This window comes from Cucumis melo, chromosome 6, assembly GCF_025177605.1.
Source record: "Cucumis melo cultivar AY chromosome 6, USDA_Cmelo_AY_1.0, whole genome shotgun sequence".
Taxonomy (NCBI): domain Eukaryota; kingdom Viridiplantae; phylum Streptophyta; class Magnoliopsida; order Cucurbitales; family Cucurbitaceae; genus Cucumis; species Cucumis melo.
Genome location: NC_066862.1, coordinates 36044118 through 36188296, shown reverse-complemented (window position 1 = coordinate 36188296; position 144179 = coordinate 36044118). Strand labels below are relative to the sequence as shown.

The 144179-nt window shown below is 33.7% G+C and overlaps 9 protein-coding genes, 2 long non-coding RNA genes and 3 other non-coding genes across 21 annotated transcripts in view; 5 read left to right on the top strand and 9 right to left on the bottom strand.

Moving 5' to 3' along the window:
* Positions 1-21458: 21458 nt before the first annotated feature.
* Positions 21459-23048, bottom strand: LOC127150043 (uncharacterized). Its single transcript, XR_007821974.1, has 2 exons — positions 22637-23048; positions 21459-21703 (listed from the first exon to the last, which is right to left on the bottom strand). It is a non-coding gene; the product is annotated as an uncharacterized LOC127150043 (long non-coding RNA).
* A 19430-nt stretch (positions 23049-42478) lies between these two features.
* Positions 42479-42551, bottom strand: TRNAF-GAA (transfer RNA phenylalanine (anticodon GAA)). The gene has a single exon. It is a non-coding gene; the product is annotated as a tRNA-Phe (tRNA).
* A 91-nt stretch (positions 42552-42642) lies between these two features.
* LOC103493356 (uncharacterized) lies at positions 42643-45528 on the top strand. Its single transcript, XM_008454063.3, has 7 exons — positions 42643-43227; positions 44378-44455; positions 44545-44579; positions 44663-44718; positions 44895-44993; positions 45098-45166; positions 45268-45528. The coding sequence occupies exons 1-6, from the start codon at positions 42832-42834 to the stop codon at positions 45154-45156; spliced, it is 723 nt and encodes a 240-aa protein (XP_008452285.2). The 5' UTR covers positions 42643-42831; the 3' UTR covers positions 45157-45166; positions 45268-45528.
* Positions 45529-55658: 10130 nt separating this feature from the next.
* LOC103493357 (uncharacterized) lies at positions 55659-58040 on the bottom strand. Its single transcript, XM_008454064.3, has 2 exons — positions 57676-58040; positions 55659-56185 (listed from the first exon to the last, which is right to left on the bottom strand). The coding sequence occupies exons 1-2, from the start codon at positions 57824-57826 to the stop codon at positions 55890-55892; spliced, it is 447 nt and encodes a 148-aa protein (XP_008452286.2). The 5' UTR covers positions 57827-58040; the 3' UTR covers positions 55659-55889.
* Positions 58041-59077: 1037 nt separating this feature from the next.
* Positions 59078-61477, bottom strand: LOC103493361 (monodehydroascorbate reductase 3, cytosolic-like). Its single transcript, XM_008454068.3, has 2 exons — positions 61349-61477; positions 59078-60928 (listed from the first exon to the last, which is right to left on the bottom strand). Exon 2 carries the CDS (start codon positions 60914-60916, stop codon positions 59258-59260), a length of 1659 nt encoding a protein of 552 aa, XP_008452290.2. The 5' UTR covers positions 60917-60928; positions 61349-61477; the 3' UTR covers positions 59078-59257.
* Positions 61478-70623: 9146 nt separating this feature from the next.
* On the top strand, positions 70624-72638 carry LOC103493359 (uncharacterized). Its single transcript, XM_008454067.3, has 2 exons — positions 70624-71371; positions 71808-72638. The coding sequence occupies exons 1-2, from the start codon at positions 70732-70734 to the stop codon at positions 72218-72220; spliced, it is 1053 nt and encodes a 350-aa protein (XP_008452289.1). The 5' UTR covers positions 70624-70731; the 3' UTR covers positions 72221-72638.
* A 735-nt stretch (positions 72639-73373) lies between these two features.
* On the bottom strand, positions 73374-79507 carry LOC103493358 (cytochrome c-type biogenesis ccda-like chloroplastic protein). 4 transcript variants are annotated; one of them, XM_051086770.1, is made up of 12 exons: positions 79278-79507; positions 78936-79088; positions 78196-78251; positions 77559-77710; positions 77360-77445; positions 77241-77272; positions 75701-75862; positions 75389-75461; positions 75205-75305; positions 74840-74932; positions 74611-74657; positions 73374-73523 (listed from the first exon to the last, which is right to left on the bottom strand). In XM_051086770.1, the coding sequence occupies exons 1-12, from the start codon at positions 79366-79368 to the stop codon at positions 73451-73453; spliced, it is 1119 nt and encodes a 372-aa protein (XP_050942727.1). In that variant the 5' UTR covers positions 79369-79507; the 3' UTR covers positions 73374-73450. The 4 variants fall into 4 exon arrangements, with proteins under 4 accessions (XP_050942727.1, XP_050942729.1, XP_008452288.1 ...); XM_051086772.1 differs by having other exon boundaries at positions 77559-77689; positions 79278-79505; XM_008454066.3 differs by having other exon boundaries at positions 77559-77689; positions 78936-79070; positions 79278-79505.
* An 83-nt stretch (positions 79508-79590) lies between these two features.
* On the top strand, positions 79591-79662 carry TRNAK-UUU (transfer RNA lysine (anticodon UUU)). The gene has a single exon. It is a non-coding gene; the product is annotated as a tRNA-Lys (tRNA).
* Positions 79663-81046: 1384 nt separating this feature from the next.
* Positions 81047-83426, bottom strand: LOC103493362 (uncharacterized). The gene is made up of 3 exons (XM_008454069.3): positions 83259-83426; positions 83021-83075; positions 81047-81347 (listed from the first exon to the last, which is right to left on the bottom strand). The coding sequence occupies exons 1-3, from the start codon at positions 83341-83343 to the stop codon at positions 81188-81190; spliced, it is 300 nt and encodes a 99-aa protein (XP_008452291.1). The 5' UTR covers positions 83344-83426; the 3' UTR covers positions 81047-81187.
* Positions 83427-91653: 8227 nt separating this feature from the next.
* LOC103493363 (chlorophyll a-b binding protein 13, chloroplastic) lies at positions 91654-93307 on the bottom strand. The gene is made up of 3 exons (XM_008454070.3): positions 92941-93307; positions 92660-92821; positions 91654-92323 (listed from the first exon to the last, which is right to left on the bottom strand). The coding sequence occupies exons 1-3, from the start codon at positions 93061-93063 to the stop codon at positions 91814-91816; spliced, it is 795 nt and encodes a 264-aa protein (XP_008452292.1). The 5' UTR covers positions 93064-93307; the 3' UTR covers positions 91654-91813.
* A 1822-nt stretch (positions 93308-95129) lies between these two features.
* TRNAF-GAA (transfer RNA phenylalanine (anticodon GAA)) lies at positions 95130-95202 on the bottom strand. Its single transcript has one exon. It is a non-coding gene; the product is annotated as a tRNA-Phe (tRNA).
* A 5294-nt stretch (positions 95203-100496) lies between these two features.
* Positions 100497-103872, top strand: LOC103493364 (uncharacterized). Of its 5 annotated transcripts, none has more exons than XM_008454073.3 (7): positions 100497-100654; positions 101423-101487; positions 101589-101618; positions 101723-101925; positions 102067-102551; positions 102756-102918; positions 103641-103872. In XM_008454073.3, exons 1-7 carry the CDS (start codon positions 100604-100606, stop codon positions 103649-103651), a joined length of 1008 nt encoding a protein of 335 aa, XP_008452295.1. In that variant the 5' UTR covers positions 100497-100603; the 3' UTR covers positions 103652-103872. The 5 variants fall into 5 exon arrangements, with proteins under 5 accessions (XP_008452295.1, XP_008452294.2, XP_050942726.1 ...); XM_008454072.3 differs by having other exon boundaries at positions 102756-103019; XM_051086769.1 differs by having other exon boundaries at positions 101769-102551; positions 102756-103019.
* A 3513-nt stretch (positions 103873-107385) lies between these two features.
* LOC103493365 (cyclic nucleotide-gated ion channel 4) lies at positions 107386-112739 on the top strand. Its single transcript, XM_008454077.3, has 6 exons — positions 107386-108108; positions 109835-110050; positions 110771-111096; positions 111306-111414; positions 111544-111867; positions 112050-112739. Exons 1-6 carry the CDS (start codon positions 107614-107616, stop codon positions 112563-112565), a joined length of 1986 nt encoding a protein of 661 aa, XP_008452299.1. The 5' UTR covers positions 107386-107613; the 3' UTR covers positions 112566-112739.
* Positions 112740-142808: 30069 nt separating this feature from the next.
* The window catches only part of LOC127150042 (uncharacterized), a 3812-nt gene continuing 2441 nt past the window's right edge, over positions 142809-144179 (bottom strand). The window contains exon 2 of the long non-coding RNA XR_007821973.1: positions 142809-144179. This exon is cut by the window's right edge and continues 1124 nt beyond it. This is a non-coding gene — a long non-coding RNA (uncharacterized LOC127150042).

Here is a 144179-nt window from a genome sequence, read left to right as displayed (position 1 = left end):
ATCATGTCTTACTCCAATATTCAGACTCGAATCGGTTATAGTAACATTGGGTAAATTACCAAAATAATCCTTACCAATGACTCACCGTGACCCGAAGTGGAGGGAGAAAATGGCTTAGATGGCTCGGCTTGGCTTGGCTCGGCTCACCCTCGGCTTGCGGCTCAGCTCCGCTTGACTCTCGGCTCGCGGCTCACGGCTCAGCTCAACTCGGCTTGACGCGACTCGCGGTTCGGCTCAGTCTTCGGCTCGCGGCTCGGCTTGACTCGGCTCGCGGCTCGGCTCGCTCTTCGGCTCGACTCGGGTTTGTGGCTTGAATTTACGGGTCAGATTGGATAAGGGTTCTCGGGTCGGGTCAGCTTGAAATCGAGGCAACCACGAGCGACGGATCTTCGGGCGTTCGACGGCAGTGATGTTTCGCGGCTTGAAGGAGTTCGACGACCGGCTCTGCTTCAACGCGGCGGAGGGCGGCGGGGCGTCGACAGACACGGTCGGACGAAGGATGCACGACGACGTTCGGTTGCGTGAGGCCGAGAGGGAGATTGGAAATGGATGGGGCCGCGGCAGACGAACGTTGAAGCTGAAAAATTGCCGACAACAGAGACAGAGACGGAGACAGAGGTGGAGACAGAGGCGGAGACGGAAGAGGAAGATGGCGACTAACGGCGGCGATTTCGTCGGGTGAAGAACAGAGGAAGAAGAAGACGAAGAAGAAGGAAAAGAAAATGTCGGGGGGCGGCGGATGCGCGCGGCTAGTGTTAATTTAAATATATATATATATAATAATAATAATATTTAATTAATAATAATCTAATAATAGTAATAATAATAATAATAATAATAAAATAATAATATTAATATTAATATTAAATTATAATAATAAAATGAATAATAATAATAATATTAATATTAATATTGTATTATTATTATATCAATTTACAAAATATTAAAATTAAAGAAATTCGTAACCCTAAATTTCTTTTTCTTTCCTCTTCGAAGGAAACCGAGAATTTATACCAAAATTTTAAATTTCTGAAAATTCACGCAAAATGATAAAAAGTTACCTCGAAAAAATTCGGGGTGTTACAAGAATGGTAACTTTGTGGTGTTGATGAAGTACTTGACGGAGATGTTGAGGTAGGTGTTTCCTTTGAGGATTCAACCACAGCTTGTTCTCCATCATTTGTCAATTCACCATCCACTAGAGAAACATATTCTTCACTATTTTTCCAATCCCAGCTAGCACTCTCATCAAACACTACATCTCTTCTTGTGAGAATTTTGCCATTAAGAGGGTTATACAATCTATATGCTTTGGATTGAGTACAATAACCAACAAAAATGCATTTTTCAGCTTTTTTATCAAGTTTTTGACGAACTTGAGAAGGTACCAAAGCATAAGAAATACAACCAAAAACTCTTAAATGACTTACATTGGGTTTTTTGCCATACCAAACTTCAAATGGAGTTTTATTCATGACAGCCTTTGTTGGTGAGATGTTCAGTAGGTAGATGGAAGCTGAGACTGCTTCAGCCCAAAAATCATTCAAAAGGCCTTTCATTTGCAACATGCTTCTTGCCATCTCCACCACAGTTCGATTCTTCCTCTCGGCTACTCCATTTTGCTCCGGAGTATAAGGTGTTGTCAACTCCCTATGGATGCCATGTTCCTTGCAAAAATGGTTAAAGTTGTTGGACAAAAATTCTCCACCTCTATCACTGCGAAGAGATTTGATGAACATGCCACTCTGCTTTTCTACCTTTGCCTTGAAATGCTTGAACTTCTCAAATGTTTCTGATTTGCTTTCTAGAAAATATATCCAACTCATACGCCTATAATCATCTATAAAAATCAAGAAATAAAAGCTCCCACCAAGAAACTTTGTTTGCATTGGCTCGCACAGATCAGCATGAATTAGCTCGAGACACTTCGAGGCTCTCCAAGCTTTCCCAATAGGAAAAGATTTTCGAGTTTGTTTTCCATACACACATCCTTCAAATATATTAATAGCACTGATTTTCGGTAACCCAATAATCATATCTCTTTGATTTAGCAAAGAAAGCCCTTTAATATTAAGATGTCCGTACCTTAAATGCCATAACTCCGAGTTGTTCTTTGTTGTATTTGTTGCAGTAGCAGTAAGAGCAAAATTTTCCACATTTGAAACTTCCAGCGGAAACATTTTGCTTTGAGTCATCTTTACTTTCGCCAAAACTCATCCTGCTTGCTTATTTTTTATCAAGCACGCACCATCATCGAACAAGATAGAAAACCCACTCTCCATTAGTTGTCCAACACTCAGCAAATTATATCCAATATCAGGCACATACTGAACATTTGTGAGAATTCTATTTCCATGGTGAGTTTCAATTCCCACCGTTCCTTTGCCTTCTACTTGTAGCTCCTTGCCGTTTTCGAGCTCTACCTTCAACTTTTCTCCTTCGTTAAGCTCTTTGAATACAGGCTTCAAACCTGTCATGTGATTCGAACAACCGCTATCAATGAACCACACCTCTGCTGTCGATCACTGAGTATGTTTATCATAAAAAGCTTATTTTCACCCTTTCCATTATTCTCAGATGCTTCATTCTCTGATGCGAAATTGACTCTCTGATTTTTGTACCAATAGTCTGCCTTTACATGACCAAACTTCTTGCAATGGTAGCATTGAATATTAGCTTTGTTGCTTGATTGCACTCCGAACTACCTTTGTTCTTCATTTAGGTTACATCCTTTTTCCGGTACCACAACCTCGACCACGATATCCTCCTCTTCCTCGGCCTCGAGTCATCACACAATCACTGTCATTATACTTTGGAACTACATCCTTTACCTGAAACGCTTTTTCTTCGTTTCTTTCCATCGATCTATTGATTCTCGACTCATGTGCTTCAAGAGATCCCATTAATTCAATAAATGTGAAAGTGGACAGATTCTTTGATTCTTCTATTGCAGCCACAACATGATCAAACTTTGGAGTCAAACTTATCAATACTTTCTCCACTATAGTCTGGTCCTTAATCGTCTCGCCATATGTTTGCATCTGACTAATAATTATCGTTGCCCGTGACAAAAAATCAGCAATTGATTCTCCATTTTTCATCATCAAGGTCTCAAAGTCTCGTCTAAGTGATTTCAATTTAACCACAAGTACTCTTGAATCTCCTTGAAATGCCTTTTGCAAAATCAGTCACGCTCGTTTTGACATTGTTGCTGCAGCAATCCGCGAAAAAAACACTATCATGGACAGCTTGTTGAATAATCACCAATGCCTTCGAGTCTTTCTTCCTGTTCTCCCGCAACTTGCCTTTGTCGTCAGGATCTACATAGCCTTGTTCTACTAAGTCCCATAAGTCTTGAGATCTGAGAAGAGTCTTCATAGGTAAACTCCAAAACTCGTAGCCTTCTCCTTTGAAGATTGGAATGAGTGGTTGTGTTGTACCCATAGCATTGCCATTGCTGCCCATCTTTTCTCACTTACACTCAACTCACTCTCTCGAACCTTGCTCTAATACCAAAATTGTTGGAGAAATTTTAGACACTTATGGATACAGAAACAAAAATTCAGTAGGCCAAGCCAAAAAAAACTCCTTTCTTTTTTTCATATCAGAATAATCAATTAAAATGCCTTATTAAAGGCTTACAAAAAACTGACACTTACTAAAAATAAAAAACACGTTCTTACACCACTTACCCACTAACTTAACACTTACCCACTAATTAACTTAACTTAACCTGTTAACTGAAAATAAATTAAAAAACATTAATTTAAATAATCACGTAATTTGAATCAGTCTTCAATACCCCTTAATCTAGTGTCTCATCAAACGTCTGATTAAGGTTTAGTACTTCTTCATCACAATAAAGCTTTCAATCTTCGTGCTAACGTTGAGATCAACGTTCATCATAGAACACAATGGATTATTCCAAGCAATTGCATTTACTTATTTTTTTTCTTGCTTCATAGACGAAGTCGTAACTCTATTTTCTTTCTGCGCACACAGAAAAATTCAAATAAGGATAAATATATATGTTTCCAAGATTCTGGCCTATTCCATGAACAAAGGAAATAGAAGATCTTGATTTACAAAATCTTTCCTTAACAATAATATCTTGAGATAAGCATTTAATTAAAAGAATATCTTTTATATAAAATATATTCTTTTAATAAATTATTGGCTTCAAACACAGAGGTCTTCTTGAAGAAAAACTCTGAACAAATAATTTGTGAATTTCTGAAGATGGTCCCACCAATAATTCAACAAACTCCCCCTTTGGACCTCCTTCCTTTATTTGTTCAGACATGCAGACAAAGAGAGATAGCGACACCAAGAGGCACTGTAAGCCAATCATTTAAAATTCATATTGAAGAGTGAACCATCAAAACAACACAAAAAGATACAGTTTACAGAACAAGTTCACTCTCATGAATTACATAAAAAATATTAGTAATCAACACAAAGACAAAACAAGAGAAAGACAAAAAGAAACAGCTCATAACAAATACAGCAGTAGTAAATATCAATAGCATATACCTAGCCCATTAAGCACACACACCGCACTAGCCAACACTCCCCCTTGCATATTGGCAAATAACTTAAGAAGCAAGAGAGGATCCCAGAGGCTCTTGAGATTCAATTAGAGACTATACAACATGGAGAGCAAAATTGATGGCAACCCTTCAACTAGTGAGTCCAACAATAACCTCGTTTATATCTTGAATAGTGACACGAAGATACCACGATTCATCAAACAGAAGTTGAACCAGTCGAGATGCTAACTCAAAAGAGAAATGAAGACTATTAAAGGAAATACTCAGGTTACTAGCTGAGTTCTGAGAGCCAACCCAAGGAGGACAAAGCTAGATGGAAGATCTGGTACATGAGTCCCCTAAAAGAGTTTGTAGCTGAGTGATATCGTTTTAGGAGCAGGGTCAGGCACATCGAATTTAGTGAGAATATTTGAGTGTTGAGATAGATCAAGAAATGCACTGAGTAACCTAGAGAAGGAAATGGAAATATTAATCCTAAAAGTATCTATAACAACTCAACTTTTTATATTATGCTGAGGTCATTACTATTAAAAGTAATAAAAACTTTCTTAACTAAAATAAGAAAATAACACTAACTTTAACTAAAAACCTCAAACGCTCACTATAATTAAAAATAAATAAATGTATGTAGAAATAAGTCTCTAAAAATAAAATCCTAGCTTGGGTCCTATCTAATTTCAAAAGAGAAATAATCAAATAATACAAAAATACTGAAATCAAAACTGGAAAGTAAAAGCAGAAGAAAAACGTTTTCTTATGACAAGTCGCGGTCACTTCTTGTCATTCGCCAGTTTCCCTCTACCTCTACCTCTACCTCTACCTCTACCTCTACCTCTACCTCTACCTCTACCTCTACCTTTGCCTGAAAAATTAAACATAAAAAGAGTGAGTATAAACATATACTCAGTAAGGAACTTACTACCAATCCCGTTATTTATTTGTTAACTTTCCGTTAGGGTCCTATAAAGAAGTACCCCTAAACTAGCACGTTTTCAAACACACGCAATTTAATGATCTCGTAGGAACATCTTTGGTCTTCGGTGACCCCAAAGGAACACCTAGGACAAAACTAGTTTTTGATGAACTCGAAGGAACACTTAGGACAAACCGGTCTTTAGTGAACCCGAAGGAACACTTAAGACAATCAAGTTGTAAGTGACCCCGTCGGACCACTCACATACATAACATCTCATTATAGACTGGTGATCCCGTCGGACCACACAATCATAAAAAGATGGTGATCCTAAGGGACACCCATATAGGTACGATCCTAATAGATAAAGTTAACAAAATACCCAATTCATAGCATGTAGCACATCATAACATCATAAAGATGGCATGAATATTAATCATAAGGCTCTCAATCATGAGATTAATATTTCATGCATCACTATCATTAACATAAATCAGTCATCATCATCAACATAACTCAGTCATAACTATCAATCATCAACATGAGTCATCAATACATTATGCATTTTATCTACATAAAATGCATAATAGAGAAATCCCTTGCAAACTCTTAACTTTAGTGTAAGGGCTAGTAGGAGAATCTCTTACCTGGAGATTAGAAAACAAATAATTATGTCTAACAGCAACAATCAAAGCTTTCCAAATAGACAAGTCCTAAACATATATGAAACTAAATTAATACTTTTCCTAGCTAGCTAAAAGTCCCAAAACCCAATTAATTCAACTTACCCAAGGTTGAGGTTGAATTCCAATTCAACCTTAATTGGGGTAAGATCAAAGTTCTCAATTCTTCCAATTAGAACTAGCCAAGCCTTCATGAAAAAATATAATACAACTTAAAGGAAATTCCAACTTAAATCCAAAATTAAATTAGTCGATTTTGGTAAATTCAGGTTGGCAGCTCGACTAAAATGGATCAGCTCGGGTGGCTAGAGACTGGCATGGCTCAAGGACAGATGGGATTGGCTTGGCTTGGAGGGACACTCGACTCAATGGCTTGGATCTGTTGAGAGGCAGATAGCGGCTCGGGTAGGTGGCTTAAATGGCTCGCAAAGAAACAGCTTGCTTACATGCACACAGATCAAAAAAATAAGGGTGACTCGCATGCGGCTTGGAATTGAAACACAAACGATCAGTGAACACCCTTTTATGTCGGACGAAGACTTACGAATGGCGGCCAGTGCAAAGGGGATCTCTTTGTCTTCAATAGAGATAGAGGGAGGTGGAGACTTTCGGAGCACAGCGAAGCATGACGGACGAAGACAAGACATTTGATTCGCAATCTTGCACATGTTTCAGATTTGGGTTCGTTGTGAAATGATCGACGAGAGGGACGGAGGGGTTGATAGAATAGAAGGGGGCGTCGGCTAGGGTTTCACAAGGAAGAAGATGATGGATGATTTAACTTGCACACTTCTCGAGGTTCTTATAATAATAATAATAATAATAATAATAATAATAATAATAATAATAATAATAATATTATTATTATTATTATTATTATTATTATTATTATTATTATTATTATTATTATTATTATTATTATTATTATTATTATTATTATTATTATTATTATTATTATTATTATTATTATTATTATTATTATTATTATCTCCAAAATTACCTTTTTTTTCCTTTTTCCACTTAATCATAACTAATACTATCTCTCTCTTCCTTATCTATCCATCAAATCTTTTTTCTATTTATTTTTCTCTTCTCCCAAAAATAACACATATTCCTTAATTAATTATATTATTCCCATAATATAATTATTCTTATCTTCAATAACTAAATTAATTATATATATACATATATATAATTACCAAAAATTCTCTAAACTTCACCAACTTAATTAATCAATAACATTCCACTTATATCAAATCTTTCATAACACGAAAATCCCATCCAATAATTAATTAATTCTAATTCCCACAAAAACAACAAAATCTCACCAATTAAATCAATTAACACCCAAAATAATTTCAACATGATTAAAATTAGACTTAAGGTAATTAAAATTAAAATTACCTTACTTTGAGGTGTTACAATATCAACATGCCTTAAGACTTGTTGATAAACCAGGTTACCAACATCTACCTTAGAACAAGTTCCCACCAAGTATATCAGATTTGTCAGCGTTGTGGTGACAGTGGAGGATGCCAATTTGTAATATCAATCTTATGGAGAATGGCATCCTTGACACGAGCTTCATGATCGAAAATTGCCCTTCAGACAGCCCTTGACGAACAGAACCACCTGAGAGCTCCAAGGCCAGCTACTCTGAGGACGAAAGAGTAATAGAAACAAGAAGAGTATTTTTAAAAAAAATATTTTATGAGAGCTAATTAGATGCTAAAAAATTTACCTCGAGCATGAACTTTCTGGTATTCTGAGGTTTCATGATCATTTAAATTAACAAAGAGATTGACAATGAATTCTTTGATTAGTTTTGGATAGAATGGTCCAACATTTGTGATAAATGAGAATAAACCAGCAGTGCATATGAGATCAAAGACAACAGTACACAAACGATGTTGATCAGATATAACAGATTCATCAGCAATACACCTTTAAACTACATATTTCTAGTTATGCGCACAATCTTCAGAGTGGAAGAAGATGCCATCAATTGGTTTGGAAGGAACATTTAGTGGAAGCTTACGTCTCCAAACCTTGGTGGTGACAACCTTCTAACCTCTAGAGGGCACTCAAAATTGCTTCTTAGTGGTAGCAGCAGACACCACCAGGACAGACTCCAAAGTTATAAGGGAAACTGTAGACGTAGTGCTTTTACTTGCTGTAGGCTGAGTAGACATCAAATTTATTCACGAGAAGCATCATATATTATAGAAGTTGGAGACGTGACAGACTCAAAACTAGGTTTAGACGATGAAACTCAGCAAATAAATCTTCAATGGTCTCTTCAACTGAAGAAGGAGCTTTAGACGATGAAGGAGTATATGTCGGGGCATAAGTAAAGGGAACCTTGCTAGAGGAAGGAACCTCATGACCAGAGGAAGAAGTACTAAACAACTCCTCATAGAGTTTATCAGCATTCAACGGTCTTGCAAACCTAGGCTTCTTAGAGCGTTTGAGACTACTCTCCTTAGTGAAAGAAACCTTAGAAATGACCTTTCTGTTCAAAACATCGTACAAGACTACATTGTCATCATCAGATGACTCTGAGTCTACGACAATCATTTCTACAGACTCAGAATAAAAAATAACAACCCTAGGCTTTCTTTGAGATGAAAAACGAGAGAATCTATGAGGGTTAACCTTAGTATCAGTAGTCGTGGTTGACTTGAGTGGAGACTTTGCAGTATCCTTGCTCAATGCAGCAACAAATTCTTCATGTAAAGACTTTGAGGACTCAAATGAAGAAGAAGGTGCAAGAATATCGCTCACACGAGTAATCTATGAAATTGATTCTGTGCAGAAATCATCTTGTATCTTTTAGGTTTTAGAGCAGGATTAGCAAAGGAAGATGGTGTCGTCATCGAAGAAAAGGTGGAGTGATAGTGTGTTTTTCAAGTAGTCATCATTTAAGACTTGGTTAGATTAAATAAAGGCAATAGAGGTAGACGAATCGATTGATGCAAGTACACTAGACGGTGAAGTGGAAGTAGCAGATATAAACACTTATTCAAATTCAAATAACTTTCTTGCGAGCTAGGTAATGCTAACCAAGCCCAATGACAGCAGTTAGTTGGCCCATGAAGGAATATCATTAATTGCTATTTGTTAAATTGACATACTCCAAGCCTAGCTCAAAGTTTCTCAAACAAAGTCACCTCTAATGGTTTTTCCCTGATTTCAACCAGTTGAACAAACTACTAATATGCTCAAGAGAGATTTTCTTAGTTCCTACAAGCTCACAAATGAAGTGATGTCAAATATCAATATTTTTTGTTCGACTGTGCTGAACCAGATTTTTAGAGATGTTAATAGAACTTATACTATTGACATACAAAATCGTTGTCTCTTGAGAAATATCATATTCAGATAACATTTGTTCATCCATAGAAGTTGGGTACAACTACTACCAGTAGTTATGTATTCGACCTCAGCTGTAGACAGATAAATGCAATTTTGTTTCTTACTGAACCAAGCAATAAGATTATTGCCTAGAAAGAAACAGCCACCTGATGTACTTTTACGATCTTCAGCACACCCAACCAAATCGGCATCGCAATATCCTACCAACACTGAGGTTGTGTCGAATGAATACCAGAGATCGAGATTAGTAGTACTTGATACATATTTCAGTATGCATTTAGCACAGTGTAGATATGACTCTCAAGGATCAGCTTGGTATCTGGCACACACACCTACAGTAAAGGCTATATCGGGGTGACTGACTATTAAATACAGCAAACTTCTTATGATACTGCAGTACATGCTTTCATCAACTTTCTTACCAATGTTGTCCCTGGAGACATTGAGATTTTTTTTGAAGTAAGAGTTCGTTTTGTCTTGGCTTTATCAAGAGCAAACTTCTTTATCAAGTTTCACATTGATGAATTTGAAATCCTAAAAAGAACGATAACTCTCCCACCATACTCACTTTGAATGTTGTCTTCATTTGCTCTACAAATATTACTATCATAGAACGAGGTTGGCCTTCAAATATGATATCATCTACATATACTTGAGCAACTAAGAACTCTTGACCTTTCTTTTTAATAAATATAGTCTTGTGAGTACCTCCTCGAGAAAACCATGAGTCAACAGAAAAACAAAAAATCTTCCATACCAAGCTCGATGGGCCTGTTTAAGTTCATAGAGGCCCTTGTGAAGTTTATGCACATAGTCTGGATTCACAGGATTAGTAAACCCCTTTGGTTGAGCTGCATAAACTTCCTATAAGATATATCCATTTAGGAATCCACTTTCGACATCCATTTAGAATAATTTGATCTTTCGAACACAAGCAAGCCCAAGTAACAAATGAAAGGCCTCCAATCGTGCAATTGGAGCAAAAGTTTCTCCAAAATCAACTCCTTCGATTTGAGTATATCCCTAAACAACAAGACGAGCTTTATTTTTTATGACGTTCCCTTTCTCATTTGTCTTATTTTTAAATATCAATTTTGTACCAATGATATTAACATTTGAGGGCATTGAGATTAATTCTTAGACCTGGTTTCGCTTAAACTGAAGTAGTTCCTCCTACATAGCCTTTATCCAATGTTCATCTTTTAGAACTTCAGTAACATTTGTAGGTTCTACTACAGATGTAAAGTAGATGTTAGCAATCATCTTAGCATAGTCACGTTTGTCCTTCTTTTGAGTAGTAACTCCACTGTTGATATCTCAAATGATGCTACTGGTTGGGTGATTTTTCTTCACCTGAGTAGAAGGTACGAAGCACTGATTCCTTGAGGATTCTGTTACAACAGGATCAGCATTACTGGTTGTAGAGTACGATCAAGAGTTGATACAACTATCACTAGTAGGGCTATCGTTAGACATTATAGTTGTAGGTATAACTTGGGAATCCTTTTTAGCATTGGTACGTCTTGTATTTTAATAAGACTCTGTTTCATAGACTGTTGTCTTGAATCATAATCATCCTTTATTTCAGCAAGATCTTCAGTGTTGTACAATGACATTTATAGATTCTACAACAGTTTTGGTACGTTTATGTCAAAAAGCTCTATTGTTAATGGAACATCTGAGAAATATACCCTTATCAGACTTGGAATCCCTTTTCTTTTAATGATATTCTTTGTCATTAAGTATATGACATTTGCTGTCAAGAACATGGAAATATTTTACATTTGGTTGGCATTCTTTCCATAGTTGATAGTTGGTACACACAGTCTTGGGGACAAAGAGTAACTCGATTGTGTATATGGCATGTTGTGCTTACTGCTTCAACCTAGTACAGAGGGAGAGATTTTGCATGGAGCATAACTCAGGCCATTTCTTGAATAGTTTAATTCTTTCTCTCAACAAATCCATTCTACTGACGAGTCAAGGGTACTGAAAATTCATGAAAAGATCCCTCAGATTGATAGAACTCATTAAACGTAGAGTTCTCAAACTCTCACCCATGATCACTTCTAATTCTTTAGACTTTCTTGTCTTGTTCACGCTAAGGTTGAAGACATAATAAACGAAAAACATTGAACATATTAGACTTTTCTCTAATAAATCTTATCCATGTGAATCTGGATAGTCATCAACAATTACAAACACTTCCTTCATGGCTCTTCACTTGCATGAGGCCCATCAAATCTAAATGAAGGAGTTCTACTACTTGATTTGATATGTTTTGATCGCTAGACTTAAAACAAGATTCTATTTACTTTTCAGGAGAGCATTCAGTACAGAAGTTATCAATATTCTTTAACAAAGGTACTCCCTGGATATGGCTTCAGCTTTTAGAGTTTTACAAATTTTAGCTATACTCACATGTCCAAGACAGTTTTGCCATAATATAGTTTCATTAGATTTAGACAGATAACATTTGAGATTTTTGAGATCATTATCCCAATGATAATACTTATCAGAGAGCCTCGTACCTGTTATAATAGTATTTTTCTTGGAATCTAGTACTTCACACTTATTTTTCAAAAAATATACTATAAATCCTTGATCACACTGCTAACTAATGCTGATTAAATTAGCCGATAATCCCTTAACCAATCTGACATCATTGTGAACTGGAGCTCTAGGTCAGTTAATGTGACATTTGTCAATAACATTACCTCTAACACCATGCCAAAAGTAACTTGTCCTGTTCTACTCCGTTTTAATCCAACAAAGAGAAGAGAATTTCCTATCATGTGTCTAAAGCAACCATTATCAAAATACCAGTCTTCAGATTGGGAAGTATACATGAAAGTGAATGTTACATTGAACTTCATTTGGTTGCTTTTATCCTTCATTCTCCACATTGTCTTAATAGGACAACAAGTAGATGAATTACTTCTTTTATACTTAATGTTTCCAATTTTAGGGTCTTTCTTGTTGAAACCATATAGTTTGTAGCAAAAAGGTCTAATGTGACTTTTGTTTTCCACAAAAATGACAGCCCCACCTTTTTTATGAACTAGTCATTCCTTGGAAAAATACTTTTGAAGAATTTTGAATTTTAGAGGTGCAGCCATGATCCTTATATTCTGAGGCACGAACAAACATAATAGATTTTGTTTGAGAGGTTGATTATTCTTCTGAATACTCAAGTCCCTTTTTATCATTCTTTATTTTCTCTCTGCTCGGAATCTCATCAAGACTATTAGTTTCAGGAGACAAAAGTCTAACAAACTTAGTCAAAGAATCATAATCATTTTGAACATTGCTCAGTTCGTTTTTCAATTCTGAATATCAATTCCATCAAGCAATGATTGTCCTCGATAAAAATCAATATGTTGTCCTACTGACATTTAAGAACTTCGAGATTCTCTTCCCACATAGATAACATTTCTTCTAGTTCTGGTCGAGTAGTTTTAGCTTCTTCCTTTTCAGATATAGTTGAAGATTCTTCCTTGATACTTTCTACAATACTCTTGATTAGAGTACTTCCAAAGTTTTCACAGTTGCTACCTGAGGATGATTCCTCATTAGATAGAGTAGCAACAAGCCCCTTTTTCTTACACTTCAAATAAGTAGCACATTCAGCTTGATAATGTTCAAAGCCTTCACATTCATGGCATCTGACATTTCTATCAATTTAACCAGTATTACAATCACCATCTTTTCTATGAGATACAACAAATGAGCTTGAGGATCTTGAGTCGGAGTTGCTGTTGGGCTAAGTTCTGAATCTTCCTGCCTTTTTTAAAACTTGCTTTTAAATTTTGAGAAACGTCTTGACAGTAAAGCAACTGTCTCTACTAAGTTCTCATCCTGTGAAGGGTTTTGGGTTTGGCTTTGTCATATCCTTACTTATCCCTTAGAATGAAATACTATTTTTTTTCTTTAACACATTATCTTCGAGTGAAAGTTCAAAGGTTTTCAAGGATCCAAACAACTCATCAAGTTTCATGGTGGTGATATCGTTTGCCTCCTTTATAGTCGTGGCCTTCATGTTAAACCGAAAACGAAGAGATCTCAACACTTCCCTCACCATTTTTGTATCAGTAAATTTTTCTCCCAAAGCAAATGATTCATTTGCCAAATCTAAGACACGAACATTGAATTCAACTATCGTTTTATCTTCTGCCATCTTGAGAGCTTCAAATTGAGGATAAAATCTGAAGTCTGGATATTTTAACTTTTGATGTCCCTTCATAAGCAGTTTCCAGAATATTCCAAGCTTCTTTTGCTCCAAGTATTGATCAATTTAAAGACATTATGATCAACACAATTAAATAATGCATTTAAAGCCCAAGAGTTTCCAAGAGATGTTCATCCTCTTGTTTAGACCAGGATATCTTTGGTTTGATAATGACTTTCCTAACAACATCCCTAGTAGATGGAGGTTCCCATCCACCGATCGCAACTTTCCAACATTTATTGTCAATAGATTTTAGAAATGTTATCACCCTAGCTTTCCAGTAGGAGTAGATAGCACCATCTAGAACTAGGGGTCTAGTTGTTAAAGTTCCTTCACGTAAAGAATCCATTGAAAGAAAAAAAAACTTGCTCTGATACCAATTAATAAAATTAGAAAAATGTCAACAACAATAGTTTGAGATGATCCCTCATTTAATCAATAGTAGGAACAGCTAATGGTGCATGTAAGTAGAGATAGTAGAAACACAAGTCATTGTTAACCCAATTCGATGATATGCATCTACGTCTGGGGGGTCCTTGACCTGAGAACAGAGAATTTATTACTTTGAGTTATAAATCATAATTGCCACCTTATGTCTTAAGTATAGAGTATACAATATCAATTCTTCACTCTATACTTTAAGTGATATAATTATAGTGTAGAAAAATATATCGCTAGTATACTTCAAAGGTGGTTTTAGATAAAAAATCTCCCCCTTAATCATTTATCTGATCAATCTTCAAATTAGGAACGGTTGTCGAAGATCTCCCCCTTAATCTAGTGTCTCATCATACATCTAATTAAGATTTAGTACTTATTCATCACAACAAAGTTTTCAATCTTTGTGCTAAAGTTAAGATCAACTTTCATCATAGAACACAACAAATTATTCGAAGCAATTGCATTTACTTGTTTCTTCTTCTTTTTCTTGCTTCACAGACTTTTGCGTCGTAACTCTATTTTCTTTTCGCGCACACAATAAAAATCAAATAAGGATAAATGTATATGTTTCCAAGATTTTGGCCTATTCCACAAACAAAGCAAATATAAGATCTTGGTTTACAAAATCTTTCCTTAACAATAATATCTTGATATAAGTATTTAATTAAAAGAATGTCTTTTATATAAAATATATTCTTTTAATAAATATTGGCTTCAACACGGAGGTCTTCTCGAAGAAAAACTCTAAACAAATAATCTATAGTTTTCTAAAGACGGGCCCACCAATAATCCAACACTATATGCTACTTTTTAGTATATGAAGTGTGTATATCAGTAGTGTATCATGTATATGTGTACTTTTTTAACATTTTATCGGCTCATCTAGCTTTTTTTGCTATTTTTGTAAAAATATTAACTGTGGACTATGGAACTTGTTTTTTAAAACTTAATTGGTGAAATCTAACGTACGTAAGGTTTATTAAACTCTTAATAAATTTATATCATTCTTTGGCCCAAAATTGGAATCCTTTTTATTGAGATAAATTGTGAGTCGACCAAATTCTAAAATAATTTAAACATTTATTTATTTATTAAATTATACCATTAAAAGATAAAAGGAAACTGTTAATTTTGAAAAAATGAAGTCAGACACGTGAAGGCTTTAAAAGATGGACTTATCAATAAAGAGTTTGATCACTAACTCGCTTCAACAAAACTCAACACTCGGTTCTATCATACTCCCCAATCATGCAATCGAAAACGAAAGAATCAAAGAGAAAATGGTTACCAAATATTGTTTAGAGTGAATTGTTTTTTGTGTTTGTTGAATGAAAAATTTGATCAATTAAATTCTACCGCATCATCACATTCAATGTAAGATTGTACTTGAATCAATACAAAAGTTCCATGACTTAATAAATTTTTTTGAAAATGGTGTTTGAAATTATTTAGAAAAAGATAGTTTAAAAAGAAAGTACATTTTTCAATTAAAACTAGGAGGGATATGAATGAAGTTGAGAAAATTTATTATATATGCATGTGTATTTAAAAGTAAAAACATAAAAGTTAAAAAGAGAAGAATAAAAGCGGACTTACTTTCTAGTGTTTTTTACTAATAAAATGCTTCATAAATAAAATAGATATTAAATATAGCATAATAATTTTTATTTTAGAAGCCAACATGTACGTCGGAAATAAGAGAATAGAATGAAATAACAAATACGAAACCTATAGGAAATTTGGAAATGGTAAAATTTGTCATCTTTCTTACCCATCCACACTCATCCACAAAATCCTATTTATAGGCATTTTGGTATAAGCATTGTATTGTCATACGACGTATAGTCACCCTAATCATGAACATCTATGTCACCTAATATTTAGGAAAATTGTACGCAAAATAGAAAATAAATAAATTTATAGCATAATAGAACAATATTTACAAAAATGACAATATTTTGCTAGTCATATGGTAAATCTTTTTAAAATGCAAATTTTGTGTCCTTCAGTTTTCTTCTTTTATGCTATCAGTGATGACTTCTGTCAACGACGACATGCCTAATATGTCGGTGTTTTTTTTTCTTTTATGAATTTATTACTCATAACATCAACTTTGAATTTCTATATGATATAAATGTTGATAGCATAATCTGAAATCAATAATTTATTTCAACAAAAGTTGCAACTAATCAATTTTATTTATATTATTATCGATAGAAGGTATCATATGGATAATATGTTATTAGTGATTCAAAGCTATTACTGATAGCATGCTAATTTCTATCTCTTTTCTCTGTCCATTTATGCTAAAAACAAACAACCACAATATCACTTTATAATTGCATTACCTTGATCATATCGTCGATATACAGTAGCCTATTAGGGACAATACTTATAAGTGCTATCAATGATATTCTTCTATTGCTATCACTAGTAGATATTATTAGTGATCGCATTAGAAGAATATCATTGATAGTACCTATCAAAAAGACCAATTGATAGCCTACTTAAACCTCATCGATTAAAAATTGATATGGTTACTAAGAAGATATCACTTATAAAAATATTCTTCTAATGATATCACTTATACTTGCTACTAGCGACATTCTGTCTAGTGCAATCATTGATAAATAATGTTAGTGATATCATTTTACGTTTATAGCAATATAGCAAAATTACTTATAGTAGCTATCAAAAATATCAATTGATAGCAACATCTCTAATAGAAGATATTATTGATAGTAATTGATACAACATTTCTCAAATTGAAAGTTATTAATGATAACAATTATCAATGATAACAACTAACTATAGTAATTGATACCATATTTCTCGAATTTAAAGTTACTCTACCCTTTAGAGGCTATCATTGATAAAAGCTATTGTTGATAGTTGTTATCAATTATATCAACTGATAACATATTTCTCAAATTAAAAGTTATCATTAATAGCATCCATCAGTAATAGCAACATATAAAACCTATAAATTGTTATTGATGATAGTTCTCAATCTAATAAAAACCCAATCTAGTAGATAGTTTAACAGAAACCCAACTCAAATTTAATTTGGGAACTTAAAATTACCAGTACATTGAAAAAGAAATACAGAAACTAATTTACTGTGGTTAAGCATGCTTTTACAAAAAAAAATAGAAATTATAAAGAGATTGAAAGTTACATACGTTGTCGAGTCTGTATCTGCTAAACACAAATTCGGGGCACACCACCACTTGAAAACTTTCCTATCTCTGAAAATGAGATTTTGGTTTGTGCAAATCAAAATTGGAATGAGAATTTTGCAGAGAATAATTGAAAGACTACGCAGAGTGAATTTTTTCCATAAAATTCCTCTCATTATGTATTGTTACCTACTTCCTCTCTCTTCGTCCTTAAGAACGAAAAGTTATTGAAAGAAACGGGATACGTGGAAAAGTTTATGTCACGTTTCCCGAATAACTTCCACGTAAGGGAGTTATTCATTTAATTTAATTTAAATTAATAATAAATTAATTAATTAAATCATATTTTATTAATATTTCATTAGAATCATATTTAAATGAATATCTCACACATAACCTATAGTTTTAATTTAAATAATTTAATCAAGTGAAATTTAATTAAATAAAATTAAACTAAATTTTAACTAATTGCTAATTAAATATCTTATATTTAATTTAATCCAAATCTGAATCATATTTAAATATAAATTTCTCTCATAACATATAGTTTTAATGTGTATCATATACACATTAAATATTAACTTATAGTTTTAATATGAATCTAATTCACATTAAATTAATATTTAAACTCATTCAAATAATTTATTCTCACTTAAATTAATTATAAATCATATCCAAAACTAAATTCGTATAATGAAGTTTAATTAACATATAAACTTTATATTATAATGAATCACCATACGTTATATTAATTTTAAAGTAAATTTGAACATTTCATATTACAACCAATATATATTAGCCTAATTACCCTTTACGAACTAAGAAGAGGAACTGATGGATCTATAAATCAGAAGCTACAACGATATGAGATTAATTGGTTAAACTCATTAACCACATTAATTAATATTCGTTAACTGTGTGTACACTCCACTAAAGACTCGCAGTTGAACTCTTCTCACTATAGATATATTTTTGTGTCCACTGATATAAACCAATAACAATAAGTTAGTCCTTTACAAGTGTTCGCAACACCAACTAGGTCAAATTACCATTTTACCCATGTGTTACTTCTAGACCTTGAATACTTATCTTGCCCCGTCCCAAAGTCACTCTATACAACCATGAGGAGGCGTGACCACCTAGACGCTCAACGCATATCTTCCCGTGAGATAATACATTGAACGCCTAGTAGGTGGAATATAACACAACAATAATCATTTCAAATGAAAAAAAGAAAATCTAGCGTGATTACATTCGTCATCCTCTTAATCAAACACTCATCATATTTGTTGGAATTCTCTCATCCTTTACTGATTTGATCCATTCTCTTCAACGTTTCTCTTCTCCTTTGCTCATGTGGATTAAGAAACAAATTTTAGGAAACATGCCAGAATTTGTAAAAAACGATGAAATCAAGAGTTCGGGTTTATCGACAAATGAAATTTTAGGTTCCATCCTTGAGAATATTAGAAGTTTCTTAGAGCTAATGAAATTTTTAACTAAAACAACAACAATCTAGCAAATGGAATCAACTTACATGTAATCAATTAGCAGGTGGATTTAAGTGTAATATCTTTATATAAGAAGTGTGTGAATTTGGACTTTAAGTCCAAACCTTCCAATTAGCGAAAACCCATTTATTTTCATTCAAATTTTCATTTTACATTTCTTTGATTTATTGTTGAAAGGAATTCATCGCTGCCAAATTCCATCGTTTGTTCATATAAATATTTCTACAATCAGTTACACAAAACATTATAAGCAATCGGAGTGTTTTTATGGGAAAAAAAAAAAAGAACAAAAACACAAAACTAATAGAAATCTATACATTTTCTTAAAAATAAATTTAACTTTTCTTTTAAGTCTATTTAGTGATAAAAACTAACATTGATAGACTCTAATTAATCCACAAAAAAATAAACAACAATGATGAAACTATCTTTCTTCAAGTCTATGAAACATATCATCAATAGACATAAATATAATTAACAACACTATAAAAACAATAATAAAACTATACATATACTTATTTTTCATGAAAATAAATTCCATTCACTTTCAAGTCTATCAATCTCTTAGAAACATAGCATCGATAGACACTAATTAACAAGTACACTAAAATAAGAACAATGAGATGCATATTATTTTTACTTTTCATGAAAATTCAACTTTTTTCAAGTCTATCAAAGACAGAAACCTATCATCAGTAGACTCTAATCAACTAAAAAACAATGAAACTATACATTTTCTTACTTTTCATGAAAATAAATTCAACTTTCTTTCGATCTACCTATGCTAGAAATTAAAACGTATCATTGATAGACTATCAAATACAAAACAAAAGCATAATTGAAACTATATTTTCTTATTTTTCATGAAAAAGAAAACTAAACTTTCTTCAAGTCTATCACCAATCAAATTTCATCACCAATAGTCTATAAACAAAAAACTATACATTTTCTCACTTATCATAAAAATATATTCCACTTTCTTATATTCCATCAATGATACATCACTGTTAGAAACCTATCATCGATAGACAAAACTAATCTCTCAATTTAAACAACATCAAACTATATATGTATTTTCTTACCTTTCATGAAAATAAATTCAACTTTCTTCAAATCTACCAATGATAGAAACATATCGTCGATAGATTCTAATAAACAACACAAAGAAAAAGACAATCACTTTAAATATATTTTTATGATAGTTCTATCATTGATGGAAGTTTATTGATTGTAAAAGTTTATCATCGATAGAAGCATTAACAATCAATTTATACGAATTATCAAAACTAAACAAAAAATGTGAATCATGCTAATATGTTTTCAGGATATGCATACTTTTATTGTTAATAAAAGTTCATCAATAATAAAAGTGTATCACTTATAGGCTAGAACCATTATTAATCAATTTTTATCATTTATAGAAAATTAAAAAAAAAACGTGAACCACACTAATATATTTTCAATGATATGTTTCTATAGTAGATAAAATTTTATCACTTAGAAAAGTATATTATTGATAGTGTGTCATCACTAATAGATCTTTGATAAAAATAATATTGGTGATAGAGGTATATTAGTAATAGAGTATATCAACAATAGTTTGTTACCACTAATAAATTGATATATTTCTTTGATAGAATCCTATTTGTGAAGCCGTGTTTTGAAGTAAAGAGGTTATGAAGAAAGAAGCTATAAAAAAATGACTAAGTATAAGAATGACATGTTGTGAGAAAGGAGGGTGCATTCCGGCTAGGTGATGCGAGGACGGGAAGTTCGCATAATAAAGTTAGGTGATTTGCTTAAGACAAGATAACACAAGAAGGGAAGTTTAGTAAGTTTTTTAAGCTAAGTGTGGAAGAACCAGATGAGCAGAAAGTAAGTGGCAGCGAACAATTAACCAAGTACCAAGTGATGAGCAAGGCGAGAAAAGAAAGATGACCCATTAATTAGGATTAGTTAGCTAAACATGTGTTAAGGTTAGGATTAAGCATCATTATAGAAGATATTAAACTTACACATATAAAGCAATAAGTTGGTGCTGGCAAGCTAAAATGAATTTAAAGATGATTGATCTAGTTAAAGATCTATCGAAAAGGCATCCAGCGAGGAGAAGAAAAAGGAAATTTGGAAGAGGGTTAGGAGGAAACGTTTAGTTTTTGTGAGTGACCCTTCCAAAGAAAGAACAAAAATTTCGAAGTTTAATCTTTTTTTCAAGTCAAGTTATGTTATATATAGTACAATGCATGTTATAATCTTGTCTATGTTTTATAAGAAAAGCATGACCCTTTGAAAACCATTAACTTTATTTCTGTCACAGCTAGCTATTATGTGTGCACATAAGAGTAAAGGCAACCATGCGTTGAGTGGTCTGCATGGTGAGGAGGTAATTGAATATATGCGTTGAGAGATCCACATTCGAGTTGACCGCCTGAACAACTGTAATTGAACATGTAAATTTCATAACTTGTAAAAATACAAGTTATTGTAGTCTTTAAATGTAACGACCCGACTCTTTATGCTGAATCGAAGTGGTTACTAAATCTAGGATCAGTGTTTAAGTCATAAAATCTGGTGTAAATAAATGCAAAGAAATCTAGCAAATTTATTTATGAAAGATAGTTAAAGTAACATGTAGAAATACGAGTTAAGTTTAAAATCCCTAAGCGGGCCCTATCTACATAAAGATGGTAAATAATGAAAGTACTCGAACTCAAGTGCGAAAATCTGAAATAAAGATAAGCGGAAGCGGTAGTCCCTATGGCCCTTCACGGTCTCACTTCGAGTCGCTCGCCAGTTTGCCCTTGCCCTTACCTCGTCCTCTACCTGAAAACATAAAATGAAGAGAATGAGTATAAAAATACTCAGTAAGGGACCCACTACTAGTCCCACTAGGTACCTGTTAACATTCCTATCGAGTCCTGAAACTAGTACCCAATCTCTGGCACGCTCCCGAACACGTGCAACATGCGCCCCGTGGGGACATAACTCTGGTCTTCGGTGTCCAGGGGACACTTAGGACCGTCGGGATGCGAGGACCCCGTCGAGTCGCTCGAGTCATATCTATAGTCATGCTGGACTGGCGCCCCGTCGAGCCTAACAGTCCTAAATAGGTGGTGATCCCGAAGGACACCCATGCAGGTACGACTCAGATAGGAGAAGTTAACAGATACCCCAATCCCAACATACAAATGCATACGTCATCAAATTATCATCAGAAAATAACCACCATCTCATCCCCCACTACAGCTATCATCAAACAGTCACTGATAGTCCTCATTATACAGTCACCTACGTCATAAGTCCATCAGTCTTATCATACAGTCACATACATCATAAGTCCATCAGTCTTATCATACAGTCACATACATCATAAGTCCATCAGTCCTATCATACAGTCACATACATCATAAGTCCATCAGTCCTATCATACAGTCACATACATCATAAGTCCATCAGTCTTACCATACAGTCACATACATCATAAGTCCATCAGTCCTATCATACAGTCACATACATCATAAGTCCATCAGTCTTACCATACAGTCACATACATCATAAGTCCATCAGTCTTATCATACAGTCACATATGGTTCGAGGGTTCTCATTACTATAATATTATGCCAAAGTATGGCCATGTCATTCGTCAGATCATGATAAAATATTATCATACATCGTAAGCCCAACCATCATCGTATGTCACTGAAGGAACATGCAACATCAAATTCTCACATGGGGCTAGTAGTAGAAATCTCTTACCTCGAGATGTTGCTAGATGAGTTCCTACTGAGGAAGTCCTAAGCTGCAGCAGCTATTTGGTCCAATTTGCTTCTTGAGGAAAGTAATTAAATTAATTAAATTTCCAAATTAACTCATTTAATTACTGGGCAGGCTAGGGAATTTGGAAATTACCAAAAATTTAGGTGGAAGGAGCCAAAACAGGCTTGGCGGCTCGACTGGAAGAAGACAGGACCGGCTCGGCTTGGCGTAGGCGCGGCTCGGCTCGGTACAGGGACTTCGCGTGCGGCTCGGCTTGCTACAGGGAGGGGGCGCGGCTCGGCTACGCGGAACGCACGGCGCGGCGCGGCTGCACGCGGGGAGAGCTGGGCACGTGTGGCGCGGACGCGGGTTTCGGTTTCGGGCGCGCGGGCGGTTCCGGGTTCGGACGCGCGGGTGGACGGCTTCGACTCGGCTTCGGCGTGCGAGGAAGCTTGGACGAATTCTGGCGCGGCTGTGCGTGTGGCGTGGGTAGGCGGCTAGGGTTTCGCGACGGCGGCGGCGGCGGTGGCTCGCGGCGGCGGCGGCGGCGCGGCTAGGGTTTCGCGACGGCGGCGGCGGCGGTGGCTCGCGGCGGCGGCGGCGGCGCGGCTAGGGTTTTCTTCTCTCCCTCTTCTCTTTTCTTTTCCTTTTCTTTTCCTTTTCTTTTCCTTTTCTTTTCCTATTTATAAAATAATTTCCCTCTTTTCTCTTCTTTGATTAATTCCAAGTTTCACCCTTCTCTCTCTAAAATTTCACCCAATTTCTCAACAAATCCCTCCTTTCCCTCAACTTTTAAATACGTATAAAAATCTTAAATACCAAGATAATTTCATTTGGAGTTTACTTAATACTTTAAAAAGAAAAATCCAAATCTTAATGATATAAGTTCCATTATTTAATTATAAATAAATAAATAAAATAAAATAAAAAAAAAAATACTAAGAAAAATGGATACAAGATCATTGGGGCGTTACATACTTCCCCCCTTAGAAAGCTTTCGTCCTCGAAAGCTCTAATCCTCGAACATTTCTGGGTACTGGGCCTTTATGTCCTCTTCTCTCTCCCACGTGGCCTCTTCAACTCCATGGTTCTGCCAGAGGACTTTGACTAGTGGAATATCTCGACTACGAAGCTTCTTGACCTCTCTTGCCAAGATCTCGACAGGCTGCTCCTCGTAGCTCAAGTTCTCACTGACCTGTAGGGGCTCGAAGTCCACGATGTGCGTCGGGTCTGCGACATACCTCCTCAACATGGAGACATGGAATACGTCATGCACTGCTGAGAGGGATGGGGGCAAGGCCAAACGATAAGCCACAGGGCCAATCCGTTCCAGTATCTCAAATGGCCCCACGAAACGTGGACTCAACTTCCCCTTCTTCTCGAACCTCAGAACGCCCTTCATCGGTGCTACCTTCAAAAAGACCATATCTCCCACTTCAAACTCGAGGTCCTTACGTCGTACATCCGCGTAACTCTTCTGTCTGCTCTGTGCGGTCAGCATACGAGCTCGGATCTTCTGTATGGCTGCATTGGTAGTCTGCACTAACTCGGGGCCTAGCATCCTCTGCTCTCCAACCTCGCCCCAGCAGACAGGGGATCTACAGCACTTGCCATACAGAGCCTCAAACGGAGCCATACCAATGGTGGCCTGGTAACTGTTATTATAGGCGAACTCCATTAGATGCAGGTGGGAGTCCCAACTTCCTGAAAACTCTAGCACACAGGCCCGCAGCATATCCTCCAAAATCTGGTTCAGTCTCTCTGTCTGACCATCAGTCTGAGGGTGGAATGCCGTGCTGAAGTCCAGCCTCGTACCTAATGCAAGTTGGAGCCCTTGCCAAAATTTCGAAGTGAAACGGGCATCCCTGTCTGACACGATGGATACTGGTACTCCGTGCAGTCTTACTATTTCCGTCATGTATAACTGCCCCCACTTGCTGGCAGTGTACGTGGATTTCCCTGGCACGAAGTGGGCTGTCTTCGTGAGTCTGTCGACCACAACCCAGATCACCGTGTAGCCCTTCAAGGTCTTGGGCAGTCCCGTGATAAAGTCCATCGACACACTCTCCCACTTCCACCCTGGCACACTCAAGGGTTGCAACAACCCTGCTGGATGCTGCCTAGGTGCCTTCACCTGCTGGCACACCAAGCACCTACTGACGAACTCTGCTACATCCCTCTTCATGCCCCTCCACCAATAGACACTCCTTAAGTCCTGGTACAACTTCGTACTCCCAGGGTGCATGGTAAACGGGGAACTGTGAGCCTCAGTCAAAAGCTCTGTCTTAACTGCGCTGTCTTCCGGCACACACAGGCGTCCCTCAAACATAAGGCCATCATCAGAGGATATAGAGAACTCTTCACCTTGCTCCGTCTCTACCATACGACGTTTCTCTGCCAAGTAAGGATCACTCAGCTGAGCAGCAATGATCTTTTGCCTCAAGGTTGGCTGAACTGTCAACTGAGCCAACTGTGCGGCAACCTCACCTACTGAGACTGCAATCTCGGCTCTCTCCAAATCCCTGAGTAAGGGGGTCTGCTTCGTGATTAGCGCTGCTGAATGTGCAACCTTCCTACTCAGCGCGTCAGCCACTACATTTGCTTTACCTGGATGGTACAGGATCTCGCAGTCGTAGTCCTTCACCAACTCGAGCCACCTCCTCTGCCTCATGTTCAACTCCTTCTGAGTGAAGAAATACTTCAGGCTCTTGTGGTCGGTGTAAATCTGAATCTTCTCACCGTACAGATAGTGCCTCCATATCTTCAGTGCAAAGACTACAGCTGCCAACTCCAAGTCGTGGGTAGGGTAGTTCCGCTCATGATTCTTCAACTGGCGTGAGGCATACGCAACTACCTTACCTTGCTGCATCAGGACACCTCCCAGTCCATTCTTAGAGGCATCACTATAGATCACAAAACTTCCCGACCCATCAGGCACTGTCAGGACTGGTGCCGTCACTAGCTTCTGCTTAAGCTCTTGGAAACTACTCTCACATGCTGGGCTCCAGACAAAAGGGGTTCCCTTCCTGGTCAACTGGGTCAATGGGCTGGCTATGCGTGAGAAGTCTTCTACAAACCTCCTGTAGTATCCTGCCAGACCCAGAAAACTGCGAATCTCACTGACTGTAGACGGTCGAGGCCAGTTGGTCACCGCTTCGACCTTAGCTGGGTCCACCGAGACTCCCTCACTGGAAACCACGTGCCCTAAAAATGTCACCTTCTTTAACCAGAACTCACACTTGGAGAACTTGGCGTATAGCTTATGAGCTCGAAGGGTCTCCAAGACTTGGTGCAAGTGCTCTTCGTGTTCGGCCTCAGTCTTGGAATAGATCAAGATATCGTCAATGAAGACTATGACGAATTGGTCTAGAAAGTCCTTAAACACCCTGTTCATCAAATCCATGAACACTGCAGGGGCATTAGTTAAACCAAAGGACATCACTATGAATTCGTAGTGTCCGTACCTCGAACGAAAGGCCGTCTTGGGAATATCACCGTCCCTAATCCTCAACTGGTGATAGCCTGATCGCAGGTCGATCTTGGAAAAGACGGTGGCCCCCTGTAACTGGTCGAACAGGTCCTCGATTCTGGGTAAGGGGTAGCGGTTCTTAACTGTCACCTTGTTCAATTCTCGGTAGTCAATGCAAAGGCGCATCGACCCATCCTTCTTCTTCACGAACAACACTGGGGCTCCCCAAGGTGATACACTGGGCCGGATAAAGCCCTTGTCCAACAGCTCCTGTAACTGGACTTTCAACTCCTTTAACTCGGCTGGGGCCATTCTGTAAGGAGCTCTAGAGATAGGGGCGGTGCCGGGCTCTAACTCAATGGCGAAGTCTACCTCCCTGGGAGGCGGAAGTCCTGGGAGTTCGTCGGGGAAAACGTCAGGGTACTCCCTTACTACTGGTTCGGAAGATAGGGAAACTTCTGGTTCTGCCATATCTACTACGTTCGCCAAGATACCCCAAGTACCCTGGCTAAGTAGCTTACTCGCCTTCATTGCTGAGATGACCTTGGGTATACCTACCATGCCTGCTCCTCTAAACTTAAACTTATCCCCGGAAGGAGGGTTAAAGACTACTTCCTTATTAAAACAGTCTATGGTTGCATGGTTAGTTGACAACCAATCCATGCCTAAAATTACATCGAAATCTTGCATATCTAGCACCAGTAAAGTTACATTCAAGGTATGGTTTGCTATTTCTACCCAACATGCCCTTATTTTTTCCTTAGACAAAAGGACCTCTCCAGAAGGAGTAGAGACAGACAAGGCACTACCCAACGGTTCTACTTCTAAACCCGCATGCTTGACAAAAATAGAGGATATAAATGAATGCGATGACCCCGAGTCAAATAGTACCAAAGCATAATGCCCCAAGATTGGGAGCGTACCTGTCACCACCGTACTAGCTCGCTCGGCCTCCTGCCGGTTCGTGGCAAAGACTCTCCCTTGCTGGGGAGCAGAAGGCTGACGTGGCGTCGTCTCTAAGGGTTTCCGAGGACACGCATCAGCGGTGTGCCCCGGCTGCCTGCACCTGAAGCAGACTCCACTCCCAGCTAAACATTGTCCTCCATGGACCTTCCCACAGGTAGTACAAGTGGGTAGCTCTCTCAAAGTTCTCCCAGCTGCTGCCAGCTCCCGACGGTGTCTCTGGAAGACACCTCCTGACCTCGGAGTCCGCTGTGGTATTACGTCGGGCTGCGCCTCCGCCTTCCTCTTCTGTCCCGAGGCTGACCCTGTGCCGACAACCTTAGATTGACCAGCTCTCTCATGCAGGCTCAGATCCAGTGCTATGCGTAGAGCATCCGCATGAGTGGTTGGTCGAAGAGCTCGTACAAAACCCTGGAGGTCTAACCTGAGGCCATTAACAAATCTCTCAGTCCTGGCGGCCTCATCCCTTACCACATCAGGGGCAAAACGGGACAACAGGTCGAACTCGGCATCATACTGTTCCACGCTCAGTTTGCCTTGCTCCAAGTTTAGGAACTCTTGGAGCTTGGCGTGCTTCACGTTGGCAGAGAAGAACTTAGCATAAAAGCTCTCCCTGAATTGCTCCCATGTGATCTTGCTGGCATCTCCTCCCAGCGCCCTCTCAGCAGTCTCCCACCAGGCAGTCCCCCTATCCTCCAAACAGAAAGCTGCACACTGCACCTTCTGGTCTTCTGGGCACTTCATGTACCTGAAGATCGTCTCTATGGATGTCAACCACAGCTGGGCTCTAAAGGGGTTGTCCAAGGATCCGTCGAAAGTCTTCGGGTTGTACTTCCTAAAATCCCTCAAGTGCTTGGCCTCAGCTGACAGTTGTACTGGCACCGGCTGAGCTTCCACCGGGGCTGGAGGGATGACGGGCTGGTCCTGAACAGGGGCTGGAGGGACTACAGGCTGGTCCTGAACAGGGGCGGCCTGGTTCTGCTGAGCAGCGAGGAACGGCGCTAGAGCAGCTTGCAGCATGGCCTGGTAACGCTGCTCCATTGCGGCGAGATCCGCCTGAGTGACCGGTGCATTAGGGTTGACTGGTACGTCGGGGTTGACTGGCGGCGCGGCAGGTTGCTCCGCCGGTTGGCCACGACCGGCTCCTCTGCCTCCCCTGCCACCTCCTCGGCGTGCACCTCTACGTGGCGGCATTCTTCCTAAAATTCACCACTAGAGCTCAATATTCTCTCTCTAAGTCTAATCTAATCAGGCAACATTATAATCTTAATATTTGTAAAGCTTTAGGCATACCTGGCGAGTGACGAAGGACCGTATAGCCATAGGGTGAGGTAAAAATCAAAACAAAATGACTTACATCATAAGTCAGTCTACAGGACCTAAAACACTGCGCTCTGATACCAACTGTAACGACCCGACTCTTTATGCTGAATCGAAGTGGTTACTAAATCTAGGATCAGTGTTTAAGTCATAAAATCTGGTGTAAATAAATGCAAAGAAATCTAGCAAATTTATTTATGAAAGATAGTTAAAGTAACATGTAGAAATACGAGTTAAGTTTAAAATCCCTAAGCGGGCCCTATCTACATAAAGATGGTAAATAATGAAAGTACTCGAACTCAAGTGCGAAAATCTGAAATAAAGATAAGCGGAAGCGGTAGTCCCTATGGCCCTTCACGGTCTCACTTCGAGTCGCTCGCCAGTTTGCCCTTGCCCTTACCTCGTCCTCTACCTGAAAACATAAAATGAAGAGAATGAGTATAAAAATACTCAGTAAGGGACCCACTACTAGTCCCACTAGGTACCTGTTAACATTCCTATCGAGTCCTGAAACTAGTACCCAATCTCTGGCACGCTCCCGAACACGTGCAACATGCGCCCCGTGGGGACATAACTCTGGTCTTCGGTGTCCAGGGGACACTTAGGACCGTCGGGATGCGAGGACCCCGTCGAGTCGCTCGAGTCATATCTATAGTCATGCTGGACTGGCGCCCCGTCGAGCCTAACAGTCCTAAATAGGTGGTGATCCCGAAGGACACCCATGCAGGTACGACTCAGATAGGAGAAGTTAACAGATACCCCAATCCCAACATACAAATGCATACGTCATCAAATTATCATCAGAAAATAACCACCATCTCATCCCCCACTACAGCTATCATCAAACAGTCACTGATAGTCCTCATTATACAGTCACCTACGTCATAAGTCCATCAGTCTTATCATACAGTCACATACATCATAAGTCCATCAGTCTTATCATACAGTCACATACATCATAAGTCCATCAGTCCTATCATACAGTCACATACATCATAAGTCCATCAGTCCTATCATACAGTCACATACATCATAAGTCCATCAGTCTTACCATACAGTCACATACATCATAAGTCCATCAGTCCTATCATACAGTCACATACATCATAAGTCCATCAGTCTTACCATACAGTCACATACATCATAAGTCCATCAGTCTTATCATACAGTCACATATGGTTCGAGGGTTCTCATTACTATAATATTATGCCAAAGTATGGCCATGTCATTCGTCAGATCATGATAAAATATTATCATACATCGTAAGCCCAACCATCATCGTATGTCACTGAAGGAACATGCAACATCAAATTCTCACATGGGGCTAGTAGTAGAAATCTCTTACCTCGAGATGTTGCTAGATGAGTTCCTACTGAGGAAGTCCTAAGCTGCAGCAGCTATTTGGTCCAATTTGCTTCTTGAGGAAAGTAATTAAATTAATTAAATTTCCAAATTAACTCATTTAATTACTGGGCAGGCTAGGGAATTTGGAAATTACCAAAAATTTAGGTGGAAGGAGCCAAAACAGGCTTGGCGGCTCGACTGGAAGAAGACAGGACCGGCTCGGCTTGGCGTAGGCGCGGCTCGGCTCGGTACAGGGACTTCGCGTGCGGCTCGGCTTGCTACAGGGAGGGGGCGCGGCTCGGCTACGCGGAACGCACGGCGCGGCGCGGCTGCACGCGGGGAGAGCTGGGCACGTGTGGCGCGGACGCGGGTTTCGGTTTCGGGCGCGCGGGCGGTTCCGGGTTCGGACGCGCGGGTGGACGGCTTCGACTCGGCTTCGGCGTGCGAGGAAGCTTGGACGAATTCTGGCGCGGCTGTGCGTGTGGCGTGGGTAGGCGGCTAGGGTTTCGCGACGGCGGCGGCGGCGGTGGCTCGCGGCGGCGGCGGCGGCGCGGCTAGGGTTTCGCGACGGCGGCGGCGGCGGTGGCTCGCGGCGGCGGCGGCGGCGCGGCTAGGGTTTTCTTCTCTCCCTCTTCTCTTTTCTTTTCCTTTTCTTTTCCTTTTCTTTTCCTTTTCTTTTCCTATTTATAAAATAATTTCCCTCTTTTCTCTTCTTTGATTAATTCCAAGTTTCACCCTTCTCTCTCTAAAATTTCACCCAATTTCTCAACAAATCCCTCCTTTCCCTCAACTTTTAAATACGTATAAAAATCTTAAATACCAAGATAATTTCATTTGGAGTTTACTTAATACTTTAAAAAGAAAAATCCAAATCTTAATGATATAAGTTCCATTATTTAATTATAAATAAATAAATAAAATAAAATAAAAAAAAAATACTAAGAAAAATGGATACAAGATCATTGGGGCGTTACATTAAAGTAAAATAATGAAGTCTTATCGCATGAAAATAGAAGAAAACAGAGGAAAAAGTACGTGATTTGATTATTCTGCAAAATGCATGATACAAAGGAACCTTAACCTTATTTTACTATGTTTTAGTGCTCTTATCGCAGGATTTTAGGCAAAAAGAAGTAAAGTTTAGCGATATCATGTTTACGTAAGAAGACTCGTTCAACCTTTGCGGCGAAAAGAAGTACAAGCTAGGCATTTAAGGCACTAGCAAACAAAAGTGGTTGGCGGAAAATTCAGAGAAAGGACAAGGACTTCTGCACAATGCAATTACAGCTTTTCAGGGCTCTTAATGGTGCGTTGTGTTCTGTCAACATCAACACTCACTTTTAAATAGAGCCCCTCATTCCAGAACTTAGTGTACAGATTTGGTCAGAGAGCAAGTTCTTACATCGTTCATCTTCTAGCTTAGAACAAAGGAGAGAGAGAATCATCCCTTCCATCTTTCCCATCATCAATAGACAAAAATCAGAGCCAAAGAGTATAAGAAATCAGATTATGTAGCGTAACATCTTCTGTTGTATTTCAATTTGTATTGTTGTTTTGTGTTTTTGTAAGTTTTTTATACTTAGAGAATCAAAATGGAAGTGCTATCAATTTTGCTAAGTTAAACGTGAATATCTTACCATTGTGCATTTGAAAGAAGAGCAATGATATAGAACGTAACTGCCTGACAAGTGTAAACCGCATTTAGCTAAGCGAATGGTGAGAAAATTGTAACAATATGATCTTATCGCCAAACTCATCTTTTGCATACATTACTTAGAGGATACTGTGTGTGGCAATAGCACCGAGAGGTTGTTCACCTTAATTGATGATAAGTTACTAATAGAACATTTAAGAATACAATCATAGCTTAATTTTGTATATTTGCATTCCAAAAAGAAAGCAAGTATGGCAAAAGGGTTGAGAGGTTGCTTGCCCTAATTTGGAGTTAATACATGCTTTGTATCACCATGAAGTATTAAAGCACAAAGTATTGGATTTAGACAAATTGAATTATTCCTTCCTCGTCATGCTTATAATGAGTTGATATTCCATTATTCCATCTCACCATGCTCACCTTGCACCGCCAGGCACAGTAGTGTAAATAGTTAGGACAATTAGTATATTGTTCATAATTATATTCTATAGCTTATACTTCATGATTCAGTGCGCGATAGGATAAATTAGGAGCTTAAATTCCCTGTGTTTGACCTTGGACTTACCAGAAAACCTCTCTTCGCTTATACTTGGCGATAGAGAAGAAAACTTGCACGATAACGTTTATTTTTCTCAATTTAGCAATGCATGAATAGGAGTGCACCTTTTATCGCATCACCCTATTTAGTCGTCTAATAGTTTCTCATTTAGAGCCCCTCATGTTAAATCTACAAGCATATTACTTGTAAAAATGTAACGCTAAACAAACAAACAAAATCTCTTGGGATGATGTTGTTGATGAAATGAGTCATCACAGTAGTCTACTGCGTGGAAATGGTTCAAAGTCTAAGCGAAAGAGATAAGTAGAGACTAATATGATGTTTCCTGTTTTTAGAGCATGATAAGACATTGTGAACTTGATATTCACTACAACAAGTCGGGGGACTCTCGATGTTGTCATGTGTCTGCGAAGCTTGGAAATAGTATCGGAAAAGGCTTCTCGGACGTACAAATCCGACATGAAACCAGCACGAGAGAACTATTTCCGATGTGCAACCAGTACGGAATCAAGAATACACTTCTCCTGACGTCTCTATGGTTGACGTTGATACAACGTCGGGAAAACATGATCCTCGATGTCACCCCTATACATCGACAATAGTGCACCGCTGACGTCCGCTTTAGGTGTTGGGAAAAGATATTTTCTGATGTAACGTCGGAAACCTTTCCCACGCACTTTAGATCAAGTGTCGAGAAAAGGGCATCACTTCTGACACCAGCTTATGTGTGTTGGAAGATAGTTTATATATATATTGAATTGTTTTTTATTCAATCGTATAACATTCTTTTTGGTTTTAATTAGATTTAAATTTAATCAAATTGTACAAAATAAGCAATAAATTAGTAAATAGTTATATAAAATACAAAATCTAAAATAAATATATTATAATTAAATAATACACTGGTTAAGAATGTTTGAAAAAAATTACATAGAAATAAAAAAATACGTTTGTCTCCTAATGGCCGCATACGCCATATTACAATAAGTCCACACCTACAATGACACAAAAGTAAATTTAGATATACATATCACTGAATAATGCAAAGTAAAAAAATTTAATAATTGAAAAATACGTTCTGCAAGGGCTCATGGTCCCCTCTGTGCTTGACTCATTTCGTCTATCATCTTCTTCATTTCTTTCATTTGTTGTGTTTGCAATTCTGATGTTCTTCTCTGCTCTTCAATCATGCGTTTAGCTTCTTCAAGCTAGATTATTACTACTTAATCAGGACTTTACCTTTTTCGACCTCCTTAGCTTACAAAAATGAGGTCGAAGAACTACTAGCACAACTCTTGCGAGACTTGGACTTAGGTCCCCAACCAATACCTTTTTAGTAGCCTGGTCGTCTATCCAAAACTTTCTCGCATATCTCATCCTTAGAGAATGGTTGAGAACCCTTTGGGGTGAGTTGAAAATGAAGTTCCAGCATTTGATTCTATAATAAATTTGTAATTAAGTTATGAAAACATAAATAAAAGTACAAAATAAGATAAAAGTACTACTTAAACTTACATACGCATCCTCAGCGATCTACGAAACGAATTAGCCACTATGAGCGAGTATTTCCTTAAATAACTCCACATGGCCAACTGGTTGACCTCGTTTCCCAGTGAGCTCATGCTATCATTGTAAAATTGACTTAGGTTCGCTACTATGATTGTAAGGCTGCTTTTGTCTAGTAGTCTTGTTCTCTCGTGATTGCTCCTCCATGAAAACAATTGTTAAATTTATACATACAAAAAGTTAAATGAAATAATGTACCATTACAATATATAAGTCTCATCTGCAATGCACGGCTCATGTAGTGATAACATAGGAAGTGCCAATCTTTCAGACGCCCTAACAATATGTGTGGTGGGTTGGCACGTGTCTATTCAAGGTTGCTATACTTTTTGAAATGTCTAAGACAGTCGCCCCTAAACTCTTCGAAAGAAGTGAGCATTTGATGCTCAACAAATCTATTCATTACTTGATTATTGAAATCAAGCACGAAAAAGCACTACACATAACATAATATCACACATTAGCTTGGTTTATACTTAAGTATGTTTGAAATGAAAACTAACTGTTTACTGCATGTACCTATAGAGCACCCTTGACAACCTTGATATATTCTCGTCCAACATTAGCCCACCTAAGGCAGAGGATTGGAAATGTATGTCTCTCTCACAAACAAATGGCTTAGCTAAACCGAACAACGTGTGGAGATATTAGCTTCTCCACTCCTGGGGCTATGGTAATCAAAATCTCACCATTCTTATGGACGTACCTCTTCAATTCCAATAGTTGACACTGTTGACGTCTCCTAGGAGTTGGAGAGGGTTGAGTTCTACTTGCTGAAGAAAACAAAATCATATAAGAAACAAGTTAAAATAATTTGTGTTCACAATTATCATTAAAGTACTCACCTGAGTTGTCGCCCACCGAGGACGACCCTTTTGCATTGTTCAACTCATCACCGAACTCGAGAATCATAGCATCTGTCTCCTCAAAACCGCTTGAGAATGATGATATAATACATGTAGACATAAAAACAAACATTAATTAAACAAATACGAGTACCTAATCAAATTGAATATATATAGATTACCATAACTGCAAGATAACCACCACAAACAACTTCAATTTTTTTAACCTACTTACCCCTTCCAACATACTTTACAACCCCCTCCCCCCCCTACACAGCTTCAAACCCTAAAAAATACTAACAAATTAAATACTAAGTTTGCACTGAATAGGCTACCATAATTGCAAGATGGCAGTAATAAATCAACAACAAATTACTTCAATATTTACAAGCTACCTAACAGTTCCAACAAACAAAAGTACTATGAAAAATCAACTAAGTTTGAACTAAAGGCTACCATAACAGCAAGATAGCTAAAACAAATCTCAACCACAAATTATAGTAGTTATAAAACAATAACAGCCTTTACAAAGACAAATATTGAAATCGTTACACCCCTTCCTCAAATTCAATACTACCTCTTTAATTTTCAATTCAACCCGCCCCTCCTCAAGTTTTCAATTCAAACCCCCTCCCCTACAATCCTAAAAAATAAACAAACCCTTCAAATTTTCAATAACACAACCCCCTTAAATTTAATTTTCAATAGACGACCCCCTCAAATTTTCAATTCTGAAATCCATAAAACATATAAAATTCAAATTTAATCCTGAAAACTTATTCCAAAACTAATTCAAAAACTAAATCACAAAACTAACTCAAACCCTAAATCATAAAACTAATTTGAAACAAAACCTACACCTAAACTAAACTAATCGTAAAACCTAAACTAAACCAAAATAAACACTGAAGTACTTACCGAAGTTAGGAGCGGCAGCGACGTAATGAGGATGAACGGTGGTGACACACAAACAATGGCGAGCAGCGTGCAACTCTCTTCTTCTTCTCTTCTCTCTCGTTTTCTTTCTTTCTTCCTCTTTCAGTTATGTGATTTACTAAACTGAAATAGTTATTTATAAGAACACTTCCGACGCACCACGAAAACATCGAGAGAAGACGTCCAGTCTCGATGCCATTAGTAATGTATCGCTATTATTGAGCAATAATCCTGACACATTACTAATGGTGTCAGGATATATTAGTCCATGTCCTGACATTGTGCATCGCACGTCAGGAGAAAGGAAACATACTATTTAATTATTTCCTATCCGCCGACATTGTTGCTAAATATGTTGGCAATTGTAGCCAAAGTCCCAACATTTGCTGCATGGCGTCGAGGAACGAGTGACAATTAAATAATACATTTGATTTTCCTCGATGCCTTGTTCATATGCATTGGAAATACGGAACCTTATCCCGACGTCTCTCAAAAAGACGTCAAAGAAAATCAAATATATATTTAATTGTCACACGTCCCTGAAATTTATGTTATTGGTGTTGGGAAAGGTCTACCTTAGCTCGACATCGATTTCACAGCATCAGGATATATGAACTTCACCGATGTAGAGAATAACGCGTTAAGGAAATAATTCTCCCGACGTTGTTTTCTCCGACGTTGGTTTATGCATCAGGAGAATCCTGATTTCTTGTAGTGCTTGTTAAATGAATTTAAGCATGTACTTGTTTTCCCCCAAAGGTTTTCCTAAAATGTCACTTACTAAGTGTTAGGCTTATGTTTTAAGTTTTTCTTCCCTATGTAAGTGAAGTGAGGAGGCTGTGTTTTGCCAGGCGATAAGAGTTGGGCAAGATGTTGGAGTTTAAGTTTAGAAGCTTTAAGTTCTTTGAGCATAGCCTTGTATTTATACTAAATTTGTTAAGGAATGAATAAAGTGTTAAGTTCTCATGTATTGCATTTTCATATCGTGAAGCAAGATTCCATTTAAGTTTAAATTACAGTAAAAGCTAAGTTTAAGTTTGGGCATTCTAGCACCTCGATTCAGGTGTTGGAACTGCCCAAGTCACGTCTGCATCTAGGAACGCGAGAGAAGGACGAGTTTCAAGTGAAGGTGTTACACTATTTGTGATACATAAATATTGATGATGATAGTATGATATCAACAATAGTTTTCTATAAAACGAGTCTACCAGTAATAGTTTGTTATCAGGTTTATCAATGATTGACTTCAAAAAGTAGAATTTTCATGTAGTTAATGATTTTTTTTTTTTTTGTACATTTTTTATGAGCTATAAAGGTTAGGCAATTTTTTTTATTTTTTCAATTAGTTTTTTAAAAAAAAGAAAGAGAAAAAAGAGTTTATTAATTATAGACTTTTATAAAAACAATATGTCATTGATAGACTTCTATTCGTGACAGCAATGAAGTCTATCAATGGTAGCATTTTATCATTTATAGACTTAAAAAACTGAAAACTATGTGCCTTAAGCATATTTTGGTGTCATTAATGCATTCTTTAGACACTTTACTTGGGTCAAAGGTAAATTTTGCTATAGTTGCAAATAATTTTAAGTTTTGCTATTTTTGCAATATTTGAGCCTTATTTTGCTCCATATGCAAGGAGCTCGATAATGGTGACATATTTCAAGTGGAAAACGTGGGCCGAACATGACCATATCTTGGCCCATACCGTACTCATGTTTCATCGGTCATTGGCAATAAAAACGACATTGTACAAATTAGCTGGAAAAAGAAAAAAAATAAGACCAACAAGAAGAATGGCAAAATAGGAGGTTCACTTTGGATAAATGGCAAATTTATTTTTAAATTGACAAAATAGCAAAGTAGAAAAATCTAGAAAAAAAAATTGTTGTAGCAATGTCTTAAATGCCCCTACCTAAGTGACAAACTTGAATCCTAAATACAATTTTTCAATAAACACCAAATACTCTGTAATTAAATAAAACTCCTCATACACAGTTAAAACCTATGAGAATTCTAATTTCTCAAAAAACACATATCACCATCAAAGCTCCACCTAAGCTCTGAAACCCTAGAAATTTTTGAAAGGTCTTCATGATTTTGAAACTCTATATCGTCTGTTCCCTATCTTCTCTTCTGTGTTTGTTCCATCGACAAGGATTCTTGTAGAATGGCTTCAAAATCACCTTCAAGTTCTTCATACGTTCCCTAACTTTGTCTGCTTCAAAATCTTCCATCAGTTGCAGAAAGGCTTCATCCCCTTCAAAACCTTTGTTGTTCTTCATACGTTTCGCTCAATCGGTAAGTTCTTTAAGTTCTTCATACATTCCAGATTCAACTGAACTCTTAATCAGTCAAAAGGTGTGCTTCTTCAATGGATGATCTTCTTTGCATTTCTTCTTTTATTCCTTTTTGCTTTGATTCTTAAGGAAATTTTTTGTCAACACCATTATAGTTCTTCATTTAGGCACGCACAATAATATTAACTAGAAATCGTATAATTTTTGAAAAGTTCCCATTGTTGTGATCTCTGATATTTTGTCAAGGTCCGAAAGAGAAGGGTAAATTATATAATAAATTGTATAATAATTAACTAACTATGTATATACATTTAAATATATAGTTTATATTTAACTTTTTAATTAAGTCTATACAATTGGCACAAGAATATTTTTTTTTTAATAAAAATTATCCAAAATAAGGGGATAATAGTAATTAGCTCGATTTTAGGGGATGATAAAAAAATTTAAATTTAAATTGCTATTAAAAATATATATTATGTATTCTTTAATAAAAATTTTATAAATATTTTGGAATGTAAATAATCTGAAAATGTTGAATTCCATTGTTTTAGGGATATTATGTAAAATTTGAATTCAAATTAACGATTTTAGGGGATGATATAAAATTCGAATTCAATTTGTTATTAAAAATAGGGGTCTTTTCAAAAATATAACAAAACGGTAAAATATTTACATTATATAGAACAATTCTGAAAACGGAAAAAATCCACCGTGGAAAATACCAAAAATGTCTCATCAATTGCGCCGTCAACAACACGCACGTAATATATTTGGTACACGATCGTTTAGATTTGGCTATTGTTTGGTACACGATCATTTAGATTTGGTCGTTTAGATTTAGCTACAATTTATTTTTTTCAATTCTATCATTTAATTTTGTTACACGATCGTTTAAATTTGGTTATACAATCGTTTAGATTTTGACCCAAATCTAAACGATTTTGTTTTTCAAAATTTGGTACACGGTTTTTTAGCTTTGACTCAAAATTTGGTACACGATCATTTAGATTTGACTAAACGATTTTTTTTTAAATCTTTTTGGTACACAATCGTTTAGATTTGTCTACACGATGATTTATTTTTTTACACGATCGTTTACTTTTTTTATACGATCGTTTACATCTGGCTACTACAATCTAAATGATTTTTTTCAAGATTTTTTATACACAATCTTTTAAATTTTGCTATTTTTTGTACACGATTGTTTAGATTTGGTTACTCAAATTTAAATGACGTAAAAAAAAAGATGAGGAAAAGAAACTTTTTTATACACAATCTTTTAGATTTTGCTATTTTTTGTACACGGTCGTTTAGATTTAGTTACCCAAATTTAAATGACGTAAAAAGAATAGGAAAACAAGAAAGACATGGAAAGAAATCACAGGGAAAAAAAATGAGGAAGATGATGAAAGAAATCCCAACGAGGAGGAGAAGAAAGATGGAAGAACAAATCTAGAATATTTAAAAAATGACTAACTTCATGGACTTTATTACACTGGCTGCAAATAGTTTGATGTTTTGTTATATTTATGAAAATTAACTTAAAAATATGTATTATGTATTATTTATGTATATTTTTTGATAAATAGTTTGAAATATAAAGAATATGGAAATGTTGAATTTATTTTTGCCATTATTTTAGGGGGTATGATCTAAAATTTGAATTCAATCGTTATTATGAATCATAGAAATAAATAGTTAATTAATTTATTTAAATAGCAAGAATCCAAAAATCCGGTAGAATGCATTATTTTAGGGGATGTTGGTGCAATATTATTCGACAACAAAATAGCAGATTTAGTTAAGGTTTACCAAATTTGAATGTTGTTTGCAAAATACACTGTCTTCGTGTTATTTCCAATATTATGTATTTGGAAATACAATGTATTTGGAATATATGGATTATCCTATACCCAAGATAATGTTACTATATCTTGTTACCAAATTTTTTATCTTTTTTTGTGTGTCCCAAATTTGTTGTTTATAACATCATTCATACTCGACATATACTATGTTTGAAAAATTTTAATTCTATTGGTTATTATAAAGTTTAGTTAGTTAAACAACCGTGATTATGATTCAATTACACTATTTAGAAAATTGTTCTTATTCTTGTTTTTGTAACAAATCCATCTTAATGCTAGTTTTTTGGATTGGAAAAGTATATAATTATATGAGCAAATAAATATTAATATTTGAATATGTGATCATGATATAGAACAAATAATTTATCACATTATTTAAAAGCATAAACTACAATGTAATTGTATCAACAACCTGGTCGATTTAACAAATAAATCGATTTTGTTAAATTAAGAAAAAAATAGAAATAAACAATAAAACAAATGGAACAAATTAAATATAGTCAATTTTATACTTTTCTTATATTTTTCAAACAAATATTTTCAAATAAGTTAATGATATATATTTATTTATTAACCATAAAAATATTTTCAAGGAGCTTAATGAAATATTTTGGATTAAATCGAATTTTTTTTTTTGTTAATAAATAAATAAATTTGGAGATTATAGAAACAAATTAAAGAGAAACTTTTCTAAATATAACAAACTACTAAAATATTTACGGTCAGTGTAACAAAGCCCATAAATTTAGCTATTTTTTAAATATTTTAGATTTACCCTTCCATCCTTTTCTCCTCTCCGGGATTTTTTATTGTCTTCTTCGTCTGTACTCCTCATGCAATTTCTTCCTCTTTTCTTTAGATTTGGTTATATTTCTTTTTATTCTTGTTTCTTTTTTTTTTTTCATTCACTACATGCATTATATCGTCTTTCTTCTTTTCTTTTTTAAATAGATGGTATATAAAGAATCTTGAAAAAATTAGTTAGACATTTAAATTAGAGTAACCAAAACTAAAAGATTGTGTATAAAGAATATTGAAAAAAATCGTTTATACCAAATTTTGAAAAAAAAAATAGATTTAGAACCCCAAATCTAAACGATCGTGTAGCCAAATCTAAACGATCGTGTAGCCAAATCTAAACGATCGTATACCAAATTTTGAAAAAAAGATGGTTTAGATTTGGTTTAGTCAAATCTAAACGATCGTGTACTTAATTAATTAAATGATCATGTACCAAATTGCGTTACCAAATATATTACGCGCATTGTTGACGGGACATTTTTGGTATTTTACACGGTGGGTCTCTGGACTTTTTCCATTTTCGGAATTTTTCTATACAATGTAAATATTTTGCCACTTTTTTATATTTTTGAAAAGACCCCAAATTAAAACTAATGAAATATTTTTCTATATCAAACTAAATGGTTGTTATGAAAAAATACCAAAAGTAGTAAAATTCCAATTTCAAATTTCAAATTCGCACATTTCTCTCAAATTTATTATAAAAGAGTTAATTAATAAATTCTAGATTCAAATTATTATTAAAAATTTGTATTCTATATTATTTAATAAATTTTTTATAAATATTTTGGAATATAAGTTGTTAAATTTTAAATTATAACAATTTGAATTTTAAATTTTATATTCAAATTGTTATTAAGAATTTATCTTTACCATTATTTTAGGAATATTAGGTAAGATTTGAATTCAAATTGACAATACTGTGGATGATATAAAATCTAAATTCAAATTGTTATTAAAATTATGTATTATGTATTATTTAATAAAGTTTTGATAAATATTATGAAATATAAAGAATTCGAACCATTGAATTTATGTTTGCCACTATTTTAGGGGTATTATCTAAAATTTGAATTCAAATCATTATTAAATATATTTATTATGAACTATAGAAATAAATTGTTAATTAATTGATTTAAATCTGAAGAATCTGAAAATCGGGTAGAAATTACCTTCTTCAACAAGAAAATATCATGTTTAGTTAAGATTTATCAAAATTGAATGTTGTTTACAAATACATTGTATTCGTGATCTTTTCTATTATGACTCATTTTTTATCCATCCAAATATACTATATTGATAAGAAATAAATCGTCCTATATAAAGGCTTATAATCGAGTATAAAAAAATCAAAAAAAATTCAAAAAAGTATGCAGCCGACGATTTTGTTATAAATCAAGAGATTTTTGAGATTTACTATTTTTCAATTTGCTATTTACACGGTTAAAAAAAATATCAATGAGCATGGATCAAACATGCAACCTTCGAATCTTCAATTTGATGCTCTCCCAGCTAAGCTATTTCCTCTATATTTAATTGTATAACACTTAGACTTGTATTATTACATCTTCAATTTGAACTAAATATTTTCTTCTTGGATAATTATATATATATATATATATATATATATATATATGTATATGTATATATACATGTATGTATTTTTTTTTTAATTATTTAATTGTTGAAGTAGTTCTTTTATCTCAAACTTTATTTATTATCACTTACTTTAAAATATAATAATTAATATATCATCGAAAAATTTAAATTTTGTTATATATCGTAAATATTTTATTTGATTCTACTATATTTTAAAATGTCCCAAAAATTATTTTCAAAATATTAAATCAAACAACAATTATCCACCTCTCCTTGTCCCTCTCCCAGCTGAGCTTCAATAATGTTAGAAAGCCAGAAGGGTGGATCACAAAGACCGAAAATACAAAAAAAAAAAAAACGAAAAGATAGCATAAAAAGCTATGTTATGAACAACCTTAATTATTACAAACTTTAAGTGACGAAAATCAAGACCCATGCAATTTTAACTGTAGACATGTCAAAGCTTAGAGTAGAAGTACATCACAAAAGAGATGTGATGCAAAAGACATGGAGTGAAATTTCTTCACCACATCCAATTCCACCCATAGTCTCACAGCCCAGCACATAAATCATATTGTTGGTCTTGTTTGAGGGGAAAAGAGAAGAAAGAAAAAAAATTGCGGTGAGCGTGGATCGAACACGCGACCTTCAGATCTTCAGTCTGACGCTCTCCCAACTGAGCTATCCCCGCCTGTTTGTTTTTATGAGCAAAGTCATCCTATATTCACATTACGTAAACGTTTGACTTTTCTTATAAAACCCGTTCAGTGAATGTATTAACTCTGAATTCCAACCTCATTTTTTTTCTGTAAAGGGACCAACAACGGCCACAGGATAACGAGGCAGCCGTATACGGAACAATCGATAACATCTCACTCACACTCACTCCAGATAATCAATAATCCATCATGAATTTCTTCTTCACGTCTCAGATTTCAAACCCTGCTTCCTAATACTTCCTTCATTCCCAAATGACAAGTTTCATCAGATTTTCTACCTTCAACATACTACACAACAATTTTTGCAACAAACCCACCAAATTCAATCCTCTTCCCCCTCCCAAGGTTGTCATCTACAATCCAAGTGGGCTTCGTTTGAGGTTTTATGGACGGAGATTGTTCTTTCCGGGTGGTGGTTGGGTTGAACAACGGGTTTTTGGAAAACATAGAGGGTTTAAGGGAAAAAGAGGGCGGCTAATTGTTGCAAGGTTTAATCAGGGTTTTGGGTTTAACGGCGGCGGCGGTGACGGCGGAGACGATGGGGCAACTGCAAGGCTTCTGGGTAATATTGCTTTGGCTGCTGGCTTAACTTACCTTTCGGTGACAGGGCAGCTTGGCTGGGTTTTGGATGCCATTGTTTCCATTTGGGTATGTATTCTTCTTCTTCTTCTCTGTTTCTCTGCTTTTGATTCGGGAGTTTAAGATCTATTTTTTCTCTTTGGAAAACTGGGTGAAATGTGCTTGATTTTAGCAGTTTTAGTTTTAGTGATTATTGATGAACATTTAAATGACGCTGTACTTTTACTTCCAATGTGCTCTTTTTATTTTAATTTAGCTGGTATTATCACTTCTGGGTTCAATATTCATTTCGCCATTTATCTTATTAAGACAATAAGATCCTCGGCATGTCTTAAAAATGGTGGGTTCACCAATCTTGTATAGAAAATTCAAATTTTGTTTTGGATTGAATATCAAATTACTGATTCACCCAAAAACTTAAACTAATGAACTGATGATTTAATTGTATCTATTCTTTAGCCATCGCTGTAACTAGTTCTTATTTCGGATTTCTTAACATTTCCAACGAAACATAGAATTTTTCCTTTTAGATGTGATGGAAGTGGAAGGGGAGCTTTTCAACCTTACATTAAAGGGCATTTTCTTTTATATTTGTGAAGAATAAAATGAGAATCGTTAGATATTATATTAAATTTATCATTACCTACGAGCTTAAGTTTTTTTTGGTGAATGGATAATTTAAAATACTATCGGAACAAATTGTTTCAGGATGTCTTGAGTTCAAGCCCTTGGAATATTATTTCTTCCCTAATTAATATCTATTTGCTTGGCATGCAAGTGAAGGGAATGTTAGATATTATATTTAATTGTCCTTACTTACTAGCTTAAGCTTTTAGATGATCGGTGATTTAAGAAGAGTTACAAGGATATATAGTATTCTTACAGAGAGGTTGATTGAGAAAGTGTGGCTAACTTCAATCCCTTCCTTTAGATATATGCTATCAAGTTCTTTTAGAATTATAATTAGATGTAATTTTTGTTCATTAACCATAGGAGCTCCTTTCTAAAATTTAGTTTTGTTTTTGGATGAAATATTTCTTTTCTGAAGTTTAGTTGCGTTTTTGGATGAAATATCTTTGATTTGCTTCATCTGGCTCGGGCTTTAAAAACTGGTTTCTAATGGGATTTGTTTGGATTCAAGAACCGATTGAAGATGAATTCCCTTTTGTTTTAGCTTTTAGAGCCTTGATTTGATCTGTTAACATATATGGCTATTCAGCTTGTTGCAGTTCTTGTACCAATTGTTGGAGTGGCCGCTTTTATATGGTGGGCAGGACGTGATATAGTTCAAAGCAATGTTAGTCTTTATTGTATCTTTTGCATTTTCAACCTCAAATCTTGAGCTTATGTAATGACAGACTGCCACTTCTTGTCTTGCATTTGCAGTGCCCTAACTGTGGAAATGAATTTCAAATATTCAAGTAAGTGATCTTGAAAGAACTTGTTTGAGGAGATAACTCGATTTTGAAATGATTAGCACACTTCATTTACATCCATATTACAGATCAACACTAAATGAAGAGCTGCAACTGTGCCCTTTTTGTAGCCAACCTTTCTCTGGTAAATCCCAAGTTTTTATAGATCTTAAGTTCTTATTGTTGTTGGATCATAAACTGTTAGTTTATATTGGTTCGCTTCGTTTTTCTTTTCCTTGTATGTAAGAACATCAAATACTGCATAACTTCTTATTCATTTGTGTATTGATTTGTGTATTGATTCTTCCTTTACAAATTCAGTGGTGGATGACAAGTTTGTGAGGGACTCGGTGACGTTCTCCAAGAAAACTTCTTCCACCTTTGGACAGGCTTTTAGTGACTTTACTTCTCCCAGAAAAGGTAAGATTCTTCCTCGACTATATCCCCCCCCCCCCCCCCCCCCCACCAAACAAATATTTAACCTACTTGAAACTCAACCACCTCTTGTGATTGATTGATTGAAGGGAAGGAAACTTCTGGTGCAGTTGTCGACATAGAAGCAGAAGTAAAAGATGTGGACTGAACTCATCTTGGTAAGCGGTTGATTTTGTTGTTGACCGTAGTCTTAAGATACTTGTAAGTGTTCAAATAGCATGCTTTTTCTTATGCAATGCTTGTGAACCATGGATTACAGTTAGTAGTCTTCAGAAGCACATCAAAATTTAGGGGGACAAGATCAGTTGGTTCAATTGGGTTTGCCAGATTGAATTAATTTTTGACACTGGAGATCTTTGTATATTCGTTATATGTTCTTCATGGGTAGAATTTCCAATTCTGAAACAACTGTAGAAATTTGTGAAATGCCTTCACTTTTTGTATATTGATTTTGATACAATAAGTCTAAGGTACAGGCTTTACTCTATAACTAATAAAGACTGATGGACTACAACATAAACTCTTTGCTTATTTTATTCACACATTGGAAAAGGCACGTTTTTGGATCCCTTTCTTTATTTTTATATACTTGAGGATACCGTCTCGAAAACCCGAGAAGCTAGTGTCTTCCATCTCCAACTTTCTGCTGGAGAGAACAGAGGCAAGTTAGACCAACAACGTTTAAGCCATTCAAACAATAATATGCAGAGAAAAAGAAAGGTAAAGTAATGATCCTTTTTAAATCACATTTTCTTCCAACATGTTGGAATTTTACAGATAAAGACTGACCGGCTCTCAAAGTTGGATTTAGAAAAAATTGAAAGAATAGAAATTTACTAGACCAAGACATGAAAAGAGAGGAAAACTTTTCTATTTACAGACGAGAAATGGAAGATTATCAGGTAAGGGCAAAGATTGTAGCTAAGACTGTCTCAACTCTATGCCGCCTCCCCATCTGTTTGAAGCAGGGATGATACCCTATAGTCTCTATCCAGAGCCCTTCCCGCTTGCTATTAGTGTAAGTATCAATCAATGGCCAATGCAATGTCTTTCTTAGATGTCATTTTTAGCAATATATCGTTGTGAATGGTCTTACTAAGAGCAACTACTGGGTTTGCTTACTAAGAGACTTACGATGAAGCACTTGAAAGTAGGAATGATATTCTCTTACTCTCTCAGACTACTATGCCCAAGACTTGCTTTTCTATTCCTTCTTGATAGAAATCTACTACACATTGAAAGTTTAGCACCATATAGAGAACCTCAACGTTAAAAAGCTTAATCATTAATTTAACCTTTATTATTTTAGAAAATAAACCAAAAGCTTCTTATAACAATTGGAAATTTTTGACCGGTTGGTTCACTACTAAATCTCTTTAGTAATCACTAGGTGTTCGAGATTCAAAAATTATGTCTATAAACACCTCTTTCGTATCTACGTCTTTTTCCTATATTGTTTACTCTTTATGGAGTCGAGATTTAAAAACTAAATAATAATAATAATTTCTAACTTATATTTTTTAATATGACTAGAAATTTAAGTCCTTTTTTACACCGTCAAATGGTTAAATGACTAGAGATTAAGTCCTTTTTTACACCGTCAAATGATTAAACAGATATACAGTGTACAAAATAAAAAATTAAAATACATAAAACGTCCCTAAACTTCGTAGTTTGTATAAAAATACTTCTTTCAAAAGTTTAAAAAATGTTTTTAGCCTTTCAAAAAGAATTAAAAAAATATTTTAGTTAATTTTAGATGGAAACCGTTAAAGTTTTGTTTAAAAAATACTCTTAAATTGTTAAAAAAAACTTTATAATATCCTTGAGTTCTGTAAAAGTTCAAAAATATTCTCATTCATCCAAATTTTACACCAATTTTCTCAACAGCCAAAAAAGAAAAAGTTTAAGTTAAAACTGTAGTTCTAAATTTATATGACTATTAACACATAATGATAGATCACGAACATAACTAATCTCAATAACTATTGGTATAACTGATATATAGCTAATTGTCAATTAACTCATAGTTATAGCTTGATCTATCGACGTGATATTTTTTGACTAGTTATTTTCTTAATATGTTTTAAGAGAATTTTTCTTTAATCTCAATAAGATTTTGTGAAATTTTATATTTTATCCAATGTTTAAAATAACATCGTTGATGGATATAACAAGGTGTTAATTACATAAATCTCAATTTCGATAGATATTTCTTAAAGTTTATAAAAATAAAAAATTCAAAAAATAAATCTAAATTAGTAAACAAGTATTTTATTATTTTTAAAAAAGTAAACATGTTATTTATATTACATTTATATTAGCATTTATATTAGTGTTATTTCGATGTTTATGTTTTACGATTCATAGATTTTTCTACATTGTAATGAAAATTTCACTTCGCCCCTTCTATAGATATTAAACCCATGAAAATATAAGAATATCGATACAAATATATAAAAATTTAAAACTATGGTTTTAACTTAAAATTTTGGTTTTTATATAGAGTATTTTTGAATTTTTGTCTAGTTTAAGAGTATTAATGAAACTTTTCAATAGTTCGAGTGTATTTTCGAAACAAAAATAACGGTGGTTTGAACCATTTTAGAAGTTTAAGGATATTTTTCAAAAATTTTAAAAGTTTAGGAGTATTTTTGAGACAAAGGTGTGATGCATTTTTTATTATTTAGTCAAAAGACAATAAATAAAAAAGAATAAGAGATTTTTAACTTGGTTGTTTCTCTATTTCGTGGCTGTATCTCGGTGAAAAGTAGGGAGTGACACTCCAACACAACAGATCGGGGAGAAGGACGTTATCGATTCATGAAACTAAATCACGAGCAATAAAACCAACATTAAAGCAGCTCATTCCTTCTAAAGGCTAGTTTCCTTTTGGAAGCAAGAACTAATCATATTTTCCCTCGACAAAGTTTTAAAAAAGCCATACCTCTTCCTTCTTGCCTTTAGTGAAGAAATCGTAGGCCCCGTAAAGAACTAAACCCCATCCAGTCAAAGACACAATCACAAACTGTGAATACACATATATGTTAGTAAGATGTGTAGTGATTGTAAAAACCAATGCAAGAAATCAATCAATTCGAAGATTTATATAAGATGGCAGGTAGCATTACTCATGTCCCTGATAATTGTTTCAAAAAGATACATGAGTGTTCTCCACGGGATTATAATGTTCATTCTGCATGTACTCGATTTGTTTAACTAATGTATTACACACTATCCATTACGGTGTCGGAGTATCCAACATGTGTTCAACGCAACAAACATGTTAACCGAACTAAAATGAGTAGGCATCATAATATGATAGGAATGAAATAATCAGAATTCAAATGATAATCAGTTTCAATAACTAAAATAAGCTCACATGTTCTCCTTTCCATCTGGATGGATTAAATGGATCCTCCCAAAAGTTCACCTTCGGAGGTCCATGATGATCTGCAAGGTTACAAAAGTAGCACAAACAAATTACTTGTAGATCCAAGTTCATCAATTATTTCAGCTCTCAAATCTGATAGCAGCATTTAACGTAATGAATCTGAAGTATACTGTAAAGTTATTAGGATGTCGTGCCAAGTTCCAAAGACACATGATTGTATAGCTAGCTACGCATGACAATAATTCTCAGTACCCAAGGTTTGGTTTAGAAAGTTTGAGTTTCAATTGCACAAAGAATACGTTATAAAGTCCAGTTTATGCAACTTGTAATTGGTTTTTCAAGTCTATAAAAGTTGTAAACGATGGAAGTGGAGTATCGTAGAAATGGATTTTTTACCCTTTTGAGTTTACATAAAATTGATATATAAACGTAGAGCACATTGCAAAGAATCAACAAATTCATATATGAGATGAACAATTTCAGAAATCAAGGAAGAAAAACCCAAAGGGAAAATGATCGAGGACACGAAAAATGTGCTCATGGAGCCAGTTCTGCTACTAGTCTAATTCCTAATTCATCGAGTAACGAATAAATAAGCACATAGCAGATTTCTAGTTCCTTCCAATTTCAAAGTTTCTCATCATCCAATCATCAGGTCGGGGTAAAGGACAAACTAAATTACGAACTGTAAACAAAGAAATATTAATGGAAAAGGTTAATACCGGCACCGCCGGCGAGACCGCGCCGATGCTTTAGAGAGGCGAATTGAGGCGTCGAAACTGAGTTGTGAGACAAAACTATGCGGCGAGCAGCCGCCGTCCATGCCGCCATGGCTGGGTGGTGCGCTGTTGGAGAAATTGTGCCGAAAAGAGTTTACCCGTGGAACTTCACAGAAGCCTCAAGTGTCGTTGCATCGAATCGTGATTCGAAATTCGGTAGTATTTATACAAATTTTATTTTTAGTATAGATTGGGAAATTGAAGATTGACTTTTAAGTTCAAGTAGGTGTAGATGTCAATAAACAAGTTCTTTATGGACCTATTAATACCTTTCTTGTTTTTTGAGTGGAACGATATTGGTTTTTAAAGCAGATTTTAATTTGTACAACATAACATAGTGTGAGTTTTATTGATTTTTTAGTGTAATTTTCACTAATTTGCAAGTTAGACATAATGTTTCCACCTACGTATAAACTCTAGTTAGAGTTCGTAATCATTACATTTGAATTAAACATTATATAAATATGAGTATAACTCTAATCAAAGTTACTTATAATTCGTCTGAGATTGGTCCTATGTCTCTTAAATTAAAAAGCGTTATGCAATTGTCACGCCCAATTGATTTAAGGAAAATACTTTGGTGCATTTTAAGATGTAATCATGTTTGTGCATCCTTTTTCATTACTTAGATTAAAAACATTCAAATATTTCAAAAAAAAAAAAAACAAAATTTGCTACATAATAGAATGCGCGAAGACAAGTGTTACCCAAAATGCACCTAAGTATTTTTTTTTTAATTAAATATAATATATCGTCAAGTACTGATAAAAATGTAATTTAAAATATAAAAACTATAAATGCAATCATTATAAATAAAAATGTATGAATAGATATAATGGAAAAATCAACTTTGGTTATAAACTTTCATACCACATTTAAGTGTATGGATAATGTTTGGGGAGAATTTAACCTATACTTTTACTATCTACGTTTAATAATTGCAAAAGATGATTAAGAGTGAAAAAGTTGTGATATAATCAATAAATTCTCTAGCTAACTATAAAGTAAATAACTGTCGTAATAGCTAGATGATTAGCAGAAAATAAATAACACGAGAAGCTTTGTTAACCCAGTTCGGTGAATATCACCTACGTCTCGAGAGCTTTCTCAGCTCAAATAAATAATATTATTATGATTCAAAGTTGTCAATATGAATCAATATAATAAGGAACATTCTTCTTATGTAGATGACTATCTTTAAGTACAATATAACTTAAAGAATTCAAACTTCTCCTGAATCTATGAATAAATTTTCTTGAAGATAAACTCAAACTCCCCCTAAGTTTAGTGTCAATTCTTGATAATTAAATCTTCATTCATATTACTTATCATCAACTTCATCAGTGATCAAGATGTCGAAACTATAGTTAAATAATCACGTTACCTTCTTTAGAACACAGTTCAGCAGCTTTTCTCAACTAATGTGAATCAGTCGGTTTCAATCGACAAAGAACAAGCTCCAGCTCCAAAAATATATATACTCTTTTTCACAAAATCTCGAAAAGATATTAATAAAAAATTCCTAAAAATATGGAAGATCTTTTATCTTTTTGAGTTTAAAAGCTCAACAAATAATAAGAGAAACTCAATAATTCTTTTTGACAAAAATATCAACAAACTCCTCGTTTTTATCAAAAAGAGGAGAATTCTTTTCATGTTCAAGCCAATGCTTCACAGAAGCTTCTCATAGTGCAGATATCAGGAGACAACCACTTATCACTCATATATCAACACACTAGATCAACAAACACATCATAACTTCATTGAGCAGAGTTGTCTAAAGATTATCATTCATTTACCATAACAAAATGACAGTAATAACTATCATATAAGCTCATATGAGCTTCTTACAGCTCCATACAAAAAAAAACAAAAACAATAAACTTCAACTTCTCATTCAGATGGCCCATCAAAACAAATATGCACAAAACTCTTCTCCCTCTTTGAACATAAAAGAAATGTTTATTCTTGAGCCTGATCGGCCGCACTAGAAGAAGGAATAAGAGTCTTGAGATGGCAAACAAGAGAATCGACCTCCAATCTTCTATTAGATAACATATTTATAGATGTTGAAAGAGCTCGAGATTCAGTCGTGAGAGTGTTGATGATTCTTGAAGCTAAATCACAAGGAACAAAAAATCCTTCAGCAGAGTCATCTATATCATACATACGAGGGTTTCTAGAGGGTCTCATACCATGTTCTAAGTCAGGAACATTACTACCTTGAAATAGTTTATAACTCAAATACAAGGTCTTCGGATCAGAACCAAGGGCATCATTAGCAGTCAAGATATCAGCATTCAAATGAATTAGTAAGCTTAAGAAGAACCGAGGCAGAGGAATAGAAATCTTCACACCAAACGTTCCAACATGCCTCAACAACTGATTATATATAAAAAAGTCCAACATTGACAGATTCATCATTACATATTTGATACGCAAATGTTCCAAGAGCCACATAAACACTAGAAGCATGCGAGGAAGGGAACCAGTTTGCAATGCCAATCTTATGGAGAATGACATATTTAACACTTAAAAAAATAGTTGGAATCTCATTCACCGGCCAACTGACAATGTTCTTCTAGATAAGACAGATGCCAATTCATCATTAAATAGATATGAAGACTGAGAACCAGACACCACAATGTTTTTCAAAAAACCATTGATGATAGCAGGAGAAATCTTGAACATAGAGTCTCGAATATGGATAGTTTGATAGTCAAGGTTGCTTGAATCATTAAATTCTGAAGGAAAATTCACAATGAACTCCCTAATCAAATGAGGATAAAAGGGACCTACATTGAAAATAGTTTTAGAGAGCCCAGCTTTAACCACCAAATCCATAATACTCAAACACAGTGATGCTTATCAAACACATTTACTTCATCAGCAATTTGCCTCTATACAACATACTTCCATCTCTGAACACTCTCTTCTAAATGAAATGAGATTCTATCCATGGGTACAGATGAAATATTCGGAGGTATTGTTTTTCAACTAGCTTTGGTAATCACCATACGACGTTCCTATTGGGTTTTCTTGGCCTTTGGTTTCGGGTCTGCAGGAGGTGGGTCTGACTCGGATGTAGCGACACTCACATTTGGTTCATCATCAGAAGGTGTATTATTGTCATTTAGTTCAACATTTTCATCAAGCCCATCAGTAGATTGACTCACCAGTTCATATTTAGGAACAGATTCTTGAATATCAACAGGGGGATTCAACACAAAAGACTGAGCAGGAAGGGAATGACCAGTTTGTTCAGGATTCTCATTAGCAGTTGAAGGCTGACCAGGGGTTGGAATGAAAATATTCTAAGAAGAACTACTATCAGAATGTATAGATGGGGTAGGAGAACTAGCTGTAGCCGACTCAAGACATCAGATGGATGAGAGGTCTTTTTAAACAAACCCTATTCTAATACACTAGCTAAAGGTACATCATCCCTCTGATCAGAATACATAGTAGAAAAATGAGACTCAGTGGGAACATGCTCAGATTTGATATTTTCAGGAGCAATTTTAGTAACATTATCATCATACAATGGCACACTCGAACTATCAGAAGGAGATACCTAATTTTTCTCAGAAGGCAATCGGTAGGATCTCCGAAAAGGAGTACTCTTGAAATGATGACTTCTCATTCAAACTCCATGCATGTTGGTTCTAGAGTCAAAACCTTCAGAAACAACTTTAGTCGAGCGAGCTTGATATTTGCCTCTATGAGTGTTCGCTATTTTCAAACATGAGGAACTTCAAGAATGTGAGTTATGATGAACGCGAAGATGAAGGAGTTTCTTGAAGTTGATGGAACATTAAAGGAAAAAGAACCTTTCCGCTTAAAACAACTAAAATTAATTAAATAAACCCTTGAAGACGTGGCCATAAATAAAAGGCCATAACACTTTCTTCACGTCTCATTTATTTAATTTTTTTTTAAAAGAAATAAATCTTGCAAACACCTAAACCAGCTCTCAAATGCTCAAATGAGCTTGCATCCAGTGGTTTAGTAAAGATATCGGCCAGTTGAAGATTTGAACAAACATGCTCGAGAGTAACAATTTTCCCTTCAATAAGTTTCCTGATAAAATAATGCCTAATATCAACGTATTTGGTCCTACTGTGCTAAACATGGTTCTTTGAAATATTAATTGTACTCATATTATCACAATAAAGAGTCATTGTATCCTACTGAATACCATATTCATTAAGCATCTATTTTATCCACATTAGCTGAGTTCATTCACTCTCAACTGTAATATACTCTACCTCTGTTGTAGACAAGGAAACACAATTTTGTTTTTTACTAAACCAGGAAATTAGATTGTTACCAAGAAAAAAAAACATCCTCCTAAAGTGCTTTTCCTGTCCTCTGAACCTCCTGCCCAATCTGTATCACAATAGCCAACAAGAATAGAGTTTGTATCACATAAGTAGAATACTTCAAACTCACTTATGCCATGAACATATTTGATGGTTCTTTTAACAACAGCGAGATGTGAAACTCGAGGATCAGATTGGAAACGAGCGCATATTCCCATAACATAGGCAATATCAAGTATATTAGGCGTTAAATAAAGTAAACTACCAATCATGCTTCTGTAAAGCTTATTATCAACAGTCTCCCATCACTATCTTTGGTAATTTTAACATGGGTAGCAGCTGGAGTCCTCTTTTGCTAAGATTTCTCAAGCCCAAACTTTTTAACAATATTCTTAGCATATTTCTCCCATGATATAAAAATGCCCTCCTTCCTTTGCTTAATCTGAAGTCCAAGGAAACAGAATAATTCCCCAACCATGCTTATTTCAAATTCAGACTACATAATATCAATAAAATTATTGACTTACTCTTTTAGAAATCCACCAAATATGATATCATCAACATATATTTGTGCAACAATTATATATGTTTTAGATCCATTAATAAATTAATGTCTCAGCAGCACCTCTAGAATACCCTTTATGACTAAGATAGATCGTGAGGCGTGCGTTCATACCAAGCTCTAGGTGTTGCTTGAGCCCATATAAGGCTTTATTAAGTTTATACACATGCTGAGGATAAACTGGATCAATAAAACCCTTAGGCTGAGCAACATAGACTTCTTCATTCAAGTACTCATTTAAAAAGGCACTTTTAACATTCATTTGATAGAGTTTGAATTTTCTATTACGCGATATGCTAAGTAGGAGGCGAATAGCTTCAAGTCTAGTTACAGGTGCAAAAGTTTCATTAAAATCCACCCCTTTAACCTGAGAGTACCCTTGCGCAACCAACCTAGCTTTGTTTTTAGTGACAGATCCCTTCTCATCTGTCTTGTTTTTTAATATCCATTTGGTGTCCATGACATTTGCTTCCTTAGGTTTAGGAACCAAAGTCCACACATTATTCCATTGAAATTGTAACAGTTCATCTTGCATAACACTTATCCAGGATTGGTTTCAATCGACAAAGAACAAGCTCCAGCTCCGAAAATATATATACTCTTCTTCACAAAATCTAAAAAAATATTAGTAAGAGATTTCTAAAAATATGGAAGATCTTTTTATCTTTTTTAATTTAAAAACTCAATAAATAATAAAAGAATCTCAATAATTGTTTTTTTTTTTTACAAAAATAGAAACAAAGAGTATTTTTGAATTGAGTGATTAAATTAAAAAATAGGTTGTTTTGGAAAAAAGATCATGTGTTTGACAACCATCTAAAATAAATTTTAGAAAAATGAATTTATAAAATAATGTGGTTTAGGATTAACACCTAAAACCAACTTTTAGAAAAATAAATTTTGTGTGTTTAATGTTTAATCTCCTAAATTGTATGAAACAATTCGACCACCTTTAACTATCCTCACCAACCAACCTTCGATTGGTTAACTATCATCGACCAACTTTCTTTCATTGTTTCTTCGTGGTCGTTACCTATCAACTTTGTTGGTCATTTTTCTGTGACCATTGTTGGCTTATTTTTGTCAATTGTTTTATAGTAACTCTTACCAATCAACTTTTGTCAATTGTTTTTCTATGACTGTCATCGACCAACTGTAAAAAACTTTTTTTTTGTAATTGTCATCGTTTGACTTCAAATAACCACTGTAACCAACCTTTTGTTATCATTTTACAATGACTATCTCCGATCACCTCAAATCGATAATCGTTATTGAACTATATATATATATATATATATACACTACTCTATTACAAATCAAACAAGTTTCTACCTAAAAATACTCTTGAAAACAAAGTTGCCAAACACGCGTGTCTTTCTTTCAAAGAGTTCTTAGAGAAAATGTTTAAATGACAATGTATTTTTTAAAAAACATTTTTTCTTAAATCATTCCAAACGACTCTAACTTTTTCTATTTGTTAAAAGGGCAACAGCAAATTAAACATTAATACATCTAATACATTTTTTTTAAAAAAAAAAAAAGGTCATTAGCATAACCCGTGTAGTCAATATACTAATCCTGCCAAAAACAAAATGCTACTAATCAACTTCTATTTTGTTTCCATCAAGAGAGGAATTTGTTTACAACTTGCTAAGCTAAGGAATTCCATCCATGAAAATATAGGATGCATAGCTTTGCTTTAGAACTTATGATAATGTAATAAAAGTCTATCTACAAAGTACAACTTACATACCTTGTCAAGAAAGGAATCCATTATTCTTGCTATATTATGCTACAATACAATAATAATGAACTGGATTGTGTCTATAGTCGGGAACGGATGAAGATCCTTTTCTTGTTTTGAATTATGTTGGCTGATCCTTTGTCACTTTCCCCTGGCTTCTTCTTCAGTGGTTCAGAGTCCTCATCAACAATCTCTGCAGATGTACAATGGTGTTGGCGTTGCTTCATTTTATTCTTGTTTCCCTCTTTGTCCTCCATCTCTGCCTGCATCTTATCCATCACTAGTTTAACCTCTTCTGGTTTCCTTTCATTCAAAGATGATGAATGGGGCGTATCCTTTAACCCTCCCTGCCTAATCTTATGCACCTGATTCTTACCTACATCATTCAACCACCCCAGAAAGAAACCAAAAATCAAAAACCAAAAGGATTTTACTACTATTAGCAGAATTCAGTAGAGGACTGCCAAAGATATCATCCACAAAAAACCAGGAGACTAATCATTTCTTCGGACAGGAAAGGTACCAGTACGTAAGGAAAAGCCATAGAAAAAGATGAAGTATAGAAATGGATTTTCTTCATTTGAATCAGTAGGGGTGTAATCAGATCAGTTCAGGTCAGGTCAGTCTTTCAACAAAAGCAATTTCACACCAACGTGTAACCAAATTCTTTTAAAACTAAACCAACCAGAACAAAATCTAAAATTGACAATCACATACTTTTTTCCATTCTCATAGTAATCAGAATCCAACATAATTTTAAACTTAACGGATTTTAAATGAATAACCGAAATGAAGAGAGAGAGATCAAAGGTACACAAAAATGAGCTCAAAGTAAAGGAGGCAAACAAAAGAAAAACATCCAAACGAGTAAGACAACCAAAAGATTACAGAAAAAATAAAGAAGAGGCAAGCTAAAGAAAAGCTTCCAATCACGTAAGACAGGACCTAACAGATTATTACAAAAACATCTCCCGCCATCTATTGAACCGTACAAAAAGATTTGGATCTAACCACGGCCCAAACAATACATCACCCAAAAACCTATCAAGTGCTTAAAGACACTGCTATTTCTCCATCTAAAGGCCCTACAAAACAGCAAGCATTCCAACATGCCCACCAAATCTTTTCGTCTCTCAAAAGAGAATGAAGAAGAAACTCCTTGATCTGCAAGACTGCAACCCCTCAAAGAAAAAACTCTGAAGAATAACAGAGGCTGAATCACACTCTAGGGGCTAGAAGATATGGTCAAGGTCTCTGGCCGCCCAATACGCCCACTACAGAAAGCAACACAATGGCCAATCAGAGTTATCTTCCTCAAACTCCATCAACTTGCCACACAAAAAACATAACCTTCTTTGAAATTTTCACCTAGAATCAGTATAGGGAAAACTGGATAAAAATAAACGCAAATCCAAATTTTGGTACTTGTTTTTGAGTTGCTGGAGGAAAATTTAACATTTAGGCCGAGCAAAAATCAACTACTTGGAATGGAACTTCACATAAAGAACAATGATACTTATAACATGCTATTGCAATATCCAACTTCAATTATCTTCCACGCATATTCCTAATCGAAAACAAACGAAATACACTCACAACAACTTTTCATCCTTTGGGGGCAGCAGGGAGGGAAGAAATCCAATAATTCAGATAAAATGAAGATGAGTCGAAAAGAATATTTAGGGGGGAGCGGCAGTAGAAGATCCATACAAAATATTAGAGCTATAGAACACAACACTAGATCAGAACCTGAAGGGCTGAAGGAATTAGGGCTTGTAGTGTTTTTGATGTAATTGAGAAATTGAAAGCACCAAAACTTTGTAAATAATCCACGGAGATATATAAGAAAGAGAGAAGAGAGAGAACCGGAGACGGCCTTGAGAGAGCTGAAGATGGTAGAGTCCAGGGCGAACTTGCCAACGCCTGTGAGAAATTGGAAAATCTTCGACCGAAGGTCACGGTGCTGAGAGCCATCTTTCAGATTACGAATACGGTTGTTTGGGAGGACGTAATCCATCTTATCGGCCGGCGGCAAAAGGAATGAACGGTGAAGCGAAAATATCTGAGCTCCGATAGTCTATCGAGGGTGGTCCGTTGAAAGATTATGTAGCTGTTGGCCTCCCCATTCATGATTCAAGTACCAAAATTTGGCCACGTCGCACGATTTCTCGTTCAATTGGAAAAACCTTAGGTGCAGCCGACTGCACCCATCTTTCGTCCGGTTCAGCTCCCATCCAATTGAAACGTGCCATGTACCATTTTTCTGCTTTCTTAAAATAAAAAATTATTTGTAATGTTAAAAAGTGAAAAATATGTTTGTTAGATGGGATGCACCATTGCTCTCTTAAATTTAACTTAAATCATATTCATAGCCATAAATATAAAAATTATTATGACCCTTGAAATATCACATAGTTTGACCATATCTAACATAGCTTTAAAGTCGCTCTCATCGTGTCGAAATAAAAGTTTATTGTCGTCTAATTGTGTTAGGGTTACTATAGAGATATCATCTTTTAATTTGATAAGCTATAAAAATGTGGTAGTATAATGTGACCGAGCAAAAAGTTAGATTTCATATTTTGAGGGGATAGGTTGTTAATCATAAAGTGCTAAGGAGGTTATTTGTACAAAAATCTCTAAAGATGTATAGGTATTAGGTGGATCTCTCCATCCCTTTCTTAAACCACAAAAGAAGAAAATATTAAAGAAAACCTTTTTTGAAAAATAAAAGTTTGTCATGTCTAATTGCACAAGCATGGTTACGGTTCAAAACACACTCAAATATTTTACCTAATAAAGATAAATGATGAAATGTTTGAGATTTAGGATTTTGTTCTACCACAATGGATGGAAATTTTGAGATTTGGATCAAGGATAGAGAATATACATAAATGTTAGTTTTTCTAAAACATTTTTTTGAAAGACGAAAGTATTAAGAAAGAATCCGAAAGTTTAGAAATATTAAAATGAATTCTAAAGTTGGAGAGTATTTTTTAATAATTTAGTCTTTACTAAAATCACTCCAAAACATGTGGCTTTGATAATTCAAAAAATCAATTTGTCTTTAGGATCAATGTCTATAAACATTGTAAATGTTTCAAAAAAAAAAAAATACGTTTGAACTTTCAAAATGTTCATTTAGAACACTTTAAACATAATTTTCACACAATCACAATTGATTTTTAAATATTAAGAACTTGCGTTTCTACGATTTTAATGAATCATTAAACATTTTAAAATGACTGTCAAACAATACAACAGCAAAGATCATAAACATCAGAGACTAAAAGATATATTTAGCCTCATTATTATTATTATTTCAAAAAACAAAAGCAAACCTTTGAAATCATCAACATACCCATATATTTACAAGAAAAGAAGAGAAGAAAGAAGCAAATGCTACTGCATTTCTTGCAGTTATTGAATCTTTTTTGAGATGCTGTAGTTAGACAGCATTTGTTTTTTGGAAATCCTTATAACTAAAAGCAAAAGAAAGACCTTTGTCTTGCAATTCTCTTAAGTCACCAACCTTTGGTTGGTTCCATGCTAAATTTTGTATGGCTTTGTTTTCTTCAGCATCCCCTCCTTCTAAGAAAGCTCCCATTATTTTCCCATCTTTGATCCAATAACACCCAAACTTTGGCTTTTTCACTACCAGATTCCTGTTTCCGAACAAAACAGTTGTTTCTCCTACATTGTCTCCGTAAAACTGCCATGATAGATCGAAAACGCGCGAGTAGAAGTACGGTAGGTAGTCATATACTTCAACAACCTTTTCCTGTTCCATGATGGCCTCCACAGCTTTCATTGCTGATTTTCTTGCATGATCAACATGTTCAACTCTTCTCCTTTCATTGTAAATCTTCATTGGAAACCAAGCGACATCCCCAATCGCATACACATCATTGACGCTCGTTTTAAACAACCCGTCGGTTTTTATCCCTCCTTTGTTCATCTCAAGCTGGCCTTGGAATAGACCTGTCACAGGTCTTGCACCAACCCCAACTACAACAATGTCAGCTTCTAACTCTCTCCCATTTTTGAGCTTCACCTTTTTTACCTCCCCGTTTGGATCGGCTTCGAGCTCGATCACAGATGTTTCCTTGACAAGTTTAATCCCTTTTGAAGTGTAGTAGCGCTCGTAGAATTCCGCGATCTCTTTGGTAAAGAGCCGGCGCATGCACCATGGATCAGGATACACCATTGTGACATTCAAATTGTTTTGTCTCAAGACAGCTCCAACTTCAAGTCCAATGTATCCGCCTCCAACAACCACTGCTTTTCCGTTCTTTTTTGCTTTCATTGATTCAACAACTTTATCAGCATCCTTAACATCTCTCAAATACAAAACATTTTTGGCTTGATCTCCTTTTACACCAAAATCACTCAGTTTGACAACCCCTGAACCTGTTGCAATAATCAAAGTCCCAAACTTGAAAATTGTACCATCTTCACTTGTGAGTGTTTTGGATTTAAGGGCTGTTTTTACAATCTTTGTGTTGAGGATCAATTGTATCCCTTTCTCTTCATACCAATTGAGGTCCAATCTTTCCCCTCCACTCCCAACACACACATGAAACTGCGGTAACCTCGAGGGGTTCCTTGGAAAGAGATATCCCTTGCTGAGTGCTGGACGTTCGTACGGCGCCACCGATTCCTCCGAAATTATACCGAGCTCCCCTGGTTTGACGCCTCGTCTAACAAACTCCCTTGCTGCATATCCAGCAGCCACTCCACCTCCAAGAATCAAATATTTGAAACAGTTGGGAAAAAAGTAGTTTCCTTCTTCAAGTAGCTCTTTTGCCTCACCAATCTTCTCTACTACAGTCCTTCCATAAAGATAAACAGCCACTGTGAAAAGCTTCCATTTTTGGATTGATCTTTCTAAGTCTTCGACGTCGTCGATCAAGTCCTCTACTTTCTCCTCCCATTGCTCACTTCGTTCAGAACTCGAAGTATCTTCGAGTTCTTCTAATCGGAAGCTTAGTTCTCTTGCTAATCTTTGTAGGACACTCAAGTTTTCTTCAAAGTCTCTGTAACACTTCATCTTTTGGTCAATTCTGTCCCAAATTCCTGCCATTCTTGTAGAAAACAACTGCCCCATGTTCCCTTTCTCCTACAACGTACAACACAAAAATTGATATATGTTTTGATATTTTTATATATAAGTGTGGCATCATTTATCACCTATACAATTGATATATCATGATTTTTTATGGTAGACATTGTTTGTGAGTATTTTTATGATTTTTATGTAGTTGTTTCAATTTTAATGGTTCGTTTTAGATTACATATAAGTTACATTTAAATTGCTATGTCAGTTGTATACTTCATTCCATTTTAGTACATAAGTTAACTAATATACCAAATTTAGAGGGAAAAAATATAACATTTATGTATCAATAGAATTAAATTTGAATTACTTTCATGGTATATCACGAATCGACTAACACTTTCATGATATATTATTGAATGTCTAACAACAAGGATGAAAGAAAAAACAAAAACAAAAAACAAGACAAGACACAGTATGTACCTGGACAAGATAAAAAATTGACAAAAAAAACTGCAAGCCGATCGATCAAAGAGAGAGTCGGGGAAAAAATGAGTATATATTGTTAAAGAAGATTAAAAGGAAAAGAGAATAGGACATGGATGATATAGAGATAGGTTGTTTTTATAAGACAAAAATAATTGAAAGAACAATGGAAGATAAAGAAAGGTATCCAAATGAAATTGTAAAGAAGGAAAGAATGTAGAGTTGGCAACACAATTAATTAAGATATGCAAAATGTTGGTGATGATCTTCTTTCATTTCTCTATACTGCCTTAGTTTTTCCCATGAATTATATTAGTGTTGCAAGGAAACATCTTTTTTTCTTTTTTTTCTCCTTATTCTATTGATTTACAACATTGTTATTTTATAAATTTCTTTATTTTGATCTAAGATATTAGATATAACTAAATAATATTATTTGATAATAGAAATAATAATAGTTGAGTTGTTTAAATATTTGTGATGAGATATTATTTTAAAATGAGTAGAAATTTTAGGAGAAGAGGAAGAAGAAGATCCCAAAGCTTAAAAGGTTTGTATGAAGGGTAGTTTTTGATATTTAAGAAAGCAATCTTAATAAATCAAATGTTTTCCCCACGTCCATGGTTTTTTCTTTTTCTTTTTTTGAATAATTTAGATTCCTAGTGGTGTATTCTTTGTGCAAACTTATTGTTTATGAAGCTTTTGTGTTGTTTAAGTTTTAGTAGGATTATGTATTTGTTGCGTAGAATTGTATTTTTGTGTCATTTGATGTTAATTGTAAGTATGTTGTGTAAAATCGATCCGAAACGAGTGAATTTTATCTTTTAGCTTGTGTAGTTATGTTATCAACTCCCTATTATTCGGATAAATTCTTAAAATTGTAGAGTTATTGAGTCGTAAATACTAGTTTCTTGCCCATACAAACCAAATGATTGCCTCTGTAAACAGGAATTCATAGCTCACTTCAGATTGAGATTGAGTTGTCTATGATCATATCCTATAAAATGTTAATTTATTCAACTAACAATGTTTTAAAGGGTGATTAATCATTTTGCTAACCAGTCTTCTTTTTGTATATGATACACCCTCAGTTGCATATCTCACATGAATGATTTTGTCACTTATCGTTTATATAATACTTACAACTCTTGTAACATTTACAAAGTGGGTCATACTTATAACATTACTTGGATAGGACACCCAACCTTATTCATATGTTATACATACCATTTAAGTTATTGCTTCAACACGAACCACTTGTATGTTTACACATAGATGTTTAAGTTACACAAAATAATTACGGATCTTAATTTATTAGACTGAGTTAATGCAATAAAAGTAATTTGTATACAAACTACGTAATAGATTTAGGATGTCAATCCGAACAACATGCACATTAGATTGATTAGTAAATCTTGGCAACAAATGGAAACAATAGAAAAAAATATTTTTTACAAAAAAAAAAACTCAAAGTACCAACCAACTATTCATGACTGTAGGCAACTTTAAAAGAGATCTTGAAGGCCCTCGTGTCAAGAACACGATCTCTTTTAAAGTTGCCTATAGTCACATTACAAGAACATGCGTAATAGATTGATTAGTAAATCTTGACCGTTCATATTGAAGGCCCTCGTGTCAAGAACACGATTCAAAATTTTAGCTCGACAAACAACGAAAGCACGTATAAAACAACACTCTGAAAAAATTTTAGTATGAAATGACTTTCTTTTTTATTTTTCTTTCTATATATTTCTCTTTGGCATAGGTGCACTGTATTATCTTTCTTGGATTGCGTGTGAATATCAAATACATGGATGGAGTGGTTTAGTTTTTGTATCAAATACCTAATAGCTCGACTTAGACCTTAAATGTGGGCTTTCCATATCTGTCGAATTTTCACGAACACCTTAGCCCTAATGCAAGAAGATTGGTTAATTTCTAGATGTGGGTGTGTGTATTACTTGATCCATATTTCAAATCTAATTTGATTAGTTCTATTTCTAATGGTATACTAACATATGAGATCGGTGGATAGTGGGGATATGATTCTCATTTGCTTCATACACTCTATTTCTCTTTTGCCTTGGTGTATAAGATTTTTTAGCCACCATTTTGATTTTTTTGGATCAAAGAGGAAGGTGGAAGAAATGATTTGTGTGAATTTAGTGTATAGTTAGTACATAGGGAGAATCTTTTACATGTCTAGTTTGTCCTTACATTTTTTTTCATGAATTCTCATATTGCTCTCTATTTAGTGGTTGAGACTTTTTTGAGTTTCGCGGTGTCCATTTGAAAGATAGTAGAGCTTACTTTTATAGTACAATTGTGTTGTGGGACGCTACTCTTTAAGATAAATGTAATAGATGGTCATTTGGATGCATTGTTTAATTGGAGGTGGTTACACTCATTGAATGGAAAGAGTGCATTAACTATTCCAATGTATATATATGTGAGATAAATAGAAAAACGAAATGCACATTTACATGCTTAATAAAAAATAATTTCATGAGATTAAAGGTTTAGAGAAAATACAAAATAAAAATAAAAATAATATAATGAAAGTAGTAATTAATACACGATAAAACAATGCATCTGAAGAAAAAAAAACAATAAGGATTGACGTACTAACAATACAATGTTTGATCTAATGTTATAATAAGACAATTAACAAAAGAAACAAATAGAGAGTAATACAACAAAAGCAACAAAGAGAGAGTAGTAGAAAACGGTAATCTTACCACACATCACAAACTCTAAATACACCCTAATTCGTCGGGGTCTCTTTGCCAATCTAGAAGAAAATTATATATATATATATATATATATATATATAACATATACAATTTTATATGTTAAACTAAAATATTTACAAAGATGTACCAAAATTTCAGATTTCATAGACTCTAATAGAAGTTTATTAGTGGATCAGTACTTACCATTAATTAATAAATTATTACATTTTGTATAATAGTTCAATAGTGTTGTCATTTATAATAATTTCTCTATTTTGGATCTAAAATATAAGTATAGAATACATCCTATTTCTTAATTTAAAATTATTTAGAATCCGTAGTATCTTTTAGAGTAAAAGCGTGTTAATATGAAATTTCAACTAATTAAATTATGTCATTGTCATCACAACAAAGTTGAGACCTTTGTGAAAGTTATAATTTGGATTGGTTTGGATAATTAAAATTTCTCGAATACAATCCAATTCAAGCCACGACAAAATTTTGGGTCATAGAAGATATTGAGCCCATGCTTGGCTCAAGCCCAACAAGCAATTGGGTCGAGCTCATTTTGAAGTCCCATGAGAAAGAGGTCTTACCCCTTTTGTTTTGAAGTGGGGAAGAGTTGAAGAGGAAGTATGTTGAAGTTGTGGAGATTTGAAGACTAAAGCTAGCTAAGTTCTCAAAAGCTTAAAATTATGATCAATCTTGATCAGATTATCCGCTTTTGAAAAATTGAAAACTTGGAAGATTAAATCTTTTTTGAATTCCAGAAGACTAAAGCACTCAAATTCTAAAGATTAAAACTTTGAAGCTCTCAAATTTAAAAGACTGAGGCTCTAAATTAAAACTTTAAGATCTAAAGTTCATATAATCAAAACTTTGAAAAATATAACTCTCCTGAAGTTGTAAGATTGATCTAAGGTAGATCAACGCAAATTAGAAGTCGATCCAAGAAGATCATCAAGCCCAAAGGTTGATCATTCAAGAAAGATCGATAAGCTCAAATGTTGATTCTCCAAGAGATCAGGAAGTCCTCTACAAAAGATCAACAAGCCAAAAGTCGATCTAAGAATATCATCAAGTCCAAAAGTCAATTATCCAAGAAAATCAACAAGTTTAAAAATTAACAAGTAAGGAAATCATCAAATAGTCATGTATTAGAGATTGTACGTTGAAATCGATATAAATGCAAAAATCAAATTCCACGAATTAAATTTGTTTTTAAAAAAAAAAAAAAAAACTCGTTCAAATGAGTGAACAAACGATTATAAATTGATATTGTTGAAAAGGGTGGGAAAATAACATTAGGTAATTAAGCGTAAAAATTCCAAAAAAAAAAAAAGAGAACACCCCAACGCCATTCAATTGTAACAGAAGAAGAAGCCAATTTCTTAGAGTACACACCTAAGTGCTATACAATATTAATTATCCCTATTTCTTAATTGTTCAAAACAAAAGAAAACATGAAACCATTCTTAGCCATAAAATAACAAAAACACACCCACACATATAGAAGAGCCCTTCCCTTTTGCACCATATGTTTTCATTTTAATTTTACGTATACAATTTGTTTTCTTCTTGTTTTTGGGATTTCCAAATTCTCAATTAAGCATATTTAGGTATATAGGAAGAGGATAGATTGTATTTTCTTTAACCATTTTGACTTTCATTTGTTGGTTGGCCATGAATAATGACTTCGTCGAACAAATAATTAAATGTTATTAGTTACACCTAGGCTACACGCATTTTCATACATTCTTTTCGATCACAAAGAATAAAACATAAAAAAAAATGTCATGTACAGCTTGTGAATGAACACTTTGGTGAATTTTATAAAAAATAGGATGCACCATCCAAGTATTTTTCACATATTCCTTGATCATATAAAACATCCGAAATGTATACTTTTTCATATTTTTATATGTATAGTTTTGAAAATAATATAAATATTATTATAGAGACTAGTTACGAAACACGTGCAATATTGCACATGAATAATCTTGTAGTTCTACTTCATACATACATACATACATACATACATATTATATTTTAATGTTATTATAAGTGTAATTATGTAAAAGGGTGCATTGTTGTAGGGTATGAATTACTACTTTCATTCAACTAAATCTTTCTTTTTTAAAATTTTTGGATCTCGTGAAATTATTTTTTTAAGTAGGTAAATGCAAGTATTTATTTCCTTTTTCAGCTTTAACATGACATCTCACATATACATTATGCACTCTACTAACTCAAATCTTGTCCACCACGATCAAATGCATATCCAAAATGCCATTTATTCTATTTTGTCTCTTAACATCAATAACACTTAAAAAATCATAATAGATATCTACGCTCCAAAAAGTCACAACTACTTAATAAAAGGATGATATGAAAATTTATAAAAAATGTAACAACAACGACAAGTAACGTAAAAAGTATAAGAAGAGAAAGAACATATAAATATTCTTCCCACCCATTTTAATATAGTAGAATATATAAACATTATTATTCACAATTTCAACCAAAATTATAAAGTTTATTTTATGAAAATACATTACTTGAACTTTTAGCTTCACATAAAAGTCTCCAGTGCTATATGATCAAAAAACAAAATTAAGGGTATTAGTAATAATTGAATTAATATCTCAAAAATAAAAAATTCTAAGCCATAAACTCATACTTATTTATTAATAACTAAAAATAGATTAAAATATGGAAAACTTACGTACATATAAACAAAGGGTAACTATAATAGGTAGCAATTTTTAAAATAATTATTAAGTATGTAGCAATATTTAAAAAAAAATTGCAAATATAGTAAAATCTATCGGTGATAGACTTCTATCGTTGATAGACTCTTATGGTTTATCAGTGATAGACCAACATTTGCTACATGGTCTATCAGTGATAGACTCTTACTATCATCGATAGATTTTGACAGATTTTGCTATATTTGCAATTTTTTTAAAATGTTGCTATATATTTAATTATTTTGAATATAATTACTACATTTGCAACTATTTCTATAACAAAACACTAAACTATTTACGACCCAACTTATAAGGTTAGCTATTTTTTAAATATTTCAAGTTTGCTATTCCATCTCTCTTCTTTTCCTCACGATGAAATCATCTTTTGTGCTGCGATTTCTTTCATCGTCTTTCTTCTTTTTCTCTTCTTTTTTCTACGATTTCTTTTCATCATCTTTCTTATTTTTCAATTGTTTTTTACGTCGTTAAATCTTTCCAATGTCTTTCTTCTTTCTCATTGCGATTTCTTTCCATCTTTTTTTTCTTTTCTGATTTTGCGATTTCTTTCGTTTTTTTTTTTATTCATTTTTACGTCATTTAATATTTTCATCGTCTTTCTTCATTTCTGATTCTTTTTTACATCATTTAATCTTTCCATCGTTTTTCTTCTTTTTTTTTTTCTTTTTTTCGTTGTGCTTTCTTTCCATCATCTCTCTTCTTTTCCTCTCTCCTTTTTACCTCGTTTAAATTTGAATAACCAAATCTAAACGACCGTGTACAAAAAACATAACAAAATCTAAAAAATCGTGAATAAAAAATCTTTAAAAAATTATTTAAAACGATTGTGTAAAAAAAATAAATCATCGGTAGACAAATCTAAACGATCGTGTAGCAAAAGAATTTAAAAAAAAATTGTTTAGTCAAATATAAACAGCCGTGTACCAAGTTTTGAAAAAAAATCGTTCAGATTTGGGTCCCCAAATCTAAACGATCGTATAACCAAATTTAAATATAACAAAATTGAACGATCGTGTAACAAAATTAAACAATAGAATTGAAAAAATAAATTGTAGTCATATCTACACGATCATATAAAAAAAAAAACGATCGTGTAGCAAAAGAATTTAAAAAAATCGTTTAGTCAAATCTAAACGATCGTATACCAAGTTTTGAAAAAAAAAATCATTTAGATTTTTGTTCGCAAATATAAACGATCGTGTAACCAAATTAAACGATCGTTTAAAAAATTAAATGATAAAATTGAAAAACAAATAAATTGTACTCATATCTAAATGATCGTGTACCAAACAATAGTCAAATCTAAACGATCGCAAATATATTACGAGCGCGTTGTTGACAGAACATTTTTGATATTTGATACGGTAGGTTTGTGGGTTTTTTTCTGTTTTCGAAATTGGTAAATACTTAACAGTTTTTTTTTTTTTTAAAAGACCCCTTAAAATATGATTGTGATCAACTATACTTTGATTGGTATTTAATTTTAATTAATGCATTAATAAAATAATCTTATTCTTAGTCGATTGATTTAAAAAAAACTAACAAACACATTCTTATCTACAATTCATATCAACCAACCAAGAGTAAATAGCTAAAAGTAAGATTTGAATTTTCTTTTTCCTTTTATTATTGAATCGCTTTACAACTAAAAACTGGATTGAGACCAAAAAACCAAGGCATTGATAATACTTAGGACTTTCAATAAATGAGATCCAAATTTGAGTAATGTGTTTTTTTCCAACACAAAAACCAATCCTTTCACATTCAAAATTTGTGGCCATCACATAAACGTAACTTCCAGCCCCTCCCATATTCCCAAAACCATAGCTAAAAAAAGTTGGTGCATCATTTATAACCACTTCAATTCATTATCTAAACCTAAATTTAACTTCTTCTTCTTTTTTTTTTTTTTCTAATGTTCGAGTTAGCTTACCAACTTAAATTTAAAGGCTAATAAGAGAAATAATCATTCATAAATTCTCATATTTGTAAAATAAATTTTCGTTTTAAATTAAAGTAGCAAATGATTAAATAATTAATTAATGATCATTTTTTTTTTTGTTTTTGAAGTCCACATTCCTCTGCTCTTGGGTCAGTGTGATGCATTAAGGTTAAATGAATTCTTTGGTTTCAAAAAACATATATATAACAAACACAATGCTTTAAATATATGTGTTAAAGATTAATTGTACAACACCATGGATAACCGATGAACTTGTTAGCTATTCTGTTAAGTCCAGATGTTAAATAGACATAGACGTATGTCAAAATTAAACGTGTGAACTCATAAACTAAAGAAATTCGAAATGATTTATGAGTTAGGATAAGTGGGAAGAAAGAATATATTAGATAATGTGTGTGTGTTTGTGTGTTTGTGTCGCATTGGTATTAATGCATATTATTGATTTATTTAAATATGGGGTAGGAATAAGTCGGTTTGTTATAAGGTGGTGGATTGGCACGTGGGAAACAATGAATCCACCGCTCACCTTCCTTCTTCTATTCCTTCCCAATCAACGGTCTTATTTTTCCTTAAATATAGCCGTTGGGAATTTGTCGTTCTTTTCAAATATTTAAATCATCCTCCTCTCTCCTCTCCCTTCCAAACTAAACCCTATACCCCCTTCCAATTCTCTCATCATTTTTTCATTTTTACTCTTTTTCTTTTTTTTCTTTTACCAAAATTTAAGTTCAGTAATTCTAATTTTCTTATTATTTTTTCTATTTTCTACTAAAATATTATTAATTAAGTCAGTTTTAAATTATGTTTTTTTTTTTTTTTTCAAATTCTTCATCTCATTTATACTCAAAATTAAACAAGTAAAGCTATGTTTAAAAACCCTTAATTGTGTAAATCTATGTGGAAATTTGACACCTAAAAGAATGTGATGATGAGCTGAAATGGCTTAAATATTTCTACTTTATATTAGCGCTTTGAAATGTTGATAAGAAGTTGATGGTAATATTTCCATTTTAAAAAACCCTTCAAAATATGAATAACAAAGGTTATCACTACGTCTTCTTATATTATTTAACTCAAAAATCAACTTAAATGCCACAAATCTAATTTATTCAGTAGCATTATCTTTTTTGTCTTTTTTATTTTCGCCCAAAACAAAAAGCTTTACAAAATTAAACTTTACAATATCTTTTGTAAAAATTAATGATAACAAAGTTCATGTACTATAAGATTGCAAAAAGTAGCAAATTTAAAAACTGATATCCCTTCGTTAGCCGTCTGTCTCATAACACTAATTATTTATTATATTTGACATATTTGAAACTGGCAAGAAAGATGTGTCATAGCCTATCTTTTATTAAATGTTTTTGTAATATGATACAATTTTCCTTTTGTTTATGGTGTACATAAAACTAAGTAAACATTAAAATAATAACGTATTGGTAATATAAATATAATAATAAATAAAAATATGTTAAACATATTTATAAAAAAAAAAAAACAAATTACTAATTCAAAATATTTAGCAACATGGATAATTTTGTAAAACTATAATCTTCATTCATTTTTATATAATAAAGTAAAATAAAAGAGTTGTGTAGAATAAAAGAAGTATTTAATAAAAGTTCAAAAAATAATAAAAGAAGTATTTGATAATTAAGAAATGTGAAATTTTGGTATTCAGCCAAACACAACACAACAAAATTTAAAAAAAAATAAAAGAAAAATAAATAAAAGAAAAATAAGAAAATGAAAAAACTGTGGGGGAGGCAGAGTATATATAAAATGGGTGTTTGCATAAAACCCCTTCTTAATTCAACCATTTCTCTCTGTTCCGCTCCCACCGCCAAGAATCTCACCTCAGACCAGCCCAATCCCTAAGGTAAGGTTCTAATCAACCTCACTGCAGCAAAAATCCCCATGCCGATTCTCTCCTCCAACTACCATTGGATCCTCTCTCTAAAGATCCTTTTTATCTCTACCGGAGTTCTATCCATGGCCCTCTTCCTCAAGCTCTCTGTTCCAGTGGTCGCCGATTTCGTACTCTCTGAAATCCCCTCCATCTGGACCTCCTTCCTCTCCTGGTTAACTCCTCCTTATCTTTATTTGCTTATTAATTGCATAATCATCAGTATTGTTGCCTCTTCTAAGCTCCAGTCCAAGCTGGAGAATGATCCGATTCCGGAGACGCCGGCTCCTCCTCCGGTCTCCAAGATCCCGTCTGACTATGCTGTGTGTGGTGGTAGCGACATTTTGAATGGATACAGTAGTTACAACGCGAATCAGAACGTCGTGACGAAGGTTTCGGATCTTGAAATCGATGATTCGAACGAGTTGTACGGACAGATTGAAGAATCTAGGGTTTTTGAGATGGAGAAGAAAGGGGAGAATGATTCTGTGATTGCGATGAAAGGTAGTGATGAAAGTAGTGTATTGAGCCCGATCACCAACACTCTGCCGAGGAACGATTCAATCGGAGTTCTGTTCTCAAACAAGAAGGAGAAACCGCCGGTTTCTTCAAGATTCGGCCAACGGAAATTCGTGAAAGCCAGTCCTGAAGGTTCGATCTCTCTCTATTTCTCTCTCATTCTGTCTATTTATAATTCAATAATATGGTTTCTGCTATAGGTAGTCAGTAAAATGAGAGAGCTAGTTTCGCCATTAGAGATCTGAAATTTAATCAGTGTATCGCGCTGTTGAAGATCGCCGGAGTCGATCCATACACAAAAAGGCAAAATGAAATGGAATTTTTAAAATTTAATCTTAAATTTTGATGTAAGAATTTGGTCCTAATGAAATTATGAAATTTAGGGAAACTTCATTTTATTGTGATTTATTCTGATATGGAGTTTTGGGTAAAAATGAATTTGAAAAAGTTAATCAGAAATAGAGAGCCGTTCGGTGAGATAGAGAAAGAGAACCGAATGGTAAGGTAAATGGATAATGGCAAAAGGCGTAAATATAATGAAGTTTCATGGGGGATTTTGTTAACGCAGGAAAGCCGTTGGGAGTTTCAAAACCGAAGCGGCAGGACACGCTGGAGAACACGTGGCGGAAGATAACGGAAGGGAGGTCCATGCCGTTAACCAGGCACTTAAGAAAATCCGACACGTGGGAGTCGCACGGGCGAAGGAGCCCCACTATGGTGGTGGAGCCTGCGACGCCCCCGCCGTCGAAGGTGATGAAGAAGTCGGAGACGTTCAAGGAAGGAAGGGGAGGTGGTTCGCCGAGTCCGTCCCCGGGGGGGTCGGGGAGGCTGAAGAGAGAACCGTCGCTGACTCAGGACGAGTTGAACCGCCGAGTAGAGGCGTTCATCAAGAAGTTTAACGATGAGATGAGGTTGCAAAGACAAGAATCGCTGAAGCAGTACCAGGAGATGATGGGCCGTGGTGGAGCCCAAAGCTTTTGAATCATGAAGAGCTTTTTGGGCCCTCAAAAAGTACTCTTTTTCTAGGGCTTTCTTAACGCAATAGCAGTGATAACAGAAGAAAAGGATAAAGGAATATAGGCATCTTTTTAATTTGTTTGTGTGGGAAAGGGGAGAATTATTATTATAATAAATAGATAGATTAGTTAGGGAATTAAGGATTTGAGTTTTCGTTTTTCTTTTTTTTTTCTTTTTTTTTTTTTTTTTTTTTAAAAAAATAGTATTTTAGATTTCAGTAGTAGTGTTGGGTACACATTTGAACTTGGTGTTCGTTTTAGGTGATGTTTATATTGAAATTTAATTTGTTCTTTTATTCTCTTTTTTTACATGTCTTGTAAAAAAAAACCTCGGATTCTTCAGTGTTCCTTTTCTTTTAAGGATGATGAGCCTCGTTTGTTAAGTGAATGTCCAAATTGACAAAAGGAACACAAATCAACTTCAACCATCAAGAATCCAATTTGAATTGTTTTAGGAAGGTTTTGGTTTTTTAGCTTTTAAAAGTACTATGGGAATATTACAAATGAAATCTTTCAACAGCGCTCTTATTAAAATACTCCAAAGTGTATTTTAGTACTGAAGGTATAGAAAAGAGTTTTTTTTTTTTTTTTTTTATTTAAAAAAAATGATTTTTTTCTCTACTCAATTCAAAGCTCACACGTTCATAAATACATTTCAAGAATTAATCATAGAAGTTGTTAGAAAATGTATGAATCAAACAAGAAAAACAAAGAGCCTTTTCCAATAACAAAAGCATAGGAAAAGAATCTTACTTTTCTTTTTCCTTTTTCTTTTTTTTTTTTTTTTTTTTTTTTTTTTTTTGTCTTTTTACTTTTATACCTTTTTTAACCATCTCAAAATCCATCTACTCACAGGAAAAACAAGAACTTCATGGATAATCATTTGACTTGTGCACGTTTCCTCACAATCTTCTTACAATAAATTTCATAAATTCTAAAAAAAAACATATAAAATTCATAGCCAAAACAAATCCAAATCATAGAGAACTCGTAAAGTCGGTAATAATAGATTTATCTTTGAAACTTGAGATTGGGATATTTATGACGGTGGATCTTTATCCACATAAAATTAAAGATAGTGAGGCCAAAAGAAACACAGGAAAATATGGACCATTGAATGAGAGAGCAACATAATCTTATCATTTTATATAAGGACTTTGAATATATATTTCTTTACATAATTTATAAATCAATCTTACATTGCCATTGTGACCGGAAACAATCTGTCCAAGAATGTATATACACCTCCACTCAATAGTAATGCGCCACTGCATATGCATCAAACAACAAACAAAACCCACTTCAAAACATTCTATTTCATCTACTAAAACATATCAATTCATAAACTTAATCCATACTTTAATGTGAAATCTTGTTGCATATTTTATGATATGATGAAAATGGTGATTTTCTATGGAATTAACAGTTAGATTAAGTTCTACCATTTGATGAATTTTGTTTATATTGAAGAAAAAAAATTCAATATTGCATTTATTTGATTTTATTGTATGTTTAGAAGATTACCAAGCTCTTAGTCTCTGAATAGCAAATTGTTTATTAACCTTAGCATCTTATTCCAATTTGAAGACTTCTTTCTTTTTTTATCCTAAATTGAGTTGAGAACAAGTATACAATAACTTCGATCCTAGTAGTTTGAGGTTGTTATTTAGCCAAAATTAGTTATTGTATAGTACCAAGAGAATTATCGAGCTTCTTGCAGCTCATTCAGAGGGAATAATAGCCATCAGAATAGCGGTTATCAAAAAGACGTCTCTTTATAGGTTTTTAGTTGCTTCATATTACTTTTGAATTCAAACATTATTATTGCATCTAATGTGTAATTAGTTTGCTAGATTTATTTAGTTCTTATACATCGTTTTTTCCAACAAACCTGACTTTTTCTTGGATGCGTTTCCATTGCAACCCCTATATTAGGGGAATCTTTTTAAAGTGGGTTTAGAATAACTTTAGAGAAGAGGTGCATCTCTTTTATACGCACTTTCAGAATATAAAATTGATTGTGTTTTGAAGTTAAACATCTTCCATCTTTTTCCTGTGTTCAAAACCAAACTTTTGAAAAAAAATTTTATGGTTGTGAGTGTTCGAGCTAGCTTATCTGTACCTCGATTAATTTCATGGAATAACCTATCTGATTCTACAACATTTGAATGTTAAGAAAACTCGTACGAAATTAATTCCAAGGTAAATGGGCGTTATGGACTGAACCCATGACTTATTAGTTGGTTATTGAGACTATATTCACCGCTAAGTTAACTCATTATGATTCCAAACTTTTGAAATTGAACCTTTAATCTATAATCTTAATTAAGTAAAGATGAGTTTAAAAGGAATTACCTTATAGGATTAATCCATGATGAGAACTTGCGGAAAGACAGAAGACTCTGCAGGCATACAAGAGTCATTTAGATAATAAAAACCGAGATTACAGCAATCTCCAATGAATTAGAGCATCAAAAATAACAAAAGGGAAAACTTCTAAAAAGTCACATGATAAACTTATAGTACATTGCAGACAAAATATCTATCTGCAGGTAATTTCTCCTTCCTATTATAACCATATTACCTGCAACGCTCCAGCAAATGAGGCAGCAAGAAGTAACGGCACGACATAACCGGTTGTGTATGTCAAAAGGAGGCTACCCCCAATGACGGGATCCTGTTATAAAAGAGAGTAGTCATTAACAGGGAACACTAAGGAAAAGGATTGCAACATCCTTCTTCCACAATTAGGTTGGTTACCAACCCTTACTGATTCACTAAAAAGGTTTCAAAGCTCCAAGGCAAAGTTTAAGAGAGAACGTGATCAAAGTTACAACCGGTCAATATCATATACATGCCATTTTTTAGTTTCAAGGATTCTTTAAGAATCATATATAACTCAATCTATTAAAACAAAGTCGAATCAGTGTAAGAAACACTACAGGGCACCTTGGATGTAGCTACATATCCAAGTAAAGTAGCCAGCACAGGAGTACTACAAGGCGATGCAGCCAAAGCAAATGTTAGCCCGGCTAGATATGCTTGCACGCCTAATACATCAGATTTAAAATCTTGTTAGGGGATCCGGGAAGGTAATTAAACAGTAGCCAAAAGAAATGGAGAGGCCAATTACTTGATGGAAAGTTGGCAGCAGCAGAACGGGGATCGAAATTGTTGAAGAATGAGGGTAATTGCAACTCAATTATCTGCAATTCGTGACAAATTAGGAATCAATCCATCAGAAGACTATTCCAAAACAACATTTCGAAAAATGCAGTCCCAGTACTTGGGTATCAGGTTCTGCAACCCACTAACAAATACAAATAAGCAAAACACTTGTAAGGAGACAAATTTAATTATTCTTTCCACAAAAGAGACGATTGTGGATAAGGTAATGATATACCAAAAGTACCCTTTGAATATCTAATCATATTTTGATGAGTACCTCCAGTAGGTTTAGGCCCATAATAACCGCTAAGCCTGAAGCAGCCAATGGTAATCCTTGGCCAATCTGTCCATATGCCTTTCCAGCAAAAGAAGCTCCTATACCTAATAGCGCTAGGGTGGTAGCAAGTCCTAAAGAGAAAGCAACAGAGTTTCCAACAACCTGAAAATATGAAGAGATATTCCAATTAACTTCCTTTCTCAAAGCAAGACCATCAGCTCAGTTTTTAACCATTTCTATGAAACCATCTCACATATATGAATATTCACCCCAACCATCAGAGTAATAAGGACTCTATCTGGACACCAAATACAGAAAATATGTGAAAAACACTAAAGATTACTACATTGCAATATCAATTAAGAAATTACAATATCAATAGCCTTTTCAGAGGGTTCTCTCTCCTACAACATATACACCGAGTCCTGACTTATCAAAATGATCTCCCCTCATAACCAAAGCACCAAAAGCTAATTACCACTGTGCCCTTAGAATTATTGTAATACTATTCCCTTACTCAACCGCTCACATCGATGCATATATTTCAATAGAAATGTGATAGGTACTGATATAAGGAAGTCTTATTCAAATGATTGCTCCAAGGGAAATCAGAACATCCAGCCTCTCACGGAAGCAAGGATTCCCTCTTCTCTCTCAAGAAGATGACTCAATCGAAAATCAAAAGTGTTTCCAATGCCTTCCCTTCCTACACAAATACTCTCTCTTTCCTCCTCTAACTAACTGCGGGGACCACTCTATTACTATTGGATGTTGAAGCCACCACTGCCCATTACATAAGCCACGCCCTCTTTACCCCCCTCCTTTGGTATAGCAATATAATCGGTGGCCAAACAAAATGCTCTCAAGTTCAAATTAACTAGAAGACATAATAACAATGATGATAAATCTGAACAGGCAAAGACATGAAGACTCTGACATCGTAGAACCATTGAATAGTTTCTTTCTAATCCTGGTTTATTATTGTTATTTTTCTATTACCAGGGTGCCCCCACTCTTTACAATAGACTCACGGCCTGCCCCACTTATCTCATTAACGTTTTATCAACCCCAAACCCAACTCACAGATGACAACCAGGGTTATAAACTATTAAGGCCCCTTGGTTTTCTGTGTTTAAAATCTTCGCTTGTTTTCTATAAATTTTTCCAATTATGGTTATCTTTTGTTAAATAAACACTTGAATTCTTAGTCAAATTCTAATAACGAAAACCATCTTTTTTTTCTAATTTTCAAAATGTGGCTTGTCTTCTGTAAATGTTTGTAGAAAGTTGATAATAGAATATAGGAACATATGGGTGGAAATAGTGTTTATAAGCTTATATTTAAAAAGCAAAAAACCAAAACCAAAATTAAATGGTTATCAAATGGGGCCTAAGCTTTCAGCCTAGAGGGTTGAGCCTAGGATCTTGGATGTATCATTAAACATCTAGCCCTCAATTGATTTGGAGATTTCTATAATTTGATACCACAATCACAAGAGCAAAGAGAAGAAAATTGGAACTCGTGTAGAAAGTAATTTACCTCTGCTTTGCTCTTCCCTGATCCAAAAGCTCCTACAAAGTTCCATTGGATCACAACATCAGCATATGACAGGAAAATAACATACCAAGATCCCAAGAATATATGTCTGAGATGCTTACCAATGTAACCAAGGGTCAAAGGCAAAACACTCAGCGTGCAAGGGGAAAGGCTTGTTACGAACCCTGCCCCAAAAATTACTGCCAAACTGTAGAAAGGAATAAGTGGTCAAGGGCAGAGAAATAGAAAAAAAGCCATTTACCATCAAATTCAAATCCTTAAAAGACATGAAATGTAAAGGGCAGAAAAACAAGACTGAACCTTGTAAAACTAAGAGCAGATAACTGATCTTGAACTGCAACATTGGCCTGTTGTCCAGCCGAATACAAGATGCCTCCAAACCAATCTCCCATGCCACCATCAGCCAGAGTATAAACAGAAGCAGCTCCTTCCTGACTTGAAGGAAAATAATTCTAGTTCCTGATATAATGTACAGTTATACACCAAGCATAATATATACGTAGACTAATTTAGTTACCATGATATCCAATTGATAGAGACCAACATCTTAACCAAGCAAACAAAGATGGAAAGTGATGTGAAAGAGCAGTCCTATTACCAAGTTTTGTTTTCTATTGAAGTCATAATGAGTTAACCATTCTTACCTCACCCCAAAAAGTAGCGAAATAACTAAATAAATGAAAAATAAAAAATTTGGTCGTCATAAAAGCATAAACAATTGAAACTCACTTACAAATACAGAAACATCTGACGACTATATGTCCAAAGGAAAATAGAAATACATATACATTTCATCAAGAATTTGAAAGGAATTGGTGAAAAGTAATACAGAAAAATCTTTAAAAGTAATTAAATAAATGGATTTTAGGGAATTGAAGTCTCAAAAGAATATAGATTCATGTGGCTTTAGAAAACACAATACGCGACTAACTCTTACCCACATATGCTTTAAAGTTTCAGCTTTTGCGGCGTCTACTGCAAGGAAACTTGTCGCTGGAATATTGAGAACGAAATAAAATTAAGAAAATCCATGCTAAACCACCACAGCACTGAAGCAGGTAAAGTACAGGCCATTTTACTTGGAGCGAAAACCAGTATTTAAAAGGAAAATAAGAGGTTGCCTATGATACTATACACCTGATTGCTTACAGCTACTTATGTAATTACAAATCATAGTTAAATAATGAAAAAACAATTAATTGAAAAAGAACATAAATAAATTATTATAACAAGATTGAAGTAGAACCATCTTCCACCCCAGGAAGAGAGCTGAAGCCCTAAGAAGCTTAACTCTGGATACGAGACATGCCACAAACACCGTGATGCATAATCTTCTAAAAATTTGGGACATGACACGACAAGGACACAATTATGAAAACACAATTTAAAAAATACATATATGTATGTGTCATTTTTATAAGAAAACTTTAAAATAAATGGGTTGATGCATATATATGGTTAAAAGTTAGTTTTATGTATTTCACATAAACATAATAAACATAATTACAGAATTTAATTAACAGTGATTCTACTGCTAATAAAAATCTACTATTATCATCATATACATGCATCTTTTTAGTCTACTCGACAAGGATTCCAGGAATGTGTTACACATTTATTGCATTAAAACAAGTGATTAAAACAAGTCAAATTAAAATGTTCGTGCGAAAGCCTTACCAGAAATGGCATTTACAAAAGCCATAGCTTGAAAATAATTGCGGCTGTTTCTATTCTCCACCAGCTCAATATCTTCACATTGATCATCAGCTGCGGATTGTCTCCCAAGAAATTTGATGGGCATGACATATTTACCTAAAGAAACCAGTGACCCTGTATTAGAGAGTTGAATACATCATGATGAAAACAACCCCTACAGTTCATCAAACCATACGTTCCCTAAAGTTTCTCCTTGTGAATACCCAAAATTTGTCTACATCTTCAAATGGTGTTTCAGTGACTTGTTTAAAACTATAAATATTCGCAACTCCCATAGTTGTAGAGCGAAATGAAAGGTAATACCTGGTGTGTTAGGGTGTGGTAAACGTTTAGAGGTTGAAATTTTGATGGAATTGATGATGAAACCACCAGAATTGCTCATAAGGATACTCATCTGGAAAATTAGGAAAAAGGTGTGGAATTGGGAGCAGAGTTAATTGAGAAGTGAGAGAGTGGTGGGATGTTGAATGAGATATTTTTCTGGTTGTTAGTGTGTCAATCCCAGATTTCTTCCTTCTTCTGCCCACAAACACAAAGAAGGAGAAAAATGAGGAAACTCAAAACCAACTAATTATGATAATAATATTATCTTTCTAAGTTTTAAATTAACATCAAAGCCGTCTTAGCTCAGTGGTAGAGCGCGTGGCTTTTAACCACGTGGTCGTGGGTTCGATCCCCACAGACGGCGTTGTTTTAATCGGTTAATAGTAACTTTGAAACATGATGTTAAAAACAACGTTGTTTTAAAAGATATTATGATTTTCAAAAGTTTCAACAACAGCTTTATTTGAAGCTTTCAAAGCTTAATTTTAAACCTATTAATGCTTCTACACGTGTGTATAGGCAAGATACTTTATAACTGCCTCAATTTAAAGTTTGAACTTAGTTTAAAATTGATACAACTTTCATAATTGGTCCAAATTTATATTTGTCCAAAAAAATAAAGTTAAAAATTGTTGTTTTGGTATAATCAAACTTATTTTGAAGTTTATCTTTTAAGTTGGGAAATAAGTAATTTGGAAACAATTTACATAGATACTTCTTGAAGTCGCACAGCAATTGTTTTTTCTTTTCTTTTCTTTCTTTTTTTTTTTTTTTTTTTTTTTGGTCAACCAAAGACAGATCCAAAACCTTAAAGCTAACAACATAAAGTCCCTCAAAATCTTACTTAATTCTCAATCAACATCTTTACTTAAAAACTCAGCATAACCAATGAATTGGAAAATATAAAAAAGTTCAACTAAGAAAATGTCATATTCGATCACGACAAGAGCCTTATTAACCGATGAAAATAAATAAACTTACTTTGAGTTGAAAAGATGATCAACAAAGCCAAAGAAAAAAATTTCAATAAGAGAGTGAAAATAGAGAAGGGTTAGAACTATGTATATACATAACACGTTGAATGAAGAGTTGATGTTGTAAGAGGAACTAAGAATCAAGTAAAACAATCTATGAAAAATAAAAAAGAACAAATTCTAAATGATGGAGATCATCAACAAGTCATACAAGAAGGTTCCAATTGTGATGTTAAGTTTGAGAGAGAATGTAAAGTAGACATGGAAAGCGAGAGAAACATGAGGTATATGTTGTGAATGAGATTATAACAAATTCTCCAACTAAAAGTGTAAACAGTCTGGAGATTGATAACAAACAGAAACACACAAAATTTGATAAGAAATAATAATATCATCTTTAACCATAAGAACTAAATCTTAAAGTTTAAGATTTGCAAAATGAGACTCCTAACTTTTTCTTTTAGGATTATTGGAAATGGTAAGTTGAATTACACTTGTTTTTGCAAAATAAGACGTTTTTGAGTTCCACTAATTTTAAGGATAATTGAGGTGACCCAGAAACAGATCATCCCCAAGGCTACCTATAATATTCCTTTTTTATTATTTTTAATTTTGTTTTTGATAAATTTTTTTAATAAATTAATGTCTGGTATAGATATATATTCATCCAAGGCAATCGAATTGGCAAATATAGCATTCATATCCACCGTAATTCTAAATTACTAATTGTTAGTGGCAAGTGATCATAGACATAAAAATAGACAATCCACTCTCTAAAATAAATAAATGCCAGATTAGATTGATACAATTAAAAACTAAATGGTGAGTGGGGAAAGTATAATAAAAACTTACGAGGAGAACAAAAATAAATAAATTTTACAATTTTCACGGAAAATTTTCTATAAAGTGATTCTATCATTCATACAATGTTTTTGCAGATTGTATTCTGGTAGTTTTGCTTTGATTTTTTAAAATTTTCTCCATTGATTGCTCGCTCTTAGAAATGGCCTTTGCGATGGCTTTTGTTTTCCTAACATTCTTTGATCGCTTCATTGGCCTTCCCTTCTTCAACTTTCTGTCACAACAACGAGTAATGATCAGGGAAACTGGCAGCCTTAATTTTCAACACAAACCAAATTGAGAAAACCAGCTGAATTTAAACACCAATCCAATCCACTAATACTCAAAATGGAGACTAGGTGCTTGTTTGGATCGACTTTCTAAGTGTTTAAAAAGAGTTTATAAACACTTAGAAAGTCAAACCAAATGCATCGTAAAATATATACAAAGATAATCAAACCCAAAGAAGCATTTAAGGCTGGTAGGACCCGGATATATTGAGATATAATATGTGATAAAACTTCAAGATAAGCCAAGTCATTTAAGGTACTTCAAAGTTGAACCCTCCCCTCTTAAATCACTCCCAAACTCTAAATCAGTCTCCAAAATATTGTCTATCTTCTTCTTTCACTTTCCCTCTATTTATTAACAAGAAGTATAACAAACACTCTAGCTAATTACTAATGTGCCCTTGATACTCTAGTACTGTTCCTATAACAGGTAGAGGTGAATAAAATCTTGGAAAACGTGGGTGGGTTTCAATCACAATCCTTAAGGCATTAAAAGTTGAACAACGTAGAGCATACCACTTCAAATATATGTGTGCCTTCAATATAATTGAAACCAATAGATCATTGTACATTCTACTAATGCAGGAATGATAAATTATCAAGGGCTACGGTGGTAGAAAAGCTCTGACACTCATTCAATTATTGATTTTGCCGCCTTTACTGATAAGTTCAAGTGGCTAGAAACGAATCAGAGGGGTGCATGCATCAGATGCTTCGTACATTTGTGGGAAATTAAATTGATGGGAATGTTATTATGGACATTAGGGGATATATTAGTAACTACCATTTGGTTAAGGAAGTTGTTAAGACTAGAGTATATGGTTATAAATGGAGGGAGTGGAAAAGGAGGAAATAGGCATTTGCTAAGTGAATTAGGATTAGACAGGAATCTAAAGAAGGAGGGTGCGAGGGTCCAAGTAGAAGTACCTCAAACGACTTAGTTTATCTTTGAAGTTATTTTTTTTTTTTTTTTTTTTTTTTTTTTTTTTTGATATCTGTTAGTTTAGTTTATCTTCTAAGTTCTTTAGCTATTATATATTTAAAAGCAAGGAATTCTCCTCAAGTGCCTATAAAGATTATCATGGCGTCATTCTGAAAATATAAAGACATGAAAACGGTCTACACTCTCAGGTAAGAAACAAACACGTTTGATTAGAACAAAGGTATAAAAATAAAGCATAGAAGGTTTTTAACCATGTAGCATATAAAGTTATAAGTGACCCACTAAATAAAATATTAAGATCGATAGTAATGTGGCTAAATATGAATAGTTAGTAGCATGAAAATACAAGTTTTCTGGGAGTTAATTCACCAAATTCTGTGGTAAGATCATCAATAGATGCTCAATATGCTCTAGTCAGAGAACTTAGAAGTTACGTCCATTATAATATCGGCCCAAGTTTCTTGAGCCTCATCCGGTCCAAAATGAAAAAAAAAATTGGGATTAAGAATTCGTCATGAGAAACAGCTACTCAAGTCTCTCGACACACAAAAATTCAACAGAGCCAATGATAAAAATTCATATGAATTGAAAAAAAAAAAAGAACAGAATGCAGTATGAATTGGCGTGAAACCATGTCCCAAAAAAAAAAACCAAAATTCGCAGATAGAAGCTTACAAATCGAGAGCGCCAGAAGCTGGTTTATGAACTGTAGACGCAGACACGTCCATCGCTATAGATTCAAGCGGAAAATAAGTTAGTTAAACTTCAAAACTACTCAAAGAAAACAAGTATTAAACAAAGAAGAGTCCTAGTAATATCTGAAAGAGCAACAACGAACAAGGAACGTCAAGTACAAACATCCTTCCATCTGATACTATTCTGTACAATTCCCTTTGAAATAACTAAACTGTACCTTGAGGGAGCTCGTGAACGGAATTTTCCGTTACGTCCATAGAAACAGCCCCACCTCGCTTCTTCTTATTCCTGTTCTTCGCCATCGCTGAGAGATAAGAGCTGCGGAGATTGACAACGAAAACCCTAAAGACGAAAAAAGCAAGAAGCTTGAGGTTCCTAGTGTAGTCGAATGATGATCGACGTGAATTCTGTATTTGGGCTGCGTTGTTGGCCCATGAAAGCTATATGGGCCTTTAGTTATATTGGATAGTGGTCGGCATAGGAGGTCGCCCAAACCAACACCAAATCGAATATGGTCGGTCGGTCTATATTTAAGCCTTTGATTTTTATTAAAAAATGTTGGTTTGATTTTTTCTCAAAAGGACATTGAATCTTATGAATGATTCAATAGCTGATATTGTTTCATAATATTAAATATTTTGAATTTTTTTTAGTACAAACATTTTATATTTAAATATATGAAATTTGAATGTATCTATCGGTTGTTTGGAACCAGGATTATGGAAGATTATAATAATAGATTTAGCTGTAGTAAAGATTATTCAAAAATCCTCACTTAGCTACAATAAATATTATTTTTAAACTCCTCAATTGCTATACTATTTGCTATAATTTTTACTTAACATTCATCAATTTTTTATTTTTTGCTACAATATTTACTATTTTCTTCCCAAACTAAAATAATCTACATCACAAATACATACTATTTATAATTAAAACTAAAATAATCTACACTCCAAACACAAACAATTGCAACTCAACTATAATAACGTATGACAAGAATAACTCACTCTTTACCCCAAACACCTCCGAGTTAAATATATATTTCAGTTATCAAATTCCTTATTTATAAACAAAAAATTTATGTAAGATAACCAATGAAGTTTAGTTTAGTTTAGTTTAGTTATTTTCTTTTCAAATAAGAGGAATTAACAGACGAATTTCATTCCCAAAATATGTGTCAAATAATTACCAAATTTACACACGAAGTACTAGTCCTAGTGGCAAGCACGTTAATTTCTCAAACCAAATAATTTTCTAACCGATGTAATTGAAGGGTGGGTTGAAGTTGTTTAGAATTGCATGAAACAAAAGAGAATTGTAAAATTCGATGAATAAAAGATCCTAGATTGCGTTGAAACAAAACTCCCTATTTTGATTTGTACGATTATGGGATTTTCATCACTAGTTCAAAATGTTAAATCCCAACCAATTTGATTAGAAATGTTAACCAAGTTATTCTAAGCAATTAATTGATATTAATTGAACTGATGACACATAAAATTCAGAGTAACACTAATCGCATTAAGATCTAGGACAAGTTGGATGAGCAATTGACTTTCAAGCACCTATCTAATTATTCTATTGATTTGAACATAAGTTGGTTAGATCAATACTCTTCTAATTAGTTATACTTGTAAGCTAACTCAACCCTTTGTTTCTAGAAAAATTATATACAACATAGTGTCACGATATTGTATATGAATTCAAGCAATAAACATGCATCTATAAAGCATCTAGTAATACATTTTAATAAAGATCAAAACAAAATCAAATCATCCAATATATCAAATGAAGTTCACAAACAATGGAAGGAAAGAATCGTACTGACCCAAGCTAGAAAAGTGTACCTTAGCTCCAATACATCATCAAAACCATAAAAAAAAAAAAAGAATAATAAGTAAAAGTCCTCAATTGAATGGATCAAAAGAGTGCTAAAAGTTTCTCCCAAAAATGTCTAAAATTGTGTGTCAAAAGATATATCCCGAGTTCATCAAAAGCATAAAAATATATCTTAAGGGCATGATGTCCACGCCTCCACATCTTCCAAGTTCGTAACACATTCACGTCATAGGGTAGCACCATGACGTTGTGACATATGTTCGAAAACTCTTTATTATCTATCTTATGATGTCGTGACTACAATGCTCAACATCAATTATTGTTGTCCCGTCGACACTCTAACATCTCAATAACCACCAAACCTCCTAACATCTCAATAACCACCAAACCATATATCCAACAATACCAATATGCGCGATTGATTCATTCTAGCTACCAATAGTAGATTTTTAAGATTCCATCTAAAAACTTAAGTTAACGGGTAATAATAAATTTAATTGTATCTAATACTTTTCCTCACTTGTAGATTTAAACTATGAAGAAAGATTGAATAAGTGAAAATCAATATTAAATAGGGACGAAATAACAATGAAATGGCTTAAACATATGATCTCCCTAGATCATCTGCTCTGATACCATTTTAAATCATTTTAATCTAAAAGCTTAAGCTAATGGAGAAAAGTAAATTTAATTATATGTCTAACAAAGAACTTCAACACATTGGAAAGCACTCCTAAAGTGCTTTCTTTAGGCTTAAAATTTAGTTAGTTTTATGTTTAATTTGTAACCATGGGTTCTTTTTATGTTTAATCGTAGGAAATCGAGCATTTGAACCGAAACAAACTAAAATGGATATAAAATGACAAGAATATGCCTTAGGAAGGTCAAAGGTTGACCTAGGGCAAGCAAAAGGATCAAATGGATGGAAATATAGAAAAAGACTCACTAATCCTATTTGATACTATTTGCTTTTTATTGTTGTCGATTACTATTTGATCAAATATTGATTATTATCTTCAACTTTATACTAATTGTTAACAATAATGATCGATCATTTGATTATTTTTTATATTAATTATTATCTTGTCAACAATGATATCGATTGTTACCGAAACTAAGATGATATATAGTTCAAGTAATCTAAAACGCAAAGTTAAAAGAAGTAGAGTTAAAGTCTAATTAATAACATGAAGTAATCCCGCGTTCAAGAAAAAGAAATAAAGAAAAAAGAGATGATAAATGATAAACTTCTCACTCTCTTTTTACTAATAGTGACATTGAAATTTGATTAGATGGGGAGAAAATGAGGGATAAAATATGGGAGAACAACCGTGAAGAAAGACAAAAAAAGAAAAAGAAAAAAAAAACAGTAAATTGTAATATAAAGAAAACAAAATAAGATTTTTGTCCCCTTTACATGAATTTTCCAATCTTCCTCATGCTCCTCAGTGATCATTTGCCACCGGAACTTCAAATCCATAGAAGGGAGAAAGAATATTGATAGCACCATGTGCTATCTAACTCTCCCTTATTTGGAATCTGTTAGTTTCGTGGTCCTGCTTTTTCTTATTTATTTTAATTATTATTTTTGGTTCGGATTTGGTTGTTGAACTTTTTGGCTAGTTTGTTGAAGTAGTTCTTTTATTCTTGATCTGGTTGGACATCGCACTCCTTATTTCTTGGTTAAATCATAGTATTGATTATGGTTTTGTTTGGTGAAAAAGAAAAAGGGTTTTCAGCTAGCTAGCGTATGTACTGATATATTACAGAGTTGTGGTAAGTACAATGTGTGACTATTAATCAAGAATTCAACACGATTATGGCTTGTCGAAGATAGGAGATTGTAGAGGATCAAGAATACTTGATGATGTTATTGCAAGTGGATATTGATCAAGGGGGATTGATCCTATTGATGTTATGGCAATTGTTTTTGTATAATTTAGGTTCTGATGATTAAGTCAATCCATGGACAATACGTTGATTTATGTATAGGGTGTTGTACCTCGAGTGATAATTAACATTGTAATCGTCAATTATTACAAAAGCAATATATGATCTCTTATCATGGGTTTACGACCCCCAGATTAGATGTTGTGTCATCAAACTGGGTTACCAAAGTTTGATGTGTTCTCTGTGTTTTTATGTGCTTCCACACTACAAGAAATCGAGGTTCTTCCGACGTAGAAAAAGACGTCGACAGAAAAATCGTTGGGAATAGCTTGCTCTTCCGACACTAAGCGTTAAACGTCGGAAACAAAAGCTTTTCCCGATGCACTATCCTAGGCGTTGGGAATAAGAACCATTCCCAACGCTGATATGGTGCGTCGAGAAAGCCCCGTCGTAATTAAGGACGAATTAATTACGACAGGCATGTATCCCCAACACCCTTTTGATGCATCGAGAAAGCCCGGTCGTAATTTACGACGAATTAATTACGATGGACATGTATCCCCGACGCTTAGCCTTATGCATCGGGGACGGCGTCGGGAATAAAGACCATTCCCCAATGCACCATTACAGCGTTGGGAAAGGTCCTTAATTCTTGATATCATAAGTGGGATCTCCCGACGTTTTCGTGATGCATCGGGAGATCCCCTATAAATTCATTTCAGTTCTGTGAATCCCAGAACCAAAAAGAACGAAAGAGTTAAAGGGAGAGACGAACCGCTGTCGTCGTGCCCTGTCGCCGTTGTTGTAGATGTCGTCTGCCGCCGTGCATTAAGGTAAGTTTAAAATCTAAAATTTTTAGGTTTAGGGTTGATAGTTTAGGGTTTTTTTAAAAAAAAAAATTGTTTTAGGTATTTTTCTATTTTTGTATTGAATGTGTGTTGAATTTGTTAAATTGAAATTTGAATTGAATTGAAGTGAATTGAATTTTGTTTTAGGGTTTTTTTTAAAAAAAATTGAATTCAAATTTGGTGAATTTGTTTTAGGTATTTGTTTGAATTGAAATTTGAAGGTGGGGGGGTGTTATGTTTGAATCGAAATTTGAAGGTGGGAGGTGTTATGTTTGAATCGATATTTGAATGTAGGGGAGGGTTTATAATTGAATTGAAATTTGAAGGGGGGGCTTGAATTGAAAATGTAATGTGTTAATATTTGTTTTGGCTATCCTGTAGTTATGGTAGCCTGTTTGTGCTAAATAACTTTGTTGTTGATTTGGGATGGCTATCCTGCAGTTATGGTAACCTTTTTTGTTTTGAATTTGTTTCTATTCGGGATGACTATCCTGCCGTTATGGTAGCCCTTTTTGTTTTGAAATTGTTTATGTTTGAGATGGTTTCAAGGGGTGGTAGTAGGATAGCTTATCAAGGTAGCGTTGTTGAAAGGGGTGGGTAGGATGCAAAGATACAGTATTTTGTTGTGTTGGCTATGCTGCAGTTATGGTAGCCTCTGTAGTTTGAAGTTAGTTTTAGTGAAAAATTTGAGAGATTGTATATTACTGAAATATAATAAAAATTCAAAGGAGTAAGTTATGGATGTGAGAGAGAGGGAGAGAGATATGTTTCTAATCAAACCCATTTATGTTTTACGGACTTAAACGATGGACACGGATTGGATGAAAATTAGAAATAAGTTCTCCCTTGAATATAGACATGGAGTGACCCAATTTTTAGAATTTTTAATTATTCTTTCTGTTATTAACACACGGTACAACAAAAAGTACAACAATAACTAGTGTGTTTTCTCATAGTCGTTATATGATTTTTCGTTCTTATTTGACTATTTGACTATTTTTCGTTCTAAAAAACAACACTTCACTCTGCTCACCTAACTATACATGTTATGCAAGCTGACAGTGGCCACTACCAAGATGATACGATCTATATATGACACAGTAGGCGATCAAAACGGCAAGTCAAACGTTGGATGTCCTTCGTTACCTAGGGGAAAAATAAAACAAAATATTTGAAAGTTTAGACAAAAATGACTAGTGAGCGGGGTTTTTCACCAATACATTTAGAGAATACGTTTCAGTCGTAACACGTAGCATTTCTTTTCGCGAAACAGTTGTTTCAATAGTAAAATCAAATCGTCTCAACGCATTAGGCGAATTACACAATTTAGATCTCATTAACAATAATTATAAATCATATGGAAGCCATTTTCTTTCAAATCAATCATAAAAGCTTATATCCATAGAAACATATTCCTCATAATACATTATCATTCTGCATGCTTAATTACATATTTGTACCCTTCCTCACCTCAAGTGATTACCAGACTCTTTTTTTGAGTTGCGGCTATGCGGAGTGATCTCAACGCAATGCAACAGCAAGTCTCCATCAATTTCCTCACGCATAACGCATCTTTCAATGCCAAATCACACAGCAAGCAAAGGGTATCCTATACCAGATCACATAGAAAGTATGAGCATCTTATTTCAGATCACACAACAAGAATAAAGTATCCTATCCCTCATCACACAATAAGGATAAGGCATCTCACACTAGAACACACAACAAGTATGAAGAATCTCATTGCATAGGGTATCAAAGACCATTTCATCACAACATTTCAATTCGTTTTCAATTTCAAGTCATTTGTAAACCAAATTCATTTTTAGAATTGGAGAACATAAGAGAATCATGGAACTCAAGACTTTAATGAAGAAACATATAAGGATTTAAACATAGTGGAATTTCTTTTAGTTTGAAAACATTTTAAGAAGAAACCACTCACAATCAAGTATCTCTCTTGCCTAGGCCCTTAGCCAACACCCCCTTGCCCTTACTTGCAAATCTTTGTCAAACTCGAGCTCGTGGTGAATCGCTAAAATCTTTAAAATTATTTCAGTTCTTTCTTAAGTAAGCACAAGGTAAAAGAGCTCTAAAAATAGTCGGACTTCTCCTATTTATAAGCCTCCTCAGTGAGACTTTCCATAGCATAATGATTTCTTCTACTCGACGGTGAGAATCATCCAATATCAAAAACTCACGTTTTATCGCCACTTTCTTATCCTGAATTTAGTTGGGCGACAATCTCAAATCAACTCATTAATAGTATGACATCAGCTACTTCATAATGAAATAAGCTCAATCTCCTTCCAGTCTATCGCATAGTCCTTTTTATCATCGCATAGCCAATTCTTGTCGGGTGTAATCTTATCGCGTAATTCAAAATGCGATTGGGATCTCATAGATCCACTATAGAACATTTGGTTTAAGGTTCAATCTATAGACCGAATCTCTCCCGGATCAATGGGAGGGTGGGGCCCCTTGTTCAAGACCAAGATTCAATCGTTAAGGGAACTACTTATATACTAACCCTACAATGGGTAGGAGTAAATTCCTTCTTATGACCTATGTTTGGGTCAATGTTGTTAAGTTGCCCTCACCTATGCAAATCTAAAGATAATCCCGTGTGGAAAGAAGTTCATAGTTATCTCTAGAGATGTCCACACACACACACATTTTTTTCTTTCGGGGTGGGGTGGGTCGGAGAATGTATTCCTCATCCATGGACCCGAAATGTCAAGGGGAAAAAAATAGCCCCCACTCCTTTCACTATTCCTCGTGTATTTAGGGATTCCCAGCCTCATTTGGGACAAGTCTCCAGTCCCACGGGTTAAATGGACATCTCTAGTTAGCTCAGGATTGATTAAATTAAATAGGTCATCAATAATTAAAACAGACAATTTTATACAGTAAACGATGTTATAATGTAAAAGTGATTATTTCATGGTTCCAGTCTTATATAAACTCTTTACCTAGGATGTCGATACTTTCATGTCTCTACATGAACGATTTAAGATCACATTGTTCATACTAACTACAAAGCGAGCTACATTCATATCGTTCTCAAAATAAGGTGTTCAACCTTATTCATATACTATAGATCATTTAGGGTATATACTCGAACTTGATTAACGTTTATGTCTCTACAAAAAGTTCATGTTTACTCAAGACAGCCTTGAGATCTTAGTTTATTGGATTCAAGATTATAATATTCAATTTTACTAATAATTTCTCAATAACAACTTTATTCAATAGAATATGATTTTAAACTATATAAATTACGAGTTTTAGAGCATAAATTCTAATAAAAATATCAATGATAAATGTATAAATTGAAATTTGTTAAGTCTAATAATATATTTATGTTTAATAATTAATTAAAATTAATAATAATATGATTAATTGATGTTGATTATTAATTAGTCAAGTCTTCATCATTTTTTCAAGTATAAAAATTTCATATGGTTGGAGGGTATTAAAAAATCTTTGTCAGGTGGGTTTTAATATTTCATGAAAAATAACATCAAACTATGTGAAACAATTAAGAATATTTAATGTTTATGTGACATCTTGTGATAATATATGTAAAATAAACGGGCGTGAAGCCTAAAGTTTAGTAGCATTCTTTTTATATAATTTAGCCTATTTGAAATCAATCATGAAATTCAAAACTTGTTGTTGGTGTCTAATAAAATCCTAAAATATAATCCCTAATAATAAACCAAAATCTGGTGTGCAATTAGTTACCAAAGTGTTTTAACAAGCATTCTTTGCTGTTTCTTTGCAGTATTAATATAATGTATGACAGGTTGTCTTCCTTCCACCTCTCTCTATCGACTCCTTTACCATTTTCCATATAAATGGACACTAAAACATCTTTGTTTTTTCGAACTTTATATTATGCTCATGTTGGGTTCTTTAAAACATCTATCAACATATATATGTCCTCGTTAAGTTACTACCAGAATGTAAATTATCAAATCAGTACAATCAAGATTACCTTTAATTAAATGATGAAGAACATTGAAGTCATTTGATCAAGTGAGAATTGATTTCCATTGATCCACTTTAATACTCAGCCATCTAATTATAATCACATCCATCCACACCAAAAAGAACACCCAGAGAACTACAGACAATTTACACAACAAACAAACAAACTTGTTCAATTTCAGTAATTACCGTGATATACTTATGAGCCAGGAGCAAACTTGGTGGCATAAACCCAAGCATTGTTAGCCACTGGGTTATCAAGGTGGTCAAGAAGGTTCTCAAGAGGACCCTTTCCTGTCACAATCGCTTGAACGAAGAATCCAAACATAGAAAACATGGCAAGACGTCCATTCTTGATCTCCTTCACCTTGAGCTCCGCGAAGGTGACAGGGTCATCAGCCAGTCCGAGTGGGTCAAAGTATTGACCGCCTGGGTAGAGGTCGTTGCCCTCGCCGACGCCATCGAGACCGTTGATGCGGAACCCTTCTACTAGACCCATGAGGACGACTTGGAACCCCAACACGGCTAGAATGCTTTGGGCGTGGACCAAGTTGGGGTTGCCTAGGTAGTCTAGACCTCCTTCTGTGAAGATTTGGGCTCCTGCCTTGAACCATACTGGCTCCTTGAAGTCCACTTTAAGCCACTTTTCTAAGACTTCGGGTGTTATGCAACCCAATGCACCCAACATCGCCCACCTCCCGTGGATTACCTGCAAAATTTATCATTATTTAGTTTTATCCAAGAATTTCATTTTTTTATTTATCAAAGAACTTAATCTCAGCATCCCAAACAGAAGCTTTCTAACCCAACACATTAATTCTAGAATTTTGTAACTTAACTGGTTGCTCATATTTTAGTCATTGAATTTTAGATGCTACTTTATCTTCCTATTCTCCACCTTGATTAAATTTGGTCCCGAAGTAACTCTGTTCTCTAAATTTTATGTTGAGTACCAAAATAGTCAATTTTAGAAGTAGAATACCAAATTGGACATACGAAGATCAAAAGAAAACAATAAGAGAGTACACGAACTAAAATGAAGTACCTCAAGAGCTCGGTTTTTGGCGAAGGCCTCGGGATCGGCGGACAAGCCAGCAGTGTCCCATCCATAATCACCAGGGAACTCACCGTTCAAGTACGATGGAGTCTGGGCTGAAAACGGCCCCAAGTACTTAACTCTGTCGGGTCCATACCACAAATCATTTCCCTATCCAAAAATTAAAAACAAAAACCATCAGAACACCCAAAAAACAGAGACATATATATATATATATATATATAAATAAAAAAGAAAAAGAACAACAGAGTAAGTGAGTGTGTAAAGACCATGGTGTATTTTCCAGTTCCCATGGCGACGAAATCTCTGAGGGGGTTTTGAGGAGAGCCTCTGGTCTGGCCGAGAAAAGGGGTGGCCCGGAGGAGGGTGGCGGAGGTGGCGGTGGAGGCCATGGGTACTTGAAGCTCTGTGGTTGAGAGTAGAGAGAAAGAACAGAGGAATGGGCAGTAGTGTTGGAGATTGTGTGAGAGAGAGTGGAAGTGGGGGAATATTATGAGGAAACGAGGAGATGAGTGGTGAAGAGTGAAAGATATGAGAAATTTTGTGGGGTAATGAGAGGGCTTAGTTAGCCAATCATATTGTTTCTAAAGATTTTTTTGCATCTACAACTCATCTCTTTCTATCCACATTTTATCTATACCCTCCTTTTCTTTTCTTTTAACAATTTTCAGTTTTCTTTTAACACCTAACTTTTTATATATATATGTCAAAATTAATTCACTTAAAGTTTAAGATCTTGAACTTTTGTTAGTATATCCAGTTGATCAAATTTGGTTTGATAAATATTGTTCAACACATCAAAGTAAACTTTTAAATCTTTGTTAGTAAACTAATTTAGAATTTTTACTATAATTATATTTGAAAATTAACAAGGCATCAATTCTTACCCATCCTATAAATTTCTTCAAATTTTAATTTAACAAAATGGATGATTTTAATTTTTGAAAAAATTCAAATAATTTTAATCGAGAGTTTAACTCATTCACTCGTATAAGATTATAAGTCTATCTAGTGTATGAAAACTAACCTTATATTTGAATATATTTCTCCTTAAAATATAAAACTCTCAAACTTTATAAAGCCTAGATACAAATAAAAGAGATTAAAGGACAATTAAAAAATTATGAGTCCAATCATTTTTGTTAAAAAAAATAGGTCTAAGAGTACCTCTCCCAAAAGAAATCATTAAATTTAATATAAAATATTATAAATATTGATGTGACCTAATAACATGGAGGAAGAAAAATACTTTTTTTATCTTTCCATTTTTCTCCCTCCCATCTCTGTTTCTCACTCTTGTGAAGATGGTTAATTTGAGAATTGAGGGACTAAATCCACATATTCATAAAAATTTCAATTTCAAAGACTAAAAGATAAAATTTTTCAAAAATAAATAAATTTTATGTATGAAAATGACAATATAATCCAAATTGGACAACTAAATCACACCCGAAGTTTATAACCAATCAAATAAAATTTGAAATTGTTGAAAGTACTATTTTAAAAAATCAACAAAACTAGGGGATCAAATCTACGACAATAGTTTGCACCTAAAAATATACCATGATGGATTTGGAATTGAAAGCCAATCTATGATGTACTTGGGGACAAAATATACAATAATAATAAGATAAAGGAAATAAATTTGGAACATTATTGGCCTTTACATAAAACATTAAATTCGAATTGGGTTCCCATATTACAGATTTTACACGGAATCCAATTTCAATTTCAATTTCAAAATATAGATTACCTAAAAGGTAGAAAATCTAAGATTGAGGATCAGATATTTGATGTTTCACCAATTTTAAGATTACAAATTTGGAGGAAAAAACAAGACGAAGAAGGATTGATAAAACACAACTGTAACAAGCAAATGAAATGAGTTGGTATAATATACTTAATTTTGAGGGGGGTGTTTGGTGTCACGAACATGTTTGTCCAAGACGTTGTGTTGCCTATGACTGCATGCTCAAATACCCCTAAATCACTTTGTTTTTATATCTTGTACGTAGTTTAGACTATTGCTTTCCTTTTTGTGTCGTCAAGCTAGGGTATGACGTTTCGGTATTTTAATATGCAAGCTTACCAAGACTAAAAATGTTTAAATTAATACTATAGGGGAGGCATAGTACTTGAATCTCAAAGTAATAGTTATCAAATGTTCCTAAGGTTAAAGGTCACGAAAATATAACATTTTTTAATTTCTAGGCATTTTATTTTCCATGTAAATTTTACTTCTTGGATACAATCTTTTAGAAAAAAAAAATTAAAATTGGATCTAAATTTTTAAATGAGAGTTTTTAGTCTGAAATAATTTAATATTTGTAACTTGATCAATTCCAAGAAAGAAAAAATGATTTGTAATTAGAGCGCTTCATGGATCATCGGTATACAAACGACGACGTATGGATAATTCATTCGCTGGGAAAAACAAAACAAAAAAAAAAGAAGAAGATGCGGTGAGCGTGGATCGAACACGCGACCTTCAGATCTTCAGTCTGACGCTCTCCCAACTGAGCTATCCCCGCATTGTTGTAAATCTATTAACTTTTTATGTATTTGACTTTTAAATATTAATGCCATTGACTTACACCATTTGTTAAGCATCGATAAATAAACTATCAGATGGTTTATATCATTGATACCAATAAGTCTCAATTTACTACTAAAAGCAGTTGTAGTGTATCTATTTGAATGGTTGATAATGTCGTCTCTTACTCAAGTAAATTTTTTTAAAATTGATTTTAACTTTGCAAATTATCTTGCAAATTCTATATATCTTCAATAAAGTTATCAAATATGTCATATTCACTACCATTCAATCAATCTAATTAATGTAAACGTGAATCATGCAATATTGTAAGGAATCAAATTAACCTTCAAAACTCCAAAACGATGTTTAATAACATTTCACTCTAAAGAATGCCGATAGTAAAACACTTCTCTACCTTGTAAATGGTATATATTTTATTGCAAGCTGTCGATAAAAATTCAAATATAATTGAATATCCACTATCAACAAGATATCAGTGGTATACGTAATGTTAAACAAGTAAAAATTTATCCACTATCGACAAGATAGTAATGGTCTACGTTGTATACTTCTTTGGAATAGAAAATTAATTTTAGGATGCTTGATTCATTTAAGGATTTTGCAAGAATCATGTTTTTTGCTCCATTATCTAGGGGAAACAATCCAACTGCGCCAACAACACACCTACTACTCTAACAATCTTGTTATTGTTGGAATTTGTCTTAGAACTCATAATTTGTAACTTAAGTCATATTTTATTCAATAACGTTGTTATAGAAAAATTATTAGTGAAATTGAATATACTATAATTTTAAATCTAATAAACTAAAGTTCCAGGGTTATCTTAAGTACTCTTGAACTTTATGTAGAAACATAAACGTAGATCAAGTTCGAGTATATAGTCTGGTCTACAGCATATGAATAAGGCACTCAACCTTATTCTAGGGACATTGTGGATGTGGTCTGCTTTGTATGTAATCCTAAATCATTCATGTGGATGCATAAAAGTAGAGACATCTTATGTAAAGAGTTTACATAAGACTGGATCATGAAATAATTACTTTTACGTTATAACATCATTTACTATATAAAATTGAATATTTCGTTTATTGATGACCTATGCAACTTAATTTTAATCCTAAGCTAACTATGAACTTTCTGTTCACAGGATTATCCTTCTGCATAGGTAAGGGCATCTCATTTGCACTGGCCCAATATACCTCTCATTTCAAGAGTAAAATTGGGTGAATAGTTGGGGAGATAGGCCAAAATTTCTTGTTCGATAGCTATATATCACAATTTCACTAATCTAAATTATCGATTAAACCCAAATTAAAAACACTAATTCCACATTTAAAATGATTTTAAAGAACTTTCTATTACTAACATAAAATGACTATTTATAACCTTCTAAAGAAATCAAACAATTAACTAATTAATTCTAAAATAATAATTGATCTTAATTAACGACTAAACAAAGGAGCGTATGCCCATTCCTCTTAGTCATTTTATATTCTCATCGGCCCTTCACTTTTAAATATATATTACTATATAAATCTATTCAAACTCACGAAAAAATATATACTTTCACCAAAAAATTATGCTTATTGAAACCAACTAATTATTCATCTTTTTCAAGTTCATTATTATTAGTGTGTATTTTATGTTTTCTAGGTTTGGAATTTGTGAGTCTTGGTTGGTTGCAGTCTTTTCATCTTCTTTCTTACTTGGGTAATTTTGGTTCGATGATTTTTAAAAATGTGGCCTAAAGATGTAAATATATATCTGGATTCAATAAAAAAAAATGTTCATTGTTGAATTTCTTTTGTTTCACCACGGGATATAATCTAATAATATTAATGAAATCAACTAATTACTCCAAATTTGAGCCAAGTAAGTATGGTGGGTATGAGTTCAACTTCGCTCCAAATTGAATTTTCAATTAAGTACTAACACTCTATTTGGAGTTTATGTGATGAAGGGAAATCAAACTTTTGATTTAAACTCAGGTTTTGATAATTTGACAAAAAGTGTCAAATATACTCACAGTTCAAATTAAGTTTAGGTTGACTTAACTGACACATCAAATCAAATAGAGTCAAATAATTCAAGAGTGTGCAACTTTGCGTTTTGATTCAAAACATATCTTTTTTGAGATTCATCCACTCTTATACATGCATAAATACGGATATTTGTTGAATGAGAAATTTTGGATCAATTGCAAATTACCTCCTTTATTTCTCAAATTAATAGCAAAAATTTTAATAATTAAAAGTTGACACGTGTCTAAATTAAATTTGAAGACATAAATTTGACGAATTACAATGATGTCACGTGCTTTCATCTTGAGTACAGTTGCATCAAGTTAATTATTTTAGTCTAGTTAAATATTATTTATTTCGAAAGTCTAAGTGAGAAAAAAAAAAAGGAAAAGAAAAAAGGCTTAATTTAGCCCAAATGAATCAATATAGTTGGACTCGAGTGGCCAAGGCGATAAGCCAATCCAAGTTCACAAAGCTCATTTGAGAACTCTATAACTAGAGAAGTTATCTTTATTTGTGGAGTTTATAAATTTAGACTTCTTAGAATCCAAAGAGAATTTACCAAACAAATCATAAGAATACACATTCAATCAAAAGAGAATCAGATGATCAACTACTAGAAATTAAATTACATTGCATTATAATCTATGTTAACATAAAGTTCAATTCCACAAAAACACGTTTACCCAGAAATCTCATGCAAACATATATTTTTCAAAGGTTTATTTTTTTCAAGATTTGAGAATAACAAACAAATGATTATAAGGTATTTCATCTATTTATTTTCTCTCTTTTAGTACAACGACTAATCGGAACTACATGTTTTGCACACATGTTCCTAACTTTGGAAATAAAAAATACGGATATAAGTTGAAATAAAAGTTACTTAATACTATTTTTTTTTGTATTTAATCAAATCAATATTACTCAAAATAAATTTGAATTGATATATATTTTTAAGTTTCTGAATTGAATTTTTGATCTATTAGTTCCGGTATTTGATAACAAGAAAACAAAGAAATAAATTACTTGTAATTTAAATTATATTTATTTCAAAATTATGCATAATTTTTGTAAATTTATAGAAAATTTGAAAAATAAAAAACAATACAAACTCATGTCAAAATATTAAATTGTTATAAACACAATCAGTGGTGTGTTTTTTTACAAAAATTAAAAAGCAAAAAAGTTATAAAAACATCAAATAGTCCATACTCTCTTCTTTCTCACTCTGCCAATCTCTAAATTATTTGAATCTTTTAACAAATTACTTCAACCTCAAAAGCAAGCTATTTGATAACTTATAAAAATATAAGTTACTTTTCATTTTTATTCAAGATGGTTAAGGAAAGATGGTAGAAAATGCATCAAATAGACTTTGAAATTATATAAATTTGCAAAAGTATGCAATTATGTGTTTGCAAAACTTAAATCTTGAAAAACTATAAAAGTTTTCATTTCTATAGCAAGATTTTTCAAAAAAAAGGAGAAATCAACTAAGGAACAAGTTGTTGCAAGGTTGGACGTACATAGAAGAGGCATTACAAAATCATCAGGAGAGGAAACTTTGCGGAAGAAATAAAGAAGTGCATGTTAAACGACTGAGAAAGTAAAAAAATGTCGACTAGGCATTAAGATTAATCCGAACGCATACCGTGTGAAATCCAACACCTAAGAAGAAGACATTAGAGCATGGACCTAGATTATTTAATGTTAATGCATCTACAAAAGGCAAGAACATTACGAAAAAGACCCTAAGATAGTGCAAATATTCTTCCTTAGACCAAGGAAACATGCTTAATGAGGAACAAACAGAAGGAAACCATACTTGCGAAGGTCTATATATATGGACGCATGTGAACTAAAAGAAGTAGGAGAATATATCAAGATCATACGACAGAAACCTCTGCCAAAATTCTTCAATCAATTGTTCATCTAATAATCAAGATGTGAAGAAGTGCAATTCACCACTGGAGCCAAAGAAAGTAAGAAATTGTGATTAGTTGCTTGACATCAATCCTATCTTCCACCTTGTATTTAATTTTGTGTTGTATTAGTGAAATAAGGACTAAAAAATCTTCTATATTCCTCGACATGAACACTAACAATATCACTTTTAATTCATTATGTTCTTTTTCTTCATCATGAGTAGCTAAATCTTGCAATGGGTTGAAAAGATGGTCTAACATTCTAGAAAAGCATCAATAAATAAACTTTAGTTCTTTTAAGTTAAAAAAGAAGTTAACACTTGAGTCAATCGAAAGATTGGTTCAAGTACAATAAGCTAACTACTCGAAAGAATAAGTTGCTAAGTTTTAATTAAATGAATATGGAAATAATTTTAGAAATATGAGTAAGTCTAATGTGTACAATGACATCATTTACATCTACAAATAGAGCATTCTATTGTCAAAAGGTAGCTTGTCTTAATTAATAGTTGGACACTTAAATGTTACTTATGCATGGTTTGGAAGGAATGTCGGAAAACTAATTTCTCAACTCTATTCATCGCATAGAATTTCTTAGTTTTTGTCTATTTTACACTTGGTTACTCAACACTCTCACCAAAAATTTTCAATAAAATGTATTTGTCAAAAACACTGAATAATGAATATAAGTTATTTAGGTTCTTTGCCAAAAGCTCAACTTAGACATATATTATTTGATCATAAATGCCAAAATCGTTGTGTTTGATTTTGGACTCACCAAAAAATCTATTTTAAGTCTATACTTGGACATAGGAAAACTTGTAATACTCATTCTACGCATCATACTCTAAATCTCAACACATTGTATATCTTATTGCATGCTAAGTGGTGGTGTTCATAATCCACAACCTTATCGCACAAACTATAATTAACAACAATCTTCCTTTTCTCCTCCTTCAATATATCAACATCGCACAAACTTTTACTATCTATATCTATTCTCGATAGAATCTTAATTTTTGTTATATTTTTTTAAATGTTTTGATTCACTTTTTATAGTAAAAGTGTTTATAGGAAATTTGGTTAGATTGAAATATTATTAACCAAAAAGGCATGAATAATGGCAATAGCGTAATTTTGTGTGTTCCAACAGTTTGAAAATTGCAACGGTCAAAAAAGTTATTTATATACACACACACACACTCCGTACTTACTTGAAACATCTACACCGTCCATCCATTCCCCGCACTTCGTTAATAATGAATATAACAATTAACAAACATATATTTTCATCAACGGAACTATTTATTCAACAACCAAATCGAGGACGCCCTGAAAATGGAGGTATTTTGAAAGCTTTCAAAAACCTCCAACACCATACAAAATCGTTTTTGCCTTCCCTCTTTCTTCAATTCCAGACACATTCATGCCTCCAAAAATGGTGCATCTCAAGTCCAATGATTATTGGGCTTTCCTGGTATCTTCTCTTGTTCTTGATTTCATTTTTTATTCTCAGTTTCTTTGATATATATATATATATATATATATATATATATATATATATATATTTTATTTTAGGGGAAAATGGGATATTTGTTTTGTTAGCTTCATCTTTGATTATTCTCTTTTTCACCTTTTGTCTTGAATTTTAAATGTTATTTCTTGTTCTTTGTTTGTATTATTTTGTTTTGGTTTTCTTGTGGAGATCGGATTGATTGATTTTTCAATGTTTGATTTCTAGGTTTTAATGCTTGAGTAATTGGTTAATATATATTATGTGATTAATTTTCTGTTCCTCAAATATTCTTGTGTATCCATATCATACCTTTTAAATTTTGCTTGCAAATCGAGGGGAGAGGGTAATGCATAATTTTCCTGGTTATTGCTTCATTTTAATGACTCACAATCTCAGATTGACAATCAAAATGTTTAGAAAAAGAGATGACGTTCATGACTGATGTTTAATGTTTATTTGTTCGTTTTGCTTTTTGGGATTGTTATCGACTATTTTTGGTTTGCTTTTTCACTTTTCTTTTTTACGTACTTTTGGAACCTTAGCTAGTTTTTAAAATTGATACATTATTTGTTTTAGATTTTAAAACTTATCTATGTTTTGAACACTTATCTTGATATTAGATAATAAAACTAAGGAAGAGTTTCTTCATTATTTTTCGAAATTGATGACAATAAACAGAGGCCTTATATAATGAGGCTTTTTTTGGTGTGTAATTTCTGATTGAGACAGGAAGAAATTGAAGCACCCATGTGGGTTGATCTCTCTTTAGAAGGGAAGCCCTACAATCAGAACATGTAAGTGCTGATAAAATTGGTCAAGGTACACACAGATTAGTATATTTTCTTTTTAATAATTTATTATACTAATTCCTCGTATGCGTTTACTTCGAATGCAGTGATGATAAATGGTTCTATACACACCATCAGTAAGCACCCATGTAGCTTCTCTGTTTATAAACTTGATGTTAAATACATAAATTCATGATTTTGTTCCTTGTGTTTTTCTTAAAATTACATATACACGTATCAGGGCCCACCAAAGTTCGTCTCATGACCTGAAATTAGCATTTTCTCAGCTTTATGATGAGGGAAAGACTTTGGATTCTGAATTAATAAAAGCGTCTTCTTCTCCAACCCTTCCTGACTCTGTCTCAAGATCAAGAGGGAAAGACTTTGACGGTAGGAAGTGCAAAGGCAACTGTCAAGGTTTTGCAATGAATAAGCAAATTGTAGGTGAGAAGCTAATCTCAGGATCAACCACTAAATTGAACTCTAAATCAAGCTTTACAAACTCAAAAGGAATCTCGAGTTCAAAGTCAAGTTTGGTTCCTTATGCAAGTGGTTTTATTGAAAACGTAATTCCAAATGTTTCAGTTATTGGTTCGAGTTCAGAGGGAAAGGAGTCAGTTGACAGCAGAACGAGCAGCACAATCATATCTGGTATCGGCCACCAACAAAAACATAAGCCAATGGAGGTAATAAGCCAACCATTGAGCAGTTCTAGTAAACTTTTGTCTGATATGAGGAGAAGTCTTAGGAAAAGCCATGCCACCAGACAAGCATCTAGATTGGAAGTTAGTAACTGTCGAAGACAATCAAGTGGCCATAACTCTAGCATATCCTCCTCTCTAAATCCTAGTTTTGGTTCTAAAAACATCACCAAAACATCAGAACATCACTTGAAAAAAAATAGTCAATGCGTTGGAGGCTTTTCCAGGATGACTCAAGCATCAATAAACAAGTCCAAAGTTTCAAGTGTTCTGTCAAGCACGTTAAAGATCCAACTGGAGGATGTGAGTTCTAACTCAAGGAGGGTTGGTAAACTAAATAATGCTAATCCTGAGGCTGCAAAACCAAAGGTGAGAAGCTGTTAGAATTTAAGATTGAGATATCTATATTGTAAAATTAATTTTATCAACCCAATTTGGTAACTTCTAGTCAAACTCAAGATTTTCTTGCAATCAATTTTGTGTCAGAGAAAAATGGTATTGAAAATTTTATTTTTTCAGTCAGCAAACTTAATGTCAGGGAGATGTACTTAATCTTGTTTGTTATTCAACCAGATACTTCGTCCTAAAGCTTCTTTACTACTGCAAAGAAACGATCAAAACAGTTGCTTAAATCTGAAGAAAAAGGAAGGTCTAGAAAGAACAGGAAGATGCAAAACAGTAGAAACCGGAAAGGAGAATGCAATGGGAAGAATTGCTTTGAGTCAGAAATGCAAAGGTAGAGTCATTCCTTCAACTTTTAGTATGGTCAAGGATCAGAAAAAGGCACAACATAAGGTTCCACTAAGACTCGGCAGACGAAGTGTGTTTAGCTTGAAGGTAAAAAACATAGTAGGTTCCAACTATTTTCAAATATAGAAATCCATACTTGCATGATTCTTTCTGGAATAATAGTAATTGGTGTCTCAAATAATTGGTGTCTCAAATGGAAAGATTGCACTTGTTCATAGGATGGATTGAATTAATCCCAATCACAACATCTCTTTCATTAAGATAAAAATTTGGATCAATTAGTGATATTCTAAGAAGCACGGTGATTTTAGTTTTGATAGCGTGTTCGTGTCCAATACGTGTACGACACTTGCTAGTGTAGCAAATATGTTAGACGTGCATAAAAAACTTGTTATGTAGACTAAAAAATACATATAACACAATAATAATAAATTTTGAGTGTGAAATATACATCAAACTAAGTTTTTCTAAATATATAAATGTATCAATTCATTACTTTGAATTTTCTTTCAACATAAAAGTGATATTTTTTTCTAATAAAAAAATGACAAATTTTAATAAATGTGTCTTTTCCTTGTCATGTCCTAAATTTTTAAAAATGCCATGCCATGTCGCAATGTCTGGGTCATATAGGTATTAATAAGTAGATCAATTTGGATCAAATTTATTAACATCTTCATTTGATGAACCCTTTTATACTTTTCACAGCAACAGGCTAAAATATGTCATCCAAGTGAAGGAAAGATTCTGGAAAATGGAAGCAAAAGGGTGTACTTCCGTTAAGTGATCTGATGAAGTCTGTACGTATATTGTGTAACTTCTCTCTACACATACAAAAGGTATTTATGTTCTTTGTGCAGAGACGTTATATTTTTTTTCTACTTTACCAGACACCAAAAGGAAGATCAATAATAGAGGGATATGAACAAATATAGCAAAATGTTATTGCCTTTTTACATCTTCTGTTGATCCCTAGGATCCTTAAAAATTGCTATAGGATTAACAATTGAGAACCAGCCAAAACCAAATTAACACATGTAGTGGATGATGAGGTTGATGATATCAGATAAAGATCATACCGAACTATGAATTCAAAGATGCTGCTATCTTTCTCTATGGGACCGACCACATTGAGTCACATTGTTCTAGAAACTTGGGGTCCCTCTTTCAATTTTTTTTCCTATCAAGTAGGGTCAAGTCACAATGAAAATCTAAACGAGATCTAATCTAATTTTGTGTTTATTAAGAGTCTTATTTATGGAAGAATTATATGGAAAGCTGACTGTTGTAATAAGGTGGTTAACATTTGTATGAATTGGATGTATGGGACAAAAATTTTCATGTTAAATTCATTTTTTGTTGCATAATTTGAAGTTTAATTTTATTTCGTATACTTTAAAAAAAATCTAATGACAATAAGAGATTTGCCGTCGTAAGCAAACCTCTGCTTATCAAATTAGAATTTGTATAAACTTCGATCAATACTACCTATAACTTATGTAACGTAGTACAGTGACAAGACGGGCGAACTTTAGAGTGCCTTAAGCTTTTCTTGGATCCAAGGGGTTGTTACTGGGGGGTTATGTGTGTTGTGTTTGCAAGGAAATTAAAGACTTGAATTTAGAGTTCGCAAGTGTAAATTGAGAATTGAAATGAACTTGATTTGAATTAGAAGAGACAGAATCCACCCATTTGCCATTTGCTTGGTTGATCATAGAACTTCTAAAAATGTGCAATGTTTGCGGATCTAATTCTTAACCAATGTATGTACTCGAGAAAACTCAATATACATCTCCAAATGTGTTGGTTAGTTTCTTAAATAACTCGTTAATACAAAGCATGAACTTGAAGTATTCATTCAATAACAGTACAATAGACAAGTACTCTATTACTGAACTAAAACCCAAGTCTCAAACCAAATACAATAGGTTTAATTTCAATCCTATCCTAAGTTAGAAAACAACGTACCTCTCAGCCACTCATAATGTATTAAGATGAGCCTTAATGTTGATTAAATCCAAGATACAATAGAAAATAAATGTTGGGAATGAAAATACAAAGAAAATCATGTTGTGAAGGAGTACGCTATTTGCACCAACAACGTTGCAAAACTCTAATTTTTCTTCTCTCTTCATGATTGATGCTCTGGAGCTCCGTTTTGGTGGCCAATTCTAGTGATAAATGTATAAAATCATAAAATAACTCCAAATAAAACCAATGAAAGTAGCACATATTGTCAGTGTTAACATTTAACTTTTACCGACTGGGATCGATTAAATCATACATAACAATATTTTCACAAAATTAAAGGAGAGATACAAGAAGTAGATATTCTAATTAATAGATAACATTTTTTTAAAAAAAAAAAAAAATAGACAAGGAAAGTAATAAACTATAAAGACTAAAATAATATGTTGAAGTAAAATTTTTTTTTTTTATTGAGTTATATAGTCATGTTATCATGAAAGTGGTAATAGAAGGTGAGAAGTAGGCATTATTTATAACATTGTTTGTATAGGGGAAAGAGAAGGAAGAGAGGAAGATGGAGTATATTTTGGTTGGGAATAGAGCATGAAACAAATTAATTAAATGGGATATTGATGCATTAATATTATGATATTGATGGTGAATGAAAACAAACAAAAGAAAAAGAAGGAAACTTCAAAGAACCTGTGTTGTTTAACTTTTAATACAAAATAGAGCCAAAGCACTAAACATCTGTCCCTTTCCCCTACCTTAATTACTTATCCCTTCCCCTCCCCCTCTCTCCCTCATAACTTTTCAATTATAATTGTCCTTCATCTTCTTTTTCTTTTTTATAAACTTCTTAATAAAGTCATATGGATTCCATCATTAAAATCCATTTGTATTTACTTGGCATGTTTTTTTTTCCAACTAAAATAAATGTTAAAAAACTTTTATTTTTACTCAAAATTTCAAGTTATATTAATTCTCTCAATTTTGTCAAAACGGACATAGTTTAACTTGGTTACATTAAACAAAATAACTTATTTTAACCTCTATTGTTGTTTCTTATTCATTCATTTATGCAATACTAATGTATTTATAAGTTGAATTTAATAATCAATATTCAATGTAGTTCAAATCTTCTCAATCTCATTTGTATTATATATAAAAATATACAATATAATATTTGAAAGTTGAGAATTAAAAAAATAGTAAATTATATCATCAACTAATTTGTTAGAAGTGAAAAGTTTTTCTTTGAAATTTGTTGAGAAAAGGGGGAGTCCTTTTGGATGATTTTGTTGTACTTTTTGCGTCCAAATTTAAAAGTTTTGTGCTGGTGAAGAACAGATAAAGTATATTATTATTATTTTTTCCGATTCACACTCAAAGATTACTCAAAAGGCAGGGAATTATTATATAATTAAAAAATAAAATTGAATTTTTAGGGAAAATAATGTATCCATTTTTGTTTATTTCAATTATTGGGATGAAAAATGACAAATTAGAGACTATAAGTTTCAGTGCCTTCAAAAATAGTTAATCTCTATTTATCACGTTGTGACAAACTATTGTTTTTTTTCTAAGAAATTTTTGTTCATTTTTTTTTTCTTTTGTAACATTACTATTTTTGAATTAAGAGAAAAAAAGAAAAGAGAGGAGAATATCCACATTTTTATTCTCTCATCCCCCAATCTCATCACATATATTATTCCACTTTTGCATTGCCCCAATAATATCATTAGGACCTTTTCTTTTTATTGGTTTATTCTACTCTTAATTAAATTTCAATACGGCTTAAAGATATGTTTTAATTTTGTGGTTAAAAATCTTGAAATGAAAAGTAGAAGGAAGTATATATGTATCAAATTTGATTGTGTTTTTTTTTTCTCTCTAGAAAAATATATTGACAATTATCTAAATATATAGTTTAATTGATTAACAGTTTCTCTTTAGATTGGAAAAGAAAAGTTGTTAGAAAAGGTTTGTTTTATTTGAACTCTTTTATCCTAAAAGGTTATTCTAAAAGTAATTATCAAACGTACATTTCAAATTTTCTTCTTCTTTTTTTTTTTTTTTTATTATTATTATTATTATTATTGTTTAATTTTAGTATAGATTGTAAAGTGTATAGTTTTAGTATAGGCCATTCTTTTGAACTTTGTTTTAGTGTAACCATGGGGAAGAGAGATTCAAACAAATAGACTTAAATGCTATCAGGAACTAATTCACATGCTTAATTTTAGCAATAAATTAAGTAGGGTTAGTGGTGTGTGATTTAAAGGATTTTCCTTTTTATAGTTTCATTTGTGATATGATAATTTTCCACATTCAAATTTAGATGACAGAGTTCAACCAGAATTGAATAACACGGAATTAGGTTAAAGGTAAGTGTTATTTAGAAAAACGATCGAAACCGACTTGCACCCGTTCTCTATAAATCAAACAAAAGATGGTGAGGTGTTTTTGGAGGTTGTGAAAGGAAGGATAAATGTGTAAATTTAAGACCAAAAATTGTCGCCATTGATGAAATCTCTGTTGGGGTTGCCCTTTTACATTATATCATTATTCCTCCTCTCTTAATAATTCATTTATCCTTTCTCACTTCTATATCTTTAACACTCCGAACTCACATTCTCACACACAACAAAACAACGATAACACCTCACTACCTTCCATTTGCTAGTTAACCAAAAACTCTTCCTTCATATCCATGGCCACCACCTCCCAAACATCCGATGACGAAGAACTAGAACACGACGAATCAGAAGATGAAGAAGAACACTCCAACGCTGCGTTTTGTCAGAGCTTATACGGAGTTGGTTCTGTTCTCGACCCAACAACCAAATGGGTTCGAGAATGGAATTGGGTCTTCCTCCTCGTCTGTGCAGCGGGGCTGTTCGTCGACCCTTTGTTTCTCTACACGCTTTCCATAAGCGAGTCGTGGATGTGCGTTTTTATTGACGGGTGGTTGGCCATCACCGTCACGGTCCTCCGCTGCATGGGCGATGCTTTGCACCTTTGGAATATCTGGGTTCAGCTGAAGACTGCTACAAAGTCATCCTTTGCAGCTGGTAGGGGCGAGGGTGATGCGAGGGATGAAAATAGAGGGCTTAGAGATAGTAGCCCACGCGCCGTCGCTCTCCGGTATTTGAAGTCCAAGAAAGGCTTCTTTTTTGACCTCTTTGTTATTCTTCCTTTTCCTCAGGTATTGTTTTTACCTTACCCACATGCATCAAAATGATGCATATAATATTCTCTTCTTTTAATTCTATCAAATTTTTATTTTTATAAAATATTTAGCACTCAATCCATTCACAAAGAGTAGAAGAGTTATATGTTTAGTTTATAAACTTCACATAAATGAGATTAATGTGTTTTCTCTTAACACTCTCTCTAACCCAACAAATATATTTTCAAAGCTTTTTGTTGGATTTGTATCCGTTTTAGTTTATGTTTTAAATTTTCTAAAATTTGTGTTTGGTTTTTATACTAATATAAAAAAAAAAGGTTTAGAGCATGAGTGAAATTGTTTAATCCTAGAACCAACTGTATAAAAATTTGTGTTTTTTTAATATTGGATCTATGTAGAAAAACTTCTATAATTATTTGGCCAAAACATACATCGGTGTCTATTTTATTTTTATTTCTAGTTTTTTGGAAATTCAATACTTAGATGCATCATCTTTATGGCATTTCGAACTTATCACATACATATAAAAAATTAAAATATTTTTAGACAACATAAGATGAATTTATCACATGAACAATTTAATAAAATCCTATAAATTAGATATGTATTACTTGAGAAACATCTAGTGGATAATTTAGTAGAATCAAACAAAGATAGATATGTATTACTCGACTATTGAAATATGTTTTTACTTTACATAGTTTCCTTAACATGAATTTTATCATTCTTAAAAAAAAAAAAAGATTAGAAAAATTATTAAATTTCCAAAACTTTCATGTAAAATTTGAAAACAAGTTAAAAAAATAAAATGACAAAACAGTAAACACTTTAATTTATTCTGAAAAAATTGAAATGGGTATAAAAGGGGATTTGAATTATTAGCGTGCATATAAAATAAAAAACTAAAAATAATGGAACAATTTTGAATAATTTTATTTTTTATAGAAACATAAGTTCAAGTTTAGGGTTTGGGAAATTGGGGATGGATGAATAATAATACAATAACAGAAGAATAATGTAAGAGAGAGTGTTTCATACCAAAATCTTTAATATCTATGTCCTTTGTCAGAAAATGTTCTTGAAACATGTTTGGTCAATTTTTTATTTCTTGAAAAAAGATTATAAACTTCTGATAATTAAATCCAACAAATTCTAAAAAACGAATGGAAACAGAATTTTCAAAAATAAAAGAAAAAAAAAATTATACAATATAATTTGTTTTCTGAATATAATTGTGATTTAACATAAAGTGGCATACAATTATTAAATATATTATTGAAACAAAAAATGTTTATAGTTTATTTATTTTGGGGAGTACATGATCGAATTAATAATACAATGTGATGTTTGGGAAACTGTTGAGTTTTTGGCAGAGGAACATGTGAAATTTGGATGTCTTTTTGTGTAGGACGACAATCATGAATTTCCCCTTTCGGTTTTTTCCTTAACATCTCTTGTTTTTTTTTTTTTTTTATTTATCATTTACTGATTTTGATTTTGATACGGGAATATATTGGGATTCGATATCTTCGTTTTGTATGTGATTTTAATACTTTAATGTCTAAATATCGAAAGAAATCGAAAATTGTGATAATCAACGTCACTTATAGACACAATGTTTAACATTTCACATATTTTGAAATTTTGTTATATTTTTGTTATATTTGAAAACAATCATTATAATTGAATCAGATTTTTTTCTTTTATTTTTTGAAATGATTTGGATGTTGTTGGCATGCAGGTTGTATTATGGGTAGTAATTCCCAGAATAATGAAAGAAGGATTAGTGACAATGGTGATGACAGTATTATTAATAGTATTTTTGTTTCAATATTTACCAAAATTGTATCATTCTGTTTGCTTATTACGACGTCTCCAAAACCTTTCTGGCTACATCTTTGGCACTGTTTGGTGGGGCATTGCTCTCAATCTCATTGCTTACTTTGTTGCTGCCCATGTAAGTACTTCTTCAACTTCATCCCCAACCCTCCACCCTTCTAACTTCTTCATTCCTTAGCTACAATTATATCTATAAACTCCCATATTTCAACCTAACAACACTACTTACTCTTAACCACTTCCTTAGAAAAATCTCCCAATTTATTATACGATTCTATAAACATACTTGTGTAAAAAATATTCTTGAAAGTCATTTATAACTATCGGATATAATGTATTGGAGTGTCATTTGTGTATAAATATGGTGTTGGTTTGAAATTTACATCAAGATCACAAAAGAAATAGACTAAAGTGATCAACAATACAAGTAGGCTTGAGCCAAGAGTTTCTTTCCAACACCAACAATAATCTCTAAGCTAGTTTCATGAAGTTTAGCTCAAAGTTCAAATTATCACTCCCATGAGATAGGTAACCTTATACGCAAATGATTTTTGGATGCAAATTTTAATTAAAATAAATTTAAAAGATTTAGCAAAATATTATAAGCGTACTACTTATCCCACATTAGAAAAATTATTTAAGATACAATGATGGACTCCAAAAAGTTATGTCTTTGATTTCTATTTGTCACTAGTTAGACTAAACACTTTAAAGCTGGATTGTGTTAGCTCTAATTAAACTTCCTTTACGTATTCTTTACTTTAAAGTAGAAAAAAATGTGTGAGTGCCGAGTTATACATATATTCAAGAAAGAATTAATGTATATATACGAATGAAGGCTGCAGGTGCATGTTGGTATCTATTAGGGGTACAGAGAGCAGCAAAATGTCTTAAAGAGCAATGTAGATCAGCAACAAGCAACAGCTGTGGGCTGAGATTGTTATCATGCAAAGACCCAATCTTCTATGGACCAAACAATATGAGAATGGGAAGAGATAGAGGAAGATTTGATTGGGCAAACAATAGGCAATCGAAGTTCATGTGTTTAGATACTGCTGATAACTTTGATTATGGAGCTTATAAATGGACTGTTCAACTTGTTGTCAATCAAAGTCGATTGGAGAAAATCCTTTTCCCCATCTTTTGGGGCCTCATGACTCTTAGGTATCTAATTCGGCCGCTTCCATTTTCTTTTAGATATTGCATATTTATCTCTATGCATCGAATTCGATTACATATAAGCTACAGAAGAAAATATAGTTTTAAAAATATCTAACATTTAAAAACGAACGTTTAATTTTATTCTAAATAATGGGGTTTATATAGTTTTATATTTTAATTTGTGAAATTGGATGTGTGTGAGGAGATCACAGTACCTTTGGGAATTTGGAAAGCACAACTGAATGGCTGGAAGTTGTGTTCAATATCATTGTTCTCACCAGTGGACTCTTATTGGTCACCATGTTGATTGGAAATATCAAGGTACCTTCCTTTTTTGTGTGTTTTAGAAGTCAGGTTCTTTCTGTTGAATTTAAAAAGAAAAAGAAAAAAAAAAAACCCAATGAAAATCAAGCCAATTTGGTATTAATGTGTTTACGAATATGTGTGAAGGTGTTTCTACATGCAACAACGTCAAAAAAACAAGGAATGCAGCTGAAGATGAGGAACCTAGAGTGGTGGATGAGGAAGCGACGGCTGCCACAAGGGTTTCGTCAGCGTGTTCGGAACTACGAGCGGCAACGGTGGGCGGCGATGCGGGGCGTGGACGAGTGCGAGATGATAAAAAACCTACCGGAGGGGCTTCGACGAGACATAAAGTATCACCTTTGCTTGGATCTAGTTAGGCAGGTGCCATTGTTTCAACATATGGATGATCTTGTTCTTGAGAACATTTGTGACCGTGTCAAGTCCCTCATCTTCACTAAGGGCGAAACAGTGAGTTTCAACTGAAACCCTACATTTTTTTTTTGGTTTTATTATTAACATATAAAAAATGTTTCTAAAAATCCAAAATTCAAAAAGGTATATTTTTTAATTTTCTTTTGTTAAGAATTTAAAGGGAAGTTAAATAAAATTAGTTGTTGTTAATGTTAGTTGAATTGTGTGTGCATGTTTAGATAACAAGAGAAGGAGATCCAGTACAAAGAATGCTATTCGTAGTGCGAGGGCATCTCCAAAGCAGCCAAGTCTTACGCGACGGCGTAAAAAGCTGCTGCATGTTGGGCCCCGGCAACTTCAGCGGCGACGAGCTTCTATCCTGGTGCCTCCGCCGCCCTTTCATAGAGCGCCTTCCACCGTCCTCCTTTACTCTCGTGACACTCGAGACCACTGAAGCCTTCAGCTTGGAGGCCGAGGATGTCAAGTATGTAACCCAGCACTTTCGCTACACCTTTGTCAATGACAAGGTCAAGCGCAGTGCCCGCTACTACTCCCCAGGCTGGCGCACTTGGGCTGCTGTTGCCATCCAGCTAGCCTGGCGCCGATATCGCCATCGTCTCACACTCACGTCCTTGTCGTTTATTCGGCCCCGGCGCCCACTCTCACGGTGCTCTTCCTTGGGGGAGGATCGCCTCCGCCTCTATACGGCGTTGCTTACTTCTCCTAAGCCCAACCACGACCACTTTGATTTTTGAATCAATATCTCTTCTTTGGCATTTTCTTGCCTTTCAATTGGATTTTCTTTTTTGTTTTGGCTGTACAGATTGGGATGCCTTGTAAGAGAATTCTTCCAATTTCTTTGTTGTTATGTCATATATATTATCGTGTTCTAATTACAAAGTTAAAAGAAGAAAATATTTTTATAGAAAGTGATTTTTTTTATTTTCAAAAATAAAAGATATTTTAGAAAAACTTAGAATCGAGTTAGTTCTAATCATCTTTTGAAATATTATTTTCTTTTTAATATTTACCGGATTGTTAAAGATTTTTTTTTTCCGATTCTTATACAAACACTCTTGAGGTAAGATATCGCTACTCACACATTTCCACATAAACTATTTGGATCATATTATTTGTAACACTTACAAAGTAGACCTTATCCATAGCATTACCAAAAATATTATATCACACACTACCTTATCCATATGCTATGCAATCTTTAGTTTTATTACTTGAACATAATCACTTGTATACCAACAACATACAATCAAGTTTATGTAAAATAACTTTCGATTTAATTGCTTATTTGAATAGAGTTATGCAAATAAAATAACAAATTATTTTATTAATAGTCAATATAAATTGTCTATTCATTTACGATCTACATATTTAGGGCATAAAATCTAACAATCTCTCACCATGCTTAAAGCTAATGGCATACTTCACAAATACAAGATGATATGGATATCTTGTAGACCTAAATTCTCTGGATGACTCTCTAACACTTTAGCCATGAGAATCTTTGTAAAGGATCAACAATATTCTGCTTTGATACTATCTTAGTGATAATCATGTCTCCTTAATTATAGCACGGTCTCTCTAATCAGGGGTGAATATTTCTTCGATGATGGGTTAGTTGTTCATGATGAAATGGCGGATCTAATTCCCTTTTAGAGGGTGTTTGGTGGTCCATAATGGGATGAGTTAGTAATGTAATATAATCCCAAATCCATGTTTGGATCGAGTGTATTAGGCCCAACTTGTTATACAAAACTAATTTTCATTCCAACAATTTTCAATCCAATACTCTTATTTCTCATTGTTTTCATGCTTCGTGTTCTCATTTCCATTCCATTTTTAATTACTAATTACACTATCCTGATTACATTAGAACTCTCAAAACAACCGCTTATAGGGATAAGTGGTTGGGAAAGGCCTGAAATCAAGTTCTTGTAACTATTTACAGGTAAAATAGGACTTGAATGTAAAAAATGAAACTAGCTACTGGTTCCAAACCTGAAAATTTAGGGCCTAATGATGGTGCACATTAGATAGAAAATCTGCACAAACAGCCCAAATTAAAATCTGCAAAACATTACCAAATCTACTTCAAATCAACAATTAACATATTTAAGCACAAATATCTCTAAATGAGCTTGTTTTAATAGATTTTTACTAAAATTTAGGGACAAACTCAAGCATGAATCAATTTTTTACTATAAAAAATTTATAAATAATAGCTTAGAAACATGTATTTCATGGCATGAATCGCTCATCCTTATCCATGCATTTACATTATTTTCCCTCTTCTACTTTACTCTACCCACAAACATAACATTATACAATAACTATTTTCAACAATATTATTCTTGATCTCTGATGTCTATGCCTAAAATAAAGTGTCGGTTGATAAAAGGAGATTAATTTTGGGGGATAAACAATAAAAAAAAAAAAAAAAAAAGAGAGAGAAAAAGAGAAATGAAAATAGTGTTGTCTAGTCCAATTTAAAAAATAATCAAGCAAAAAGTAAAGAAAAAGAGAAAACAAAAAACCTTGTCTAGGATGTCGAACTCAAAGAGAGGGATGCTGCGGGGATGATGGATCTATAGGTCACTAAACCATTGAAGAAACGTGGAGATTAATATAGAGGGAAGCTGTTGAGGTCGGAGGAGGGATGAGGATAATCGAATCGCTGGTTTTTTTTATTCTGTATCACAATTTACATTACAAGAAATCGAGGTTTTTCTAACGCACAAAAAGGCGTCGGTAGAAACTACGTCAGAAAATACACCTTATTCCGATGCCACTTTTTACACATCAGGCAAAGGAACTTTTTCCGACGTCGTGATAGAGTCTTCGGGAAAGAAGACAACATTTTCGATGTCTGGGTGAAAAGCGTCGGGAATAATAACTTATCCTGACATCCCATACATGCGTCAGAAACTATCAGTTGTTTATGATTTTTAAATATATTTAACTTCTCCCTACGCCATATATAATGGCGTCGGGAGTTTCCCTTTAAAACCCATTTTTCAGATCTGTTTGACAGATCTAAAAGGAAGTCAAAAAATGAGAAAGAGAGAGAGAGAGAGATTTCAAACTTCCGAAAGAGGAAGAAGATTTCCGTTGCCATCCACCATTCGGTCTTTGTTGTTAATCTCCGTCGTCCAGTCTTCACATTCGCCCCTCGCCCCTCGCCCCTCACCGACGGTAAGCCAATCTCTTTTTTTTTTTTTTTTTTTAATTCTTTATTTTGGTTTAGGTATTAGAAATATAATTAAATTTGTGATTATTTTGTGGATTTGTATCAATAATGTTTAAACTATGTTCATTTTGTTGTTGATTGTGTAAATTTTGTTTTTATTGTTGATTTTTTGTCATTGTTCTTTATGTTCTCAGTCCTCCCTTTCGGGGCCACCACTACCCCTATCTTTTCTTGTTATTTATTTATTTAAGTTAAATTTTCCTTTAAAATCTTAAATCTTACTCCCAATTTTGCCTTAGCTTTGCTAATTTTTCCATTCGTTTGTTTAGATCTCATTCTTGGTTTTGAAAAAAAAATAGAGGATCTCCCAACGCATAAATATAGCGTCGGGAGATTCCTTGACATCTCCCGACGCTCTATTTTGTGTGTTGAAAGATGTCAAGGAATCTCTCGATGCTATATTTTGTGCATCGGGAGATCCTCTTCCGGCTCATTTTTCTCAACTACGATCTCGACGCGAATTTATGGTCGAAAAAGGATTTTTCGACGCTTTTTCATATATCTCCCGACGCCTTTGTGTGTCAGGAGACCTCCATTTTCTTGTAGTGTTAGGACATTTTGGGATAAAAAGTTGGTTATTAGTCCTGAAGTATTATAATTGAAGTACAATAGTTCGTATTTCAGGTGTAAATTCACTACTACAAATATGACCTTATTTAATGTGCAAATCATGACAAAAAGTGTCTACCTTGATGGTCTTTGTCTATTAAGTAGGCAGATATCAAGAAAGTCCGACCATCAAGAAAACTATTTTTCTTGATGGTCAAAATATGTCATAAAAAACTCTTTCTTGGTGGTATTGGCCATCAAGAAAAGGGACAATGATGTTTTTTGTCCATCAAGGAAACTAAAAACCCCATCAAGAAAAATCTGTTTTCTTGATGGCTAGAACATGCCATAAAAAACCCTTTCTTGATGATATTGGCCATCAAGAAAGAAGACTTCGATGTTTTTTACCCATCAAGAATAATATAATATTATTTTAGTTTGTGTTGCAATTGTATGTGTTTAAGGTGAAAAATATTTTAATTTGAGAAGGAAATAGTAACTACTGTAGAAAAAAAAAAGATATAATGTAAAGTAGTGTAAAATTGTAGCAAATAGAAAATATTATAGCAAATGAGGGTTTTGAAATAATGAACGTAGCTGATTGAAGACTTTTAATAATTTATTGTAGCAAAAAATAAAGTTATTACGATCTCTGATAGTTTGTGTGCCTCAAACAAGTCTTGTTTCTGTTTTTCTTCTTGGAATTATGTTGAGGGTTATGACTCATGGGCTAAATTTTGATGGGCTGTTAAGCTAAAAGTATATGAAGCTGGGCAAGGTTGCATAATCACACCATTTATTAAATAGAGAAATTTGCAGGAATGACAAAATTGAAGGTGGCAGTTGGAAATATAGTAAAAACCGATGAGAATAAGAATTTTAGCAAATTTATGACACCCATGTTTCTGACTTCTTAAATATCCCATTTTTGCTCCTGGTTGTGGGGTATATCATCTTTCCTGCATATAATGCATTTTAAATGTATCTCGATTTTATAACTATAACACTACAAGAAATCAAAAGATTCCAGGTCCTGCGGATCGCGTCAGGAATGAGTACGTCGAGAATGTCCTACTATTCTTGATGCCTGCAAAGCATCGTCGGTGTGGGGGAGCAATCCTGACGTTTTATTTTAGGTGTCAGGAATGCTCAACCAATTTGATTTTTTTTAAAATTTATTTTGAAGTTTATCCGACATCATGGAAACAAACGTTGGGAAAAGTAAAAATATTTATTTAATTGTTTAACTTTCCCCAACGTTTACATTGAAGGCGTTGGGACAAATTAACTAATAATTTAATTGTTTAATTGGGATAGTGCCAACCAATACTGACGTCATTAGTGAAATGTCGAGATTGGTTAGCACTATCCTCGTCGTTTCAATTTACGACGTCGAAATAATTAAATAATAATTTAATCGTTTAACTTTCTCTAACGTCTTTCATGGCATCGACGTTAGTGCCAACCAATACTAACGCCATTAGTGAACTGACGGGATTGATTGATACTACCCTCGAGTTTCACTTTATGGCGTTGGAGAAAGTTGGGTTTTTCGACGTTTTCGAAGTGCATCAGGAAATGCACTATATATTTTTCAGTTTTGTGTTCACAAAACAGAACACACAACGTAAAGAAAAGAGAAAGAGAGATTGTTGTCTGCTGTCCACCGTCAATTGTCTTCCCTCGTCGTCTTATTTGTTCGCCATCACTCCCAATCAAGTTTCTTTACTGTATTTTTTGTTTTAAAATTAAAAAAAAATGTATGCTTATTGTTTTTGTTTTTTTTTTAGTTTAGTTAATTAGTTTTATGGTTTGTTTTAGAATTTAGATTTTGAAATAATTTTAGGATTTAGATTCAGATTTTGAATTAGTTTTACATTTTAGTATTGAATTTAAATTGTTTTTAGAATTTAAGATTGACGTTGAAATTGAATTTGATGTTTATAAATAATTTGAATATTTTGAGATTTATGGGGGTTATATTGAAATTAGAAGGGATAGGGTGTTTATTGAATTTGAGATTGATTTAATTTGAATTTGAGATTGAATTTTATATTTAATTTGAATTTGAATTTGATTTTGAAATTGTTTGCATGTTATTTATTGTTTTGTTTATCGGAAATAGATAACTTGTAAAAAGGTTGAAGTAATTTGTGGTTGATTTGTTTTATGACTATCCTAGACTTATGATAGCCTTTTTATGCCAAAATCAGTTTCTAATTTGTTAGTAGTTTTGGAGGTTCTTAGGTAGCTTTTAGTTAAGTATGTTGGAAGTGTGAGGTGGTTTTAAACTTAACTTTATTGAAAGTTGGGAGATTAGGCATAGCGTATTCATGGAGTAAGTTCGAGTAAGTTGGAGCATTTGAGAGGAGGAATATAAGACTAATCAAACCTATTTATGTTTTAGGACTTTTAAGGATGATTAAGGGTTGGATGAAACTTAGGAATAAGTTCTCGGTTGAGTACATAAAGGGAGTGTCCCAATTTTTAGAGTTTGCAAAGTATCACGTCGATAATTACGGACAAACAAGGTATCCATGCAAGAGATGTATAAACCAAAATTGGGACTCATTAGAGGGTGTAGAGTGACATCTATTAACCATTGAAATATCCCCCTCCTATACAGATTAAGTGTATCATGGAGAGCCTGTGAACTTGTATAGAGGTATACAAAGATTTTGTTGAAATTTTTGTCAAAAAGAATTAATGAGATTCTTTTTATTATTGAAGGATTATTTAAAAAAGAGGTTAAAAAGATATTTGTTTTGAAAGATAAAAGATTTTCCTATAGGAATATGAAGTTTTTTTTTTTTTTTTTTTTTATTTAAGGATTATTTAATAAAAAGGTTAAAAAGATATTTGTTTTAAAAGATAAAAGATCTTCCTCATAAATAGGAATCTTTTATCTATATCTTTCAAAGAAGATCTTGAAGATTTGATAGAGTGACTATATATTGAAGCTCTATGCTTGGTTCGTGGTGTACATCACTGAACATTCAATTTGCAAGCATTCTTTTAGGAGAAAGGTTTCGAAGGTACATAAATTACCTTCTTTGTGATGAAAAATTACTGAAGATCTACTGGTGATCTTATTATGTATGAGTTGATAAGAAATATGAAAGAAGACTGAAATAGTTGAACTGTAGTCAATAAATTCAGGGGGAGCCTGAAATCTTCAAGTTATATTGTACTTAAAAATAGTCATATACATAAGAAGAATATTCCTTATTGTATTGATTTATATTGACTACTATGAATCTTAATAATATTTCTTATCTAAGTTGTGTGCAGCTCCCCAGACGTAGATGGTATTTGTTGAACTGGGTTACTAAAGTTCTCTGTTTTATTTTTATTCCGCTGTTTACTTAGCTATTCTAATTGTTATTTACTTCAGAATTAACTAACGGACTATTGATTATCTCATATCTTTTTTAGATTTGATGAAGGAACTAGCAATAGTAATCCTTTTAATGAAGGAACTAGCAGTAACCCTTTTTCTTGAAGAAAATGAAATGTTAGGTATGCTTCATAATTTACAAGCTCCAATTGAACACGTAGAAGAAATGAAGAAAGGTTTGGAGAATGACATGTCGTTGAATAGTGGGGGTAGATATAGAACAAGAGACAACAAACATATTTAAAGGACTTATTGAATGAAGCACGTAGTGAGCTATACCCTGGTTGTTCTGAATTTTCCTTTAATTTTTTGATTAAAATTATGCATGTAAAGATTCTCAATGGTTGGAATAACCAGTCCTTCAACATGTTGTTGGAGATATTAAAAGCAGCATTTCCAATGTATAGTACCAATATCCCTAGTTCATTCTACGAAGCCAAACAAAAATTGCGTGACTTGAACCTAATATAGGAGACTATGCATGCTTGTAAGTACGATTGTGTATTATAATGAAAGGAGTTTGAGGTTTTGCAATATTGTCCAACTTATGGTGAGTCTCGGTATAAAGTCAGTCATAACAGAGGAAAAAAATATCACAGAAGGTATTACGCCATTTTCCATTGGTACTGAGATTACAACGCTTATTTGTATTGACGCTTATCGGACATGAGATGATAGCATTCCAGAGGATGAGGTGATTGGTGAGTTCGAAGTGTTCATTCAAAAAGTACGACCATTGGGAGTGTCAAGTTTACGAAGCATATCATAGGAAGAGAAACACCTTTTCCATTTATACATCCTCAACAATGTAGATGAAATAGCGGACTACCGTAAGTATGCATTTCCAACTTTAATGTATACTTCATTCATTATCTTAAGTCTTTGTTACTATCACCACACAAGTTCACAATTATGTATTTTAGGAAACACCTGAGGTTGATACGTTGTTAGAATCAAAGCATTTCTGACATCTTTTAAAGACACCAATGAGCATTGCCTGATTGGTGCAAAGCTCAGGTATAAAGAGTAAATGAATTCGAGATTTGGGGTATGCTTATTTAATACTTTATATATATATATATTCATTTACATCAATTTCAGGTTTTAGAAATGCGTGAGAGAGAAAACCTTTCTCAAGATTTCTTCTCACTAGCGATGGGACCTTCGCTTGAGGTTCGTTCTTACAGTGGATACATTATCGGTGTTGGGTTTTATGTCCTAAAACTTGTAGATAGTAAATATAATCAATTGACCGTCATTAAAAAAGTGTTTTATTATTATTATTTCAATAAGTGTTATTGATTATATTATTAGTTTTGTCTTAATAACCTAAATCCAATAAACTAACATCCTAAGTTGTTTGATGAGTCTTGAACACTATGTAGAGACATATGGGGATCAATGTTCAAGATCAGCTTAAAGAGTCTATAGTATAGAGTTAAGGTTGGGTACCTTATCCTGTTAACACTATGGATACGCCTCACTTTGTATTTGATACAAACACATTGATCCAATGCGTTCATGTATGTGACATGCGAGTGAGGGTATCCTATGCAATGAATTTGCATAAGACTGGACCACGAAATAGTAATCACTAGATGTAACTCCGTTAACTAGTTGGATTTCTATTTCATTAGGATGACCTAGGTGACTTAGTCTTAATCCTGAGTGTATTATGAACTCCTGTTTGTGAGGGATTGTCCTTTGATTTGTACGGGTGAGAGTGGCCAAATTGCTGACTCAATATTCTTATCATTTTGGGGACAAGACCGAGTGAGGAGCTGGGAACATAATCACACAAGATGGAATTCACTCCTTCCCACCTTTAGGGTAAGTAGATAAGTGTTCCCTTAAATGGTGTCTCGGGGACTTGAACAAAGGGCCCTACCCTCTCTATGGCACGAGAGGAGTTTCTGTTTAGTGGTCAGACCATAAATAGGTTGTTCATTAGAGGAGCACTGGTATTTAAGGACTAGAAGTAACCTAGGGGTAAAACGGTAATTTGACCCAGCTGGTTTTACGAACACTTGTGAAGGACTAACTTACTGGTATTGGTCTATATCCGTGGACACATAAATATATCTACAGTGAGAAGAGTTTAGCTGTGAGTCTTTAGTGGAGTGTACACACAGTTAACGAATATTGATTAATGTGGTTAATGAGTTTAGTCAATTAATCTCATATCGTTGTAGCTTTTGATTTGTAGGTCCATTAGGTCCCCTTCCTAACTCATAAAGAGTAATGAGATTTATTTATATTGGTTGTAATTTGAAATGTTCAAATTTACTTTGGGAATTAATATAATGTATATTGATACATTATAATATAAAGTTTATATTTTAATTAGACTTTATTATATAAATTTAATTTTGGATATGATTCAAAATTAAATTACGAGAGAATAAAATATTTGAATAAGTTCAAATATTAGTTTAATGTGAATTACATTCATATTAAAACTATAAGTTAAAATTTAATGTGTATATGATACATATTAAAACTATAGGTTCTGAGAGAAATTTATATTTGAATATGATTTAAATTATGGATTAAATTAAATATAAGATATTTAGTTTAGAAATTAATTAATTGGAGAATTAATTAATAGTTTAGTTTAATATGATTTAATTAAATTAATTAAATTAAAACTATAGGTTATGCGAGAGATATTCATTTAAATATGATTTAAATGAAAATATTAATTAAATATGATTTAATTAATAAATAAATAAATAAATTATTTAATTAAATTAATTAATTATTTTAATATATATTAATTTAATTATTATTATTAAGTGAATAGGGAACGTGGGTGGTTTTCCCACGTTTCCATTTATTATCTCCAACTTCCCACTTCTTCCGTCTGAAGAAGTGGGAATACTTTGCATAACAAAAATGGTGGTGAATTCTATGAAAATGAATTGCTCTCCCATTTCTCTCCGAGCAAATTTTCTCTCTAAGAAAAATTCCCTTATTCCAATTTTGGTTCCCACAAACCATCTCAATCAGAAAATAGGAAGGTTTCTAAGTGGTGGTGCCCAAATTGGTGATTGGTAGATTCAGAGTCGTCTACGAGCGTAAGTTTTCTTCTCTGTATTTTTATTCAAAGCCTGTTTAACCATAAAAATTGTTTTTGTAATTTTTTGCCAATGTATTGGTATTTTTAAGGTTCCAATTAAAATTGGGTTTCTGTAATTATTCCGCTATAAAGAGTTTTCATCCCTTCAATCGGTAGTGTACGATTTCACATGTTAGAGCGTGATTCTCGACGTACTACACAGAATAGTGGAGTCATGGTAGTCGGTGAAGATAGTAAAGGTGGTGCCGACAATAATTTCTTCGGTGTTTTCGATGAAGTGTTGCACGTTCAATATCCGCTTGGACGATGTGCTTGGCTATTCAAGTGTAGATGGTTTGACACAGACAAACAACAAAAACTATATGACACATGTGGAACTGGCTACAAATCAATCAACACAACCCATTGTTGGTTCACTCGAGGAACCGATAATTCTTATAACCTGGGCACATCAAGTGTTTTACCTCGAAGACCCAAAATATGATACCAATTAGAAAGTTGTTCAAGTGGTCCAAAATAAACGTATATGGGACGTGCTAGAAGTGGAAGACATTGAGAATGAACAACTTAATGTATTGGAAATCACTATCAGATATCGTGTAGACGAACACATTGAGGATGACGAAATGTGTTGATCCTATAGTGGTCTAAAGACCAAATGTGCAACATGTCGCTGACGACTTCATAGACGATGATGATGAACAATTATCATCACCTCAAAACAGATCAAGCGATGATGAATTATAATGTATTTTTCACGTATACACATTAGTCATTTTTCTATATATTTAGTTAGAGATACTCACATTTGTTTAACATTTGTTTCTTTTTATGTCTAAAGGAATTGTGGTCATTTTCCAGTAGTTTTCATAAGGTAGATATGTACTTGGAGTTGGACGACGCGTTCAACAATGCGGGAGGCTCGTCTTCAGTTGGGAACACTTCGGGTTTGTCTTGTTACATAAACACTTGAACTGGTAATTAAGTTTCTATTTCTGATAGTGTTATTTTTTCGTAAATGTCCCTCAACCCACTCTTACTCCTACTCTGTCTCCTTAAAACTTGGAGCGGTATGTATAACAACACGGGAAGATCTCCATATCGATCGGCTCAAGAGGGAACAAGCTCATCTCGCCACATGTCGTTCGATTCAGATGTGCCATCGGTGTGTTAACATGAAATACATTTCCAATCAATACCCTCAAGTGGGCTGATGTACCTCCAAAGTACATCGAGGTTGTCAAGGGTAACCTTCAAGTAAGTTTGTAAATTACTCAACATATAAGTTAAGCCTACATATGCAGAATACTAATCCTTATGTATTTTTCTTTTATAGGACTCGTTCGAGCTCGACTTCGGTGATTGAGCACTTACTCGTTTCATAGGAGACAACCACTGACATTTCAAGCAGTTTAGCAACCTTGAAGAAGGACGTGCGAACCCACCATCGAGATTGGTGAATAGCGTGAAAGATTGGTGCTTCCATTGCGATCATTACAGGCCTGTTTGGTAACATTCTTGTCTTTCGTTTCCTGGTCTGTTTCTAGTTTTTTAAGAAACGATGGTGTTTAGTAACTTTTTCTATTTCTCATTCCCAGAAATAATCAGAAACGTTTCCTTTTAGTTAAGGATTAGTGGAAAAAATTAAAATAAGTTTCTCTTGTTTCGTTCCCAACTTTTTCTCTTCGTTTCTCTTTTCATATTCACGATTTTGACTTCTCCTCTTCACGATTTCTTCTTCTCCAATGTCTTCTATCTTCTTTGGCTACACCGTTCTTCGGCTAGGTGTTCCTCTCCGTCTCTCTGTTCCTATTGTCTCTTCTTTGGCTAGGCGTTCCTGTCCTCTCTTTTCTGGTTCTCCATTCCTTTTTCACCTTCGTTCTCCGACTAAAAGTATGTGGTTTTTTTCGTTCCTCTTTCACCTTTGCTCCTCTATTTCTTGATTGATCTATCTTCTGCTGATCTTCATCTCCGCTAAAATTAGGGTTTTCAGATTTTTTTTGTTCATGCATTTTTTTCTGATGCATTTTTTTTGTTGTTGCTGATACGTTTTCAGATTTGTTGTTGTTCGATAACATATGTGTGTATTTCAATTTTCAGTTTTTTTGCTAATGCATTTTTCGTTGTTGTTCAGATTCTTGCCTACCACTTCTGACCTTTCTCTTACTACAAATTTGTATTTTATGTTGTTCCGATTTTTGCTGATGCGGTTTTTCTTTATTGTTGTTTTTTTTATTTTCTCAAATTTTACTCATTCCCTTTCTCACATCGACCTCTTCTTCGATCATCATGTGTTGTTCAGAGACCTCTGACGGGTATCTTTCTTTATGTTCTTCCTTTTATCTTTTCTTTGCGTTAAACTGAACTGGGTATCACCTTTTTTCAATTGGGATTTCTGTGTTTTCTTTCAATCTAGTCCTAAATATGTTTATCTCAATAGCATTTTTCTATATTTTGTGACCTTAATTTCTTTTTCTCTCTACTTCTGTGATAGAGTTTAGTTTTGTCTTCAAGAATGGCGTTTTTTTTGTTTTTCTTTTCTTTTTTTTTTAAGGCATAGTTTAAGAGATTAAAAGAGTATTATGGATTTAGATGAAAAAAGTTGGATTAGAAAGATCCCTTCTTTAGAAAGTCATGATCCTTACTAATGAGGTTTTAGTGGTGAAGGGTGGGGTCTAGTAAGTATATGGGTTGTGATTTTTTTATCCTTAAGATAAGAGTTGGGCAATTTCGTTACTTGGTGAAAAAGTGTTGTGTGGTATTTGGGCTTCTCTTTCTTGTTCCATTTGGACCACTTAACTGGTTATTGGTAGATTTAAAAATTTTCACCGTTGGGTTTTAGATTTGTCAAATTATAGGTAACTAAGTTTGGCTTTAGAACAATTCTATAGATTTTAGGTATTGAGTAGATTTTAGTGCATCAACTAGAATTGAATTAATGAAAAAGAATTTGAAGCTCAAGTATAAAAGAGAAAATCATTTGAGTTCCATTGCAGATGGGTTTGTCTATATGACAACTTTTTGTCATGCTTTTGCCTCTTTATTTTTATATTGTTTGGTAGACATTTTGCCACACCCACCATTTTCACCACCATTTTGTGTTATTGGTGCTTAATTTTCTATATTCTTGGAGAGTATACTTGTTTTTACTACACTTGCTACAGAACTCTGGCTTCGTTTGATTTGTTGCTTTCTTGTTACTTCATTAATCAATTGAGTAGTTTTCCTTTATTCCCTCACACATTTTTATGGTCTTTTCTAAGGTGAGGCAACTAGGAATACATAATACCATCTTTTGTTTTGTTTCTTCCAATTCGGAGTGTTGAAATTGGACACAATAACTTACTCTAAAATTACTATTACATTCTAGATGTGACAAAAATCAACTAAACAACGTTGTGTCAATGAGATTGTTGAGATTGATAGATTAAGAAGTGAGGGACCATGGTCAAACAAGATTGAAGCTTTGTTTGTAGACTTAATGGATGAAGAGGTTGCAGAAGGCAGTCAACTAACTACAACATTTACAAAGACTAGTTGGAATTATATAAGAAGCCAAGTAAATGCTAGTACAAGATATAGTTATTCTCATGATCAATTGAAAAATAAGTTGAACAAATTAAGACAAATTAAAAAAGACTTCAAAAGATATTGAGTGATATGATAGGAAATGGTTGGGATCCATTATTAGGCACCATCAATCTTGAAGAGGAGCAATGGAACGAGCTTTTTAAGGTATAATACTTGTACTTTTTCCATTTCTAATCATCTATAGACGAATAAGAGAGCTAAAAAGTTTAGAAAAAGTGGTTGCACACATTATGAAAAGCTCGTGACGGTTTTTGGAGATACTACTACAATAGGTGTAAATGCTTGCACATCACAAGATATTTCAAATTCTGAAGATGAAAATGAAAATGATGTTGCAAGCAACATAAAATTTGGTGTTGAAGAGAATGATAAAGGAAAAAGAAAAAAAATGTTCGAAGAAAGAAAGCCCAATTTGGCATATTCTTCTTAACATTTATAGATGTATTTGCGGAGAATGCAAAGAGAAAGAATGTAACGACCCAACTCCTTATTCTGAGTCAAAGTCATTACTAAATGTAAACAACATGATTTAAGTCATAAAGTTTAGTTAAAACGAATAAAACCTCAGAATTTTATTAATAAAACCAAATCAGGGTAATATGCAAAATGTAAATAATATTAAAATCCTACTCGGACCCTATCTACTTTTAAAGAAATGAAATAGTAAATAAGGAAGAAAATAAAACTCAAGTACCTAATGTCTAAAGCGGGGGTAAGCGGAAGCAGAAATCCCTATGGCTCGCCACAGTCTCTTCTGGTCGCTCGCCAGCTTGCTCTTACCCCTACCTCGACCTCTACCTGAAAACATGTCATGGAAAGAGTGAGTATAAAATACTCAGTAAGGGACCCACTACTAGTCCCACTAGGTGCCTGTTACCTTCCTATTAGAGTCTTGAAACTGGTACCCCATAACTGGCACGTCCCCGAACACGTGCAACACGCACCCCCATAGGGGCAAGCTGGTCCTTGGTAATTCCCAAGGGAATACCTAAGACGCTCGGGCTGTGAACGGTCCCGTCGGATCACTCACGTCATGTCTGTGTCAATGTCAATGTCAGACTGGTAATCCTGTCAGACTACGCAGTCATAAATGGGAGCGACCCCGTCGGGTCTCTCCATCATGTCTGTGTCATAAAGGTGGTGATCCCGAAGGACACCCATGTGGGTACGACTTTAATAAGGAGCTAACATACACCCTAACCATAGCATACATATACATAACATCATCATGTAATCATATCACATCTCATCACCACAACCAAACATAAAGTCATAATCAGCCGTCACACATTAACCATGTCATCATAATAAGTCACATCAGTAGTCACATCATGCCCTCATTAATTATACTATCGTTATGCAATGTAGTCCTCAAGTGCATAACTAGGAATGCATGCAGTCTCATGATTCTAGTCGTAGAGCTAGTAGTAGAAATCTCTTACCTGGAGATTTGGTTGACGATTCCTAATAGTAAGAAAAAGATGTGCTTTCCAAGCAGCGGGGCCCTAAATGATTAGGAACAACAATTAAAACCTAACCTTCATGGAACAGAGGTCCAAGAGTCGTTTGAAGCTACTTACCCAAGATCAAGGTTGCGCTAACTCCCTTTAAGTCGAGAAATCCCACGCTCCAACACCAATTGGTCTAACCGGCTCTTTCAGAAAAATAATTTAATTTAATCCAAAAATTAGATTATTTAAAACTAAAATTACTCTTCGTTGGGTATGCCAAAACCCAACTAACTTACTAAAAACTTACCAAGGACACGTGGGGAAGGACAAAAAACTAGGTGGCTTCAAAAAGCTTGGCGGCTCGGCTGGAAGAATAGGGATCGGCTTGGCGGCTCGACTGGGAAAGCAGGTGTCGGCTCGACTCAGGATAAAGGACGCTGGCACAGCTTCAGGCGCCGAGCAGACGCGCGGCCATGGGTCGGCGCACGAAGCGGCGCGCGGGCATGTGAGCGAGCAAACGGGTCGGGTGAAGTGCTTATAAATTAAAGTTGTTTTCACCTCTTCCTAAAAAGTATTGTTGTTGATATGATAAGTTTTCTTTTTGTTCGTTAAATGTAGGCTTCTACCCTATTGTCATATGCCAAGTATAAAATTAAATTTGAGTGACGATGATTTTGTTAGATTGCTCCACTCATTGTCATGTGCTAAGTATAAAATTTTTAATAAGGAGCCAAATACGAAAATCATCTCTTCGAAAGATCATTTTAAGTTCAATGCAAAATTCTCCAACAAAATGATGTGAATAAAGGTACATGAATCGTCATATTGTCTTAGTTCTTTTGTTAAGGTCCTTTCCAACAATTTATTTTCCTTTCTCCTTTTTTGCATAATGAATGTGGTGTTGTTTGTTGTGTGCATCCCTCTTCCGCTTGTGGATGAGAAAAAGAAAGTCATTGGAGATGTTGACAAGGATCGAAGGTATGTGACTTGACCATGAGATACGTGAACTTGAAGTAAGGACATGCATCGTTCTGAGCTTTGTAAGAGATCAAGAAATCTTCGAAAATCGTTTAGAGCTTTGATAGACATAGGGTATGTGACTTCCATCAACGCTCGGTGCAATTCATAACATTTGTATACTTCTACCCTTTTTTGAAGTGTATTTTTGTGTGTACGCTCTCAAGGAAGCTTTTGAAGTTTTTTGCAATAAGGGTGTTGCTAGAAGTTCTAGTATAGAATTTCTTGTTACCTTTTGTGATAACATCCTTAAGAAAAGTGAGAGAGAGAAGTTGAGTGATAAAAAAATCAAGGAGACACTTGAGAAGGTAATTTTTCTATTTATTAATCATTTGAAGTTCATTTAGTGTTGTAACTTTGGATTTCATATGATTTAAAAATACAGGTTGTGAAGTTGTTAGCATACAGACAAAGATCTGTTTGCTGAATTCTATAGGTGAATGTCGATACTCCTTAGATGGTTGTTGATCTTACAGAATACGTGTTTTTTAATGAACTTGATAAGAGTGTTCCAGTGTCATTTGTTTTGTTTTGTTATTCTTAAAAAAGCGGCATCTTGAAAGTTTAATCAACTTATTTTATACCACTGATCACAGAAAAAAAAAACATGCCCTAAGGATTCTCTTGGACAAGAGCTGTAGATATAGTTGGTACTTGGTATACGTTGTTAGTATTTAGGCATGTCCGGAGGGCTTTTTAACACACCTCAAATTGTTAGTAAAAGAAAATCAAACTAATCATGTAGACTTAAGATTGCTACACTACTGACTTTTTGATTATGTAGATTTAAGATTGCTTTCCATTGTTGATCCTTGTACATAGGTCAAAATTGAGCCGAAAATGAGCCTAAATTGTTTCTACAACTAAGATATCTTTTGATGTTGTTATTAAACATTTGAAGGTGAATGGTAGTAAAGTCATGTTTTTGAATTTATATTGGAAATATTTTTGTAGTGTACTTTATGTACTAATTTATTTGTGACATTACTTGAAGGCATAAAGCTTTTCATTTATTTTAGACAATTTTGACTTCTTCAGGTTGTTAATATAAATGTATTTGTAAAATTGTATAAATCAATGAGAGTTATTTTCAATGTGATTTCTTTTCTTATGAAGAAGTTATGATTAATGAAATCCAACTCTAAGACCACCATGGATTCTTAACCAAAGTATTATTAAAGTTGAAACTTTTAGCATTACTGTGATGTGAATAATTACTTGTAAATGGGTGAGTTATCTTGTTTTTAAAAGATGACAATGCAAGTTTTTTCCCATCTAATTATTTAGCATTGAGAAGGAAAAGAAATATCTCATTTTGTGATTAATATTGGATGAAGGCGAAAGTATACCGAAAGATAAAGAGTTGGAAGAGTAAATAGTTTGGCTTCTTAAGGAGTTTGTATTCATATCGGTAGCTCTTTCTTTTTTCTTTAATCCTTGTAGTGAGTTCTTGCCTATGGCACATTTTTTAGTAGTTAGTATGATAAGCATACTCTCCACACACCTACCTAGTGTTTCATTTGTTATATTAACTTATTCAATATTGATCGTGGACTATGGCATGTTTCTGAAAATATCTACTTGGGAATACTAGTTGGTAATAATATCAAGGATGTGAAATTTACTTTGTAAGTACCATTTACTTTTTACATCGTTGTTCAGCTATTAGGCAAGTTCAATCCTTTTAATGTTCTTTGAATGTTTGTTTAAATATTAAGAACTTAATTTTGAATGTTTATGTGCAGTTTGACAAATTGTGTTTAATATTCTTCCCTTCTTAAATTCCAAGTTGTCAATTAGCATAAATATTATAATATAGTCAATTAGTAGCCATGGTTCTACTTCTCATCTTCACTTCTGCCATTTTCACTCCCTTAAACTTTCTTCAAGGTTTTATTTTCTTTCTTTCTTTCTTCCCTTTCGTAGTAATGCAATCATGGGTTTGTTTTTGAAATTTAATTGCGTTCTTCAGTTCTGTAGGAGAAGGATTGCGATATATATGGCGTGGAGATCATTAATAATGTCATGGCTATCAATTAGCATCCTTTCAAGAGGAGAACTACTTTTCTTCTTGAACACGAGGTTGGTTGTTCGTTTTAATTTTATTGGCTTGTCATTGATCGTGATCTCTATATACTTAAGCACTTCTTTGTGCGTCACCTTCTTCCCCTTTCCTTGTTCCCTCGCGGAATGTCTTATACTCCTCTTCACCTGGACTTCCTTTCTTTGGGTCAAGACCTCATGCATATTCCTTCTGCAGAATATATTCTATGGTCAAGAATCTCTTTGTTCAATATTCTTGTCGCAAGGTCTTTATCGCATTGTTGGTATACGATCAAGACCTTACAACCAGTCCCCCCTTTTTAGAATTTTGTCCTCGAAATTCTACAGCATTGCTTTCATTTTCTTGTCTACACGAGACTCGGTCAAGAAGCTTGGCGACAGAGCGAGAACTGCTCTTGTTCGCATGGTTACTTTACCAATCTTGGCCCTCGATATATGGTACAACGTAAGAAAAACCATCTCGTTTATTCTCACTATAGGCTCCATCGCGTTGGGTGTCTCTAATATACTACATCATCAACTCGTAGGATTATCCTACAAGTTCCATTGTCCTCATATCCTTCCTCGACTCAAGCGTTTATCACACTCTTTTTTCGAGTTGTAGCCATGTGGAGTAGTCTCAACACAATTGGTAAGTTCCATTAATTCCACTATGCATAACGCGTCTTCCAATACAAAATCGCACAATAAGTAAAAGGCATCCCATAACAGATCAAAAAAACAACTATTGGGCATTCTTTTCAAGATCACACAGCACAACTAGAGCATTTTATTCAAGATCACACAACATGAATAAAGCATTCTATTCAAAATCACACAGCAAGGATGAGAGATTACGTTGCACAGGGCATGAAGACTATTTTAATTCTTGGCTATTAAGCTCCTTTACTTCCTCCAATTACCCCATTCTAGTGCTCAATAAATCTTATTCGTTATAACTCAGATGCAATTAGAGAATTGGGGAAAGCATCTAGGAAAATCGTATAAGTGTCGATTTCTCTAAAATAATAGTTTAGAAACCTTTAAATTTTCGAGGGTGGTTCATAAGAGAAATTACTCACAACTTTAGTCAATTGGCTCCTAACACCCATTTGGAAAACACCATGCAATCACATAATTCACCATTCATCCCCACAACTCCAACACACGATACCTCATTTCATGAATTCATAGTAATTGCATATTAGTTCTTTTATCTCTTCAACCCAAGAATGTGATTCATCTCCTCTATCAAGACTACTAGGATTTACCTTTGCCAGTATCTTTTGTTACCCTACTACGAGGTTCACTCCGTTCACAGCATCCGAAAAATTTTCTTGACTCATTTCTTACTGCAACAAACGCTCACACGGCGTCTTCACATGTTATGTGCATATCTCAACTCAGAAGGAATGCACTGAATAATAACTTTCATTCATAAAGTCATTCACGTCTTGTGGAACGAGCATTTCTACCCATTGTGGGCTGGCTAGCAATCAATGACCTGTAGGTTAGGGGTCCGCCCATTGTCATGCCTTTTAAATTTCTATTTCCCACAGCTCTCTTTTCCTAGCCGATTGTGGGACCTTTCCGTGTGAATTATTGAACTGGGTAGGATGCCAATCCTGTTTGGCGTTGGTCTCTTACTAACTGTGGTCCTTTCTTGGGTAAGGTAAGGCTTTGCCCGCCTACTTACCTCTTTTTCACTTCCCTTTTTCCTCTTCCTAGCTCACTTTCGAACTTATCTTCTTTCTCTTTAAACTATTTCCTTTTTCCTCAGCCAAATACTTTTCAGCTTGCATGGTTGTCTCGGCCAACTTAGGAAACCTAACTAATTCGTACTCTCCATTATTGGAGTTTGAATTGTTGTCCTTAAACCTCTTTTCGAACGCCTACACTTATCCTCTCCATCTATCGTGAAGACCATCGCATACCTTGCAAGTTTAGTGAATTTCTCCTCTTACTTTACGACAATCATATTGCCTTATTCTAGACTCAAGAGTTCCTTTCTCTTTTCATCTACAAACGAACGGGGATTAACTTCTCTCAAAATCCTTCCTTGAATCCTTAAAATTTATTCTTCATTCTTTTATTGCATATAGGACCCACCAATCCTCAAGGTTACCTTGTAGCAGAGACGTTGCCAACCTCATTTCCAAATCTTTAGGGTGCTTTGTTAGCTTGAAGGATTCTTCATCAAAACTTAGCCACTTCTTCTTATCAGCTAAATGTGTAGTTCCTTCGAAAATCATGACTCCTACACCCTCCATCTCTCAATACCAAATTGTTTCACTTATTCTCTTAATGTTTGTGCAACTCGCCCAGGCAACGCCTCTTCCATTTCTCTTATCATATTCTGATTAATTGGGTGGGGGTTTGGAGTCCATTGTAGGCTTAGTAGAAGTCTGCAGTCTAGCTTGCTCTCTTCTCTTTTCGGGCATGATATCGACTTCTTCCTACAATAACAGCTTAAAGTTTAGCTCAACTTTTTCCACCATAACAACTTACAACTTACTCTTAATGCATACAAAGGTCAACTTCAACTTTCCTAGAAACTTATGCTCTAATGCCACCTGTCACGCCTCACCCCAAAATTCACTTACTACAACCTAGTGCAGGAAGCCACTTAGACCTTCAATGCTTACAACACCACGTAGTAAACATCGAACGTCCAGTAAGCGGAACAACTTCTCGTTTACAACTTCAATACAAGGCTTTAAACACCAAGCTTTCTTAATACAGCAGTGAAATATATCAATTTCAAGTTCATTAACTTAGCCTTATATTGGGTCTTTAATAATTAACAATACCTTTCACTATTTATGTGACATATACAAGATAATGCAGCGAAATAAGTACAAAACTTTTCTTAACTGAACACTTTTACAATGTCCAAACAAAACATAGACTTTTCCTTACAACAAGAATTAAACAAAATCTTCAAGCCTCCCTCTGCCTATTTCAGCTTTTCCACTTTACTTCTAGTTTACTTGCCTCATCACGTAGCAATGCACCTTGTTCCTTCTTTCCTACCAAGGTGCAACTCTTCACGTTATTATGGAAAAAACTTAGTGGAACTCTCTTGGCATCGATACCCAGTCCCCGCCTAGTTACTGCCCCTTCCCTTCTTTGCCTCTTCAATTGCCTCCTCGAGGCCAGCACTTAGAGGTGTGAAGCTCCTCTTTCTCTTTCTTCCTTTATTTGCCCTGCGACCTCGAACTGGAGGACAATTGTCAGGGCTTCCTTACTCTACCTCAGCTATCTGGGGTTCTCACATCTCTCTACCCTACTTAGCTGAGATTTGGGCGTTAAGGAGCAGCAACCTTACTAACCGACTCCTTAAACGTGAGATAAGACACTACAAGAAATTGATCTTTTGTCAATGACAAAAATCATCGGCATATCTTCAAAAACACGTTGGATTTTCTATTGCTAACAATATTCAGCTGTTGGCACAAGCTGTTGGCGTAGGTTCGTTGGAAGAACCTCCACAGATGACAAAAAAAAGACCATTGACGAATACTGAAATTACTTAGGGAATTGAACCAACTGTAACTATGTCAATACTAGAAATTAACCATCAGCGAAAGGGATATTCACCGACGGTGAAAATATTTCGTAGGCATTTGTTATATCGACTGTGTAAGAATGTCATCGGCATATCCTCGTATTGCTAATGGTATTTATTGTCGACGGTGTAGATCTATTATGCAAATGAATTTTTATTTTCGTTGGAAAATCCATGAAATGTCGATGCTTTAAAATAGTGTTATGGGCAGAAGCATGTTTTTCTAATATATATATATATATGTATATATATATATATATGTATGTGTGTATATATATATATATATATATATATATATATATATATATATGTATGTATGTATTATTTGTATTGTTTTTCCACAGTCCTTTTGGTTTGCACCTAAACACAATTCAAACTATAGAAATAGAAAATACTAAAATTCATTTAATGTTTTGATAAAAGTTACAAGGAAAAACCGTGGAAATAGCAAATTTATGGTTAGAAAAAAGAAAAATAGCAAATTGTTAAATTATTTTGATTTATGGCAAAACAAACTACTAGAATAATTTTTTCATTTTTTTTGCTCGAATTTACCCCTCTACGGATGACAATTGTCCATATACAAATACAATGTATTTGTTGACATCAAAAAATCAAACAAAATATCACATATCACGAATACAGTTTATTTGTAAACACTCACTTATGATAATTCTTAACTAAATCAAAAAAATATTTTATTGTTTCAACAATCTCTAAAGATATGTCATTAGATTCAATTTGCTATTTTCGTCAAAATAGAAAAATATTGGATTGCAAATAGAAAAATAGCAAATCTTAAAAATATTTTGATTTATGGCAAAACCACCTGCTAAATATTTTTTTTCAATTTTTTTTTTGTATACCCTTTACAAAGGGCAATTCCTCGCATACAAATACAGATCAAAAAATCAAACAAAATATCACAGAGTACGATGTATTTATAAACACATTCACTTTTGGTAAATCTTAACTAAATTAAAAAAATATTCTCTTGCTCCAGAAGATTTCACCAACATCCCCTAAAGATATGGGTTTAGTTTCAACATCCCCTAATTATTAGGATTTAAATCAATTAATATAATTCACAATTTTTTATATTTCATATTATTTATCAAAAATTTATTAAATAATATATATTACAAAATTTTAATAACAATTTGAATCTACAATTTATATCATCCCCTAAAATCGTCAATTTGAATTCAAATTTTACCTTGTATCGTTAAAATAACACAAAGATAAATTCAACTATTTTGTATTTTTTATTCTTCAAACTATTTATCAGAAAATAAACATAAATAATACATAATACATATTTGATATTTATTAACCTTTTGAGTTTAGAAATATATATCTCACTCTAAAATAGTTAGTTTTAATCCCAATCTTTAACCTTATATTTTAAATCCAATTTTTGCACTTTAATTTTAAATAGTTAGTTTGAATCCCTAAAATTATGCTAAAGATACTAAACTTAAATTTTAGTTAGATTATCATCCTTAAAATAATGTTAAAAAAACAAACTTCATTTACAGTATTTTGATCCTTAAATTTTGCTGATTTAACAATAATTTCATAAATAATACATAATACGCAATTGTTATTTTGAATTCAAATTTTATGCATTATTTCCTAAAATGATGCAAATATATCTACAAGATTATGGAGTTTGTTATATTTTAAACAATTTATTAATAATATTGGTAATTATTACAATTTCTTAAATGACCTTAAATATGCCTCAACGACGTTTCTGCAATTAATTGAATCTTCTTCCTTATGTTTTTTAAATTAAATTAGAAGAAAGAAAAGAAACAAAAAAATAGGAAGAGTGGGCAGCTGCAAGTTGAAAAAACACAGTAGAGAGAGTTTTTTCTAGCAAAAAAGATTAATAAAGAAGAATTTGGTGTGACAATTTTCGGCGTTTCAACAGGAAGAGAGATGTTGGTCAATGGAGAGGAAGACGTTAGAGGTTTAGTCGTGGGTTTCGAGACGAACAGAAGATGACAATTTTATGTTGTTTACGACAGCTCTGGTGTTCGTTTTCAACAGCTTCACAACGTGTTTCACGACTGGTTTAACAATGGTTTTGGAGCGGTCAGAGGTTGGTTTAGCCATCAGAGGAAGATGTTGAAGTTTCGACGAAAACGACAACGGGCTTTTTTTAGCAGCGTTTGACGGCGTCCAACTTTGGTCGTGGGTTTGCGGCAGGTTTTAATGTTTTGACGTCTATTGGAGTCGGGTTTAGTCAACTTACAAGGGTTTAGCCCCAAGCAAGACAAAAATCCCAAAGTCTTTGGTCAAAGGAGCCGACAAGAAGAAAATCCAAGTATGAAGACTTTGAAATGTTTGAAGGAGACGAGCTGGGAGTTCTAATAGTTTCTGCCACTGATGGAAGTTTGATTTTGATGTGTTAATCATGTGTTGGGAGTTTGATTTTAATTATAGGGTATTTGTAGTTCTTGAATAATTGTATTTATGATTCAATTTTTTCAGTTAAGTAGGGGTATTTAAGACATTATTTCAGTAATTAGTTTTCCATATTTTCTGGTTTTTCTATTTTATCAATTTAAATAAAAATTTGTCATTTATCCAAAACAAATTTTCTATTTTGTTATTCTTCTTGTCAACCCAAGTTACAATCGTTTCTTACAAAATTAACATAGCCAAAATAGTATATTCGTCTAAAGTAACAGAAATTACAATAAACAATATATAACTACTACATAAAATTCTAATTTGCTTGCCAGGAAGAGATCTCCATTGAAAGTTAAACATAAAAAACAAATATAAATAAAACAATAGAAACATATTCAATAAACTAGTATATTTTGCACTTTACATACATACATACATACACATAGTATATATATATACACAAAAACTTTACGTACTTTAATTCTTGAAAAATAAACATAGAATAACAAGTTACACACTTTTCTCTATTACCAAAACAATAACAACTTACATACTAAATAATCACACTTTACATAACCAAAACAATAACAAAAACAATAATAACTTAAGACAATTAAATTAAAATTACCTTACTTTCGGGTGTTACACTTGAACTTGACTTTTAGCAATCTCATTAACGTCTAATGACACATTAAATCAAGTTGTACATCGTACTGGAAAGCCTTCTCTCACAACATTACCAATAGTGTTGTTGAATCTTGTAGCCCAAGGACTGACCGACTTCTTCAACTCAATCAAGATCTCAATAGGAATTCTTCCAAAACGTTCGACATGTTTAACCAATTCAATGTTACGTGAGTACCCATGTGTTCTAGAAACCATAGAACTTCCATCTAAGAAGAAGTAAACATAATTAGTTGTTTTGATTTTGATTTAAAGTAAATATGTTATAAGCCAACTAATTACCTGAAGTATCTCCTGTGGAAGATCTCACACTATGAGGATCGGCATTACCAATTTCATCATCTGCCTCGTGGTTATCATCCAACGAACCAACCATATTAAGCACTCACCTACAAAAAAACCAAAAGTTAACAAAAAAAAATCAAGATATATACTCAGAAAATGGAAACTCAATTTCATCAAACTACTTAGCCATCGTTTGGAATTGACTAATCGGACAATTCATCGAATTTTAAGCTAATGTAGGAGATGGCCGTGTATCTTTTGATTCATCGTTTATGAATCCATCATCATCATCTTAGAACTGTAATTGTTGTTCTAGAATGTAGGTTCAATGTCATTTCTACAAAATGTGGTATCATCAATTGATTCATCGACTCCAATTCCACCAACTTCTAACACATCAAGTTGGTCATTACCAATAACACCAACATCCGGCACATCCCATAACGTTTATTTTAAACTATTTGAACAACTTTCCAATTTATACCATATTTAGGGTCATTGAGGTAAAAAACTTGTTGTGCTTGATCGGTAAGAATGAAAGGGTCATCGACATACCAATAATGAGATGTATTAATTGATATGAACCCTAAATCTATGTGCATCTTTTTTTTCTAGGGTCGGTGTCAAATCATCTACACTTAAACATCATAAGTACATGTCTTCTTACATATTGAAAGTCTAATGCCTTGTCTAAGATACCATAGAAATTAAATTGGTCACCTTCACTTTCTCCACTCTCAAATATTATGCTATTTTGGGTTGTTCGACGATTATCACATTGTGCAGTATGAAATACCCCCATTAGCTATACACCCACTATAAGAGAGCACCTCAGTATTTAGTCTTATTGCTAATGAATAAATATCATTTGCCACATTTTCTCTTTGAACCTTTATAATTACATTAGAACATTATATATACATACATACATACATACATAAACGTACGTGTTTGTGTTTAATTTGGATTTGAGAGAGAGTTCTATATACTACATACCTGATATTTGAACCAATTAGAAAATCATTGTTTATGCATTTGTTTGAGATCAAAAGAGTTTTGTGCTTTTTGGCGAATTTATCTTAAATGTTCCTACAATATGGTTCTAGTTGTGGATAATTGTTCAATATATACTAGTGTGCAATTCTCTTCTCATCTATTGATAAAGTCCTTAAAGTTTAGGCCCCTATTGATCATGCATTTTGCGTAAACACTTCAAATTCACCACAAACATCATTATCTACGATTCTATTATCATTTCGTTCATCTCAATTGAATCTCGTTTCAATTTCACATAGGTATAATGCACAAAAACTAAGTGATACATTCATTTCAAATGCTTCTGTAATAGAACCCTTGGGATGTGCTTTATTGTGTACATATTTCTTTTAAGGTCCGTAAACTCCTTTATATAGGGTACATCCAACTATAACTCAATGGACCAACCACTTTTAGTTTATAACGCAAATGAATTGATAAATGCACCATTACATCAAAGAATGCAGGTGGAAATATTTTTTTCCAATTTACAAAGTATGATTACAATATGTGCTTGTAATCGATCTAAGTCACTTATGTGTATTGTTTTCACAAACAAATCAAATAAACTGACATAACTCGAACAATAGCAGTTGCCACATCCTATCATAAGTATGCTCGAGCGTCGATAGGAAGAAGTTTTTGAAGTAAAACATGAGAATCATGAGTTTTAACCCCCATATTTTCCATCTTTCTCATTCACATAACGAGATATATTTGATACAAATCCATCAGGAAGTTTTATTGATTTCAAGAACTTACAGAACTTAACCCTTTCATGAGTCGTTAGTGTATACGCACATGTGGCTTTACAAACTTAGACCCTTCATGTCACAAATATAAATCTTTTCGTATCTTTAAATCTTATAAATCTAATTGTGCATTGGTTGTGTCTTTTGGTTTTCCATCAATATTTAACAATGTGCTTATCAAGTTGTCACAACCGTTTTTATCGATATACATCACGTCAAATTTATGTCTCAACAACAATTGTTACCAATATGGAAGTTGGAAGAAGATGCTTTTCTTCGTCCAATTTAAATCACGTTTCATTTTCTTATCTTGTTTCGTTTGATGTTTGCTAAGCACGAGAAGATTTACTGTACTTAACTATTCTAACATCTCTACTTCATTCATTTTAATTGGAGGAAGTTTATGTTTAACCTTTCCATCGTGTTGCTTACTTCTACGTCAACTATGATTTTTAGGCAAATAATGTTGATACCCATAAAAGAAATCTTTCCTCTAATCGATCCCAAACGATGATGTATTGTCCTTACAAATGGGGCATGCTTTATAACCCTTAGTACTCCACCCAGATAAATTACCATATGTTGGAAAGTCATTAATAGTCCCTAACAAACTTACACGTAGTTAAAAGTACTCACCACTAACACTATCATAAGTACAAAAACCATAATTCCACAATTCTTCCAACTTATCCGCCAATGGTTGCAAGTAAATGTCAATTTCCTTTCCTGGAGATTTCGGACCCGATATAGTAAAGACATGAAAAAATTTGTTTCTTTCATGCATTTCCATGGTTGCAAATTATATGGAATTAGCATAACATGCCACATGAAATAAGAACACTCATGTTTGCAAATGGATTGAAACCATTTGAAGCTAATCTTAAACGAACATTTCGTGGATCTAAAGCAAACTAAGGAATTTCACGATCAAAATGTTTCCACTCTTCTCCATCAGTTGGATGTCGTAATTTATCCTGTTACAACACGTTTTTCTTTCTGTCACCTCATTTCAGATGCAACATGCCTCAATGCAAACAATCGTTTCAATCTTGGAATTAATGGAAAGTGGTGTAAGACTTTATAAGGGATTTTCTTACCTTTTCCATCGTTAATTTTATACTGAGACTCATTGCATATTGGACATTGTTGGCAATTAGAAAACTCCTTCTAATATAATATGCAATCATACTTGCACGCATGAATTAGGTCATAGCCTAGCCCTAAGTCATGTAACTTTTTCTTAGCTTCGTAATATGAAGTAGATATAGATGCATCTGTTGGAAATGCATTCTTTAACAATTTGAGTAGCATATCAAATGACTTGTTACTCCAACTATTTAGATCTTTAATATGCATCAATCTTACTAAAAAGTTCAATGAAGAGCACTGTGTACAACCAGGTACAATTGATTACATGTTTCACCTAGTAAATTCTCAAATAGATTTGAATTATCACTTTCATGGACATTAATGGGCACCTCAGTCTTGATATCTTATTCATGAAACTCTTCTTTAAAACTTCGAACTTGTAAATCATTTAGAACATTTAACATCTCGTTTTCTTTAGTTAGCACATCAATAAACTCTTCAGGATTTCATCATTCACCATGTATTAAATGAGTTATTCGATTTAGTTCTCTTGATAAATTACTTGTTTCACCATGATAGACCCATTGACTATATGATGGAGACAGTCCATACGTGAGTGAATGCCGCTTAATCCCGTCTAAAGATTTTCACACTATATTCATACAATTTTTGTACAGACATCTTGTTTTTCCCAAGTTATTGACATGAAACTTTGCTTTTTCAAGAAATTGAGTTACTCCTTCCATATAAGTCATTAAAAGTTTATCTTGAAGATGAATCCAACCTCTATCCATTTTCAATTATATTCTTTTCAACTAGTTAATAAATTTGACTCCAAGAGTGTTAGAGCCTTAAACCTATAAAAACAACACAAAATATCAAAGTTAGCTATAACTAACCTTGAACCACATCCCCAACATCTCGAGTCTTTTTATAATTATACAAATTAGGAACAATTCATTCCAAAATAAAATAACTAATAATCATACTTGAATGTAAAATTACAAAAATTAAGATAAAATCAATTCATTCCAAACAATAATGCCACACTTCATCCTCAACCATTCCATTATGTAACTTATGCCTTCTACAATTTACATCCTAATACTATTTTCAATCATGCATTCTACAAAAAATTTTATATATATCTCATATACCAAAAATTCAACAAATTGAAGAGATTACCCCGCATAATCTACTATAATTTCAATCTCAATACATATACGAACTATAATCTACTATCATTTCAATCTCAAAACATATACGAACTAATATCAAAATAATTTACTATAATTTCCATCTAACAACATGTAAAAATTAAACTAGATCTATCATTTTTTTTTCTATAAAAACATGTAAAAAAACTAGATCTAAGTTAAACTTACTTAGGATGAAAAGGAAAACGATGAGACTAGCGAGAAAAATTAGGGGCAGCGGAGGGTACGACAGTCATTCGGCGGTTGTTCGTTTGTGTGGCCAGAAAAATGAGAGTGCAACAACCATTCGTGGGAAAGTTTGTGGTAAGGAAAAATGGGGAAGGGGAAGGGAAGGGGTGGCTACATATGTCTACATATGGCTACACGGCGACGTGTTGAGAGGGAGAAACAGATTCGAGAAAAAAAGAAACTAGGGTATTTTTGTTTTAAAAGAACGACCAACGGTATATGCAATTCCATCGGTATTGGTCCACTTAAGCTGACAGTAATAATAAACCGTCGACATATGTTTACGTATGTAGACGGCATAAAAATGTCGTCAGCAAAAACCTATCTACGACAATGCTATAATTTTTTTCATCAGTGATTCCACCTATTGCCGACAATAAAACAATCTGTTGACATATACCACTTTTACCTACGAAATTTAGGGACGTCGGCATGTTTGTCGTTGGAAGAGGCAAAATTTCTTGTAGAGATGACACGACTGTCATGCCGCATAAGGCTACAGAGTAACTCTACTTTCTCTCTTTAATTGAGCTACAATGCCTTTTCACTTGGCTTCAACACTTGACAACCTAAAGAGAAGAAACTTAAAGCATAAATCAAACGAACTTAGTGAGTGAAGGGTTTGAGAAAACCTTTTGGGAAAATAATCACAAGAAATTCACAAAAAAATAAACAGTAAATTATAACATATGAAGTTCGACGAAGTGAACTGATAATACAAATCCCGTGACCATCACAACTTAAATGATTACTCAAGGAGTCACCAATTATACCACCATCACTAACATGAGGTCATTTGGAGACTTGGGAATCTCCCCTTGCTCACCTAGGATTCGCTCTCGCTCATATCAAACGAGTTACCTAGGATATCCAACAACGTCTTACCACATTCATATTCTTAGACCTAGGAGTTACATTCCACCAACATCTCATCAACATCGTTCCCCAACGAGCTCAACACTGCCATACGTTGGATTATTTCACAACAAGCCCATTTTGAGACCTAAGAATCTCCATTTGCTGACCTAAGGTTCGCACTTAACAAGTGTCACGCGAATTACCTAGGATTTCCACCTGAGACTTACTTTCAATCAGTGTCTCACTATGACCTCGCCTAGAACTGGGATTAGTACTAAACCTGCATCTTGCGATAGATCGCTTCTTCTCTCGTCAGACAATCAATAACAACAATAAACATAAAGGTTAGCTTCCCAGATAACCTTCTATACATAACATTTCAGTGTAACAAGATTATACAGTAAGAAGTGACAAAAGAACACTTTCATCAACAAAATACCCTTCCACGTATCAAGTTATAAGCATACCATAAAATAAATATGGAATCATTCATAAAGTCTTTCTTCCATTGATGAAAAATTCACAGTTGTTCTACTTACAAGAGATACTAAAAAATAAACATTGTTACAAATTTACTCCTTTGTCTAGGACAAAGTACTCGCAATATTTATTTATAACTCATAAACAAAAACAAAAAAGAATCAGCAATAAATAATAGCTTAATAATCATGTCGTATGTTGTTTTATCACTCATAGATATACTTTAGCCTCAACCCCTTTCTTTTCAGTCGTTGGATTCTTCTTCTCGTCTAGCGGTTTCCTTGTCTACGATTTAGCTCTCAAAACTTTTCTTGTCACTTTCATCATAAAGTCTAACTCTTCCGGAAAACAACTGTCTTTTCCTCTCGGCCTTTTTGCCCTTTTTATAGTGGCCTTCCACATCCAAAAATCATTTCAACACTTTACACATGTCTCCTTACCGACTTACCGTGCCATATAGCCAACCTAAACTTGACACATGGGCTATTCGTTAACGACAATTGAACTTTTTCCTCGAGACGCACACCTTATCTCTTTGAGAAGCCAAACACTTAAATAACCTTACCCTCTTACATTCTCGAGAAGCAGCAGACATTTACTTCCTCTCAATGAGTGATCGAGTCATCTTGATAAGAAACTTCCTCGCCTCCTTTCTTAAGTGTAGGCACTTCTTCTCACATTACTATGCTAAAAGTCTAATTCTTGGTATCCAACACATGCTCCTTCCTCATGGACTTATTCTTATCGCGTTGATTGCCTTCTCACAACGAAACTTAGACTTAAGCACTTCTTTCTGCGTCACCTTCTTCCCCTTTGCATGTTCCCTCGCGAAATGTCCTATACTTCTCTTCACCCGAACGTCCTTTCTCCGGGTCATGACCTCATGCATATTCCTTCTACAAAAAATAATCTATAATCAAGAATCTCTTCGTTTAGTGTCCTTGTCGCAGGGTTTTTATCACATTGATGGTAAGCGATTAGGACCTCACAACAAGTCTCTCCTTTTTCAAATTTCATCCTCGAAATTCTACGACATTGCTTTCTTTTTCTTGTCTACACAAGACTCGCTCGCGAAGCTTGGCGAACAGAGTGAAAATTGCTCTTGTTCGCATGATTACATTACCAACATTGGCCCTCGATATGTGGTACAATGTAAGGAAAACTATCTCTCTTATTCTCACTATAGGCTCCATCGAGTCGGGTGTCTTTAACACACCGCATCATTAACTTGTAGGATCATCCTACAAGTTCCATTATCTTTGTATCCTTCCTTGGCTTAAGCGATTACCACACTCTTTTGCCGAGTTGTAGCCATTTGGAGTAGTCTCAACACCATTGTTAAGTTTCATCAATTCCACTA

Bases quoted from the DNA above. Each gene is read 5' to 3' on its own strand.
- LOC103493356 (XM_008454063.3), top strand. From the start codon at position 42,832: ATGACAAGTTTCATCAGATTTTCTACCTTCAACATACTACACAACAAT. The intron at 43,228-44,377 runs GTATGTATTCTT...ATGGCTATTCAG, and splicing joins ATGCCATTGTTTCCATTTGG to CTTGTTGCAGTTCTTGTACC. The intron at 44,580-44,662 runs GTAAGTGATCTT...TCCATATTACAG, and splicing joins AATGAATTTCAAATATTCAA to ATCAACACTAAATGAAGAGC.
- LOC103493357 (XM_008454064.3), bottom strand. From the start codon at position 57,826: ATGGATTACGTCCTCCCAAACAACCGTATTCGTAATCTGAAAGATGGC. The intron at 56,186-57,675 runs GTTCTCTCTCTT...TGAATGATGTAG, and splicing joins CTCTCTCAAGGCCGTCTCCG to GTAAGAATCAGGTGCATAAG.
- LOC103493361 (XM_008454068.3), bottom strand. From the start codon at position 60,916: ATGGGGCAGTTGTTTTCTACAAGAATGGCAGGAATTTGGGACAGAATT.
- LOC103493359 (XM_008454067.3), top strand. From the start codon at position 70,732: ATGCCGATTCTCTCCTCCAACTACCATTGGATCCTCTCTCTAAAGATC. The intron at 71,372-71,807 runs GTTCGATCTCTC...TTGTTAACGCAG, and splicing joins CGTGAAAGCCAGTCCTGAAG to GAAAGCCGTTGGGAGTTTCA.
- LOC103493358 (XM_051086770.1), bottom strand. From the start codon at position 79,368: ATGAGTATCCTTATGAGCAATTCTGGTGGTTTCATCATCAATTCCATC. The intron at 77,446-77,558 runs GTTCAGTCTTGT...TCCTTTCTACAG, and splicing joins TCTGCTCTTAGTTTTACAAG to TTTGGCAGTAATTTTTGGGG. The intron at 75,306-75,388 runs GTAATTGGCCTC...CTGATGTATTAG, and splicing joins TGCTGCCAACTTTCCATCAA to GCGTGCAAGCATATCTAGCC.
- LOC103493362 (XM_008454069.3), bottom strand. From the start codon at position 83,343: ATGGCGAAGAACAGGAATAAGAAGAAGCGAGGTGGGGCTGTTTCTATG. The intron at 83,076-83,258 runs GTACAGTTTAGT...TTGAATCTATAG, and splicing joins CGTTCACGAGCTCCCTCAAG to CGATGGACGTGTCTGCGTCT. The intron at 81,348-83,020 runs GTAAGCTTCTAT...TTGTTGTGACAG, and splicing joins GCTTCTGGCGCTCTCGATTT to AAAGTTGAAGAAGGGAAGGC.
- LOC103493363 (XM_008454070.3), bottom strand. From the start codon at position 93,063: ATGGCCTCCACCGCCACCTCCGCCACCCTCCTCCGGGCCACCCCTTTT. The intron at 92,822-92,940 runs GTCTTTACACAC...ATTTTTGGATAG, and splicing joins GAACTGGAAAATACACCATG to GGAAATGATTTGTGGTATGG. The intron at 92,324-92,659 runs GTACTTCATTTT...TAAATTTTGCAG, and splicing joins CCAAAAACCGAGCTCTTGAG to GTAATCCACGGGAGGTGGGC.
- LOC103493364 (XM_051086767.1), top strand. From the start codon at position 100,604: ATGCCTCCAAAAATGGTGCATCTCAAGTCCAATGATTATTGGGCTTTC. The intron at 101,619-101,722 runs GTAAGCACCCAT...TACACGTATCAG, and splicing joins TGGTTCTATACACACCATCA to GGCCCACCAAAGTTCGTCTC. The intron at 102,552-102,755 runs GTGAGAAGCTGT...TTATTCAACCAG, and splicing joins CTGAGGCTGCAAAACCAAAG to ATACTTCGTCCTAAAGCTTC.
- LOC103493365 (XM_008454077.3), top strand. From the start codon at position 107,614: ATGGCCACCACCTCCCAAACATCCGATGACGAAGAACTAGAACACGAC. The intron at 108,109-109,834 runs GTATTGTTTTTA...GTTGGCATGCAG, and splicing joins TTATTCTTCCTTTTCCTCAG to GTTGTATTATGGGTAGTAAT. The intron at 111,415-111,543 runs GTACCTTCCTTT...ATATGTGTGAAG, and splicing joins TGTTGATTGGAAATATCAAG to GTGTTTCTACATGCAACAAC.